The sequence below is a fragment of the Microcaecilia unicolor genome, chromosome 12 (genome assembly GCF_901765095.1).
Source record: "Microcaecilia unicolor chromosome 12, aMicUni1.1, whole genome shotgun sequence".
NCBI lineage: Eukaryota > Metazoa > Chordata > Amphibia > Gymnophiona > Siphonopidae > Microcaecilia > Microcaecilia unicolor.
In genome coordinates this window covers 31,557,788-31,701,966 of record NC_044042.1, presented here as the reverse complement: position 1 = coordinate 31,701,966, position 144,179 = coordinate 31,557,788, and the positions used below count along the sequence as shown (strand labels likewise).

Sequence of the window (144,179 nt, the reverse complement as noted above, 5' to 3'; positions counted from 1 at the left end):
TTATTAACATTTTGCAGAGTGGAGAAGTAGCCTAATGGTTAGTGCAGTGGTATAAGAACCAGGGGTGCCAAGTTCAATTCCTACTGCTACTCTTTGTGACTCTGGGCCAGTGACATAGCCAGAAGACAATTTTTGGGTGGGCCAGCGGGTTGGATGGGTGGGCACTACAACCCCCCCCCCCCCACACACACACACACACATACACGCGCGCGCGTCTGTCCAGCACATTTAAAGTTATCGGCGCTGCCTCCACTCACCTTCTCCCACCGTGGCGCTGCCTCCTCTCCTGCACTTCATGGTCTCCGTCTCCCACCCCCGCAGTAGCACTCTATCGGCGCTGCCTGCCTGACAGCTGACAGATGTGGCACGACGACGTCCTGCTCCGGGACCTTCCCTCTGCCGAATGCAATCCGCCCTTCGTAAACAGGAAGTTGAATCAACGCAGCAGAGGGAAGGCCCCAGAGCAGGAGGACGTCGTGCCGCGTCTGTCAGCTGTCAGGCAGCCAGCGCTGATAGCAAATTGAAAGCGCTGCCGCGAGGGTGGGAGACAGAGACCGTGAAGTGCAGGAGAGGAGGCAGCGCTATGGCGGGGGTGGGAGAAGGTGAGGATGGGCCTGAGACAAAACTGGGTGGGCCTGGGCCCATCCAGGCCCACCCGTAGCTACGCCCCTGCTCTGGGCAAGTCACTTAACCCTCCATTGCCCCAGGCACAAATAAGTACCTGTATATAATATGTAAACTGCGTTGATTGCAGTATATCAAATCCCATCTCCTTTCCCTAAGCAAGTGTCAGACTATTAATCCTTCCTAGTGTCTGTCTGTCTGTCCCACTGATGAACTTCTCCTCTATTTCTTCCTTGGTTTGAAAGAGTCTGATCTCCTTGGAAAGGTATTGAGATGGAAATGTGCAATATGGAAAGGGTTTTGTTGTCACAGTTTGATATACAATTCAATATGGACAAATTATTTCCAGCTGTATGATTAGGCTATGGGGCCCTTTTACCAAACAGCAGTAAAAGGTGGCCCCTGGTGGCATTGACGTGTGGAATTGCTGTGCACCGAGGCCACCTGTTACTGCTGCTGGTAAAAAAGCCTTTTTTCAAAGGGCCAGTAAATGACCGTGGTGTGATTAAAAAATTGCCGCATACACAGCCGTTTACTGCCAGAGCCTTTACCACCTCCTATTTAAGAGTTGGTGAGGGCTTCGGCAGTAACCCGGTAAGCACTGCCTGATTACCACCAGGCAAGCCCCTGGCACTAGAAAATAAAAAGGTATTTTCTGGCACTGGAAATGGGATATAGGAGACCTGGATCTACCAGCGGGCTCCTGGACAAGCCCAACGGTAGGGCCGATTTGCTGCACGCCAGGAAGGGAGTTGCCCTACCACCCTTTAGTAAAAGGGCCCCGGGATACATGACAGACTTGATCGACTTACCAACTAGAAACACATCAGAATCAACACGGTCATATCTAAATCTGCACTACCCAAGCTGCAAAGGACTTAAATACAAATCAACTTACGCATCCAATAAGCACACAACTATGGAACGCATTGCCAAAAGCCTTGAAATCGACGTATGACCACCTAAACTTCCAGAAAGCACTAAAAACTAACCCGTTCAAAAAGGCATACCCCACCGATCCAACTTGAATGCCTGATCCCTGCAACACAACAAAACTAAGGTACGTAATGGACAAAACACAACTCTTCCGAAGTACGTTTCCCTAATGTGGCTATGCCACATAAACTTCATCTTACCACAACATCACTTTGTATTTATTCTCACCAGAGTCTGCAAACACCTCTCCATTACTATGTAAGCCACATTGAGCCTACAAATAGGTGGGAGAATGTAGGATACAAATGTAACAAATAAATAAAATATTCAGACCACAGGAGATAGCACTGACTGCAGCTGTTAGCCGGGCTAAACCTGCATATTCAATGCTGGGCCATTTACGATGACCGGCATTAAATATCCAGTTAATTTCTGGCCCGTTTGCTGGCCAAAGATATCTTATGTATTCACACAGCCAAATGTAGGGATGCTTTTACAAAGATGTGCTGAAAAATGGTTCGTGGTAGTGTAGGCGCTGGTTTGGGGTGTGCACCGATACATTTTTCATCGTGCATGTAAAAAAATTACTTTTTAAAAAGTTTTGCCGAAAATGGACGTGAGGCAAAATGAAAATTACCGCGTGTCCATTTTGGGTCCGAGACCTTACCACCAACCATTGACTTAGTGGTATAGACTCACGTGGTAACAGGGTGGTAATGACCTATGTGTGTCAAATGCCACTTGGTGCCCCCAAAAATAAAAAATATTTTCGGACGCACGTATCGGGAACATGCCTAGAATGAAATTACCGCAAGAGCCACGCAGTAGCCGGGCAGTAAATCCATTTTGGCATGCGTTGGGTGCGCGTAGATGATTACACGGCTTAGTAAAAGGGCCCCACAGCCACCAAAGTGGGGCTGAAAAATCAGTGAATAGCTGGTTATATCGCCCAATATAACCGGCCAGCTGCTATCTGGCAATATTCAACGGGAGATAGCCAGCTATCCCCTGCTTGAATATCACTGGTTAGCCAGTTATGAGGCAGTTAACCGGCCAGGTGCTGATTCTGACCAGTTAAATGCTTTTGAATATCAGGGGGCCTGTGTTTGTTTGGTCAGCATCTGCAGTACTAGCAGTGGCCACAAGGTATAGGTATAATGAACTAATCAGAGGCTACAATACCAATAGTGCCCACAAGATGTCAATATCATGTTTATTGCTTTCTCTCTTCCCTCGCTTTCTGTGGGGTTTTCTACTGGAAAGGCATACGCTAAAGACAAAATATTAATAATATAGGGGTCGACTTACTGAGTTGCATTAAGTGCTAATGCACGCTTAATGCAGCAAAAAAAAAAAAAAGCTTACTGTGGGATGCACTAAAGCATCCCACTTTAGTTTTGACAGGTATGCACGCTAACCACTTGTTAATTATTTGTTTGTATTTTTTATGGGGGGGGGGGGGGCGCATGTCAGGGCCAGAGAATGGACATTCCTGCACTACCAGTTAGTATATGGTAATGTAGATGCACTAACTGATTAGTACATGGTTAACGTGGGAGCACTTACCACCTTCTAAATAGGTAGTGAAAAGTTCACACAGATATTTTTTTAAATGGTCACACACTAATGGTGACATCAGCACATGGCCATAAATGAAATGTACAGGAAATAAGGGTTTATTTATTTATTTTGCTCACACCTTTTTCAGTAGGTAGCTCAAAGTGAGTTGCATTCAGATACATTGGGTATTTTTCTCCGTTGGGTTCATGGAAGGTTAAGTGACTTGCCCAAGATCACAAGGAGCAAAAGTGGGATTTGAACCAGGCACCACTGGATAGCAAGATTGGTGCTCTAATCAGTAGGTCACTCCTCCACTCCCCTTTATTATGGCCATGTTAATAATGGTCTTAGCATGTGGGAAAGACTTGCGTAAGGGTGCAGAAATGCCAGTTCTTAGATCAGCTTTGTAAAAAGACCTCATAATTTGCTAGGCTGATGTGTTCATGATTCTGTCAGTGACACTGCAAGAAAGCATATTTCTGTAGTCTTTAAGTGACTCATTATAACTGACATCTTTTCCATAGGGTGTCCTTTTGGTATCCTGCCAAAAATTGTACCTTAATAACTTTAATGCAAAATGAAATGCAATAAAACTGATTTTCTCAAGGGCCATGATGATGGTAATTTCCTGCTTGTTTCATATGGGTAAAAACATGTTTACATGCATAAAATGGCATTCTTATTGTTGCTTAGCCTTTGTGCCTGTTAAAAGAGCTGCAGTGTGTAACAGTAAGTGTACTTTTACCTACTGGGAGAATTATATATGCTGATTTAACACACTTTGTCTATCCTCTGGGTAAAGCACTTGCACTCTGTTTCAGCTGCTGAATAAAGTATCATTTCTGGGGATAGGTGGAGATCAGAGGAGGGAATGTGTCCATGTGCATATCATCTTTTCCATCATTTTTAATGAGCCCATGGGCTAATTTGAATATAATTGGTGGCACAGCAGCCAACTGTCCTGTACTAGGAAGGATAAGACTTCATTTGAGGAAAATGGTTTTGTTCTGTTGTCTTTTTCAATGCACTTTGGTGGGGGCTCATGACATATGCCACCTCAATGACATAGTATCTTTTTCAGAATGTACCATCATTCTACCATCTGTCCCCCACTCTCCTTTTTTGTCCCCCTCTCTTTCCATATTCCCCTCTCCCTCCTCAACAAGCCTCTCTTTCCCTGTAAGCGCTAGTGAGATATGCCGTGATGCTGCCTGCCACAGTGGGTATGCACACTGCCTAATGCCAGAAATATTCTGAATTATGGATGGCACATCAGCCAGTATAATGCAGGAGCACTCAGAGACTGTCTCCTCTACAGTGTCCCTGACACTTTTCTGCCGAATGAAGACTCAGTCTAATGCAATGCGACGCCTTCCTTCTATACTTTCTTATGAATATCTCGTGTCATTGTAAGTGCCGCTGACAACAGCCCTTCAAGGCATTTACTCATACCTTCTGCAAAGGAGAGAGCAGAACTGGTTCAGTCTCAGAGGGAGGGGGGCAGAAATCCCACCCCCTCCTCAAATATAAAATCACATCAGCTGCAGAGGAGGTGAGATACGGAAGAAAAAAAAACACCAGCATCCTGTTCAAAGTACACTGGTAGCCAAAGCCTTACATTATTCTCCTTCAGTTAGGCAGCAGAAACCTTCTGCCTGATATTTGAGACATTTCGAGGACTTTATTTTTCAACAGGATGGAACTGTGGAGTGGAAGAGTGGCCTAGTGGTTAGAGCACTGATCTTGCAATCCAGAGGTGGCCGGTTCAAATCCCACTGCTGCTCCTTGTGATCTTGGGCAAGTCACTTAACCCTCCATTGCACAGACTTAGATTGTAAGCCCTACTGGGACAGAGAAATATCCAGTGTACCTGAATGTAACTCACCTTGAGCTACTACTGAAAAAAAGGTATGAGCAAAATCTAAATAAAATAAATAAACTCCTAGCCAAGGTCCTCTTCTTCCTCGTTCTGAGTCTGATGTCCTGCACGGTTGTGCATGCAGGACATCAGACTCAGAAACAGAACAAAGGAAGAAGAGGACCTCGGCTGGCGGGGGTTGGGGTCTCCTGCCAACAAAGGTATGTGATGGCGGGAGGGGGATTGAAAGGGTTGTCGGCAGGGGGTCCAGGGCCAAATCTACAGGGGCCCAGGCCCCCATGGCCCCATGCAGCTACACCCCTGGCCCAGAATTCATTGAGCCAACAGCTCAGTGGCACCAAAGACTTTGTGAATGTGTTGAGGTTGAAGGAGGACACTTTGAACACAAACTATGAATTCGGTAAGAAAATCCCCATTATACTAGTATTTTCAGTCATAAGTACATAAGTAGTGCCATACTGGGAAAGACCAAAGGTCCATCTAGCCCAGCATCCTGTCACCGACAGTGGCCAATCCAGGTCAAGGGCACCTGGCACGCCCCCCCAAACGTAAAAACATTCCAGACAAGTTATACCTAAAAATGAGGAATTTTTCCAGTCCATTTAATAGCGGTCTATGGACTTGTCCTTTAGGAATCTATCTAACCCCTTTTTAAACTCCGTCAAGCTAACCGCCCGTACCACGTTCTCCGGCAATGATTCCAGAGTCTAATTACACGTTGGGTGAAGAAAAATTTCTCCGATTCGTTTTAAATTTACCACACTGTAGCTTCAACTCATGCCCTCTAGTCCTAGTATTTTTGGATAGCGTGAACAGTCGCTTCACATCCACCCGATCCATTCCACTCATTATTTTATACACTTCTATCATATCTCCCCTCAGCCGTCTCTTCTCCAAGCTGAAAAGCCCTAGCCTTCTCAGCCTCTCTTCATAGGAAAGTCGTCCCATCCCCACTATCATTTTCGTCGCCCTTCGCTGTACCTTTTCCAATTCTACTATATCTTTTTTGAGATACGGAGACCAGTACTGAACACAATACTCCAGGTGCGGTCGCACCATGGAGCGATACAACGGCATTATAACATCCGCACACCTGGACTCCATACCCTTCCTAATAACACCCAACATTCTATTCGCTTTCCTAGCCGCAGCAGCACACTGAGCAGAAGGTTTCAGCGTATCATCGACGACGACACCCAGATCCCTTTCTTGATCCGTAACTCCTAACGCGGAACCTTGCAAGACGTAGCTATAATTCGGGTTCCTCTTACCCACATGCATCACTTTGCACTTGTCAACATTGAACTTCATCTGCCACTTGCACGCCCATTCTCCCAGTCTCGCAAGGTCCTCCTGTAATCGTTCACATTCCTCCTGCGACTTGACGACCCTGAATAATTTTGTGTCATCGGCGAATTTAATTACCTCACTAGTTATTCCCATCTCTAGGTCATTTATAAATACATTAAAAAGCAACGGACCCAGCACAGACCCCTGCGGGACCCCACTAACTACCCTCCTCCACTGAGAATACTGGCCACGCAATCCTACTCTCTGCTTCCTATCTTTCAACCAGTTCTTAATCCATAATAATACCCTACCTCCGATTCCATGACTCTGCAATTTCTTCAGGAGTCTTTCGTGCGGCACTTTGTCAAACGCCTTCTGAAAATCCAGATATACAATATCAACCGGCTCCCCATTGTCCACATGTTTGCTTACCCCCCCCTTACTAAGCCACGCAGGCACCTATGCACGAATTCGGAACTACTGCCTGGCTACCTCCTGGCCTGGATGGTAATTTCATGTTTTATGCGCATTCAGTACGCATGCCAGAAATGTTCTGGCGTGTGGCGCTAACCGGGTGGTGATTGTCAGTCTACGTGCGCTGATTACCACCCAGTTAATGCATGAGACCTTACTGCTAAGTCAATGGGTGGCAGTCCCAAAATGGATACTGTAAGGTCTCCACCACCGGGAGACTCTTGGAAAAGTCTCCTGCACCGGGAGACTCTTGAGTCCCTCGGCCCTTTAGCTGAGCTGTGTGCTGTAATCCACTGCTAAAGAGCACATGGCAATCCACAAGGTCAGATCATTATACTTTATTGTAATCCCTTTGTGTCAACTGCTCCTCCAAAGGTAGTTCCCACCACAGCATTTCTCAAGAAGCATAGCAGTTCAACAGCATAGCATTCAAAACAACACAAAAAAACCCCAAAAGGTTCCAAAATCTCAGCAGTTCATATAAAGCAGGTATGCAAAGCAATTCTTCGAACAAAGTATCTCAAAAAGGGTTCAAACCCTCCCCGGCAGTTCATGTATAGCAGGTATGCAAAGTAATTCTCCAAACACGGTAGCTCCAGAAAGGGTTCAAACCCTCCCCAGCAGTTCATGTCAGCAGTTAGACAAAACAATTCCCCAAACACAGCAGTTCAGAAAGGGTTCAAACTCCCAGCAGTTCATGTATAGCAGTTATGCCCAAAACCACCACTCATCCTCTCTCCCTTTCAAAAGAAATCAACCTAACGAGAGTGGCAAGGGTCCCTCCCCAACCAGGCCAGCATTATACCCTGACCACCACCCACATGACACTTCCATGGTAAACCTGTTCTCTCAGCTCCCCTCATGGGATAGCCACCTTTTCCCTTCTACCAGGCTCTCCTCCCGAGCAGCCCTCTCCTGTTTCACCTCCTTTCCTTCCAGTTTAGTCAGAGCAACAATCTCCATCAGCTCCTCTTGCTCTAGTTCCTCTCCCTTTTCTTCCTCTTGCCAGTCCATAGGTTCCTCCCCACACCCATTGCTCAGCTGCTCTCCATTTGCTTGATTGGGCAGGTTCAGAACTCCTTCCCTCATCCTGGCTCTCTGGAACAGGTTTTTCCAACTCCCTTCTCTTGCCCTTCTCCTGACCTCCTCTGGGGGGCTGTTGGGGATTGAAGTCCCTGTTTCTACCATGGGACCTACTCAGGGGCTGCTGGGAATTGTAGTCTTTTCCTTTTCTCCAATCTCCCTCTCACCCTCATATTCCTCACAATACGCGCCAATTTTTATTTTGCTACATGTCCATTTTTGGCCAAAAAATGGCCTTTTTTGCAGGTGTGCTGAAAAACGGACCTGAATGCATCCAATACATGCATCTACACCAGCGCAGGCCATTTTTCAGTGCACCTCAGTAAAAAGACCACTAAATGTTTAAACATATTTACAAAGTATTTTGAAACTATGCAAGTGGTCCCATTTTTTCCATACACCATGTAGAATAACAGTGCTTATGTACATTATTGGTGTCAATAAATGGCAGTGAAGTGCATAAGCGCTAGGCGATATTCAGCACAAATTAACCAGCTGGGAACGGCCGCCAACTGGTTATCTCATGTCTCAGTGGATAACTGGTCATAAATTCTAAGTCAGATAGTTGAAAAGGGGCATGGCAATGGGCGTTTCTAAAATCTATGCGCATTGTTATAGAATATACCACTCTGGGCCAGATTCTATATATAGCACCCAGGGGCGTAGCTAGGTGGGGCCACGGGGACATAGGCCCCCGCAGATTTAGCCCTGGCCCCCCTGCTTTCATCCCCCCTGCCACTGACCCTCCCCTGCCACATTTGACCCTCCCCCTCCCGCAACTGCCAACCCTCCCCTGCCGCCGCCATCAGGTACCTTTGCTGGCAGGGGTCCCCAACCCCCGCCAGCCGAAGTCCTCTTCAGCACCGGGGGAGGGGTGGCGGCACCGGGGGTGGTCAAAAGTGGCAGAGGGGTCGGCGGTGCCAGGTGGGCTAAAATGTGCCCCCTCACATCAGGCTCTGGACCCCCCTCCCACCGAAGTCTGGCTACACTCCTGATAGCACCTAAAAAAATCTGCGTGATAAAGATTTCCGCTTAAGTGTATTCTATAAGCAGTGCCTAGTTTTAGGTGCGCTATATAGAATGCGCTTAGGCAGAAATCCTAGCGTCTAAACGAACACACATCCATTTAGGCCAACAAAAACATGGCCTAAATCCCTGCAAGTAGATTTACATGATCTGGGATATATTCTCTAACCGCACACACAAATTTTGGAACACCCATGAAACTCCCATTTCCCTGCCCATAGCCACTCCCCTTTTGGACTGTACTCATTAGAATGCAGGCACAGTTCATTACAGAAGACACGCACGCGAGTTGCATGCGTAAATTCTAATTATTGCCAATTAATGCTCATTATTGCTTGTTACGTGTTGTTATCAATGCCGCAGTGGCGTTCCTGGGGGGGCTGGCACCTGGGGCGGATCGCCGATGCGCCCCGCTCCCCAATGCAGCGCCCCCCCCAATGCAGTGTGAACCCCCCCCAGCGAAAGGACACCCCCGCGAAGGAACCCCCCCCCCCCCCCCCCCCCCCCGCCGGGTGCACACCGCTGGGGGGGTGCCGCGCGTGCCTGTCCTCCGTTGATCCATGCTTCTTCTCTGCCCCGGAACAGGAAGTAACCTGATCCGGGGCAGAGAAGAAGCATGGAACAACGGAGGACAGGCGCGCACGGCACCCCCCCAGCGGCGTGCACCCGGGGCGGACCGCACCCACCGCCCCCCCTAGGAACGCCACTGCAATGCCAATTAGCTTGTTAAACCAATTAAGTTATGCATGTTGTTATTGATTATGCCTGAATGTCAGCGCAGATCTCTAGGCACGCTATATAGAATCTGGGAGTCTGAGCTTAATTTAGGCATCAGGATTTACACCAAGCAAAATGTGGCCTAAATAGCTGTGACTAAATTTGGTCACCTGGAGAGGCGCTCGGCATAATTCTGTATATCGCGTGGCAATTTAAGCCTACTAGGCGCATTATTCCACGCAGAATGTTCAGGCACCATATATAGAAGCTAGCCCATAATGCCTCTTCTTGAAAAGGTGGTTAGTGCACTCATGCTAACTGCACAGGTTACGGATAGCACACAGTAAAGTACTAAACACTAATTCAATCTGAAATCCATGCCCATTCTCTACCCATAACCCATCCAGATTTTACCCTATAATACAGCATACAGTCAACATGCAAATTAGTGCATGCTGTCATGCCAGCACAATAACATTTCTTTATTTAAAACATTTATAAAACCACCCATCCACTACTGTTCTCAGCAATGCACAATATAAGCCATAATCAAACCAGAAACACAGCAGTTAGCAAGCGTTAATTCACACTCTGTTTATCACACTTTAGTAAGCAGGTCCTGTGTTTATTGTGCTGACATTATGAGTATCATATTTGTTTCATATGTATGTTCTTCCATGATGCTTATTATGGCATCATTTGTATTCTGTGAATATGTACCCTATTTCTGTTATATTTATTTATTAGGCTTTCTTTACCGCCTTTTTGAAAGAATTCACTCGGGGGTCCTTTTATTAAGGTGTGCTGAAACATGGGTTGCGCTAGTGTAGGTGCGTGGTTTGAGCACACGCAGATCCATTTTTCAGCGCACCTGTAAAAAAGGGCTTTTTAAATTTTTGCTGAAAAATGAAAGTGCAGCAAAACAAAAATTGGTGCGCCTCCATTTTGGGTCTGAGATCTTACTGCCAGCCATTGACTTAGCGGTAAGGTCTCTCGCATCAAGTCAGTTACCACCCAATTTTCGCCGTGTATACAGTGGGGGAAATAAGTATTTGATCCCTTGCTGATTTTGTAAGTTTGCCCACTGACAAAGACATGAGCAGCCCATAATTGAAGGGTAGGTTATTGGTAACAGTGAGAGATAGCACATCACAAATTAAATCCGGAAAATCACATTGTGGAAAGTATATGAATTTATTTGCATTCTGCAGAGGGAAATAAGTATTTGATCCCCCACCAACCAGTAAGAGATCTGGCCCCTACAGACCAGGTAGATGCTCCAAATCAACTCGTTACCTGCATGACAGACAGCTGTCGGCAATGGTCACCTGTATGAAAGACACCTGTCCACAGACTCAGTGAATCAGTCAGACTCTAACCTCTACAAAATGGCCAAGAGCAAGGAGCTGTCTAAGGATGTCAGGGACAAGATCATACACCTGCACAAGGCTGGAATGGGCTACAAAACCATCAGTAAGACGCTGGGCGAGAAGGAGACAACTGTTGGTGCCATAGTAAGAAAATGGAAGAAGTACAAAATGACTGTCAATCGACAAAGATCTGGGGCTCCACGCAAAATCTCACCTCGTGGGGTATCCTTGATCATGAGGAAGGTTAGAAATCAGCCTACAACTACAAGGGGGGAACTTGTCAATGATCTCAAGGCAGCTGGGACCACTGTCACCACGAAAACCATTGGTAACACATTACGACATAATGGATTGCAATCCTGCAGTGCCCGCAAGGTCCCCCTGCTCCGGAAGGCACATGTGACGGCCCGTCTGAAGTTTGCCAGTGAACACCTGGATGATGCCGAGAGTGATTGGGAGAAGGTGCTGTGGTCAGATGAGACAAAAATTGAGCTCTTTGGCATGAACTCAACTCGCCGTGTTTGGAGGAAGAGAAATGCTGCCTATGACCCAAAGAACACCGTCCCCACTGTCAAGCATGGAGGTGGAAATGTTATGTTTTGGGGGTGTTTCTCTGCTAAGGGCACAGGACTACTTCACCGCATCAATGGGAGAATGGATGGGGCCATGTACCGTACAATTCTGAGTGACAACCTCCTTCCCTCCGCCAGGGCCTTAAAAATGGGTCGTGGCTGGGTCTTCCAGCACGACAATGACCCAAAACATACAGCCAAGGCAACAAAGGAGTGGCTCAGGAAGAAGCACATTAGGGTCATGGAGTGGCCTAGCCAGTCACCAGACCTTAATCCCATTGAAAACTTATGGAGGGAGCTGAAGCTGCGAGTTGCCAAGCGACAGCCCAGAACTCTTAATGATTTAGAGATGATCTGCAAAGAGGAGTGGACCAAAATTCCTCCTGACATGTGTGCAAACCTCATCATCAACTACAGAAGACGTCTGACCGCTGTGCTTGCCAACAAGGGTTTTGCCACCAAGTATTAGGTCTTGTTTGCCAGAGGGATTAAATACTTATTTCCCTCTGCAGAATGCAAATAAATTCATATACTTTCCACAATGTGATTTTCCGGATTTAATTTGTGATGTGCTATCTCTCACTGTTACCAATAACCTACCCTTCAATTATGGGCTGCTCATGTCTTTGTCAGTGGGCAAACTTACAAAATCAGCAAGGGATCAAATACTTATTTCCCCCACTGTATATTTTCTGGCATGCGTAGCAGATGCGCATAAAAAATTAAATTACCACATGGGCCACGTGGTAGCTCCAAATTAACACACGTTGGGTCCCTTTGCGGCTTTGTGAAAGGGCCACTCAAGGCGGTATACAGTAAGAATAATATGATTATTTTATAGTGCTGTTAAATGTTTATATTTCTGATACTGTTTCATGTTAAGCCTATTATTAGGATTCAATTTGCCATTTCCAAGTTTACCTTACTAATTGTACTTATGCTTACATTTGGTCATTGTACTATTACTGCACTGCTAATGTATGTCAGGCTGTACCTGCTGTACATCATCTTGGGTGAAACTCTTCATAAAGGCGGTTAATAAATCCCAATATAAACATATGTATCTAAATGTATCCTACATGTTAAGGATACAATGTAGCCATGTTTACCACACAGTGCTTCTACGTATCCCTAACAAAGATGTCTTTCTCCCTCTCTAGATCTTAGGCATCCCTTCACTTTGGCCTGAATTCCTAAGAATGTGACTTGATGCCTTCTCCACACTAAGGGAAACTTTCCCACAGCAGCAGACATGCAAATGGGAACCCCAGCTCCCTTTTCTCATCCAAAATTTATTTACTGACTTTTATTTTTTAATCCACTAATAAAATAGCCCCGGGTGATATAAATAATACATCACATGTAAACAAGGGATGAGCTGGGGAAAACCACCCAAGATGCAGTGGGTGAAAACCTAATGTTTCCTCGGTACATCCTCAGCATGGAACCAAACATCTCAGGTGAACTAAAGCAACCTCAGAGTTTATGGTCTACCCTGTTCTTATTTTGAGATTTGTATTTGGAATAAGCAAAGGTGACTGTGGAGTTTGGGCTTTCAGACAAGCACCGAAAAGGAGAAAAAGCTTGCCATGATGACAGGGACGGTGGAACAGCACATTGATATGTCATTGCATTCCTGCTGTTCAAGCCTTTAAAGTAACTCCTTACCTCCCTCCCAGAATCTGGCATCTACCGCTTTCATAAGCCCGTGCAGTCAAATGGAGCAGGAAATGGATAACATCTTTGATTTCCACTCTCTTGGGTCTAAAACAGAGGAATCCCATTTCTTTCATTTGAATATTCTACTGGGCTGTTTTCGTGAAATCAGTAATGCCACTGTGTTTATTTTATTTCGCTATAAAAATGTAATTGGCTGCCCTTTGAACTCAGAGAACATCAAGGCGGTTATTGCTATTATAATTAAATCTGGCTTTCCAAGTTATTTCACTGTTCTGTGTGTCACAGTGACATTTTCTCATTTCATTATAGCTATGACATATTACTACAGTGTACGTTACCCATGTCAAGTGACACCTGTTGTCCACTGCCTTGGGTGGATCTCTTATTAAAGGCAAGGGAGGAGGAAAGGGAAGCAGCTACTCTGGGAAGGTGAGGGATAGTTCAGACAGAGTAGAAGGTCATTGATGGCCAGTAGCAAAGCCTGAACATTTACCCCTCTGTTTACTATGCCACACTAGCAATTGGCAGTGCGCTAATGCCGACACAGGCCATTCACTTTGAATGGACTGTGTCGGTATTGCCACGCAGTTTAGTAAACAGGGGGATTAATATGTTATCTTCTCATTCTTATTTGCTGTATTGGGAGTTGAATGTATGGCCTGTTGTATAATATTTCTGACTGTATGTTCAATTTTTCCTCACATTACTCACTCTTATCATCGGAGTTGTTCCTCTATCTTACCTGTCTATCCAGCTTATTTTCGAAGGAGAAGGGCAGCCATCTTCCGACACAAATCGGGAGATGGGCGCCCTTCTTCAAAGAGCGCCCAAATATGCATAATCAAAAGCCGATTTTGGGCGGCTTCAACTGCTTTCCATCGCAGGGATGGCCAAAGTTCAAGGGGGCGTGTCGGCAGTGTACCGAAGGAGGGGCGGGGGTGTGGTTAAGAGATGGCCGTCCTCGGCGATAATGGAAAAAAGAAGGCGTCCCTGACAAGCATTTGGCCGACTTTACTTGGTCCCTTTTTGTTCATGACCATTACCCTTTAAGGGCTATGGTAGTGTTGTACAATTGTGGGGAGTGGGTTTTGGGGGGGTTGGGGGGCTCAGCACACATGGTAAGGGAGCTATGCACCTGGGAGCAATTTGTGAAGTCCACTGCAGTGCCCCCTAGGGTGCCCGGTTGATGTCCTGGCATGTGAGGGGGACTAGTGCACTTCAAATGCTGGTTCCTCCCATGACCAAATGGCTTGGATTTGGCTGGTTTTGAGATGGGCGCCCTTAGTTTCCATCTCTAAGGGCAGCCATCTCTAAGGTCGATCCAAATGTTGACATTTGGCCATCCCCGACTGTATTATCGAAACAAAAGATGGCCGCCCATCTTGTTTCGATAATACGGTCAGGTATGCTTCTTTACAGGGCCATCCTTAGAGATGGGCGTCCTTATAGATGGGTGCCCCCATTCGATTATGCCCCTCTATGTGTTCCACCTCCATTTTTCCCCTATGCTGTCTATTAAGGTGTTTTAATGTGTATTGTGTTGCCTTGTAAGTAGCATACTATGCCATAATGTGTACCGATATTTGAATATTTTGCTGTTGTAATTGTTTATTGCTTATGTTCGGGCTTTACTCATTGTACACTTCCTTGGGTGAGTTACTTCAAAATGGTGGCAAATAAATCCAGATAAATAGATAGATAAATAAATTTGCCCTTGGATTCTATACAGGTCACAGAATTTTGTGTGATCCTGAGATGCACAATGAAAATAACTAATGAGCCAATTAATAGCAATTACTGGTATTAATTGACCTTATTTGGATTTGCATGCACTTTTGCCTACATGCTATTCTATAATGTAGCACACTGAAATTGTCTTGGATATAACCCAAAGGGGGCATGGCCATGGGTGGGTTAGGGACGTTCCCTGAATTTAGACGCGATGTTCTGCACTGGGATTTACACCAGGGCTCACTTGGGGTAAGTCTGCATGCCCAACGTTGGTTGTAGGATTTGGCATTAGGCACTATTCTATAAAGGGTGATTGGCGCAAAGTACCCTCTATAGAATACGATCTTTCCAATGCATAACTTCTCGACACCACTTACTGAATCCAGCTCATAATGTTTTTATTGATATGATGTTATGATATTATGATTTGATGTTTTGTTTTTGATTTGTATTGGTTTTACTAGTTAAAGCAGAATATAAATGCTAAATTAAATTAAATTAATAAATCAAAATAAATAAATAATAAGATTTTGGCAGATCTAAGTAGCATGGAAAAAACTCAGACTCACAATCCCACAGGGCTGAAGCTACTTAACCCAAGCCACTAACAAGTGTTCCAGGTACAGCCACCTCCCAAATAGCTGACTCCCAAAGTATCTAATGTTATCTAACCCCAGTCACCTATCATACCCTCAATATAGCCTCAGCCTACAAGCAAAACACCTCACATGACCTAGAGCAACCTTAAATACATGTCAAGCAATCTGCAACTTAATTACCTTGCTAGACAATAAGACCCTTTTACACAGATTGTAGAGTTCAGCCTTGAAACATCCACATTCCTTATTCTAGCAATACTGTTGATAAGGCCAAGTCTAAGATAGCTGCAAGAGTGCACATGTCCTGCCAGCATGTATAGTGAGAGCAGCCATTTTAGAAACATGCACACCAATAAAATGATTGTGAAACAAATCCAGCTTCTATGTGGAAATGTCAGCACTTTTACCTGCAAGTGGTGATTACACAACTTCCATGCAGAGGCGTAGCCAGACACCCAATTTTGGGTGGGCGTGGGCCCAAGATGGACGGGCAGAAGAACACCATCTTGTCCCACAAGTGATTTGGTCTGTCCCCATCTCGCCTGCATGCCATATGGTCTCTCAAACATCCTCCCTCCTCCACATACCTTTTAAATAGCAGATTTTCACTGGCAGCGAGCAGCAACTAATACACACTGCTTATGTTAGCCTCACAGCCTTCCCTCTGATGCAATTTCCTGTATCTGCATAGGCGGGAATACATCAGAGGGAAGGCTGGGGGCCAGTGTGAAAAGTATGTAACAGTCGCTGCTCACTACAGGCAAAGATATGCTATTTACAAGGTATGCAGGAGCGAGAGTAGTTGGGAGTTTTTGGCTGGTGGGGCTTGGGGATCCCTGCCAGCCACATCATAGGTGTGCTGCTACTGGGTGGGCCTGAGCCCAAAGTGCCCACCCTTGGCTACGCCACTGCTTCCATGTGTAACCAATGGCATTTACATGTGTAACTGTCTGATTTTACAAACTTAGACATGCAAGTACTGCCACTTAAGTAATAAAGCTGGTTCCTTTCATTTTAGAGGTGGAAAAAAACAAAGCGGGATTAGAGAGAATTAGAGAATGGCACGGGGACAAAATTTGTGGGTTCTGTCTCTGTCTCTACCCCATCCCTGCAGGTTCTGTATCTGTCCCCATCCCATCCCCGTGGGCCATGTCTCCATCCTTTCCCCGTCCCTGCAGGTCCTGTCCCCATCCCTGCCCTATCCCTGTGGACTCTGTCCTCATCTACAGAAGCCTCGAACACTTATGATTTTATATTTTAAATCTTTTTATTAAAGTATAAAAAGGAACAATATGCTGTGCAACTATTGTTTATAAATCACAAATATAAAACAATTATAACAACAAGCAACTCTAATAACCCCACCACCACCCTCTACCCTTCCAACCCCAACAACAGCTGACTTCTACCACCCCAAGGAATCCAAAACCACCCTGTTAAAATGCCCAGGGGTACAAAATACAACCTGTTCTGTATACCCTAATGGGGAAGAAATATGCCCTATGGAGCACTGTTATGATTCTTTAATCTGTGGATGAATACGTCATCAATAATCTCAGGATTCAGTCTAGCTCTCCTGCCTTCCACAGTCCTTCCTGCAATAGAAGATGCCTTCTTAGAAGATGTGCTGGTAGCAGGAATGTACAGGATCCCCCATGCAAATTTTGCTAGTTGTAGCACATTCAGGTCCCTGCATGGAATTTCAAAATTCTGCTGAAGTATTTAACACTTCCTGAGGAAGTAAGTAGAAGGGGGAAGATATTATGGGAGTGATTTTTAAACTGCCCACATATCAGCAAACCCAAGGGCAATATATGCTGTGGATTTTACAGCAGTTTTCTAAGTGAAAATATGCGTAGACTTTCAAGTTGAATATTGTTCAAGGAAATAGAGCCTGCTCACACTTCCACCTCCTTTTTTGTGTGGTTGGTTACCCAAGTAAAATAGGAAATGTACTTACGAAAATTAAAAAGTACATATGTATTTTCAACCCCCCACTGCTGGCACATCCACCTCCCTCTACTGTGGGTAAAATAATGTGTGTAGAAGGGCTACATGTATGATTTTACCCACATGTAGGGTGGGTAATTTTCAAAACTCCCATTTCCCTGGGTAAAATATTGTTTTACCTGTAGACATTACTGAAAATTCCCCTCTCTCTCTCTCTCTCTGAGTAATAAAAGTCCTGACTTTGAAATAAATATACCTTGCTACTGAAGAAAGATTAATAATCTGTAAAAGTGTAAAGGACACTTTTTCTATTAATATCCAGAGAAGTATTTATGGTAACTGGTGAGAAAATGATAAATCAGGTTCCTTTGGAAGCGGACAGTCTGCCGGGTAACTGGAGAGCTTTAATTGTTCCTTACAGAGGGAGCTCAATCTCTTTCCTCCTCCCTGGCTGTTGCCAGGAGCTGCTTCCCTTGTTACCAATCACCCATGAAAGAAGAGATCTGTGTGGGCTCCAAAGCATATCACGACATTATCCAAAAAGTACTGTCCCCCATTCTATGCCTATAACAACATATCTTTAATGCCTAAGGGATCCTTTTACAGGGCAGCGGTAAATCCAAAGCGGGCTTACGGTTTGCTCTTCCGGGACTAACGCCGGCCCAGCACAGCCGCCAGCAGTAGTCCCACCACGAGCGCATGCTATTTAACTCCCAGAAATAGCTTGCGCAGCAATAACCTGGCGGTAATCGGGCATTGCCGCGTGCTGCCCTGTTACCCATCAGGTTAGCAGATGAGCCCTTATCGCCACCTCAATGCATAGTGATAAGGGCTCCCTGCCTCTTGGCCATGCGGTATGAGTTCTATTACTGCATGGCATGTGTGCTGGGGGCTTTTTTTACCCACTGTGGTCAAGAGCCCTGGCACATGGGAAAAATGGCCCCTAAAAGAGCAATTCTATAAGGTCACCTAAAGTCAGGCACCAATTAGCACATATTTATGCAATAATACCGTGTTTCCCCGAAAATAGGACATCCTCCGAAAATAAGACCTAGTAGAGGTCTTGCTGCAATTTGAAAATATAAGGCCTCCCCCGAAAATAAGACCTAGCAGGGGAGGCCTTATTTTTCGGGGAAACATCGGGGTCAGCCCCCCCACCCTAGATTGCCGGCTCCCCCCCTCGATCGGCGGCTCCCCCCGCCCTCAGTCGCTCCCGGAACTAACCTCTTAAACACTTCCTTTCACCATTCATCTTCGCACTCACCGCAAGCAGCAGGGCAGGCCACTCCTTCCTTCCGTGTCCCGCCCTCGCCTGACGTAACGTAACGTCAGGCGAGGGCGGGACACGGAAGGAAGGAGTGGCCAGCCCTGCTGCTTGCGGCGAGTGCGAAGGCGAAAGGAAGCATTTAAGAGGTTAGTTCCGGGAGTGACTGAGGGCGGGGGGAGCCGCCGATCGAGGGGGGAGCCGGCAATCTCGGGTGGGGGGGCTGACCCCGATGTTTCCCCAAAAAATAAGGCCTCCCCTGAAAATAAGACCTAGCGGGTCTTGGGGAGCAAAAATTAATATAAGACAGTGTCTTATTTTCGGGGAAACACGGTAGCTCTTATGCAAATGGCTGGTGCCAATAATTGGAAGTTACATGAATTAAGGGGGAGAGTCTATATAAGGCGCCTAAAACCTTGGTACGGAAATCAGTGCCAACAAAGCGTACTCTATAAGTGGCTCCTAGATTTAGGCACGGTATATAGAATATGCTTAGTTATGCACATTGTTATAGAATACGCTTGGATTTTGGCGCTGATCTCTAAGCACGCTATACAGAATCCAGGGAAAAGAGTCTATAAAGTGTGCACTTAAATCCTTTATCCCCTAATTCTATAAAACTTGCCAAAAACTGTGCGCAAAAATGTGGGTGCCTGCCCAATTTGAATGCACAATCTAATTGAATAACGAGCCAATTAGTGCAATAAGTGGCATTTTAACAAGCAATTATTGGCACTAATTAGATTTAGTTGGAGCCAGTGGCGATCCTTGGTCAGCTGCCACCCGGGGCGGATTGCTGCTGTGCACCCCCACACACACCGGGTGCAGTGGCATCCGTACACCCGGCACATCAACCCCCCCTCTAGTGCATCAACACCCCCCAGCGTATCACCCAAGCCCCCCCCCCCCCCCGGTGCATTCTTACCTGCTGGGAGCAACTGCGCAGCTGTCGGTTCCGCTGATTCCATGCTCCCTCTGCCCCGGAACAGAGGGAGCAGGGAACCAGAGGAGCCAACAGCCACGTGGCTGCTCTCTGCACTCCTCCAGCAGCGTGCACCTGGGGCAGACCACCCCCACCGCCCCGCCCTCGGTACGCCACTGGTTGGAGCTTACACGTGTAAATTTTGGCATAAGATCCGCGCCTAAATTTTAATGCAAGTAAAAAAAGGGGCATAAAATGGGAGGGTCATGGGCAGAATGGGGGGTGTTCCTAGCATTTACCTTTGTTATAGAATACAGGGGATTAACACACATAATGTTTCAGTTGATGCAAATGGCCACACCTAAAGTTAGATGTGACTCTCAAATGTAAGCATTATTCTATAAACTGTGCCTAACTTTAAGTGTGGCTTATGGAATAGCACTTTTTCAGTGGCAATTTTTTAGGTGCCATATATAGAATCCAGTCCTTAGAGTCCAAATGCATGGGGCGGTGAATGGGCGTGTCATGATGCTTTACCTAGCAGCCTGCGTAACCTATAGAATAATACCAGTTGTGCATGAGGAATGGTGCATTTAGACATGCTCATTTATGCCTGCCATTGAATTGACACAAGCAGCCACACCCATATTTTGGCACCAATGCCACCTTATGCCTGTATAGTTTAACAGCGTAGGATTCTAATTTATGATTGAAATTGCCACCTAAGGGGACAGAGTCAGCATGGGTTCAGCCAAGGGAAGTCTTGCCTCACCAATTTGCTTCATTTCATTGAAGGGATGAATAAACATGTAGACAAAGGTGAGCCAGTTGATGTAATGTATCTAGATTTTCAGAAAGCTTTTGACGACGTTCCTCATGAGAAACTCCTGAGAAAATGAAAAGGTCATGGAATAGGAGGCAATGTTCTAGTGTGGATTAGGAATTGGTTATTGGGCAGAAAACAACGGGTAGGGTTAAATGGCCATTTCTCTCAATGGAGGTTTGTGAATAGTGCAGTGGGCACAGGGACCTATACTGGGACCGGTGCTATTTAACATATTTATAAATGATCTTGAAATCAGAACGACGAGTGAGGTGACTTAAATTTGCGGATGACACAAAACTATTCAAAGTTTTCAAAACACATGCAGATTGTGAAAAATTGCAGGAAGCCCTTAGGAAACTGGAAGACTGGGCATCCAAATGGTAGATGAAATTTAATGTGGACAAATGTATAGTGATACACATTGGGAAGAATAATCCGAATCATAGTTACCTGATGCTAGGATCCAGCTTAGGAGTCAGCACTCAAGAAAAAGATCTAGGTGTCACTGTAGATAATACGCTGAAATCTTCTGCCCAGTGTGTGGCAGTGGCCAAAAAAGCAAACAGGATGCTAGAAATAATTAGGAAAGGGATGCAACATAAGATGCCTCTGTATCGCTCCATGGTGCAACCTCACTTTGAGTATTGTGCTCAACTCTGGTCACTATATCTCAAAAAAAGATATAGCATAATTGGAAAAGGTTCAAAGAAGAGCAACCAAAATGATAGAAGAGATGGAACTTCTTTTATATGAGGAAAGGCTGAAGAGGTTAGGGCTGTTCAGCTTGAAAAAGAGACTCCTGAGGGGGGATATGATTGAGGTGTATAAAATCCTGAGTGGTGTAGAAGGGGTAGAAGCGAACTGGTTTTTCACTCTTTCAAAAAGTACAAAGACCAGGGGACACTCAATGAAATTACATGGAAATACTTTTAAAACAAATAGGTGGAGCTATTTTGTCACTCAAAGAATAGTTAAGCTCTGGAACTCGCTGCCAGAGGAAGTTGTAACAGTGGTCAGCCTATCTAGGTTTAAAAAAGGTTTGCACAAGTTCCTGGAAGAAAAGTATATATCTGTTATTGATATGGACATGGGGAAGTCACTGCATGTCCTGGGATCGGTAGAATTGAATAATGCTACTGTTTGGGTTTCTGCTCTTTTTGTCATGCTTACCCCTTTCCAACCCTTGTAGAATTTTATTTCTGTAAACTGCATAATTGCCATTGATGGCTCCCTTCACAGTGTATCACGGATTGCAAATAAATAAATAACATGGCAGCAATTAAGGACCATATGGCCTATCCAGTCTGCCCACCCATAGCACTTACCATCCCTTCCTGACCCTTAGAGATCCTACGTGCTTGTCCCAAGCGTTCTTGAATTTAGATATAGTCTTCATCTCCACCACTTCCACCACTATGTTACCATAAGACCCTTTTACCAAAGTGCATGGTAACAGTGCAAAGCCTGTGAGCTAACTATTGAGGCATTCCCAGCATTTTCAAATACAGTTATCACACAGAAAAATACTCTACTGTAGAGTAAATACAATTGCAGATAGCTCAGATGCACTTACTGCCTCCTATTTAGGGAAGAACATCTGCTCCATCTGCATTAGTAGCAATGCACAGTAGGGTACCATGCTTTAACTGCAGTGCCCAGTCCGCACCCATTCCCCACCCATAACCTGGCCAGTACCGGCCCCATAGCAGGCTACGGGGTTACTGTGGCTATATGCTACCGCCCTAATTCTAGAAAGTCGTATGCCCAAATTTGTGATGTGCACAAATTTGCTCACACTAGTTAGAGAATAAGGTCAGTTGCGTGTGTAACTTAATTTAATAATGAGCTAATGATTGGTGTTAATGAGCAATAATAGATTATAATTGGTCTTAAATGTTGCTAACTGGCACTAGTTAGCAGTCACACATGTAACTGCCCTTAGTTGGTATTCTAAAAGTTGCATATTCACATTCCAGAGCATGCAACCTCAAGGGGAATGTGGACCTGGAAGAGGCATGGGCAGGTCAAGGGATGTCAGGCAGTTACGGGGCAGGTTATAGGATACTAGCATCTATGCACCTAACTGCCCACAGTTAGGTGCGTAAATGCAGACTTATACTAGTCCTATGTAATAATTTGCACCTCCAACGTTCCATGTCTGGCTGCCTGGGTTCGTAACATCTCCTAACGTCAGCCAGCCTCCAGCGTTCCATTCCCCCTCACTGTCCTGCCCTCGCATCAAGACGTAATGACATCAGAGGGCGGAACAGTGAGAGGGAAGGGAACGCTGGAGGTGAGCTGACTTCAGGAGGAATGTTACGAACAGAATGGAAGCCAGCGCCAGCCAGCCAGAGAATGCTCAGGTACAAATCGAGGGGAGGAGAGAATCGCAGGACATCGAGGAGAGGGAGGGAGGAAGGGAAGGGAAGGGGGAGGACAGGGCAGAGGAGAATGGATGGGATGGGAGGACAGTTGAGGAGAGAATCGCGGGACACGAATGGGAGGGCAGGGAAGAGGAGAATCGCTGGACATGGAGGGGAGGGCAGGGGAAAGAGATAAAAAAAGCTTACATGACAGCCTTCCTAGGGCCTGTTTCATTGTTGAGGAAACTGACATGGTTCCACTAGTATTCTATAATGCAGATGTACACGCATTTGTCATTATAGAATTCATGCTTAGCACACATCATTCTGGTACCTTTCAGTGATCTTTTGAGAATTTACCCCTAACAATGCACATTCACATACCAACTGCTTAAGAAAGACTAGGGGGACACTTGAGGAAGTTACATGGAAATGCTTTTAAAACAAATAAGAGGAAATACTTTTTCACTCAACGAATAGTTAAGCTTTGAAACTCTTTGCAAGAGGATGTGGTAACAGCGGTTAGTGTATCTGGGTTTAAAAAAGGTTTGGATAAATTCCTGGAGGAAAAGTCCATAGTCTGCTATTGAGACAGACATGGGAAGCAACTTCTTGCCCTGGGATTTGTATTATGGAGTGTTGCCATGATTTGGGTTTCTGCCAGGTACTTGTGACCTGGCTTGACCACTGTTGGAAACAGGATACTGGGCTAGATGAACCATTGGTCTGACCCAGTATGGCTACTCTTATGTTCTTAACATACTTCAGTAAAAGGGTCCATGTGTCTCTGTTTTCCATGGCATCAGGCACCCACTTAGGCTAAGCTCTTTAGAACAGGGGCTTTATTAATAAAATTTTGTACATCAACTCATGGGTCAAAAATATTTCCAAGTATTTAACAGTGAAATGAAAATGCTCACCTACTGTGCCTGAATATTTAATAATACTGTGAGCTGCCTTTGAATGTTATTTAGAAAAGTGATAAAAAATACAAATTCACAGCTACTGTAACTGGGAAAAATCTGATAGGAAAAGCAGTTTAATGGATAGTGAAAGTTCAAAAGTAGATTGAAAAAATATTCAAAGTAGCTCCCTTACTGAAAAGTGTGACGTTTCAGCATACAGATAGGGAGAAATATAATTCCATACATTCAATCCTATATAATAAAACGCACCTCCAACATTCTGAAGCTGACTGCATGGCTGAGGCATTCCTGCTCTCTGTATCCATCTCCTGAATTGACATCATGTACTTCCGGGTTCGTCACAAGCAGAAAAGACCAACCACACGAGGTTTCTCAGCTTCAGAATGTTGGAGGTGCATTCTATTAAATAGGATTGGTCAGTTCCTTGAAGCACAGCCAGAGCTCAGCGTCCTGCACAGTAACGCTCAGACACCAGAGAGAGGGGGGCCTAACACCAGAGAGAGGGGGGGGGGCCTGACACCAGAGAGGGGGAGGTATCTCTGTCACACACACACTCTCTCTCTCTCTCACAGTCAATGTCTTTCTCACTCTCACACACTGTCTCTCACACACTCTGTCTCACACTGTATCACATTCACTCTCTATGTGTCACACAGTCACTCACACACTCTCTTGGTCTCATGCACTCAGTCTCACAGAGAGTCTGTGTCTCACACTCTCTCTCTCTCTCTCTCTCTCTCTCTCTCGCACACACTGTATCTGTGTGAAACACACACACTCTCTCTCTCACACTGTGTCTCACATACACACTTGCACACTCTCATTCTCACACACACACACTCTCTCACAGACACACTCGCACCCAGACTCACTCTCTCTCACACACATACACACACACACACTCAAACATCCACTCTCTCTCTCACACACAGTCACTCTCACATACACTCTCTCAAACATACACACTCCGAGGAAAACCTTGCTAGCGCCCGTTTCATTTGTGTCAGAAACGGGCCTTTTTTACTAGTTTCAAATAAAAAGATATTATACTTTAAAAATGAATCTAAGCAGGTTTAAATCTATTTTCATATGCCAGTGATGGGTGGGGAAGAAAGGGCAGAGCCAGCCCCTGCCCCTCTCTCTCCCACTGTGGTAAAGTTGCTGACTGGCTTCATATTTCCTGACAGGTTAATCCAGTCCAGGGTTTACCCCATTGCATGTAGGGCCTTGTATTTCTAATTTCCCCATCGTATGTCATAAAAAAGCAGAACGATGTTAGCAGCTGCTTCTTCTGAATGGACTAACACCGTCCTAGGCAGCAGTGTGTTTAGTACACTTACCGGAGGGCTCGGGTGCAGCGCACTTCGTAGACACTAGGTGGCGCTATGTAGTTATGTCTTCGTAGTGTGCCAGGGCAGCTCTGTTCTCGCGTTTACTTTGCACATCACCCGCCTACCAGCTCACCAAAAGCTTTTCACACTCACTCAGCCATGCACAAGGCTGCTGCTGCTGGAACACGCTAATTGCATTTGCTGTTGATTCCTAGTCTATTCAGTCCACAATCTGGGTTTATTTACCGGAGACTCGGAGAGACCATGAAGAAAAGGGTGGGAAGGCAGAAATAGAGAGAGAGATGAGAAGAAAAATGTAAAGTGGGCGGATCAGAAAAAAAATGGGAGGAGAGATTTTGGAAAGGAAAGTATTGATATCGAAATGTGAGGCTGTTATGTGCTTTTTCAAAGTAACACGAGCCTTTCTTTTTTTTTTTTTTTTTTTGTTACTAATTTTGAATTTGGATTTCTTTACTGGCCTTCTCCCCATCTGATCTGAAAATAAGTTACTAAACTCTACCGAGACTGACTCCCCCCGGTTGATAGTCTAAATTGCATCTGAGGGAATAAAGGAAAATGTCTTGCCCAAGGTGTATCAGGGCGGGAGAATCAGGGTTCAGACACTGGATTACCCGGGTCTTCTTTTTTCGCCCTAGTAGCGGAGAGAAAATCTTCCCTCATCTCCCACCCCTCGTCACGGGTATCTTTCAGCAAAGCAACAGTTCGATTAAATCCACATGTTCCAGATGTGCTCTCCTCCGCCTTCTTGGAACGACCTTGGTTGTTCATCTGATGACCCGCGTGATTCTAATTATTGCTGTTTATCCTTCTAAGACTGAGCAGTTAGAAATTTGGGGCAGAGCACTCTTGAAAGAAGGGGGGGGGGCGAGCTTTAATTTATCAGTAGGTAGCTATATAACTGCTAGCCCTTTCTAGAATAACAATAGAAATCAAACAAAATAAAACATGGAAAAGAAAATAAGATGATACCTTTTTTATTGGACATAACAATACATTTCTTGATAACAATAAAACGTACAAAAACTGCAGACTGCGTCCTCAGATTCATTTAATTTTCTCAGTGTAGTAAACAGGAAAAAAAAAAAAAGCATTTAAACATGTAAAAAGTGTGATATTCTAGCTTACCTCTGTTCATCCATTTCCCCTATCAAAAGGGGCCACCTACTTGTTCTGACCCCAACCCTAGATCATTCACTTTAAAACGTGTAAAAGTCTGGTGTCTTCCCAAAGACCCAGAAGCTATACAAAGTTCAATACATGGCTAGAGCCATCCGTTTCAAAGACAGAAAAGGAAGGAGTTACTTCCAACTTTGTCCCCGTCTGCATCCTACCCCAATCATTGCTAAAGTGAAAGCCTCCGGGGCCTCCAGTCTCCCACATAGGAGCCAACTTTTCAAAATTATTGGGGGTGCTAAGCCCAATGGAAATAACCCCTCCCTGGACACATACAAGGAATTTTCTCAATATTGGGGGTGCTCAAGCACCCACAGCACCCACAGAGTCGGCTCCAATGGTCTCCCATACAACGTTTGGTGAGCCTAAATGTAGCCATTCCAAAGTGAAAGGCGATGGAGGAGCAAAAGAGATGCTCTACTCATTTCTGACTTTTTCCTCACACAGTGGTTTCCTTCTAGTCATCAGTAGTAAGATTTGAATTTTAGTTCTGATTATCAATCCTTACATAAGTACATAAACACCGCCATACTGGGAAAAAACCAAGGGGTCCATCAAGCCCAGCATCCTGTCTCCGACACCGGCCAATCCAGGCTTCAAGAACCCGGCAACCCCCCCCCCCCCCCCAAAAAAAAAAAAATTAATAATGTTCAATGGACTTTTCCCTCAGGAATCTGTCCAAACCCCCTTTAAATTCCGTAAGGCCAGCTGCTGTCACTACATTCTCTGGCAACGAGTTCCAGAGTCTAACTACACGCTGAGTAAAGAAAAACTTTCTCCTATTTGTTTTAAATCTACCCTATTCTAGCTTCATTTTGTGTCCCCTGGATTTGTTGTTGTTTGAAAGTGTAAACAAACGCTTCACATCTGTCCGCATTATCTTGTAGACTTCTATCATATCACCTCTCAGCCGCCTTTTCTCCAAGCTGAAGAGCCCTAACCTTCTCAGCCTTTTCTCATAGGGAAGTCGTTCCATTCCCTTTATCATTTTCGTCGCTCTTCTCTGCACCTTCTCTAATTCCTTTATATCTTTTTTTGAGATGCGGAATCAAGATGAGACGCATCAAAGTACAGTAGAAATGCCCCTGTCTAAAGAGGCATACAATCGAAGTTCTGTATCTCATATAATAAAGGGTTAAGGGGTCCTTTTACAAAGGCAAGCTGAAAAATGGCTTGCAGTAGTGAAGGCAGGGGTTTTGTGTGCGTGCGCAGAATCATTTTTCTGCACGCCTGTAAAAAGGCCTCTTTTTTCCTCCCTGAAAATGGACAAGCGGCAAAATCAAAATTGCCAAGCATTCATTTTGGGTCTCTGACCTTACCACCAACCATAGACCTAGTGGTAAAGAATTTGAGCGGTAAGGACCTATGCGCGTCTGATGCCACATGGCGCACGTCCGCTACATGCGTCCGAAAATAAAAATGATTTTTAGACGCATGTAGCGGATGCACGCCAAAAATGAAATTACTGCAAGAGCCACGTGGTAGTCGGGTGGTAAGTCCATTTTTGGGCGTGCATTGGGCATGAGTAGGCACATACGTGGCTTAGTTAAAGGGGCCCTTAGTGACTTCCCAAGGTCACAAGGAGGTCAGCGGGACCAGCCGAAATTGAATCCTGGCTTCCAGGTGGCTTGCTGCCCTAACCACTGTGGATTCCATTCCTCCAGACAGGGGTTCTCTATGCCTGTCTGCTATCATCCTGAGTAACAGCCTGGGCTGAGGTTGCTGCTGGTGAAAGGATTATGTTCAGGTTATTAGAGCTTGTAAACCTCTCTGCAATAGAGGCGAGGGCCTACACTGCCGTGTTCTTTCTTTCAGCAATCCAGGAAGTGAGGGAAGAGAGGGGGCACCAACCAGAGCATTAGGCTGGCAGAAACTGGGTTCAACAGGGTGAAGTGCCAACTTTTCTCACAGAGCTCTGGGCTGGCACGAATTGGGTGCAGCAGGGTGAGGCACCAGTTATTCTCACAGGAGATCGAGAAGGATTCAATACTAGCTTAGTCTTTTGTTGTTTGTGCGTTTAGGGCTAGTTATTTTCCAGTAACTGTTCAAGTCACTGCTGACATAGCAGCGAAACCCAAACTCCTATCTTTCCATTCCATAGTTGTTGGGGACCGAATTATAGCTGACTGAAAGAAAGAAAAAACCGAGGAACTTGGGTTTTTCTTTATAAGAATATTGTCCGTGTCGTGTTCCTGTGAAATCATGTGATAAGCGAGGAGTGAGTGAGCTCATGCAACCGCAACTGGAGCCAGGCCAGAGTCAACCTGCCTGTGAGAGCTGCTGGGACGGGGCAAGGAAAGGGTTAAGGCAGAGAGCCCTCCCTCTCTCCCCTCATCCACCTCCCTCTCTCCCCTTCTCCTCCCGCCTCTGACCTCACAGCGCGGCGGCTGAGAGCTCGGCTCCGGTGGACTAGAGAAGGGGCCAAAAAGAGTGCGAGATCCCGTGCAGGAACCCAGCCTCCGGGAGCTGGAAATCCGGATCCCCGCCAGGGCTGCAGAGCACGACTCCGGCGCCTGCAGCTGCAGCACCGGGGCCCCGAGCTGGACTCACCCGGGCTGCAGGGCCGGAGCTAGGGATCCGTGCACATTGCATGGATTGAATTGCCCGAGAAGAGGGACTTGAGATTCCCGGAGGAAAAGGGTCGGCATCTCCGAGAGAGGACCTGCGATCCCTGGGAGAGGATCTGCGATTCCTACTGGGAAGGATCAGGATCTGCCTGAGAGAGGGGAAAGTCCCCGAGATCCCCGGGACAGAGGAGCTGAGGATCGGGATCCCCAGGGACGCTCACTCCCCTCGTGCAGTCTTTATTATCCCTCTGGCTGCTCCTGGCTCTGGATCTCTGGATTTCGCAACCGGAGCTGTGCTTTGGCTTTTGCTGGGTTTGCGCTTCGGGCTTTGGAAGATTTCTGCTAGGAGTCACCCAGGTGGATTTTCTGGTGCCTCCGGGACCGATGGCTTTGGGACGGTGGGCATCCTGTCCGGGACGGACCGGCTGCACATGGTGGACTATTGCCCTCTGCCTACTGGCTGCATCCTTAAGCGGTGAGTACTTTCTGCACCGGTAAGAAAATTGGGTCTAGGGGGTGGTTCCAGTGCGGAAGAGCTGAGCTCAAGGCAGGTGTGAGCTTCACGGCGTTTCTAAGGTCTACATAAGCCTATTTTAACAGGTGTGCGCCTTTCAAAGCCTATGCATCCTTTTCTGCTGTCAGAACAGATCTCTGCATCCTTGAATCACCCTCGTATCTGCTGCGCGCCCTATATATACAGTATGTGAAATGAAAAGAACCTGCAGCAGCCGGGGTTTAGTATGTGTTTGTAGTTCAGCAAGTCCCTGACAGCTTCTGTAGCCGTCTTAACTCCTGCAGAATGTGTGATGAAAGATCTGAAAGCGGAAAGAGACTGATGTGCAAATTACATTTTAGTTCTGTATCTATCACAAACGAGTTTAGCTGAAGGATGTTGCACTGAGTCCGGGTATAAAGCTGTCATGTGACAGGGCTTGAGGTGTTTGGACACCTGGGCACAATGCCTTCATACAAAGAGGGGCTTTAGAATATGTGGGGTATAAAACACAGAAACCTGACATATCTGATAGGACTTCTCTTATTCGAAAGTGCATTTGATCCTAATAAATCGCTATAAGTTCGGTGGCAGGCAATGATCACATATAGGTTATCAAGATACTTGAAGCCGGTTCAGGGAACTGTATCTCTACCGTTTATTTGACAACCCAGAAACAGAGATACCTAGAAGGTAACAGTTACCTTCAGATCGCATCCAAATGTATAAAGTTTCATCGCAGCTTTTTTGTTAATCCATACCCGATCATAACCTCCAAGGAAAACCAAATCGAACTTGTGTTTTTTCTCTTCTGTTTCTCTAGTTGTAGCCTTTTGGGGTTTGATTGCACCTTCTGTGCTGTCCAGCTGTGTAACTTGGGTTAGAAGTTGTTAGCTGCGGTTTCTCTCCAGCACACAGAGGGTTAATACAGTTCCGGGCACTGTCAGTTTAACATTCGAATAAGGGGAGAGAGTGGAGTCATTGTGGTGCTGCTGAATGAAGGGAACAGGGAGGGAAGCCAGAAGACTGCGCTTTTCAGGGATTAACTCTCTGCCACCTGACCTCTTCTCTCCCTTAGCCCCTGTCTAACACCCTGCAGGCCTGTTGGAGGTGGTAGAGAGTCAGGTTACCTGAGGCAGACAGAGAGGGATAGGGAGAGGCAGTGACAGATGAAGGGTATTAGGGGAGAGACAGATACACCCAGTAGGGTTGGAAGAAGAGGGCACAAGTCGAGGTGCAGGATAGAAGTGGGTGGCTTGAAAGAAGTGACCCCGGCTAGATCTCTGGTTTCCAGATATTGGGCTCATTTGCGGCATCCAGGAAACCACTTAAAATTAATTCCCAAGCCCCTAGACCAGCTCGTAGTACTGGACTATGCCAGAAGCATGGAGTGAAAACCTAGTGAGCCAGTCCCAGGAGGAGGCACTAAATCCCTTTTCATTCTCATATTCTGGATGAATTTGCTGGCTGCAGTGCTGAGCCAGAGAACAGCAGGGAGACTGGGCTGCAGAAGCAGGGCAACATGCATGTGAATGGGACACCTACGCTTGGCATCCCTCCAGCACTCTCAGTTACTGAGCTGAAAGCAGAGCTCCCTTGCTTATATTACATTTCACGTTTATGCTGTACCCTGATGTCTCTTCCCAGGATGATTAGAGAAGCCCAGTCTGCTGGGGATTTCCAGTGGAAAAGAGGCTGTTCCTGGGTTCCTTGAAAAGCAAGTTCTCCCTTTCCTTACTTCATCCATCCTGCTACAACAGCTGTCACTTTGTCAACATCTACTAGAGAGGACAAGTGATTCATAAGTCCTTTTCTGCCCTACCTAGGACAACCTGTACTTAACCTGCTGCAACTTTGGTCCAGTGTTTTCCTTTGTATCATAATCAGTCCTATTTTCTGATGCCAGCTGCTGTTCCTGGGCTGCCAGCTGTGTGTGTGAGTGTTTGCAAACAGGCTCTGTTAGACTGGCATTATCCATTCTTCCTTGTGCCCGTTCCTTCTATGTATATGCTTTCATGCCTATATACTCGCACTTCTGTTTAATTCATTAGCATCTGTATTTCTAAACCACCTTTCCAATTTTAGGGGAGGCCATTTTACAATATTTTTTCCAAGAGCTTCCACTCCAAATGAATACCACTGACTGTAAATCATATCTGCATGTTCTCTTTTTCTCAGACACACACTGTTGGTCAAAGCGATTTTGATTTCATTAGGACACTCAGAAAGCAGACAGCATTAGCCCTGTTGTTTTGATAAAAGTTAAGGAAGGGCCTGTGGCTGAACTTTGACAGGGTATTGATCACGTTTTGGGCTCTACATGGCCACAAGACGTTCCTGGGGGAACACGGAGCGTAGAAGAGTTTGTGCTGGCAGTGCTGTGCTATCGATCTCGATTTGAACAGTTCAAACACAAGATTGGCTGCAAGAAGAAGTCCATTTCTCCAAAGGCAGAGTCTGGGACCTTTTGCAGATTAGGGTCTGGTCAGACTAGGGCTTCAATAGCTTACTGTTCATTTTGGTGGCCGGGAGGTCACCAGTTTCTAGACTAGTGGAGGAGCAGCTTAATGGTTAGAGCACAGGTCGAGAGAGCCAGGGAAACCAGGATCAAAACCCACTGCCATTCCTTGTGATCTTGGGCAAATTACTTAAACCTCATTTCCTCAGGTACAGACATGAAGGGCAAGTCTGTAACTGGATGCATGTGGCACACAAGTGGTGCTGTATAATTGGCATTTATTCGTGCAAGGCCACTACAGGCTATTCCAGTGGTTCCCAAAGCTGGTCCTGGAGACACCCAGCCAGGCAGGTTTTCAGGATATCTACAATGAATATTCATGAGAGGGATTTGCATGCAGTGGAGGCAATGCATACAAATCTCTCTCATGAATATTGATTGGGGGTATCCTGAAAACCTGACTGGCTGGAGTGCCTGGTTTGGGGACCACTGTGCTACTCTATAAGGTAACATGTAAGTGCAAGGGAGGGCATGCACGTGAGTACAGCATGGGCGGGGCATGGGTGTATCTCTTACTTACCTTATAGAATACTATAATTTATCCGGATTTAGGCATCCCAACTACGACATCCATAGACCCAGTGTAAGTGAATGCACCTAAATGTAGGCACGTCAAAGCCAACTTACGCTAGTTTTGTATAATAAAATCTTGGCACCAAGATGCAGAATTGGCACTCAGCGCAAAATCAAGGCGCCTCACTTGAAGTGCCAAATTATAGATTGTAAGCCCTCCGGGGGCAGGAACCTACTTACTGTACCTGAATGCAACTCACCTTGTACTTTTGAGAAAGGCATGAGCTAAATCCAATCCAGACCAAAGATACCCTGGCGTTCCAAGATTCATCTACAGCCACTTACCAAAGAGGATCAGCTTTGAAGACAACTCAGAGCTGAATCTTTAAAATGGAACAAGAACTTACTCTGCAGTAAAAGAAAAAAATAAATAAATAAGGCAGCATCTCATTTAACCCAGACAGAGATGGAGATTAGAAGGGTGGCAAGGAGGTCAAAAGAACAAGGAACAGGTGCACACACTGACGGAAATTAAAGGCCTGATTCATGAGTTTTTCTGTAGGTAGAAAATGGAGAAATTAAGCTGGACTCTGGAGTGATTTAAAGAAAAGATTTCTTCACAGAAAAGGATGCTGGTTACATGGAATAGCCTGCCAGGGTAGAAAGTGGAGGTGGAGGATTTCAAAGAAGCCTGTTGCAAGCACAGTAACATCCCTAGAGATGGGGAAATGAGCATAGAGGTACAGGTCTGTTACTGCAACCCAGATTCTACCACAGCTTGGGTTGATCCACAGATACCACCTTCTTTCAATTTCTTGGGCCATGCAAAGGGGGTCAGAATGGACTGCATGCTCTTTTTATTTTTTTTACCAAAGTTGAAATTGCTCATTTATTTGGTAATGCAAATACACCCTGGGAGCTCTAGGAAGAGAGTGCCAGGAAGGGCATAACCTATGGATGCTGTTGACCACCTACCGCTGGGAGCCTCCAGAGCAGCTCCAAACCAAGGGAAGTTTGAATCCCTCATGATGGGCTATATCAGTGGTTCCCAAACCTAGTCCTGGTGGCACCGCAGCCAGTCAGGCTTTCAGGATACCCACAATGAATATTCATGAGAGAGATTTGCATTCACCACCTCCACTGCATGCAAATCTCTCTTGTGAATATTCATTGTGGGTATTCTGAAAACCTGACTGGCTGGGGTGCCTCTAGGACCAGGTTTGGGAACCACTGGGCTATATCATTTCAGACAAGGAGTATACCAAGCATGCCAGGGGCAGTGCCTCTTCTCATGGAAGGTGGGTAGAACAGATGCACTTTGAATAACAACTGTTAAGGGCATTAACATCTAATGCACACAGAGCTTCTCAGAGTGAGAGACCCATCTCATATAAGCTCCAGGTGGAGATTCCTAACACAGTGTTTAAGAAAAGTCTTACAAGGCTTTGGTGGAATAGAATAGTCTTAAGGCTTTTAATTCCGCCTCAGTGTTAGCATAGCCACAGTTGCCACTAAACATCTGTAGAGTAGTTTGCTAAAACTTGCAAGGATTTATTTGTCTTCATTGTAGGCTGTAATACCTTTTATTCAAGCAGCAGAAGAATTAGCTGCAATGGGTGAGTTAAATGAGCCTCCGAGACCACACAGGTCTCTGCTTCAGGTGTCCTACATCACCTGTGAGGAATTTTTATTAGCACACAAAAAGTCCAGCTTGCTCCAATCAATACCAGTCCAGATCCCAGACCTCCGCACTCAGGACTTTTGCAGTGTGGTGTCCAGCAGGATTTCTCTGACATTTGGGTTCAGGTGTAGGCTCAAATGTCAGAGAAATCCTGACATTTGAGCCTACACCTGGGCTGGAGGAGAGGGGGGGATGAGAGAGTTTCAGGGTCCTGCAGCTGGATGCAATGTGAATAATATACCGGGCTTTTTTTGAGGGGGTACTCAGGGGTACTGTGTACCGGCAGCTTTTCCAGTGTCTGCTAAAATTGACCCATGGACCACAAGTTTTAATGAAAGCGCTCAGGCTCAAGACACCAATTCTGCCTTGTCATAGATTCTGTGACTGATTGCAGGGGGCCTGGCTATTGTGGAGTGAGTCCCTCAGTGATCACCCCACCCCTGAAGCACCCTGAAGTGCCTGGCATTTGAGTACTAGCACCTTTTTTGCTAGAAAAATTGCACTGATAATATATAAACACATTCCAGTATAGAGCAAAAAATATTTCAAGGGAAGAAGCTCAAATGCAAAATCAGATGAAAGGGAGAACATTGCAAAGAAGCAAGGGTGTGGAGACTGAAAGGGTTTTATTAATGAATGGGGGAGAAAAACAGGATAGAGATGTGCAGGCTGACTGAGTTTTGTTGGGGGGGGGGGGAGGGAACTGAGGATAAGAGGGGATAGATAGCTAGTCTAGGATAATAGTGCCCAGATTATCGTTGGGAGAACTAGTGGGGGACACTGGCTATGATATTAAGATGAGGGAAAACAGACCACTACTACTACTACTACTACTTAACATTTCTAAAGCGCTACTAGGGTTACGCAGCACTGTACAATTTAACATGGAAGGACAGTCCCTGCTCGAAGAGCTTACAATCTAAAAGACAAATGTACAGATAATCTGAAAGGTCAGACAGATTGGGGCAACCTATATGTTCGAAAGGTTAGGTTCCGAATGCAGCATTGAAGAGGTGAGCTTTAAGCAAGGATTTGAAGATGGGTAGGGAGGGGGCTTGGCGTAGGGATTCAGGAAGATTGTTCCAAGCATAGGGTGAGGCAAGGCAAAATGAGCGGAGCCTGGAGTTGGCAATGGTGGAGAAGGGTACTGAGAGGAGGGATTTGTCGTGTGAGCGGAGGTTACGGGCAGGAACGTAGGGGGAGATGAGGGTAGAGAGGTAGTGAGGAGCAGCAGACCGGGTGCACTTGTAAGTAAGGAGGAGAAGCTTGAATTGGATGCGGTATCTGATCGGAAGCCAGTGAAGTGACTTGAGGAGAGGGGTGATATGAGTACATGAGACCAAGGATAATAAGGGGAGATCAGCTGAAATAAAAAAGGGGGCAGGTCCTGGATCAGTATAATGGTGGGATCCCAATCCAGGACTATAATGGGGGGGGGGGGGGTGGAGATGTTGAGTTTCGTAACCTGGGAAAATAAAGGGAGGGAGAACTCAACCAAGGAAGAGATAATAAAATTAAGTTCACCCAACCCAAGATAATAAGGAGGGGGGGGGGGGGAGAGAAGGACCTGGCTCAGAATAATAAGGGGGCATATTGGGATAATAGAGGTAAAGAATGACTTAACTCAGAATAATGGGGGGGGGGGCACACAACTAAATTGTCTTCCAAAAAGGATTAGGGCCTTAGGCTAATAATGGGGGAGGGGGTGGCTGTCCTGGATGACCTGAGAGAAAAGAAAAGGTGCTAACCCTGTCTCAAGCCGTGATAAATCACTAGCTGCATTACAGGTCCACTGTCCAGGGCCGCACGTTTTACGATCTGGTTGATGTCTGTGCTCACAGATCTGTGGTTCCTGTGACTGGACTCCTGTCTGCACTGTGACAACCGGGACTTCAGGTGCTGAGAGAGGGGCGAGGTCTGTGCTATGGCAAAGCATATGGGGGTTTGTGGTTCCGTGATCAGGGTGAGAATCGGTGTTGTGACAAGTTACGGGGTCTGTGGTTCATCTGTTTGGGGAGTGGCTTTGCTACTCTATTATCAGTTTGATGTCAGTGACAGTTCACCTTGTCAAGGTGAGATTCGTGCTGGGACAAGGAATGGGGGTCTGCGGTTCCTGTGATCAAGGAGTGGGTTTACGATTCTTGTGATCATGTTGGCAGGGGAAGAGTTCACAGTCACCTTGTCACGGTGAGATCGAGATCGGTGCTTTTCCTCTCTGGTGGTGATGCTCTCCACTTTGGCCTGCACCTGTTCCCCGACTTTTCATTTGGGAGAGGCGGTTTCTTTCCCAGACTCATCCCTCATGGTCTTGTTCCTCTTTAAGTGGATTCTAGCTCTGGTTGAGACCATCTGTTTCATTTGTGCTGTTGCCATGGTGAGGAAATGGCTTGAGACCGAGCTGCAGTGGGAAGCGACTCAGGGCTGATGGAGAAAGAAAGGTCCTCACCGGCAAACAAAGCAAGTTCAGCTTCCTGGGGGAGGGAGAAAAGGACTTTCCCCCCTTCCTCCTGTATGTCTCCCTGCCGCCTTGTTCCCCTCCTGTCTTCCTCCACCCCGCAGAGAGCTGCTGTCAGCAACCGAAATCTCAGAGCATCTCCTCTCTCTCCTCCTGTCTCCCTTCCCTTCCCTGCATTGCATCTTTTCTCTGTGCCTCTTGCCCTCTCTCCCTCTTCTTGAATGAGACCATTTAGTATCTTTTTTTCTTAAAAAAAAAAAAAAAAGTCCCTTAGATATTTGCTCTGTCTCTCTGTTTACACATTATCTAATGAACCAGTGGAGCTACAGCAACCGCCTTTCAGACACATCTATCTAAATATGGAGAAATTTTCAAAAGCACCCATATTAGCCCCTCTGCATCTACTTTTTACCTGTTCCAAAGACCCTGTGCAGCACCTATTCCAAAGACCGTCCTTTACCTCTAGTATCCCAATTTGCCCCCCTGTTCAACTATGCTTTTTCTTTTGAAAACTTCACTGGCTTCCACTTAAGGAACGCATTGAGTTCAAGATCTGCACAATTGTATACAAAATCATTCACGCAGACGCCCCAACCTACATGCTAAACCTCGTGGGCCTACCTCCCAGAAACGCCACACGACCATCCCGCAGATTTCTCAACCTGCACTACCCCAGCTGCAAAGGACTTAAATACAAGCTGATGCACGCCACTACCTTCTCTTACAAGAGCACGCAGATATGGAATGCACTACCTACAGACCTGAAAGCAATCAAAGAAACACCTATCTTTCGAAAATCTCTGGAAACATTCTTCTTCAACAAGGCTTACAATGAGAACCTATAACCTCACTAACTCCACTCAATTATGAACGCAAACCTTCTATAACTACCCTAACAACTCTCTTCCTTCTTCCCTCTCCCCTTCCTCAATCGCTACACATTACTAACTGTATCCGATATCCTGTTATGACAATGTTATCAAATCTATGTAAGCCACGTTGAGCCTGCAAATAGGTGGGGGAATGTGGGATACAAATGCAATAAATAAATAAATAAATACAAGCACGTGTAGCTTTGAAAATGCAAGATGTGCCCCTGAACTGCCCATGGGCCTGACTCTTTGTAGCTTCGCACTACAGTATTTAGTAACTGTTCCCCTGATATTCAGCTGGCGGTGCCAAACCTGGGAATTCAATGCCAGGCCATTTCTAGCAACCAGCACTGAATATCTAGTTTCATTTTTGACCACAGCAACTTAACCGGTTAAGCCGATCTTCAGCGTTAACCGGTTAAGTGCTTAGCGGTTAAGATAAGCCTGCTATTTATGAGGCCTATTTTAACTGCTAAACGTAGCCAGTTTGGCTCTAAATATCTGCTCCTACCTGGCTATGTCACGTGATAACTGGGTATCTTCCGCTGAATATCTGCAGTTAGGCGCTAAAATGCTATTTAACCGTCCAGGAGCCATTCTTGGCTGGTTAAATAGCTTTGAATATCGGGCCCTGTGTTTATAGAACAGTGCAGCAGTTCCCAAACTGTGTGCCACAGCGTCCTGGTGCGCCACTGGGGAGCTGTGGCATAAACCCCCTCCAGAATCATGGCTGGCTGATGGGGATGCCTAAGGCTCCACCAGCTGAAGAGGTCTTCTGTCTGCGGCACTCCTGCGCATTCGCAGTTCAACTGAACTGAGCATACGCGGGAGTGCCAGCATCAGTGGCTGAATCATACCACCAAGTTCATTGCTGCTCAAGCAACATGGGGCTTGGGCCTCAGGCTTGGGCTGCAGACCTTTTGGGCTTGGGCGTCTCTGCAAGCAATGATAGGACTCAACACCATCGGGGTGGGGGGGGGGGGGGAACCTGAGAGGAAAAGTATAGTTTAGGGGCACCATGAACCAATAACATTTGAGAACTACTGGAATAGTGCCTAACGGGCTGATGCTCAGAACCAAACGTGGGTGCTTGAGGCGATTAGCACCGGATTAGCACCCGTATTATGAGCACAGAGCGCTCAGAGGCTTATGTGCTCCAAAGATTAGCGCAAATAGCATGCTAATGTAGTCAAACGGATGTTAATGAGGTCATTTCCTGTTCCTGCCAGTGGTCAGAGGACAGCACACAAAACAAAGCCGCCTTACTGCTGAAAAATTAACTCCAGCTTGGAGCAAGTGTTTGGGTGTTTGAAGAGAGGATTTCTCATGATTCTTTCTTTTAAAATCTTCTGGGTTTTATATAATTTGGAAGCAGAAGGAAGACCGTGCAAGCCCCTAAGCACTGGTAGTGAGAGTCGAATGTGTGCGAATCAGAGCAAACCCAAAAATGAGAGTACACATTAGCACCTGTTTCCTGCATTTAAATATAAGCATTCCAAGTAAAAAAAAAATTTTTTGAAACACTTTTTTTTATATTTAAAAGCATTGAAAACAGATGCCAATGTGTGCTTCACTTTCGAATTTGCCAGGAGCATGCGCACAGGAGCTAAACTTACCACAAAACTTTTCTGCGCATGCGCCAAGCACCTTCCCACCCCCACCCCTTTTGCTTTTACAGTGTGCATATAATTTGAGCCTTGGTGAACTAGGTTTCTGTGCTATTCCGGCAATATGGTTTCTGCGCTGTTCCGGCAATATGGTTTCTGCACTGTTCCGGTAGTATAGTTTCTGCAGTGTTCCGGCAGTATGGTTTCTGTGCTTTTCTGGAAGTATGGCTTCTACGCTGTTCCGGCAATATGGTTTCTTCGCTATTCTAGCGATATGGTTTCTGCACTGTTGGATCTACCACAGGAGCTCTGAACATCAGCCCATGAGTGCTGTTCTGTGCAGAACTACAAATTAGAGCCAATGAGCACAAATTAATACCACTTAAGTGCTATTCTTGGTACTTAAGGCCAATTGGGGCCTTATTTAACAATTAAGTTAGGCGCACAACTCGCCTTTGATATAAGTTGCATACCGAAATTTGCATGCTATTCAGAAATGTAGGTGCCTCTTAGGGGTAATTTTATAACAGGATACCTAGTTTAAGAGGCCAAGCAGGTGCCTCTTATAGGCTATTTTCCCAAGACACTGTATCGCTCCATGGTGCAACCTCACCTTGAGTACTGCGTTCAGTTCTGGTCACCATTTCTCAAAAAAATATATATATAGCGGAATTAGAAAAGGTTCAAAGAAGAGCGACCAAAATGATAAAAGGGATGGAACTCCTTTTGAATGAGGAAAGGCTAAAGAGGTTATGGCTCTTCAGCTTGGAAAAGAGATGGATGAGGGGAGATATGATAGAGGTCTACAAAATCCTCAGTGGTGTAGAACAAACAGAAGTAAATTGATTTTTTACTAATTCCAAAAGTACAAAGACTAGGGGACACTCAAGAAAGTTACATGGAAATACTTTTCAAACAAATAGGAGGTTATATTTTTTCACTTAACGAACAGTTAAGCTCTGGAACTCTTGCCAGAAGATGTAGTAACAGCAGTTAGCGTATCTGAGTTTAAAAAAGGTTCGGACAAGTTCCTGGAGGAAAAGTCCATAGTCTGCTACAGAGACAGATGGGGGGGGGGGGGGAGCCATTGCTTATCCTGGGACTGGTAACATGGAATGTTGCCACTATTTGGGTTTCTGCCAGGTACTTGTGACCTGCCTTGACCACTGTTGGAAACAGGATAACGGGCTAGATGGACCATTTGGTCTGACCCAGTATGGCTGTTCTTATGTTCTTATGACATCTTCCGCACCTATGGGTCTTATGTAAGTGGTAGACATTGCAGTTTGAACATAGTTGTAGACATTTTCACCTACTCTCACGCAGGTGTAAATGTTTATACATAAGGTTTGGAAATATGCACGTCGATTAGTGTATTTTGCAATGCCCACTTGCGAATTCCATCCATGCTGTACCCAGACCACCCCTGGCAATGCCCTAGATAGAATATAAGCGTGGGCGTTCATGCCATCGCCTGTACTTTTCACCTGCCAGTTTTTGAAGAGCCACATTGCACACGTGTGATATTGTCATATAGGTGTGAAAATGACTTTTAAAAATTAAACCCCTCCCCCCTGAAAGACCAGCAAATTCATCTTTCCCTCATTAGTGTGTTCTGATGTTTTTTTTAACCAGGAAAAGAGATGTTCACAAGGTTTGTTAACCTTATTGCAAAAGAGCACAGCAAACAACAGGCGGGTTCTGTAGTGTGTCTAAGAATTCACAGCAGGCAGAAATGTTTGATTATCACAGGAGAGCCGACGAGATAGAGAAGAATTTCAGAGCCGTTTGTAGCAGTGCTTTTCTCTCTCTTTTTTTTATTTCCAATTTGAGGTTATTTTCATCATTTTTTAATGGGAAAACACAGGGCCAGCATTAGGAGGTGGCAACCAGGCAATTGCCTAGGGCCCTGATGTCACAAGCCTGCTGCAGTCTGAAGGAAGCACAGCCTGAAGGTGGGCTTTGGGGGGGGGGGGTCTCCTCTTCAGTTTCTGCCCCAAGCCCCTACATCTGTAACACAGGCACCGGTAAAACATTACTAACGTCCATATTCTGAGACCTCAGTAAAGACTCCTTTATGCTGCAACTGTTCCTTTTCTGTTTTAACCATGCAGTGACATTTGTCATTTGGGAGATAATTTTCTAACTTGGTGCCTACCACTTACGCATGTTTGAGACACCAAAATTAGCAATGACGTGTGTGAGTGTATTAGGTGCCATTGTATAAGGTTGCATCTGAGAGGTATAGAAGGCTTGTATGTGAGCAGAACTTGGGGGGGGAGGGGGCCATGGGGATGTCTCCAACTTACACACCTAGGGGTCGATATGCAAAGTGGCTCCTGGCTGTTTAAATCGCCTGTCTGGGGCTAACTGGTCATTTTCAGTGACACGGTCAGGGGCATTTTTGAAAGAGAAGGGCGCCCATCTTCCGACACAAATCTGGAGATGGGCGTCCTTCTCTCAGGGTTACCCAAATTGGCATAATCGAAAGCCGATTTTGGGCACCCTGAACTGCAGTCCGTCGCGGGGACGACCAAAGTTCATGGGAGCGTGTCGGAGGCGTAGCTGTAGCCCCTGGTGGTAAAAAAAAAAATTCTGATTGCGCCAGAGATGGTGCAAGAAGGGGGTAGCATTACTGTTGGCTCCTGCGTTAGGCCAGCAGTAGTGCATAACAAAGCGGCAGTAGCTCTACCGCCGCTTTGTAAAAGGGCCGCTAAGTGCCAATAGTCAGCACTTAACTGGCTAAGGTTATTGCATAAACAGGACCGCACAAAATTCAGTCCTGTCTTTATGCGGTGCCCCATAGCTGGTTAAGTGCTGGATATCATACTTAACCGGCTATGGGGCCCTTTTACTAAGGGATGTAGGCGCCTACTTTTGTCCAACGCACATCAATTTGGAACTACTGCCCAGCTACCACGAGCCCCGGGTGGTAATTCCATTTTTTACGTGCGTCCGTTATGCGTGTCAGAAAATATATTTTTATTTTCAACTGCGTGGCACTAACTAGGCGGTAATCAGCAGTGTATGCACGCTAACGATTACCGCCTGGTTAATTCATGAGACCTTACTGCTAAGTTAATGGATGGTGGGAAGGTCTCAGGCCCAAAATGGATATGCGCCAATTTTTTATTTTGCCACACATCCATTTTCATCCCCCCCAAAAAAGGCCTTTTTTTGTAGACGGGCTGAAAAATTGACCTGCGCGTGTCCAATACACGTGCCTATAACAGCGCAGGCCATTTTCAGCGCACTTTAGTAAAAGAACCCGTTTGTATTCGCTGGCTCCATAAACCTGGAAATTTAGTGCTGGAAACTGGACATGGCCTGGGATTGAATTTCCGGGCAAAATGCTGGCACAGCCAGCAAAACACTGAGTGCTACCTGCTGAATATCGACTCCGTAACTTATAGAATACTATAAGTTACCTAATTTGCATGATGCACTTAGATGTGCCTATTTATGCCTGCTTGCCCTGGGATTGGTAGCATGGAATGTTACTACTAATTTGATTTCTGGCAGGTGCTTGCGACCTGGTCTGGCCAATGTTGGAAGCAGCATACTAGCCTAGATGGACCATTGGTCTGACTCAGTATGGAATGTTGCTACGCATTGAGATTCTGAATGGAATCTTGCTACTCTTCAGGATTCTACATGGAATGTTGCTACTATTTGGGATTCTGCCAGGTGCTTGTGACCTGGACTGGCCAATATTGGAAGCAGGATACTAGCCCAGATGGACCATTGGTCTGACCCAGTATGACTGTTCTTATGTTCGTATGTTCTTATTGACGGGTGCGTGTATTTGGATTTACTCTAGTATTCTATACTGGCAACTTGACACACATAAATGGAGACACTTTGTTTCACAGGATTCTTCTTTTAAATCATTTTATTTATTAAAATATAATAATATTTATTTGTTGCATTTATACCCTGCTCTTTCTCGCTCGGTAGCAGGCTCAGTGCGGCTTACATAGTATGGAATTGCATAGTAATTTACATAGTATGGAACTTACATAGTAAATACACAAGAGGTATGGAAACTCATAAATGAGACCAAAAAAAATAAATGAGACCAAAAAAGAGAGAAATGCATCATAACATCACATGTTTTATACGCTGGCATTAAACACTATCACACATTCAGACTCTTAATCCAGATGTTTCCTCCATTGGCAATAAGAGCCCCGAATACTTGTGTGTCTACCTATGTTGCTATTAAGGATCTGCATAACTTGTTCCATGTCGGCTGCCTTGGGTACATTCTGCTCCCAAAACTCCACTCAAGGACTGAATTCCAGCAAGACTGAACCTTGGAGCACAGATCAGATGGTTTTAATTATCTGCTGCTGCTGGTTCTCTATAATGTCTGCACCAGCAAACATAGCATTGGAGATAAACAGGAGTTTGATTCCAGCGGAGTGGGTTAGTTCTGCCTTTTTTTTTTTTTTTTATGTTAGTGATCAAAACTTGAATGTAACAACACTCTCGCCACGACCCAGAACATCATGTTTGCTGATCTTCGTGTCTTTCTCTTCACGTTGCCTTATGCAGGGGTGGAAATATTTTTTTCAGAACTTAGGTGCCAGGTCAAAATTTTTAGGAGCTGAGGAAATGTTTGTGTTTGCTTTCATCGCTCTTCCCTTTTCGTCTGCTGTTGATTTGTTTTTCTTTCTCTTCTTCTTTACCTTAATTTTTTTTTTGTTTTCTTTTTCTCCTCCCTTTCTTTACTGCTTCTTTGTACTCCTCCTCCACCTCGCCTCCCTCTTTCTTCTTGCCTTTCCTCCAGTATCCAGGTGCTCTCACTCTCCAGGCGCTGCTGGTGGCAGCCAATGTCACTGTCTCTTTCTGGAACAGGCCCCCCCCCTTCTGTCACAAAACTCTCTTCCAGCAGTGGCCATTGCAAGTCCCTTTCACTGTCCTGAGTCCCACCTGTCAGATACCAAACCCAGAAGTTTGTATGTCCAGCAGCATGGCCGGCTCAAGGGAACTTTTGGTTTGGCACCCTCCCATTGACGTGCCACCCCCCTCAGGCCATCCCCCCACCTGGCCTACCTTTAAAGATAGGTTTCCCTTCCTGAATACCAACAGCGTTTCACCTAATGCTACCCACATCAGCCCCTGTGTCTTCCCTCTGCCATGCCCCTGTGGAAACAGGAAGTTATGTGAAAGGAGAGGCTGGGGCGCAGCAGAAGGAAGACACTGGGGCTGATGCGGGTAACGTTAGGTGAAATGCTCTCTATATTTGGGAGTGAAAAACCGCCTTTAAAGGTAGATGGGGGAAGATGGCCTGGGATGAGGGAGGAACGGGGTTGCCAGCTCTTCTCTTTTCCCTGCAAATGCAACGCCGCCAGGTAAGCTCTGGGTCAGCTTAACCTATAAGGCCAGTGACATCACAGGCTCAGGTGTTTCAGAGCCTCACCTGGTCCATAGGTTAAGCCGGACTTGCCCAGCAGGCCTGGTGTCCAGAATGTTTCTAGTCCTGGCCTTAAGAAGTGGGCACTTAATTTAAGGGACACTTTATATAGAAGACCTGGAAGGCCATTTAGAACTTATAGTATAAGCAGGTGATGAACAATAATAATTTCTAAAAATCTACTAGATCTGTGCTTAAGAGCTCAGCATAGGGCTGCAGATATACTGAGAGACTGGGAAACTGCCCACATGTTTAGGCTGATGATCTTCAATATAAAAAGGCTCATTTATTTATTTATTTTATTTGTTGCATTTGTATCTCACATTTTCCCACCTATTTGCAGGCTCAATGTGGCTTACATAGTACCGTAATGGCGTTTGCCAGTTCCGGTATGAACAAATACAAGGCGATATTGTGGTAGAGTAGGTTCATATATTGTAGATTCATTGGGGAACTTAGAGAGAAGAGGAGGGGTTAGGGTATGTCCTTTATGGTCTTTTGGTTTCATTGTGTCGCAGGTACCCAGGTTTTTATGTTGGGTCGGTGGGGTATGCCTTTCTGAACAGGTTTGTTTTTAGTTCTGTTCTGAAATTTAGGTGGTCGAGTGCAGTTTTTATTACATTTGGCAGTGTGTTCCATAGTTGTGCGCTTAAATAGGAAAAGCTGGATGCGTAAGTTGATTTGTATTTGAGTCCTTTGCTGCTTGGGTAATGGAGATTTTGGTATGATCGTGCTGATCTTGTGGTGTTTCTGGTTGGCAGGTCTATGAGATCTATCATGTATCCCGGGACTTTGAGGAAAATAATTTTATGAACTATTGTGCAGCTTTTGAAAGTAATACGTTCTTTGATTGGGAGCCAGTGTAGTTTTTCTCGGAGGGGTTTGGCGCTTTCAAGCCGTGTTTTTCCAAATATAAGCCTGGCTGCTGTATTTTGGGCGGTCTGAAGTTTCTTTATGATTTGTTCTTTGCATCCCGCATAAATTCCATTGCAGTAGTCTGCGTGGCTTAGTACCATTGATTGCATCAGGTTATGAAATATATCCATCGGGAAGAATGGTTTCATGCGTTTGAGTTTCCACATTGAGTAAAGCATTTTCTTTATGGTGGATTTCGCTTGGTTCTCTAGTGTGAGGTACCGGACAATTGTTACTCTAAGGATTTTCAGGCTGTCTGAGATAAGAAGGGTGTAGCCTGGGGTGTTAATGTTTGTGGGTTTGTATGTATTGTATTGGGATGAGATGGTGAGACAATGTGTTTTTTCTGTGTTGAGCTTTAGTTGGAATGCATTTGCCCATGAGTCCATGATGTTTAAACTGAGCTTGATTTCATTGGTGATTTCTGCCAGATCGTGTTTGTAGGGGATGTATATTATAACGTCATCAGCGTAGATAAATGGGTTAAGGCCTTGGACAGATAAGGCCTTGGCTAGTGGGGTCATCATGAGATTGAAAAGGATCGGCAACAGTGGTGATCCCTGCAGTACTCCGCAGTCTGGTTTCCAAGCTGATGATAAGTTAGTACTTGATTTCACTTGGTATGTTCTGGTGGTTAGGAAACCCTTGATCCATTTGAGAGTGTTTCCACCGATTCCGAAGTAATCTAGGAGTATTAGTAGTATGTTATGATTGACCATGTCAAATGCACTGGACATGTCAAATTGGAGGAGAAGAATGCTTTTACCTATTGCTATTTCCTGTTTGAATTTAGTTAGGAGAGTAAGTAGTACTGTTTTGGTACTCTGTAGGGGGTGGAATCCTGATTGTGAATCGTGTAGTATTGTGAATTTGTTTATGTAGTTGTTAAGTTGTTTGGTTACCAAGCCTTCCATTAGTTTGACTGCCAATGGGATAGATGCTACTGGGCGGTAGTTGGTGATGTCATTTGTTTTCTTCTTGGTGTCTTTCGGTATTGGGGTGAGTAGGATGTTGCCTTTTTCTTTAGGGAAGATACCTTGTTGAAGCATGAAGTTTAAATGGGATGTGAGGTCTGTCATGAAGCGGTGGGGGGCGGATTTTATTAGGTAGCTGGGGCAGGTGTCCAATTGACAGTGGCTGTTGGAGTACCTTTTGATTGCCTGGGTAACTGAATTGGTGGTGAGGAGAGCGAAATTTGACCAAATTCGGTACGCTGGGTATTCACCAGGGGTTGGGTCTATACCATTGATGAAGTTTTCGATGTCCTTGTTGTCCTGAGGTATACTTTTACGTAGGTTTGCAATTTTTTTCGTTGAAGTATTTAGCAAGGTTGTCTGCAGATGGGATGTCAGTGTTGGTTGTTGTGACCGGCGTTGTGTTTAGTAGTTTGTTCATGAGATGGTATAATATCTTTGTGTTTTTGTAGTCCGGCCCTATTTTGGTTTTGTAGTATGGCCTTTTGGTCTGTCTTATTGCTTATTTGTATTGATAGCAGAATGCCAATTAATGCCAGGCTTCCAAATTCTGTAAGGCACGACACTGTTGTTTTGTTACTCTGGGGCTGGTTTTATGTTTCCACTGCCTCTGCCTGAAAAGACAGTCAAGTGCACTGCAGTCTGAATACAGCGGTATATGGTGGCTATATCCACCTCTGCAGAGCGCTTCCTGTGCTCAGTAGAGCTCTCTTTTACACTCGCTGCAATCTCTTTCTCTCTTTGCGATCTTGTTGGCCACAGCCTGAGCAGTTCACTTAGAGCAGCAGCTCTGAGCATCTCGCTGCACAATGAGACACTATTTAACTTACCAGGAGTAGCTCCTGGATGGTTAAATAGCCTTAAGCTGGCTAAGCACTAATATTCAGCGCAAGATAGCCGGCTATCTTAGGCTGGTCACTGCTATGTTGCGTGACATAGCCAGTTAGTACCAATGTTCATCAGCTGACCAGTTAAATTTAGCAGCCGGATAGACCCACATAAATAGCAGGTCTATCTTTGGCTACTTTAACTTAGCTACTCAACCGATAAATATTGGCTTAACCAGCAAAAACCTGGAAATTCAATGCTGGTCGGCGGATACGGCCCTCAATTGAAGTTCTGGGTTCGCCGCTGACCACAGGAGTTAGCCGGACTGCCTCCCGTGGTCTCAATATTGGCCCCAAAGAGCCCAGGGCTGAGCTAGAGGCCTGCTGAATTCTAAAGTAACCTTTAATGTTTTTCATCATGTCCAGAGATTATTTTTCTTGTCTGCCCCATGAAATCTCTTCTTCTTGCTTATATTTTCTGCATGTATTCTATATAGAAAGTGCCATCCTGGGACCTATTAATGCTCCATGGAGCTCAACATCATATCTTGGCCTTGGTCAGTCCAGATTGTTTGAAGTTCTGGGCAGATACAAATGGTGAGATCTAGTCCCTGTTGTTTACTTCCAGAAGTAAGAGGAGGTGATCCTAACATCTGTCTGCCCTAATCATTGTTACTCGTGTGCATGAAGAATGAAGGATGGGAACCAAATATGTATTTATTAGGATTTGTTTACCGCCATTTTGAAGGAATTTACTAAAGGTGGTGTACAGCAAGGTTTTGAGTATCTCAGCTCAAAAGAGTAGTGAAAGGCCTTGTGGGGGGGGGGGGGGGGGGGGCAGTAACCTGCATAGAGCAGAAGTTACAAGCCTAACCACTTCATTGGACGGGCCATTTCAGACTTCAGCTGCCATCATCTACTATGTTACTCTGCTAATAACAAACTACCCAGCCTCAAATCTACTATATTTTCCTACAGGCTATTTATAAAAATATACCAGATGAGGAGAGAAAATTTCTGCAGGTTTGTACTGTTCAGTAGCTAGTGCTATTTGGAGCTGTGAGTTAGTTAAAAAAAAAACCTCCTCATTTCCCCAACTATTAGAGTAATAAGAACTGTGCCTTTAACACGATCCTTCCAAGGATTGATTGTATGTGACTGATGGACAGACTGAATGGACTGTGCTGGTCTCTAGTTGCTGTCATCTACTATGTTACTATGGTAGTTGGTTTAGAAGCCCTATTCCTGTTTTGTTTATTTATTTATTTTATTTTTATTTATTTAAAACATTTATATTATGCCTATCACTAGGCAGTTTACATTTAAAAAAAACATACATAAAATAATACCAAATAACAACTTATAGTTATCCATATTGAATGGACATCCAAACCATGATTTTTTTTACAGCCAGCATATAGATGTCTAAAACTGCAGTACGTCCCTATGGCAAGGGGGTGTGATCAGTGTATTTTTTGGATTGGGACTAGGGAGGGGTCAAAAGATGGACATCCAATTCAAAGATGGACATCTGTACTTAGACCTGATACTCGGCATGTCCAGGTTATTGAAAGGTTCTCCAATTGAGCAGTTCACCCTTGGAGGGAGTAAGGAAAGTTACTGTAGGTATATTTCTGTCCCTGGAGGGTTCACAATTTAAAAAATTCAAAAGAAAAATAAAATAAAATTACAGCCATCTACAATGGGATTTGAACCAGCAACCTCTGACTTATAACTAGCTACTCTAACCATTAGGCTACTCCTCCCCATGGCCATTTTATAATAGGGATGCAGATGTCGATGTTCCTTTTTTGCCCCATTTATAGTTTGAACATTTCACTTTGTAAAATGGATGGTCAAGCTGGACGCAGCCAGAACTTGGATGTCCATTTCTCATGTACGTCAGCAGATCCTGTTCAAAAATACATGAGAAATGTACGGCCATATCTGATGTACCGACGTGGACATCCATATTCTGAGTTGGAAGTCCTTTCCAAAATTCCTCTTCACCTTAACATAGGCAGCCGAGACCCCTCGGGCCTACGGGTATTCATGATATTGAAATAATAACAAGACACATGATATTTTCTTAACTTGGCAGAACTTGGCCGCAGCTTTATTTTAAACACAAACGTCATAACCCTGGGTATACCCAAGCCAATCAAACTTCCGGCTTAGCAGACTACCCAGTCCGCCGTCACAGCAAGACTGACCAATCGTATTCAGAGCTCCCCGCCGTACAGCAAGGGCGCTGAACCGTAAGCGCAGCTATCCCAGCTGCCTAGCTTACACCATTAGGCTTGGGTACCCCGCCACCAGCCCGGGGTAGCAAAGCTTGCCCAAGTGTGTTGCATGCAGATGCCCGGACGCCAGAAGAGGATGTCCGGGCTCCGCCCAGGGGGTTTTAAACCCCTTTTCTCTCCACCCTCCCCAGCGGGGTGCCTCCGAGCGGCGGGAACGTGCCCATCGCGCTCCGCTCCACCCCGCTGGCCTTAGAGCGCATGCCCGTCGGGGCACAGCGTCATGTTAATGGAGGCTCCATGCACCCGAGGGGCACTGCGCCTTGCTTAACTCTTAAAACACAAATGAAGGCCCTGTTTCACCCAGGCTGCTCCATGAGGTCTTTGTTGAAGCTTTTAGAATTCATGCAGTTCTGAGATCTTTTCTCCTCATTTAGCATAGTTTTATAAATAGCCTCTAGTCTAGGCAAATACAGTAGGTTTAGGTCTGGGTAGTTTGTTAATAATATTTGCCTTCCCTTTTCAGTCTTAATCTTAGGTCTGTGATGGACCCCTATAAAGATACAGACATATGAATGGGCTTGTTTTGCCCATCGCTGCAGACTTTGAATGCAGGAGGCCTAGGACCCTGTCCCTTGTGTGAATCCCATCCCAGTCTTAGTAGCATGGAAAAAGGAAGGTGTGAGGGGCACTGAGCCCTGATGGATGTGAACAGCTGGTTCCTAGGTTTAACCCTCATAGCTGTTGCTTGAAGAAAGATCCATTCACCAGGCTCTTAAGAATTTCCAGGCTAACCATGAAAAGTAAAACAAGACAAAAGCCTTGCCCATATAAATGTTTTTCAGGGAAAGAGGTTGGTGCTGCCTTTTTAAGAGAATGTTTTACACATTGCTTTTCATATTAGAGTGTAGAACTAAGGTTCAAGAAACAAGCTGATACTTTGTTACTGGACTCAATCAATGCCTCCTTGATTAACATTTGAGAGGTCTGCTTCCTTTTTCAGGTCAGTGAAGAAACATCACAGTTCCACAGGCTTTAAAAAGAGTTAGATCTGTACCATTTATGTTGGGGCAAAAAGGCTGAATGATGCTTGTATTCCTTGCCATGAGGTGAAGTCTCTCTTTTCAGGATATCATTTGCCTTTTGGGTACTAGAAAGTGCATGTGAGTGGGTTTGTTTATCACTCTGTCTGTCTCATTCTGTGTGTGTTGTTGAATGTCTGTGTACGTCTGTTTTTGGGAATGTGTTGGAACGTGTGTGTTTTGGTGTGTCTGTATCTGCACCTATATATCAAGATTGGAGTGTTCTGGTGTCTATATGGGGCTCATTTTCAAAACAGAAAAACATCCAAAAAAGTGTCATAAAGCAACATTTGGAAAAATTTCTTCTCAAAACTCCAAATCTGTACTTTTGAAACCCTATTTTGCAGACGTTTATCTGTGCAATTTGTCTACAGTGCAATCCAAATCACAAGGGGGCATGTCAGGGTCATTTTGGGGGCAGGCTTAGGATGTTCCTAACACTTGGACATTTTACAGCCATAATGGAACAAAACAAAAACATCTAGGGCTGAAACTTCAACTTTTTGGTCTAGACCAGTGTTGCCAGGTGGGCGGTTTTACCGCCCAATTGGGCGGTTTTCCGCGACCCGCCGCTGGAAATTTTTGCCCGCGGCGGGTTGCGGTTTTTTGGGCTGCTTTTTGGGCTTCAGGGCGGTTTTTTGGGCGGCTTTTTCGGCCGCGGGGGGCGGGGTTAGTGACGTTTTTGGGCGGGGTTAGTGACGTTTTGGGCGGGGTTAGTGACGTTTTGGGTGGGGGCCGATGACGTGGGAGGCGGGGCCGATGATGGGGGAGGCGGGGGTGATGACGCGGGGGTGGGGGTGTCAGGGGCGGGGTTTGAGTTTGGGTGGGTTTTGGGCGGTTTTTGTGCTGGATTGGGTGGGAAAAAATTTTTCCACCTGGCAACACTGGTCTAGACCTGTTTTTAGAACACATAAGGCACACAAAAAAATGCCCTAATGACCAGATGACCACTAGAAGGAATCAGGGATGACCCCCCCCCCCCTTATTCCCCCATTGGTCACTGATCCCCTCCCTCCACCCAAAGATCTGATTAAAAATATTACTTACCAGCCTCTATGGCAGCTTCAGATGTTATAGTCAGGTCTATTAAAGCAGCAAGCTGGTCCGTGGAGTGGTCAGTGAAGTGCACTATAGAGAGGAGAACCCAGCCCATATCCCAATCTAACTGTTACACTTGTGGTGGAAAGTGTGAGCCCTTCCACACGCCCCCAAAACCCACTGTACCCACATATAAGAGCGTATCGAATTCAAAACATGTGCTCTAACCCACAAGATCATTTACGGGGAAGCTCCAGCTTATATGTTCAGCCTGATTGACCTCCCTTCCAGGAATTCCGTAAAGCCTTCTCGTACCTACCTCACTCTCCACTATCCTAGCTGCAGGACTCTAAGATACAAATTGCTCTTCTCCTCCTCCTTTTGCTTTGTGAGTCCTCGTTACTGGAATGCTGTACCATCTACATTAAAGGAGACTACCAACCACAATCTGTTCAAGAAGTCCCTTAAGACTTATCTATGTGAAAAATCCTACTCTTCTGCTATTTAATTTCCTACCGGCCCTTGTTTGTACCTCCTGCTGTTTGCTCCCCTCCGAAGATGTTCCTTATTCTCTGTTCCGACCTTGAATTTGTTTGATGTTCTTTTCATGAATGTTGTTAGCCACATAGAGCCCGCCATGGTGGGAATCTGTGGGATATATTATTTATTTATTGCATTTGTATCCCACATTATCCCACCTCTTTGCAGGCTCAATGTGGCTTACAATTCATTATGGATATTGGAAGTAGAAGAGAATATACATTTGGTTACAGAGGATTAGGTGTTACATGGTGATTAAATATATAATAGTATTAAGCAGCAGACATTATAAGACAATACTGGAAGTTTTAGAGGTTATGAAGTTACTCATGTTGATCTTTGTGATATATAAATGTTCTAAATAAATAAATCAATAAATATAGGTGACCCCTTCACCATAAGGGCTATTGTAATGGTGTACGGTTGGGTACGGTCGGTTTTTGGTAGATTTGGAGGGCTCAGCATACAGTATAAGGGGGTAATGGTGAGATGTGTACCTGGGAGGTTTTACAAGAAGTCCACTGCTCCCTAGGGTGCCCCCATTGCTCTCCCGGGATGTCTGTGTGGCCAGTCTACTAAGAATGCTGGCTCCTCCTACATCCCAATGGCTTGATTTCCTACATTTTTCATTTAGACTTTTTTTTTTTTTTTTTCAAAAATGGCCCCAAAAACTAAACGCACAGAGCATGAAAACCTCTTGCATGTGGCCATAAGACAGACATTTAGCTGTTTTTTCTGTTTCGAAAATGGTCATATTTCCTATTTGAATTTGGGACATTTAGCACAAAACGTCCTCCACGTCTTTTATATTGTCACAGTTGGATAACTGCAGCTGTGTCTGTATTGGTCTTCCTAAGAAACAACTAGATTTATTTATTTAGTTATTTATTGCATTTGTATCCCACATTTTCCCACCTCTTTGCAGGCTCAATGTGGCTTACAATACGTCATAGTAACATAGTAGATGACGGCAGAAAAAGACCTGCACGGTCCATCCAGTCTGCCCAACAAGATAACTCATATTTTCTGCTTTTTGTGTATACCCTGCTTTGATTTGTACCTGTGCTCTTCAGGGCACAGACCGTATAAGTCTGCCCAGCACTATCCTCACCTCCCCACCACCAGCCCTGCCTCCCAACCACCAGCTCTGGCACAGACCGTACAAGTCTGTCCAGCACTATCCCCGCCTCCCAACCACCAGCCCCGCCTCCCGATCTTGACTAAGCTCCTGAGGATCCATTCCTTCGGCACAGGATTCCTTTATGCTTATCCCATGCATGTTTGAATTCCGTTACCGTTTTCATTTCCACCACCTCCCGCGGGAGGGCATTCCAAGCATCCACTACTCTCTCCGTGAAAAAATACTTCCTGACATTTTTCTTTAGTCTGCCCCCCTTCAATCTCATTTCATGTCCTCTCGTTCTACCACCTTCCCATCTCCGGAAAAGGTTCGTTTGCGGATTAATACCTTTCAAATATTTGAACGTCTGTATCATATCACCCCTGTTTCTCCTTTCCTCCAGAGTATACATGTTTAGTTCAGCAAGTCTCTCCTCATACGTCTTGTAACGCAAATCCCATACCATTCTTGTAGCTTTTCTTTGCACTGCTTCAATTCTTTTTACATCCTTAACAAGATACGGCCTCCAAAACTGAACACAATACTCTAGGTGGGGCCTCACCAACGACTTATGAGTAGTGGAAATATATGAGAAAGTCAACGTTTAGTATTACAGAAGAATTTTGGGTAACATGATAATGATAAGCATGATAGTAGAGTAACAGCAAATATTATAAGACAGCTCTGGATATGTGTGGAGGAGTTCACATTTGTTGATCTTTGTGGTATGCCGTGTTAAAGAGATGGGTCTTCAATAGTTTGCGGAAGTCAGTTAGTTCATATATTGTTTTTAAGTTGCGCGGCAGCACGTTCCAGAATTGTGTGCTCAAGTAGGAAAAGGTAGATAGATTAGAATTATTGCAGATCACTGCTGCTAAGATGGTTTTTGGGCACAATAGAGATGATAGAGTTATGCCTTTGCTGGTTGAGTTACACTGGCTCCCAGTTAAAGCTAGGATTCTTTATAAGATTGCCTGCTTAGGGGCCCTTTTTACAAAGGTATAGGCTCTATGTGTGTGCCGCGCATATGAAAACGAGACTACCGCCAGGCTAGCATGGCCCCCCCCCCCCCCCCGGCAGTAATTTTGGATTTGGTGCACGCCCATAATGCCGAGACAAATTATTTTTTTATTTCCTACTGCGTGTGGTGTTTCTGGTGTTAATCAGCAGTTGGCATGTGCCAACCAGTCACTGCATGTGTAGCACGTGAGCCCTTACCTCTAGGTCAACGGGTGGCGGTAAGGTCTCATGCCAAAAACGGACGCACGCTGGTTTCAATTTTAGCACATGTCCATTTTCCAGCCTCTTAAAAAAAGGCCCTTTTTCCTAGATCTGGTTAAAAATGGCCCCGCATGTACCCAAAAGATGCACTTGCGCTATCGCAGGTCACCTTTTACTGCAGCTTAGTAAAAGTCCCTTAGTATTTAAATCTTTTCATGGCCAAAGTTCTTTTCACATGTACGATTTGTTATATCCTTCTTCTTCTAGGCTAACGTTTAAGTTTAAGATTAATAATTACCTTTTGTATCTGCCCATTCAAGGCGTTACATCTAAGAGAAATCAGGAATGATCCTATTCCTATCAGCCTGCTTGTTTTTGGAATTCTTTGCCACTAACTTTAAGATCTCAGAATTCTTATGATTTATTTCATAAACAGTTAAAGACTGTTTTATTTAATGAATATCTGGTTTCAACTTGAACTAAGAGATATTATGCATTGGAGTATTTTGTAAGATTCTTATCTGTGTATTTCAACCAGTGGCGTAGCTACGTGGGGCCACGGGGGCCTGGGCCCCTTCAAATTTCCTCTGGGCCCCTGGTTTTGCTGGCAGGGGTCCCCAACCCCTGCCAGCTGAAGTCTTGTCCAGCACCGGTCTCCGGCGCCGCCACGTTGCCTGCCCTGCTCTTTCTTTCCTTTCATGTCCTGCATGCTCCTTTTAGTGAAATTGAGCAGTTTCACTAAAAAGAGTGTACAGGATGTGAGGGGAAAGAGAGAGCAGGGCATGCAATGCGGCGGCGCCGGAGACCAGCGCTAGAGAAGGCTTCCGCTAGTGGGGGTTAGGGACCCCCACCAGCCAATGTATTTGCTACAGCAGTGGGTGGGGAGTGGCAGGGCGGCAAGGCAGCGGGGAGGCAGACCAAAATTGCCCCCCATCTTGGGCTCTGGCCCCCTCACACTTCGAGGTCTGGCTATGCCCCTGATTTCAACTACATGTAATATAATGCATAATTGTATTTTGTGATATAGATAGATAGATATTTGTACACTGCTTTGGAGCCACAGAGGAATTAGCAGTTAGCAAATGCTGGATTAGATTAGATTATGTGTATATGAATGTGTGCTGATGTGTCTGGACCTCTGTGTGTGTGTGACTGTTAGGGAGGACAGTCATTTCCTAAAGCCCGTTGCGATGCCTCTTCTCCTAACTTTGGCAAAGAGTACGATGCCACTCTGACCTTATGAAATGACCATTGTTTCTGCTCTGTTCTGTAAACAATTCATCTAGTTCAAAGTACTTCTTCAGAGTTTAATGATGGGTCCCTCACACCACACATAACATGGTAAAATGACCTCATATCTTTTGAGGGTCGGCCATTCTAGCCTTGCATTTTACTTGGACTTTCTGCCAAGAAATCAGCCCTAAGAATTGTTGCAGGTACTTCCAACTTTCCTTACAGAACTGCAATCAGTTCCAAGCGCTGGGCAACCAACATGTCCGTGTGTGCAGGATTGTAACGAGACGTGGGCAAGGGGGGCAGCTGCACAAGCTGCAAAGCTGTTTGGAGCAGAAAAATGCCTAAAATGCAAGAATGTGCCAGTAGTGGGTGGAAAGCAGAAAGAGTGCAGCTCTCCTGCCCGCTTTAAGGTTGAAGAGGAAAAAGGAATGGGGAACAATGTGGACATTGATGAAGGGAGATTGGAATGGGGTTCAGTGCTTGACTGCCGAAACTACTAAAAAACATAAGAATTCCATACTGTGTCAGAGCAGGGGCATAGCTAGGTGGGGCCATGGGAGCGTGGGCCCCCACAGATTTAGCCCTGGCCCCCTCTACGTCTGACCTCCCCCTGCCACCGACCCTCCCCTGCCACTTTCTACCCCCCCCCCCTCCCACCACCGCCGCCAGGTACCTTTGCTGGCGGGGGTCCCCAACCCCAGCCAGTCAAAGTCTTCTTCTGCGCCAGTCTCCAGTGCTGAAGAAGACTTCAGCTGGCAGGGGTTGGGGACCCCCGCCAGCAAAGGTACCTGGCGGCGGGGGAGGGTTGCCGGCGGGCGGGGGGGGGGGCCAAAAGTGGCGGGGGAAGGTCAACGGCTAAGGGAGGCTGGCTAAAATGTCCCCCCCCCCACCTTGGGCTCTGGACCCCCCTCCTGCCGAGGTCTGGCTATACCCCTGGGCCAGAGCAAAGGTCCTTGAAGCCCAGTATCTTGTTTACAGCAGTGGCCAAGCCATATCACTGATACCTGGTAGGATCCCAGCAAAGAGGACAGGTGCCATGCTGCCTCCCCCTCTCTGAGATAATCAGTGATTTCCCCAGGTCTACATTAATAACAGCTCGGGGACTTTAACTCCAAGAACTTGTCCAAAACATTTTTAAGCCTAGCTGTGTCACTGTTTATTCCACATTCTCTGGCAACAAATTCTACAGTTTAACAAAGCTTTGAGTGAGAAAATACTTTCTCCTATTTGTTTACAATATATATAATTTAGTAACTATATAGAGTCCCCTGGGCTTTGTATTTTCTGAAGAATAAACAATCGATTTGCATTTACCTGTTCTACTCCTCTCAGGATTTTATAGTACTTTGCCATATCTCTTTTCAGCTTTTTCTTCTCTAAGCTGAAGAGCCCTAACCTTATTAGCTTTCCCTCATAGGGTGTTACTCCATCCCATTTATCATTTTGGTTACCTTTCTCTGTACCATGGTATAGTCAAACTTTCAGTTGGGGGACTGAGGTCAAAGGGGGGGGGGGCAAAAAGTTTGCCCCATTCTGCCCCTAACTCCATCCTGCTTTCTATGCACCCCCCCCCCCATGACTTTCAAACTCAACCATTAAATATCTAAGTTGGTGGGGATCCTCAAGCTCTGCCAGCTGGAGACCCTCCTTTTTGTGCCAGAAGCTCCCTAATGCTAGAAGTTGGTGGCATTTTCACTGGGCCACTGCGCCACCCCCAAACATGCAAAAAATGAGCTCACTCTGGGGGAGCCATCGTGGTAGCAGCCCATGGAAAGTGTTGACAACCGCGAGCGTTGGGGAGTTTCTGGCTACCAGAGAACCTCTCGCTGTTGGGGCTTGGGGATCTCTGCCAGCCATAGCAGTGGTGGTGCAATCAGAGGGGGCTAAGCCCAAAGTGGGGAGGGGGGCCCAATGGCTACACCACTGCTCTGTACCTTTTCTAATTCTGCTCCAGTTACAGCTAGGTGCTTGTGTCGGTGAGGACTGAGCATCTTTACAGGCAGCATCTGTGAAAGGAAGGAGGAAGTGATGGACAATTGTGATTGTGAGTGTGAAAAAAATAATAATTCCAAACCAAAAAATAATTTCCAAAAACATATGAGTTCAAGAATAGTTTAAAAAAAACAAACCTAAAACTAGCTGTTTCACACTCACAATTTTATTGGGATCTTTATTTATGCTGTGTGAATAATTAGACACTGCTTAACTGGACCTATGATTATATCTCCTTGTTTTCCTTGTATTGGTAAGGATAAGTATGTCGTATGATGGTCCTAAAAATCTTTTAGAAGTGTAGGTACAAACTCTGGGCTCTTTGATTGCCTTTGTAAAATAGCCATAATATATGTACCTATTAATTGTTACTCCAATGCATCAACAGCATAAAATTACCCTCTGTCCCCCTCGTTCTCTGACAGGGTGCCAAAATTTAAGCACCTTTTGCACACTTATGGAATACTAGCACTTACGCGGGTGAATGTCAGTGGTGTAGCCACGCGGGGCCTGGGCCTCCCCACTTTGGGTTCAGGCCCCCTTCAAAATTGTGGCACCGAATGCATGACTGGCAGGGATGCTCAAGCCTTGCCAGTGGTAAAGATTCTCTGCCAGAGCTGTGCCTCCATCTGCTGAAGCAGCGAAGAAGCCAGCAGGGTGCTCCAACTGCCAGTACTGGCACTTCCGTACATGCTCAGTTCAATGCATAAACCGAGCATGAATGGAAGTGCCGGCGTCAGAAGCTGGAGCTCCCTGTCGGCTTCCTTGCTGCTTCATCATTTATGGGTACAGCACAACTCTGGCAGAGAATCTCTTCCGCTGGCTTGAGCATCCCCGTCAGCAGAGCAGGGGCGTAGCTACAGGTGGGCCTGGGTGGGCCCAGGCCCATCCAATTTTGGCTCAGGCCTGCCCACCCAAGCGCACACACTGCAGCAGCCTAGCGTACCACAGCAGAGATGGCACCCGCTCAGCTGATCTCCAGGCTCCAGCCCGCCTACCTTTCAGGCTTGCAGACTGAGGCACAGTGGCAGACTCGGCAGTCGGCTCAGCGGCACTGAAATGCACTTGCAGGTCGCATCGCGGCCGCACAGCTCTTCGTTGTAGTTGTTCCATCCTACGCGGTAATATGACGTGGCTGTGCATGGCGGCGTGCTCAGCCTCGCTCTCGCTCCGCTCGGCTCCGTCCGCTCGCTCGTGGCATCAAGTGTCACTGAACCGCTGCTGCCCTACCCCTTGCGTACGGTGTGTTCTTTCAGCTGGGAGGAGGTCTTCGGCTAGCGGGGCTTGTGGATCCCCATCAGCTCAGGTATTTCTTTTTGTGTGATTGTGGGGGGGGGGGGGGGGGGGCAGCACTGGAGGAGGCCGGGGAGAGCGGGGCGAGCACTGGAAGGGGGCGGTGAAGGGATGAGTTTTCAGGCCCACCTTCTTAGGGCTCAGGCCCATCCTAAACTTGCCGTCTGGCTACGCTCCTGCAGCAGAGGTATGTTTGGGTGGGGGCAGAGAAGAACTGACAGGAAATACTCCCCCCCCCAGTCCACCCATGGCCCCCCCCCCAAAAAAAATTGAGTTCTGGCTATGCCTCTGGTGAATGTACACTAAACACATAAGTGCTAGTAGGGTGCTCAGCGTGTTCAACCCAAGTCCAGTCCTGGAGTACCCCTTGCCAGTCAGGTTTTCAGAATATCCACAAGGAATATGCATAAAATTGATCTGCATACACTGCCTTCATTATATGCAAATCTCTTTCATGCATATTCATTGAGGATATCCTGAAAACATGAGTGGCAAGGGGTACTCCAGGACTGGACTTGGGAAACACTTCTCTAAGGTACGCACCTGCACATACCTTATAAGGGGGGACATTCAATGGGGAGGAGCATAGGCGGGGCTTCAGTTTATCTGCATAATTTACAGAATACAAACCTGCCACATTTAGTCACACTTATTTGCACCTGTCATAGACCTGATGTAAGTGCATGCACCTAAATTTAGGCTCACTGATGCGGGTTTTTTCTAGTATTCTATAAGGGCACCTAGTTATAGAATGGTCCCCTATATGAGGATGAATGAGTCAGAGCAGAACGCTTGTTTTGAGTTTTGAATACATTTGCTAGTACCAGTGAGATAGTTTGAGTTACTGTATTGTTCTCCCAAAGGTGATGGTCCTCACAAGCAGTTCCAAATCTGAGGACTTTCCACTGGAGAAGGGCACGTGCTGGGGATGATGCCTTTCCCCTGGTGATTGGACCACAGGCCTTACCTCCATTTCAGGGTATGCTGGCAGGAGCTCAGCACCGTGTTTACATAGAAACAGAGAAAAGTGTAGGCCGATAAAGCCCATATGGCTTATCCCGTTTGCCCATCCATGTTGCAGATGATATCCTGCTGTTTGTAATCCCCAGGAAGACTGTTGAGCACATAGTTAAATATTCAGGGTTGAAATCAATTTGGAAGGATGTGAAACATGACTTGTTTGCTGAAACCTTTGGACAGGTTGGGTTGGACCTTTTCCATTGAAGTGGGTCACAGACAGTTCATGTCAAATATGTGCTGTTATTCTAGAAGATCTGGTGAGTTTATGTGGCATTAATATAACAAGAGTTATATCAGCAGCTGCCTAACAGATACTTCCCTGGTTACTGTATGGTGAGTGCTTGCTGTTCAAAATGGCCGCTTTAGTTAATTTTGCTGTAACCTTTGGTAGTAGTTCCCTGATTATGTAAACTGCTTTAATTTGCATGCAAAGAAAGCGGTATAAACATTTTTAATAAACGATTGACTATAAAGAAAATTTTCTTCTTTCTTAAGTATTTCTCTACAAGATTTATATGGAAGAGGCTAAACAGGTTGTTTATAATCATTTTGTAGGTTTCACCTGGTATGGCTGTGGGTGACTCGTACAAAGCAGAGATGCCACAATAACTTAGCCCTCCATTGCCCCATGTAAGCCGCATTGAGCCTGCCATGAGTGGGAAAGCGCGGGGTACAAATATAACTAAAATAAATAAATAAAATAAAATAACTAGTTCCAGGAAAGAGACTTTTGGCCAATCCTGGTTTTGAACTTACATCCCAAAGCATTGTGGGATTTATAGTCCCTGATTCTACCCATTGAAATGCATGCTGCAGGTTCCATAATGCATCAGAATAGGATTGTCAGAGAGAAACCTTCCCTTTTAGAACCAAATAACTGAGAAAGTGGATGTTAGGGTTTGTTCATGCTATGAGATGTTAGTTTTCACAGTTTTTGTAGGATTATTTTTATTTATTTATTTTTGAAATCACAAACAAATCTAGAAACAAAAAAAAAAGTTGATAGGAAAGGACAAGCCAGCAGCCAGCGTGCTTGGAAGTGGGCATATGCCAGGGAATGTTCTGTTTCATTTATGTTTTTCTTTGCCAATAACAGAGACATTAAAAAATTGATATGTTTTGGATCACAGATAGCATTAGAAATGGACTATGCCTATAATAAAGAATAACACAGTACAAGGATCAGTTAGTACAGCCAGTCTGCCCAGATGCAGAGATGCCAAGTTACCCAGTTCCAGGCTGGAGATTTTATTCCTCCAGTGGTTCTCTGGTCATTTAGGGCAATTTTTTTGTGGCGTAGTTGTGATTAAAACAGGTCTAGCTCAAAACATATTGGTTTTAGTCCTGGCCATTATCATTTTATTCCATTATGGCTGAAAAACGTCCAGGTCTTAGGAACTCCCAAATCCCACCCTTAACATGCCCCCCCTTGATATTTGCATGCACTGCAGACAAACTGCATAGAAAAACGTCTGGAAAATAGGTTTCCAAAACACCGATTTGGATGTTTTGGTGAGAAAAACGTCCAAATGCTGCTTCATGCCACTTTTTAGCATTTTTTCTCTTTCGAAAATGAGCCCCCATAGTAACATAGTAGATGACGGCAGATAACGACCTGTACGGTCCATCCAGTAAGGAGGAATTTTATCAGTGCCCTGATCTTAACAAGCAGAAGATGTTCAGAGCCTTAGGGGCAGGAACTTTGTTATCGCACTGGAGTCAGTGTGCAGAAAATGCCCTGATTTGGGGATCCTTTAGAAGGGGGAACTTAAATCAGTGACTGGTGTTGGGCAGGGAATGCCCTGACTCCAGGCTGCTGTTGAACGAAGTTCAATTTCTTTCATGAGCATTTTGTTGGTGTGAATTTGTTGTTCTCATGCTTGAATCATCCAACATGATTAATGTAGCGCATTCAAGTTTATTTTTCCATAAACAGCTTCCTGGGAAGGGTGTTTAAACTGACAGCACAAAATGGCAGAGAGTTTTGCCAACACAGTTGCTACCTTAATCTACAGTCAGGGAACACTATAATTGAGACGTCTCCTGACAGCATCGTGTCTGAATCTTGCCTCGTAAAGTGATGGCCCGAATTGGGGGAAGGCATATTGTCTGCTACCCCCAGCAGCGACATCAGTCAGATCTGTAGAGTGTAGGAGGGATGTGGTCTTCATTAATTTGTCTTGATTAATGTCTTGTAGCAACCTTTCACAGTGATCCTCATACAGAGAGATTGATGTCAGCCTCAGATGAGAAGAGAGGCAGCACTGCAGTTCTAAGCATCTGTCTTGTGGCCCATAATAAGTGAGCTGGTGTTTTGGTCTTGTTCCTGAGGGCAGGAGAACACATCATGGTTATTATTAGTTGGAGCAAATTCAATAGAGACGCCAGAGCTTGACAGGCTGCAGAAACAGAAGGGCCTTTTCGCTGTAGAGCTTGTCCCTCCAGAGGAGGGTTGAAGAACCTGGGAAGGGTGTGTGTGGGAAACTTGCGCTACCGCTGCTAAGTGTGTGTGTGTGTGTGTGTGTGTGAAGGGGGAGGGACAGGGCAGGGACAGCTTGCTCTAGTCATGCTGTACCTGTTCAATGGTGAAGCAATGTGTGTGTATACATATATTTGGTGGGGGAGCGGGAGTAGATATACGTATTGCTGCCTGCCAACTAGCAGTGGTATATTAAATGATAAACGATGACCTGTTCTGGGCTGTATATGAGAGAGAAGTTTTGCACTGATGCTGCCTGTGCTGCCCCCTGCTCTGTGGTTGTGTGTAGGAAGCCTGGGCTGCCACTGCCTGTTATTCTCCAACACTTCCCCTCTCCCTCATTTCCCTACCCTGTCTCTTTTCTTACTCAGTCTCCACCTTCTGTGTCTCTCCCTCTGTCCCCCCCTTTCCTTTGCTGTCTCAGTGTTGTCTCCCTATCCCACCTCACTGCAGCAATGACAACAGCAGTAGGCACAATATGTGAGAGAGCTAAGTACATGCAACCTGTCTCCTCTCTCTCCCTCACTGCAATGTTAGGTACTTGTGGTACAGAGCTCAGTGCATGCATTCACTGCCCCTCCTCTCCTTCACTGCTGGGACAGTGCTGAGTGTTTGCCTTCTCTGTCCCTCCTTTCCCTCAGTGCAGCAGTAGCACACTGTGCAACTGTGTGGAGAGTATGCATTCTCTGTCCCTCCTTTCCTTCCGGCAGCAGTATGCCAAAGCCTGGGAAGATTAGTAGAACAGAAATAAAAAAAGGTATAAAGGTTAACAAATAAAAGTTAAAAACTAAAAACTAATAGATGACACCTTTTGAACGGACTAATGTAGTCCATTTTTTAACTAGCGTTCAGAAGCTAAACCCTCCTTCCTCAGGTCAGGTCACAACAGAATTCTACCTTCCGTCCCCTGACCCTTCTGTCACTCCATCTCTCCTTTCCCCTCATTTTTTCCCTGTCCTCCTTTTCCATCTCTCCTCCCCATCCCTGCCCCTCAACGTTTGCCATACTCCGTCCTAAGCCTCGATCTGTTCTGACCTGAGGAAGGCAGTTTAGGTTCCTGAAAGCTGGTTGAGAAAGCTTGGGCCAAGTATGTTGGATTTCTAAGGGGGATGAAGGGATAGTAGATGGTATGGACGGAAAGACTGGATAGGCCATATGGTCTTTATCTGCCTTTATTTTCTTTGTTTCTATATGTATTTAGTTTGGTGATTGTATTTGCTACCTTTTATTTCTGTATGTTCATGTGAACTAATAGGGGGAAACACACTGCTTTATTGATTGGCGCAGAGGAGGCTGGTTACAGCTACGTGATTGTCACAGCCATGGCAGAAGGCTAAACTAGAGCAGCAGCAGGAGTCTTTATGCTGTTTTGCATCTACTTCCTCTCCCCGAGACATGGGAACACAGAGCACAGGTTAGGTACCTACTGTTCCAGAATGTAGCCAGTAGCGTTCCTAGGGGCGCTGACACCCGGGGCAGATCGGCTATCCGCCCTGCCCCCCCTGGGTGCAGCGCCCCCCCTGGAACAGCGCGACCCCCACGGCGAAAGAACCCCCCCGGGTGCACGCCGCTGGGGGGGGGGGGGGAGTGCCGCGCGCCTGTCGGCTCTTCGTTTCCATGCTCCCTCTGCCCCGGAACAGGAAGTAACCTGTTCCGGGGCAGAGGGAGTATGAAAACGAAGAGCCGACAGGCACGCGGCACCCCCCCCCCCCCCAGCGGCGTGCACCCGGGGCGGACTGCCCCCCCTTGGTACGCCACTGAATGTAGCTCATCGTGAACTACCACTGGAGAGGAATGAGCTACAACAATCCCAGATTATTCGTTATACAATTTCAGCTTCTGCTCCTGTACTATGCCCAGTAGACCTGAGAAGCAGAAGTGAGGGACAGTCAACATGGAAGTGTCTCTAAATGTCCTGGTTCTGGAAGAAAGAGAGGCTACCATGTTAAAAACACATGTACAAACTATCATGCTAAAAAAGTCTAAGAACATAAGAATAGCAGTACTGGGTCAGACCAAGGGTCTAAACAGCCCAGTATCCTGCTTCCAACATTGGCCAATCCAGGTCACGAGTAACTGGCAGAAACCCAGTTAGTAGCAACATTCCATGCTACTAATCCCAGGTCAACCAGTGGCTTCCTCCATGTCCGTCTCAAAAACAGACTATGGACTTTTCCTCCAGGAACTAGTCCAAACCTTTTTTTAAACCCAGATATGCTAACTGCTGTTACCACATCCTCTGGCAACGAGTTCCAGAGTTTAACTATTCTTTGAGTGAAAAAATGTTTCTTCTGTAAATCTGAGAGAGATCTCCCCTTACAGAAAACAAGGGAGATCCATGATCCATGTATTTAGAGAAGCAGAGACAGGACTGGTCTACAGAGGTGGAGAAACTAAGTGCATTTTCCTGCTCACTTTCTATCAGTCAAGCAACTCTTCTGCAATTTCCATGAGAACAGCCATGGAGTGGGATCTGATTGGCCTGTCCAGTATTGTGGTATCACAGCCAATAAGGACCAATCAGATCCAGTAAGTGCTGGGTATCTTGTAAGTTTTGCTTGTGAGGATGCTTAAAAATGTCAAGAATAATAACAAAATGTTTAATTACAGCAGACTGTATATTACTGCCTGTTTTGTACTAATATAATGCTGCATGACACACCCCAGGGCTTAACTCTGAGATAAAGGAAATGATAAATTAGAACAGAAGCTTGTTCTAGGGCTGTCACTTTGACATTCCTTAATATCTGAGGGGCTGTGGCAGTCTGTGGTAGGGTTCTGAGTAGAGAATGACACGGAGACAAAATTTGTCCCTGTCCCCCTTCTGTCCCCGCAGGTTTTGTCCCCATCCCCGCCCCGTCCCCGCAGATTCTGTCCCTGTCCCCGCGGGCTCTGTCCTCATCTGAAGAAGCCTCAAACACGATTTTATATTTAAATCTTTTTATTAAAGTATAAAAAGGAACAATGTGCTGTGCAACTGTTGTTTATAAACCACAAACAGAAAACAATAACAACAATAAGCAACTATAATAACCCCCCCACCACCACCACCCTCTACCCTTCCAATCCCAACAATAGCAGACTTCTACTACCCCTAATCCACCCCGTTAAAATGTCCAGGGGTACAAAATACAAGCCATTCTGTATGCCTTATTGGGGGAGAAATATGCCCAATAGAGCACTGTTATGAATTTTTATTCTGTGGATAAATAAGACATCAACAATCTCAAGATTCAGTCTAGCTCTCATATCTTCCACAGTCCTTCTCAGAAGATGTGCTGGTAGCAGGAATGTACAGGATCCCTCATGCAAATTTTGCCAGTTGTGGCCAGAACTTTTGCTTGTTTTTCCAAAAATTGAAAACATCATCGCCTGCGTTACTCAAACATAAATAACTGTCCAATTCATTAACAAGGATCTGTCCCCGTCTCCATTTCATTCTCTAGTTCTGAGCCTTTGGAAGACTATAATAGGGTTGTGATTCTGTGGTAGGGTTGGGGGGGGGGGTTCTGTGGTATTTTTGGTAGTCTGTGGAACTTGTGAGAGTCTACAGTAATGTAGCATTGTCTTTCTGTGGAAGGGCTGGGGGTCTTGGTATGCTTGGAAGTCTGTGCTTTTATCAAAGATGTGTGGTACTCTTGAGAGCCTGTGGTATGGTTGAAGGTTTGTGGTTCTCATGAGAGCCTGTGTTAGAGGAACTTCTGTGGTAGTACTGGAGGTCTGTGGTACTCTTGGGAATCTGTGATAGGATTGAAGGTCTGTGGTTCTTGTGTTAGAGGAACTTCTGTGGTAGGACTGGAGGTCTGTGGTACTCTTGGAAGTCCATGATAGGGTTGAAGGACTGTGGTAATTCTGGAGGGTCCGTGGTATGCTAGAGAAATTCCAGCATTATGCTTTCTAAGTATTATTAGAGCTGATGTACAATGAGCAGCTGCTACAGACTGAGGGAACTGAAGCCCTTTGCTATGCTTTGTAAACGTGTAATTTTTTCCAGCTTGTGCAGGAATTGGAAAGCGGGAAGGAGCTGTTCTGTCCTAGCTAGAAGCAATTCTTGAACCCTCTAGTCTTGCTGCTGTGGGTGAGACTACATTCCTTAACAAGCTAGGGCAGGGTCAGTCATTGCCTCAGCCAGTCTATCATCCTCTGTATTTCCTTTGTAACCTTACCCATCCCCCCCCCCCCCCCCCCCCACAGTCACACACTCCACCACCACACGTACACATATACACAGTCAAAACAGTACACATGCAGTGAACGGAACACACTGTTATACAGGCACTAGCATGTACATAGGGGCACAAGTGCAAATACCCACACACCACATCCATGTATATATACATGCATACCCAGAAGCACACATGCACCCACAGACCGGTTCATACACACACAGAAGCACACATATGCATGCATACATATTCATGGGCTCAATAGCTTGGATGTGGACACTCCTGTGCTCTTTCCAGCATAGCTGACTACAGGCAAGTTTGCAAAAGGCAAGTTGAAACAGGAAGAGGCTCTTACTGGTTGGGCAACTGGTGGTTGTGCTGTATAGAGAAGAAAAGGAGGCTGGGCCAGGGGGGAGGCTGCCCCTCCCTCAATGGGACCAGGAAGGAGAGAAGGAGGCGATCACAGGTCTAAACCTGTCTGTGAGACTGAGATATGTACAATGGGAGAGAGAGAGACTGGGAAGAAAGGAAGGAGAGCTTATGAACTGTGTTCTGCCTCTGGCCACATTCAATCCCTCCTATAAAAAACCACCTTATTGAGGCTGCTTTTAAGTCTTAAACCCTGCCTTCTTCAGATCAGAGCTCTGTTGCTTTTCACCAGGTTTTGTGCAATACATAAATTCCCTTCAGTCTTATTTGCCTTGTTGTGCATCTTGACAGTAAGCTCTACAGAGAAGGGACTCTCTCTCTCTCTCATGTGTGTCTGAGCAGTGTGTAGTAACCTGCTAGAAGAATGATTGATAGGGAGATGCAAACACGAGTAGGGAAAGTGAGAGGACAGAGATGGGAAGTAAGAGAGAGGGAGAAATGGGGGTACTGACATGAGACAGTGCCAGTGACCCCTTATCGGTGGGTTTGAGGAAGGGAGTATTGGTTCTTTGTTCAGTCTCCTTCTGCAGCCCTGACATTCTCCCTTTCCGCTCACAGCCACCCCTCCCTTTCTCCTTTTTCAGTGTTCCAGACATTCTGTCCTCTGGCAATAGAAAGCTTCTGAAACATCTCAAATTTTAATATGTTGCCATTAATTGCCTTAGTAATTATGCATATGAGGAGAAAGCTATGTTCCTAGCCTTGCTGAGGGTGACTGGCTGTGTTTCTAAGTGGTAAGGTCCCAGTGTGGACTCTTCTTTTAGAAAGCTCAAGACAGGACTGGGAGTGCCAAGGACAAGGTTGAAATGCACACCGCAGCGTGGCCCCTTCACTCCATCTGATGTACAATACAATTCTCTTCCTTGAATTCTGTCCTTAGCATAGGCCCTTAAATGTTCTGTGTTGTAATCCATCAGGTCAATATTCAGTGGGTTGACCACTGTTGGAAAGAGGATGCTGGGCTTGATGGACCTTCGGTCTGTCCCAGTATGGCAATACTTATGTAGGAGTTATGCATGAATCTGCCCTATGTCCTATTCTATAACATGCATGACTACATTTCAAACGTGCAACGCCAAAGGGAGCCATAGAAGGGGCATGGGTGGGTCAGCGGGTGTCCACAATTTAGGCGTGGTGTTACAGAATACCTGTATTTGCACACCGAACTACCGTCAGTTGGGTGCGAGCATTTGCAACAGCCTTTGGCAGGCATAAATGCTCACGCCCAAAGTTAAGCATGATAGGCCAGATTCTATATATCACGCCAAGAGCCCATCCGCGCAACTAAATTTAGTCGTGGGCAGTTACGCCAAGTAAAACTTGGTAAATGCCAACACCTAAATTAGGCACAGACCGGGTGTATTCTATAACAATGTGCGTAGATTTTAGACAACCCCCTCATTCCATGCCCATGGCCACGCCCCCTTTTCAACTATGCAACTTAGAATTTATGCTCATCACGTTACACAATACATTTAGGCAATTGCGCATGTTCATTCCTACCCTTCTGTTTGATCCTAATTTCCTATTATTTTAGATTTTGTTTTATCATTTGTACTGCTTTTAGGTCTGGTTTGTTGTGCTTATCATACACTGGATTTTGTACACCGCCATGATATGACTGGTGAATGAAGATATAACAAATGTTCAATAAATTAAATCCATTTTCAACATTTCAAGCCTTTCTGCAAAAGCAGAAGAACAACGTAGAACTCTCTAGAGCTATCTCATGATGATAATTATGATTTCTTTTCGTACACCACATCTTCTAGTACATCCACCTCTGGGTAACTCTGGGCAAGCCACTTAACCCTTCATTTCATTTCATTAATTAAAATTTATATTCACCCTTATCCAGGGCGGATTACAAACAAACATTCAACCTCATTACATAAAAAATATAATACTACAATATTATCAATCATAGTTGCCGAACAGGTTATCAATGAACTACGTCTTGCCCCATCCTTGGCCACCTTTAAATCTAGACTGAAAGCCCACCTCTTTAACATTGCTTTTGACTCGTAACCTACCCTCCTCTCCTCCTTCCTGTACACATTAATTGATTTGATTTGCTTACTTTATTTTTTGTCTATTAGATTGTAAGCTCTTTGAGCAGGGACTGTCTTTCTTCTATGTTTGTGCAGCGCTGCGTACGCCTTGTAGCGCTATAGAAATGCTAAATAGTAGTAGTAGTAGAACACATTCAATTCAATCAACATCCATTCAGTTCCAACAGACAGCGGTCAGTCACTGCTACAGAAGCACTAGGTTGCATGCTTTAACAAATGCTATTTCAAGAGCTTTTTAAACACCAGAATGTTTATTTCCTAAGAAGAAATGGAAGTTGCTCAAATTATTTCCTAGGCCATCCACCCTGGAGGTGGCTGCATACCTCCCTATAGTGCTGTAATTTTAGTTGTAGTGTGAACATAAGGTGTTATATCACATTGCGGATTTTGTGCATTAGGCAGAGAAGCAGATGGACAGCAGGTCGGGGGGGGGGGGGGAGGTACCGAGTGTCTGCCTTAGCTGAGACTACGCTGTCTTTGCCGAATCAATTAATTAGGAACAAATCAGAGGGTTTAATTAAAAATGCTCCTGAAATTGAAAGTGGGGGGAAGGAGGGGCACATACTTATCTGGGAGCCTGTCGTAAGGCCCTAGAAATAAAACACTGTTATCTAATTTACATATGTAAATGAGTACTGATTGGAGTGCAGGATTCAAGAAACCCTGAAGCCTTGCTGGAGCACCTCATATTTTCCTATTCTACAGCACTGAGCAGATGCACAAGCTACAATCCATAGACTGAGCAAAGGGCAGATGTGGTCATGTGTTGTGTTTGAGGGTGACAGGACAGATGTGATTGTATTTGAGAAGACAGGGCAGTGCTGTTTGGAGGGGCTGGACCGACACAGTGTCGTGTTATGTTTAGGGGATCAAGACAGTTGTGTTTGGCAGAACAGTTCAGATGGGGTGTTGTGTTTGGGATAATGGAACAGATTTGGTCCAGTGTTGTATCTATGGACAGGTGTTACATTTGTGTTTGAGGGACATGATAGTCATCGTCCTGTGCTGTGTCTGCAGCCATAGGGGCTGACTTTGTGGCTGTAGCAGGTGCGTGAACACTCCTAACATTGAGAAACATATTTTACTTTGTTCAGGGAGGCGTAACTTGTGTTGAGTTTTGCATTGCACTCAAGCCTCAGTCATTTTGGAAAACTGTGCTCCCGTGTGATCCTGTATTGTGCTGGGGGAGATGACAGAGTTGGCTCTGAGGTGTATTTGCTGGGTAGAGGACAGCTGTGATTCTAGAAACTAGGGAGACGATATTCAGATGTGGAAGGCAACCTGGCTAACTCCCGCGGTTGGCGGTAGGACCGGATAATCAGTGTCGGGCTGTTTCCGGTGTCCAGTATTGAATATCTGGTTTATTTTTGGCCGGTTTAAACGTAAACAGCCAAGCCAATGTTCAGCACTGGCCGGGTAAGTTTAAACTGGCCAAAGATAAGCCTGCCATTTCGGTGGCCTAATTTGGCCACCAAACATAGCCGCCATTGTGCTGAATATTAGCAGATAGCCCAGCGGTTCCCAAACTGTGTACCGTGACACCCTGGTGCGCCACAGCAAACTCTCAGGGGTGCCGCGGTGCATCGTTCCCTACAATCTCCTCCCGCAGGTCCGGCATCTGCCGCTTCCAGCTTCTTTCCCCTCCGCCACTGCAATGTTTGCAGCTTACATTTTCGGGCATCGGCGATTCACACAGGCACTGTGGGGACTTCCCTCTGTCGCTTCCAGCCCTCGCAACAGGAAGTTGCATCAGAGAGGGCTGGACATGGCAGACTTGGAAGGACCCGGAGTGCCTGTGTGAATCGTGGACGGCCCGAAAATGTAAGCTGCTAGCATTGCAGTGGCAGCGGGGGAAGGAGAAGGAAGCAGGAAGGTAGTTGTGTGGTGGTGTGAGAGGAGGGGGCTGCAGGGAGGCAGAGGTGTGCTGGTGTGAGACGAGGGGGCTGCAGGGAAAGGGAGACCCATGTGTGGAGGGGGGTGGACACCCATGTGACTGGGGGGGGGGTGCCGTGGAGACCCATGTGGCTGGGGGGGTGCCATGGAGACCCTAGTGGCCGGGGGAGGGCCGCAAACTGGAAAAGTTTGGGAACCCCTGAGATAGCCGGTTATATCACACGATATAACCAGTTAACTGCTAAGTGCTGACCAGGAAAATTCAAGGGGAGATAACTGGCGATCTCCCTCTGAATATTCACGGATAGCCGGTTAAGCGCTATTTAACCTACCAGGAGCCGTTCCTGGCTGGTTAAATAGTGCTGAATATCAGAGGGTAGGTACTTACATTTATGCACTCATTGTACACTTATATGCCTCCATGCCACCTATGTGCTATTCTGCAAATGCCCACTTAAGTTACACTGCACATATTTGCCGTGTACACATGGGCAAGGCATGGGCGGAGCTTCCACTTAAGCGTGTAACTTATAGGATACTGTAACCTACACACATCCCTGCTGCATTTAGGCTCTGTGGCTGGTGTAAGAGCAAGTGCCCATATTTTTGGTACACCAATACCGGATTACATTGGTATTCTATAACGGATCCTGGGCACCCAGGCTCCTTTATAGGAAAACTTACCTCTTCAAACAAGCCTACCCAAACGACCCGACCTAATTTACGAACTAATCCACACCACTAATATTACCTATACCTCAATCCTCCCCCCACATCTCTTCCTCTTGCCCTACTCTATACATCCACACCATAATTCTACTATCCTACAACTGTGTTATCTCTACGATACTCTGTAACCCATACTATGTAAGCCGCACTGAACCTGCTATCGAGCGGGAAAGAGCGGGGTATAAATGAAACAAATAAATAAATTAGGCTCCTACCATGCACGCAGTTATAGAATTTCCCCGTTGTAATATCTGGAGCCCTTCTTTTGATTGGGGCCTGGGACAGATGTGTCCCATATTGTGTTTGTGGGTCACACAGAGAAAGTTCTACGTTGCAGCTGTGGGGCAGGAGAGTTGTGGTTCTCTGCTGTGTCTGGGTATGCAGAAATCAAATTTATTGACATATTAGAGGATTGTGCAGTGTTGAATAGCACAGGAGGAAAGAAGGCAGGCTAGAACCTGTGAAGCCAATTGCCTTGTCCTGCCTGAAATCGTGCAGGTCTGGACCAGACAGAGCAGGGTGTGGCACTGCTAAGCGCTGAACAGCTGTAGGGTGAAGCAGCAGTGGTCACCTCTCAGGGAAACTATGAATAATAGTCAAGACAAAGAAGTGGGGAAAGAGAACAAGGAAGGGGAGAGGGCGAGGAAGTGGCAAGAAATGTGAAGATGTGTGTGAGCGAGAAAAGGGTAAACAAGACAGACATGAAAAATCAGAGCGAGCAATGGAGCTATCGCTCAGGGTCTGATTCATCAGGGTCTTTTTCCCACAGACAGCAAATAGGAGAAAAGTGTTTGCAAATCAGGTCCTTAATGTATTACTTTGGCAACATATGTAACAGGCACAAATTGTCATGCCAAGAAAAATTCTTGAGTTATGAGAACGAGAGAACAGATGAGACAGAGAAAGAGAGAGCAGAAAATACAGAAAGACACAGATTACAAAGAACAAAGAAGGCAGAGAGGAAAGAAACAGATGACAAATTAATGTGACTGAGATAGCGGGGAAATCTGGGGCCCTCTGCACTGGTGCTCTTCACACATAGGCCAATGTTATCAGAGGCGTTTTCCTCTGCTATTTGGGGCCAGGGTGTCTTTTACCCTCTTGCTGAGGAAGGGGCATGTTATGACTGTCATTGCCCCTGTTGTCAAGAATGAACTGGGGCTGCTAATGATCTGCCTTCCTTTCATTCTTCTTCTATCCCCATCCTCCCCTCCCCGGCATAGCTGGCTCCATGGGTTCCATTGCTAGGACCAGGGCTGCACTAAGGTATCATGGAGCTTTCTCATCTACAGCGCCAGCCCTGAGGGATGCAGGGCTTTGGGTGAATTGCACAGAGCCGACCTCACATATGAGCGACATTAGCCAGTGCGTGGAGCGAAAATTATAGCACCAGGAGTGGTGCTATGTGGCAGCATAAGGGGCCTCCCAAAAAAGCAGCCTGATTTTTCCCTTATCCCCCTCCCCCTGCACAGGAATGGTTCTAGTCATTTATCTTCCCACTGATAGCCCTGGGGCTCCCTCCCACATTTCCAAGGGCAGTGCTGACTTCAAATCCCTGCTAAAAGCCCATCTCTTCAATGTCGCCTTTGGCACCTAACCACTACTCAAGAAATCTAGACTACCCCAACTTGTCATTTCGTCCTTTAGATTGTAAGCTCTCTTGAGCAGGGACTGCCCCTTTTTTGTTAAATTGTACAGCGCTGCGTAACCCTAGTAGCGCTATAGAAATGTCAAGTAGTAGTAGTAGTAGTAGTGCTGGGCTCACTGTGTCTTCTCCCTTCCTGTGGCTCAGCACCCAGGCACCAGGATAACCATCTCTGCCTGGCTGCCACTGTGAACTGTGGCAGTTTTCACAAGTGGGTGCAAATTAATCACAATTTTGTGGCCATTAAATTTTATTACTGTTGTGCAGTAACTAATTAGAAGGAAGTCACATTGAGGCTAGAGGGGGGAGGGGGCTAAAAAAGGGAGGAATGGCCTATTGGCTAGTGCAGTGGCCTAAGAATCCCACTACAGTCCCTTAACCCTCCGTTGCCCCAGGTACAAAACTTTAGATTGTGACCACTAGGGATAGAGAAAGTACCTGCATATAATAAATGTAAACCACTATGGTTGTAACACAGAAAGGTGGTATGGTGGCGTTCTCGCTATTCACTGGGGTTAGGTTCCTAGAAAACCCTATGAATACTGAAAACGCAAATACAGAAGCATTGATCCTATAGGAAAAAGGAAGTTAGGTTCCTGTGCGACACAATTGAGAACCATTGATCCTATGGGGAAAAGGTGGAACTTGATATAGAGGAGAAGATACTGGATCACATGCATGGGGTAGAGGAGTGAAGGGAGAGATACCAGTCTACAAGAAAAAGTTGGCTCAGGGCACCACAGCAGCCATAGAGCTGATGTAAATACCCACACCCAGATTGCTAAAGAATGTGAACAAATATACGCAGACGATGTCATAATATACATCCCTTACAAAACCAAACTGACCAAAATCACTAACGAGATCAATCTCAGCTTGAACATCATGGACTCATGGGCAAATGCATTTCAACTAAAACTCAATAAAGAAAAAACACATTGTCTCATCCCAACACAGCGTGGACAACCCCACAAGAATTGACACATCAGACTACACCCTTCCTATCTCAGATAGTCTAAAACTCCTCGGCGTAACAATGGACCGTAACCTTTGTTGTGGCATCCACAACAAAGAAAATGTTTCACTCAATGTGGAAACTCAAACGCTTAAAACATTTCTTCCCGAGGGAAACATTTCGCACCCTGATACAATCAATAGTACTAAGCCACGCAGACTACTGCAATGGAATCTATGCAGGATGCAAAGAACAAACTTCAGACCGCACAAAACACGGCAGCTAGGCTTATATTTGGAAAAATGCGATTTGAAAGCGCAAAACCCCTCCATGAAAAGCTACACTGGCTCCCAATCAAAGAATGCATTGCTTTCAAAATCTGCACCCTGGTTCACAAAATCATCTACGGTGAAGCTCCAGGATACATGACAGACCTGATCGACTTACCAACCAGAACAAATCCGAATCAACACGAACATTTCTAAATCTTCACTACCCAAGCTGCAAAGGTCTTAAATACAAATCAACCTACACATCCAGTTTCTCCTACATAAGCACGCAATTGTGGAATGCATAACCAAAAGCCTTGAAAACGACGTACAGCTACCTAAACGTACGGAAATCACTAAAGACTAACCTGTTCCAAAAGGCATACCCTTGCGACCCAACTTAAATGCCTGAACTCTGCTACACAACAAAACTCAAGTACGTAATGGACATTACTCAACTCTTCCGTTGTACGATTCCCTAATGTGACAGTGCTACATGAACTCTATCCTATCACAACATTACCTTGTATTTGTTCACCGGAGACTTCAAAGCCTCTCCAGTACTATGTAAGCCACATTGAGCCTGCAAATAGGTGGGAAAATGTGGAATACAAATCTAACAAATAAATAAATATTATTATTTTTGCATAGAAATGTGCCCTCAACCATTCTCTACCCAGACTCTGCCCAAGTGTACACTATCACATTTAGTGCCATTTTATAGAATAGTGTGTAGCTGGAGTGTTCACGTTTACATGCGTAAATGTACACATGCCAGCTTATATACTGGTCTTCTGGTCATTTATGTGCATTCAAGGTGCCTAAGTGTTGGCATTCCCTTATAGAATTAGCCCCATAGAGGGCAATTCTATAACTGGGTGCCGGGAGGGCATATGGTAGGAGCCTATTCCTTTACAGAATACTGGTGTAAATACACGCTTAAAAATGGGTTGCCAACATGTGCCTTGTCCTCCTGGGCTGTCTGAATGTTTATAAGTTTATACGAATTCTACTTTGTTATTTGGTCACCAGGGCCGCTGTGTGGGTTGGGGATTGTATCAATATAGAGTTTGAATAGGTTATCATACAACCCTTTGTACAATTGGTTATACTTGGCCTGCTAGATGGGCAGAGTTTTCGTTAATTGCCTGGCCTTTATTGTATTGGATTGGATTGTATAACTTTTATGTTATAATTGAGGATGCTTTAAGAGCGCTAGGTAACCTACATTGTACTTGTCCATGGCAGATGATCTGAATGTTTGCAGGGAGCTATAAGAAACAAAACTCCCAGCAGCATACTTGGAAGACTTTGACGGTTATTACTGCATTTAATGGCCCTAGGGATGTTCATTGTTAAATATTTTGAAAAACTTCAATAAACAGATTTAAACATAAAAAATTAGAAGCCGGAATTTACACTAGCCAAAGAGCTGGTGTAAGTGTTAGTGTTTAAAAGCTGAAGATAAGCACATAGAACAACGTTTAAGAAAGGAAGTTCAAATTGGAATTGAGATGTCCAGGTTGGGACGTCTCAAGTTCCACTAGTATTTTAGAACACTTTCTGTCGATGTGGAGTCTGTTTTAAAATATATGATGACACAAACAGCGGGTCGAAGAATGGTCTCGGTTATAGTGTCTTTAATTAATAAAATAACCCTATGTGGACCACGTTTCGCCCTCACATGGGCTGCTTCAGGGGTAAAAAAAACAATCCTAGAAGAGCCAGAGCTGTGAGAGTCCCCAACACAATTAAGCAGAAATGCTCGCTGCTATCCGAGGCAAACAGACAGGCTCCTCTTGCTGCAGTCTCGCTAAAACTAGGAATGTTTTTTAACCCTGAAGCAGCCTATGTGAGGGCGAAACATGGTCCGCGTTAGGTTATTTTATTAATAAAGACACTATAACCAAAACCATTCTTCGACCTGCTCTGGTACAGATCCAGAAAGCCTCTCTGTTTTGCGCTGTTTCAAAATACATGCAGAAATAGACGGTTACATGAGGCAGGAGCAGCCATTGTAGAAACATAAATATCTAAAATATCAACAGGTCAAAATGGGCACAAAAACATGTATGGTATGAAAGAGCTACATAAATGTTTATGGGCCGGAACATAAATGTTTACGTCAACCATTGTAGAAACATAAATGCTTATTTTATTCAAAGCTATCATAGAGTTCAGTATCCTTTGCAAGTTTTACTTTTTTTTGGCGGGGGGGGGGGGGGGTGGGGGGAGGACATCAACCACTGGAGGATTAAGGGGGTGACCTCCCATAGTCCCTCCAGTGGAGCACTGCTCAATACAAGCACTTTTCTAAAACTTAGTCGTCCTACGAAGCAAGTCTAAATCCCGGCATCTTTATAGACATAAAGGTGCATTCCTATTCTGAAATATGGAATGCACGTTCATTTTTTATACCTGTCCAGAAAACGCCCCCTTGTCCGATGCAACGTATTTCAATTTTAGACAGGTATATCCCAACTTTATAAAATTGGGATTTAGATGTTTCAGCAATAGAAACATCTAAATGTCAGTTTATACACATCTAAAATCCAAATAGCGCGTCTACAATAAGCAATATTATTTATTTATTTATTACATTTCTACCCCGCGCTTTCCCACATATTGCAGGCTCAATGCGGCGTACATAGTAAATACAATTATAGAGCCCGGAGAATAATTACAATTGTAGTAAATGAGTTGTTGTATGGTTTGATATAAGTGCAAGCAAAGATGGGTAACAAACGGAAGAGAGAGATGGGGAAGGTTAAGGAGTAGGAAGGATGGTAAGGAAAGATAGGGAGGAGCATAAGGCGATTGGGAGATGTGGTCTAAATGGGTAACAGTCATCAGGTTCAGGATCAAATAGCTGGTTTGAAAATTTAATTACAATCATTTGGGTAAGCGTTTTTGAAGAGGTGGGTCTTCAACATTTTCCTGAAGGATAGATGGTCGTTGATTTTCCGAATGGGTCTTGGCAGAGCAATATTATAAGTTACATGCACAGGCTGATCCCTGCCCATACTCCACCAACACTTTGCCCATGTGTCCCCCTGCGCGGGTGTAGGCATGTGTTTTGGACGCGCACAGGTCCCATTTCTTCAGCACGCCTGGAAAAAAGGCCTTTTTTTGTGACCGAAAATGGACATGTGGCAAAATCAAAACCATTGCGCGTCCATTTTTGGCCTGAGACCTTACCAGCACCCACTGACTTAGCGGTAAGGCCTTACACGCTAACCGGGCGGTAAGCGTCATTACACGTAAACTGCCGACTACCGCCAGGTAAGCACCACTTGGTAGAAAATAGAAAATATTTTCTACCGTGTGTTTTGGATGCACATCAAAAATGGAATTACCATCCGGGGCACTCGGTAGCCAGGCAGTAGTTCCAATTTGACGCACATGGGCGCCTACGCGTCCTAGTAAAAGGACCCCTATGTAATTTAAGCATATATATCCAAATAGCACTTAGGCGGAATTTTGGCAGTTACACATACCCCCAGATTCTGTTTAGACCACCCAGATTTCATTGCCACAGACGTTATACCCAGTAATTCAATAGTACACAGGAGCTGGTTAAGTACGATATTCATAGAGTTACCATAGGTCCGGATTTACCCGGACATGTCCTCTTTTTGAGGACATGTCCGGGCAACCGGGCGGGTTTTGCCAATCTGCCCGTTTGTCTGGATTTCTGGACAAACGGGCAGATTGCTAGCCTCCCCTCCCCTTACTTACTACTGCCCTGGTAGTCTAGTGACCTCTTCCGCCTTCGGGGCAGGAAAGAGCCCCCTCTTTCCTGCCCGGAGCTCTACCCTGCATGCTTCCTTCCTGTTGCTGATCTCGGCGCCGATTCAAAATGGCTGCCGAGAGTTGAAGTGACCTCGCGAGACTTCAACTCTCGGTGGCCATTTTGAATCGGCGCCAAGATCAGTAACAGGAAGGAAGCATGCAGGGCAGCGCTCCGGGCAGGAAAGAGGGGGCTCTTTCCTGCCCCGAAGAGGTCACTAGACCACCAGGGCAGTAGTAAAGTAAGGGGAGGGGTGGTGGCAGGGTGTGTGACAGGGGGGAGATGAAAATGTGACAGGGGGCGGAGCGAGGACGTGAAAGGGGTGGGGTGTGAAAGGGGGTGGGGCGGGTGTGGTTGGGGCGGGGCATGTGTCCTCCTTTTTGGGGGACAAAATATGGTAACCCTAGATATTCAGCACTTAAGCACTGCATAAAGATAGGACTGACTTTTATGCAGTGACTTTAGCCAGTTAAGTGTTGAATATCGGCACATAACTGGCCCTGCAAAGACCCCAAAATATCCAGTTTTGCTTTAAGTGCTAACTCGTCATTTTCAGTAGCACTAACAGATTAAGTTGCCACTGAAAATGACCAGGTAGCCCTGAACAGGCCATTTAGCCAGCTTTGAATATCGACCCCTTAGGCGCTAACAATCAATTATTGGAGTTAAGCACGTAACTGTCAGTAATTAGGAGTTGCGCATGGATCTGCCCTACACCCTATTCTTGTAACACCTGCACCTAAATTCATAGTATGCAACTCAAAAAACTAGCATGGCCACGGGAGGGGCATGAGCAGGTCAGGGTGTTCCTTGAATTTAGGTGCGATGGTTTAGAATACCGACATTTGCAGGCTGCCTTCAGATGAGCACCTTAAGCCTGCCTAGATTAGCACAGTTGTATGAAGTTGATATATAGTGCGTGCGAGAGCGTTTTAATAATAAACACGGAGAACAATAGCATTAAAAAAGTCAAAAACACAAAAAATTAAATTTCAGCATGAGTTTATAGCACACAGAGGAAGAAAGGGGGTTTTGTCTATGATTAAAATTGTCACACATTATCACACAAGGGGTCTCACCTTTTAGGTGAGTGAAATAACATTAGAAAACCCGGTGACTATATGAGACTTTCCCCTTAAAAAAATATATTAGTTGTTTACTCCAGAAATAACTATCTACTACCTAGTGTTGAGTAGATTCAGTTTGCAGTAGAGTAGTGTCGCCTTAGTTTGACAGTTTCAGATGGGCACCAGCATTTGCACCAATATTTGGCAAATATAAGTGATCATGCCCAAAGTTAGGCGCAAAAAATACGCCAAGCAAGTCATCTGTAAAGGGCGCTCTGCATGGAGCATGCTTTAGTCAATTCTTTCTTAGCGCGGGTCATAATGGCGCCTAATTTGGGCATCATTTAGAGCTCCTTTTACTAAGTGGTGGGAAGCCCAACACGGGCTTACCGCTCACTATACAGGAAGTACCTCCGGGCTACCGCAGCAGCCCGGCAGTACGTCCCACCCCTAGCAAACCGTCATTTTTAGTGCTACAAAAATGTATTTATTTTTGTAGCGCCAGAATGTACTCAGTGCTAATGCAGGAGCCCTTACCACCACCTCAATGGGTGGTGATAAGGGCTTCCCCCTGAAATGACCACGTTTCAAGTGCTTTACTTGCCTCACGGCCATTTCCTGCAGGAAGGCAAGGCTTCCCTTTTACTAGCTGCGGTAAAAGGGGCCTCTGTGTGAGTGTAAAATATGCACCAACGCCAGTGCCAGCCCCCCTTTGGCCACAGCTTGGTAAAAGGGGCCCTTACTAAATCTGGCCCATACTGCACACTCATTACTGTGGTTCTTCTGAACTTGTATTTGTGTAAGTAATGCATAAGTGTTAGTGCCTGTGTTAGAGAATTTCCCCCATTGGGCCAGATTCAGTAATGGCGCCTAAAGTTAGGTGCTGTTAAAATCCGTGCTAAGCACCAATTCTATAAAGGTCACTTAGCCCCTAATTCTGTAAAAGTCAGCAAAAATTGCACAATTTTTGCACATAATTTAATTAAATAATGAGCTAATTGGCACTCATTAGATTTGATTGAACTTTACATGCGTAAATTTAGACGCAGAATCTGCGCCCTAAATTTACACGTGATTTGAAAAGGGGGCATGGAAAAGAGAGGTTCATGGGCGTAGCAGGGTGTTCCTAAAGTTAACGCACATCGTTAAAGACTAATGGGAATACGTGTCTTACATTTGCACCACGTTTCGGTTGGTGCAAATGGCTGCACCTAAAGATAGGCGTGATTCCCAGGCGTAAGTGCTAAGCTATAAACCGCACCTAACTTTAAGCGTAGCATATAGAACAGCGCTTTTTTCGGTGCCAATTTTTTCAACAGCAAATATATAGTTGCCCGTGGAAATCCAAGTATTCTATAACATCGCACCTAATTTCTGGGAACACCTCTGTCCCGCCCTTGCCCCTCCTATGGCCAAACCCCCTTTTGAGTTGCATGCATGGTACAGAATAACACATAGCCAGATCCGCACGTAAGTCCTAAGTAGAGTCAATTGCCAATTAACTCCAATAATTGATTGCTAGCACCTAATTGACTAATTAGTTTCCGCATGCATCTGGGATCCATGCCCAAATTTTGGCGACCTATATAGAATCTGAGAGATATTGTCTACTCTGGCAAAAACCAAGTCAGTTACCTTTAGATCAGGCTTTTTCAACCCAGTCCCAGGGCACACCAAGTCCCATTGGGTGTACTGGATATCCACAATGAATATGCATGAGATAGATTTGCATACCAAGGAGGAAGTGAGTGCCAATCTATCTCATGCATATTCATTGTGGATATCCTGAAAACTTGATTGGATTTGGTGTGCTCCAAGGACTGGGTAGAGAATCCCTGGTCTATAGAAAGGTGGAAATCATGGCACGTCTCTAGCCAATTTTGCATCACTCCCATGACAGATATGGTTATGCACTCAAGCCTCTACTTCAGCAATTAGGTCCTGGTTCCCACAGACACAGAATGAGAGATGAGTCTTCGTGAAGCAGGCCTTAGTCATAGATACTTCTGATCGCCCAAACTGTGGCTAGTTTTGTTTCTCGGGGAGGATTTTCAATAGCTGGGGTTGTGTGCAAAGTGTGCTAACTGTTTTAGTCTGCATGCTTTACAGCAGTCCTTAAAGGGAAACAGCTGGCCTGTTAAAAGTGTTTGTGTGCTTTGCACATGCTACTGATACAGGCAGACAAGAGGAAACAAAATACGAGACAAGACTTTTGGAAAAACCATATACACATGTAACATTACACAGCCACAGGAATGCTTCCATTTAACGTCACTGTAAGCACATTCACTATGGAATTGGCACCTACGGAGCAAGGCAATTTTCAGTCAAGCCATTTTAGCTGGGTAAATGCCTTTGAAAATCTTCTTCCCTGTAACCATTTCCACTGACAAACTGTTCCAGAATTTCACCATGGGTTGGGGCAGTGGGCACTGTGGGATAATGAAAGCCTGCAAGCAGATTTTCAAACGGAACCTACCTTTAAAATTTTGGACATCATGCACGCTACAAGTACTTTGGCACACTCATAATTTGTACTGGCATAGCATCAGGTGTAAAGTTAGTGCTTGAAAGTAAGGATGTACACAGGCAAAACAATTTCATTTCATTTCTGTAAGTAGAGGAGTGTGGTAGCCGTGTTAGTCCACTCTTAAGGTTATCAATAGAAATCAAACAAAATAAAACATGGAAAAGAAAATAAGATGATACCTTTTTTATTGGACATAACTTAATACATTTCTTGATTAGCTTTCGAAGGTTGCCCTTCTTCGTCAGATCGGAACCTTCTTCGTCAGGGCAACCTTCAAAAGCTAATCAAGAAATGTTTAAGTTATGTCCAATAAAAAAGGTATCATCTTATTTTCTTTTCCATGTTTTATTTTGTTTGATTTCATTTCTGGAATTCCTGGACATTTTTCTGATTTTCAGGTAGATTTTGTAGTTTGTTTCAGACGTTTGTTTTCATTTAAAAATGTTAACACACATTAATCAACTTTACACTTGTTATAAAGCGATATAGCATGCGCTAAAATGTATTTAAGGCGCAGTAATGAGCCAGATGTGCTTATGAATGCGTATTTGTACTGGACAGTAGATGCAGCGAGTTGAACATGATATTACTGTTCACATTTTCACTTCCCAGATCCCATTTCCCCTGTGGATAAAAAGCATACATGCTGCCAAGCAGCATTCATAGTTTATTTCCTTCCTTCATTCATTTATTTAAGATTTATCTACCACATTTGGGGTTCTTTAACTAAGCTGACACTAAAAAGTGGCTTGTGGTTACCTGTAACATGGGGCTTTTTTTTTTGTTACATTTGTACCCTGTGCTTTCCCACTCATGGCAGGTTCAATGCGGCAGGCAATGGAGGGTTAAGTGACTTGCCCAGAGTCACAAGGAGCTGGCTGTGTGGGGAATTGAACTCAGTTCCTCAGGATCAAAGTCCACCACCCGAACCACTAGGCCACTCCTCCACTGTTGCTACTATTTGAGATTCTACATGGAATGTTGCTATTCCACTAGCAACATTCCATGTAGAAGTCAGCCCTTGCAGATCACTAATGTGGCCGCGCAGGCTTCTGCTTCTGTGAGTCTGACGTCTTGCACGTATGTGCAGGACGTCAGACTCACAGAAACAGAAGCCTGCGCAGCCTTCTACATGGAATGTTGCTAGTGGAATAGCAACATTCCATGTAGAATCTCCAATAGTATCTATTTTATTTTTGTTACATTTGTACCCTGTGCTTTCCCACTCATGGCAGGCAATGGAGGGTTAAGTGACTTGCCCAGAGTCACAAGGAGCTGCCTGTGCGGGGGAATCGAACTCAGTTCCTCAGGATCAAAGTCCACCACCCTAACCACTAGGCCACTCCTCCACTCCACATGCTGAGGCCACTTTTTGCACAGCTGAAAAATGGCCACAATTTTTTATTTCCCCATTGATGGCCAAGCGCTAACTTCCCAATTAGCACATGGCCATTAATGTGTGACCCCTTACCACCTCCTATTTACTAGGTGGTACGGACTCACATGTTTACCCCGCGCGAATCAGGCACTGTGCAACAGTTTACCTGCACTACCTGATTAGCTCAGGGTTTGCCTACTCTCCGCCTCCAAACACACCCCCATACTAAAAAATAAAACCTATGTTTTAGCATGTGAGTAGCGTGCGCCGATCCCAGAACTACCACAGGATACCTGAGCGCGTCCTGCAGTAGTGCTTTGTAGCGCGTGGTAAACATGCATGAGAGCTTACCGCTGCTTAGTAATACAGCCCCTTAGGTAGTATAGAGCTGAACATGGCCAATTTACAATTATAGGACCCTTTTTACCAAGCTGCGGCAAAAGGAGGCCTGCGCCGGCATCGGTGCGTGTTTTACACTTGTGCCGAGACTCCCTTTTACCGCAGCGGGTAAAAAGGAAGTCTTGCTTTCCTGCAGGAAATGGCCATTTGGGCCATGTGGCCATTTCAGGGGGGGGGGGGGCCTTACCGCCACCTCAATAGGTGGCGGTAAGGGCTCCTACGCTAAGCCGGCAGTAAACAGGCAGCACATGACACTGCCTGATTACCGCTGGGAACACTCCAGCACTACAAAAATAAATGCATTTTTGTAGCGCCGGAAATGACGCCGCAGAAGGGGTGGGAAGTACAGTCAGAGCTTAGTAAACAGGGGGGTAAGTTAGGCTCCTAATTTGTGCTCTGTTTTCAGCCAAACAGCAGCTGTCGGTGCAATAATTCACTTTGAATGGGTCACGTCGGCAGTGCCACATAGCAGTCGCTAGCACGGCTTTGTAAAAGGGGGCCAAGTTTTCTGCTGAATATTCAGCTTATTTGGGGGGCTTAAAAGTTATGCTTATAAATTTAGGCCTTTTATTTATGTGCTTACATTTATGAGCCTAGTGCTAACAGCCCTTCATATGTGGCACAGTGTCAGCTCAGTAAAACATTCATATAATAGAGGCCTGACACAACGCCAACACAATACATGTGAAAAGATCTTAATAGATAGAAAAGGGACATGGGGAGGTGGAGCAAGTTATGGTATAACAAAGGAGTCGAGACAGATCACCACCTTGGGTGAATTTCTTCTAAAAGGCAGTAAATAAATCTAAATAAATAAATTACTGTAAGCGACTAGCTCGAAGGAACAAATTGCACATGCATTTGGAGAGGATGCATGCAACTATCTCAGCATGCATGAGAAAAACTAGTCCTGCTGCGATATTTATTTATTATTTACTTCCCAAACTTGATCTACTGCCATTGACACTGGAAGGGTGGTGCATAGCAGTTTACAAATGCAAATAAAATAGTAAGCACAAAGACATAGGAGAGACAAGAAAGTGGGAACAGAACAAAACCAGAAGAGAACAGAGAGAAGAAATACAGAGGGAGAGATCAGCCAAAAGCCAAGCTAAAGAACCAGGTGTTAACTATTTTTTATCATTTAGGCATATGGTCTGTGCCCTGATCGTGGCTGAATAGCTTTGAATGAGCTGGACTGGAGCTTTTCAGGGGCTTCAACGTTAACTTCAGAAATTTTAGAATAAGGACAGTGCCAGGCAGACTTCTATGGTCTGTGCCCTGAAAATGACAAGGAAAAATCAAGACCAGGTACACATATGAAGTATCACATACCATTTGTAATGAGTTTATCTTGTTGGGCAGACTGGATGGACCACACAGGTCTTTATCTGCCATTGTCTACTCTGTTATGTTACTGTGGTTCATTTTGGATGTGAAGGGGAAGTGGATTCCAGAACTGAGGTCCCAAAGATGATAAGCTTTTGCTACAAGAGATCTCAAAACTGGCCGTGAAAGGAGAGACAAGAGCGAGTAAACAACTGGGAAAAGCAGAGGACACAGGAGGGTACATAAGGAGAGATAAGAGATGCTAGGTAAGGGGAAATACCAGAAAATGGTTCATGATGCACAGTAGGATCTCGAACTGCAGGTGGGGCAGAAACAGTGAGCCAGTGCTCTCTAATCAAAAATAGAAAGACATGATCGTACCGCCAAGCATTGTAGATAAGTTTGACGGCAGTAGATTGGATAAGCTGTAGACACTGTAAAGTGCATTACACTACACACAACACCAGCGGAGGTAGTCAGAGAAAGAAGAAGCCAAAGTAAGCACACACCAAAGTAAGCACACACCCAATTTGTACAATTTGGGGGACAATGTATAAAGGTACGTAGGAGGGAAGCTGTAATTAATAAGAAAGAAGGTAAGCAGGTGCCTACTTTCCTTTATAGAATGGGCACCTTACCTTGTTTCTTATTAATTACAGCTTCCCCTTTGGAGTTCAGTGCAATATATACCTATTAAAAAACTGGGCATACCCTGGACTAAACAGACCGTTAACTAACTCCTATGGGCCCTGCTGCAGATAACTCGAGCTAAGCTTTAGTAAAAGACCCCCATAATGTAGAATACTCACAAACTGAAGAGGCAATGAATTCCACCAAGAATGAACAGATTTGTACCTAATATTTTTAAGACTGGGAAATGTAGTTTGCAGATAGCCAACACACAGATGCTCAAATAGAGGCCCCACTGTTGTAGAATAACCCCCCCCCCCCCCATGGGTGCAGTGGAGGAGTGGCCTAGTGGTTAGAGCACCGGTCTTGCAATCCAGAGGTGACCTCTTCAAATCCCACTGCTGCTCCTTGTGATCTTGGGCAAGTCACTTAACCCTCCACTTCCTCAGGTACAAACTTAGATTGTGAGCCCTCCTGGGACAGAGAAATATCCACCGTACCTGAATGTAACTCACCTTGTGCTACTACTGAAAAAGGTGTGAGCAAAATCTAAATAAATAAATTAAAAGTGCCTCTTGGGGTTAGCTAAGAGTTACATAGTAACATAGTCCATGATGGCAGATAAAGACCTGTGTGATGCATTCAGTCTGCCCAACATGATAAACTCACTACACATGTGATACTTTATATATATATATCTGTCTTGATCTGTCCTTGCCATTTTCAGACATTAGAAGTCTGCCCCAGCACTGTTCTTGTACTAAAATTTCTGATGTTAACGTCGAAGCCCCTTAACAGTTACACTCCAGCCCATCCATATCTATTGAGTCACGATCAGGGCACAGGCCCTAGAAGTCGTCTGCTCAGCACTGGCTTTGCTTCCCAGTTACCGGTGTTGCCACCCGATCTCCCTTAAGATTCCGTGGATCCATTCCTTCTGAACAGGATTCCTTTGTGCTTATCCCACTCATTTTTTGAATTCTGTTACTGTTTTCATCTCCGCCACCTCCCACGGGAGGTCATTCCAAGCACCTACCACCCTCTCCGTGAAAAGAATACTTCCTGACATTATTCCTGAGTCTACCTCCTAAACAGTGATATGCACAGGCCAATCTTCTTCAGCTCATTTTTTTATTCTTTTGGTTCTTTCCTCTTATTTTCAGGCATTGCTGGCCTGTTTCACACATTCATTTTAATCACATTTTTAATGTGCATTAGACCTTTCTAATGTGCACAAATGAATTGTTTGTACGTTAATGCCTAGGTTATCGAAAACTTTTAAAAGGCGCATTAACAAATCAAATGCATGCTAATGAATGCACTTCCCTACCCCTGGAATAATTTGCTGGTTGGTCACTGAAGATGAAGGTTGGTTACTGGCCATTAAGTAACGCATGTTAAAACTTTTGTCCTCTCAGTTTGTTAATGACGTGTTTCTATTATTACAACAGTAGCAGCGTGTGAACTCCAAAAGTATTTGATCAGCATTCCTAATGATTTCTGTATTACTGATGAAGAAGAAACATTTTCCAAATACAAGGAACACATCCCATGGAACTCATTTCATTTAGAAGGAACTAAACGAGGTGAAGCCCCTGGGCAGGTTTCAGATCTGGTAAGGAAGGAGCTACATGAGCCTTTCTCAGTGTGTCTCACCTCTGAGTAGTTTTTCACGTTAGGCTTGGCTGAGGAAGCATTTCATGCCAGAGGAAAGAGAAGAGAGGGCAAAAGACAGAATGAGAGAAGAAAATATATGGAAGAGAATGAAAAAGAGGAGGGAGAGAGAAAGAGCAGAGCCTTACTCCGGGGGAAGCCTTGACGTCTGTTACTGGATTTTCATGGCTTCTTTCTCGCTCCTGATTTTATACAAACAAAATATAAAGATATAAGAAATGCACATGCCCCAAAGCTGACAGGGAAAAGAAAGACTGCACTAAAGAATAAGTAAGAAAAACTCCTTATAATCTTTGGGGAAACAGAAGAAAGAGCACCTAAAGCAGAATATAGTGTCCTGCCAACAGGCCAGAGATGTGGAGACAATCCTGAACATGGTCAGAACCCAAGAATCTCTCTTCAGGATTATTTCACAGAATTAAGCATAGAATCTGTTGCCAAAGCATATGTTCAAGGCAGCTAACATAGGGAGGTTCAAAAGAGGTTTTGGACAGATTTCTGGAGGGAAAAGTCCATAAAATATTACCAAGTAGACTTGGGAAAGCCTTTGCTCATCCCTGGAAATGAGTTATCAGAAATGGGATCAACCTTTTGGAATCTGTTGGGTACTTATGACCCAGACTGGCCACTATCAGAGACAGGATACTTAGCTCCACGGACTCTGGTCGAGTCCGGTATATAATTTTCTCATCTTTTATTCCTCAGCCACTTTGAGGACAATATTCACATGGCTTTATCTGGGTTAGATAGCCCTGACTGAAAATTGTCCCTTCCCATCAGAGCTAAAGGTGCACACAGACTTTCACAACTCACATACTTATAGCCAGGAGTTCTCAAACCAGTCCTCCAGAGACATCCAGTCAGTCTGGTTTTCAGGATATCCCAAATGAATATGCATGAGGTAGATAGGCAAATAATGGAGGCAGGGCATTCAAATCTATTTCATGCATATTCATTTGGGATATCCTGAAAATCAAACTGACTGTATATCCAGAGGTCTGAATTGAAAACTTCTGTGTTTGCCAGATTTAAAAAAAAAAGACATTTCAAGGAGCATGTTTAGGGCAGGGGTGTAAACATAGCGCTAGTTAACCAGATCCCGAGGTTCCTACCTAGTTAACTAATACTGGCTGGGTCCCAACAGGATATTCATTGGTGCATGACTGGATAATACCACTCAATATCCTGTCTCACTGCTGCAAGAAAGACTATCAGATTACAGATTACAATTCATTCAATTTGCTATACAACCTTTGCTAACTGATAGTTCAAAGCAGTTTACAAGAAAAATTTTAAAATAGGAGGAAAGGAGCTACAAATCATGATAGGAATGCAAAGAGAAATCTCGGTCATATACACAGATTAAAGATGCAGTTTGTTGACCATAGAAAGAGAAGAGGGGGAGAAATCAGGAAGGAAGGCAAGGTAAAAAAAAAACAGAAAGGCAACATTCCCGAGGCAGGATCACGATTGACCTACGAGCAGTGGCGTAGCCAAGGGTGGGCTTGGTTGGGCCCATGCCCACCCACTTTGGGTTCAGGCCCACCCAGTAGCAGCATACCTATGATGTGGCTGGCAGGGATCCCCAAGCCCCACCAGCCGAAAACTCCCAACAAGTGTCCCTCCTGTATACCTTGTAAGTAGCAGATCTTCGCCTGCAGTGAGCAGTGACATACTGTACATACTTCTTGCACCGGCCCCACAGCCTTCCCTCTGATGTATTTCTGCCTAGGCGGAAACAGGACGTTGCATCAGAGGGAAGGGTGTGGGGCCAACATGAGCAGTGTGTATTAGTTGCTGCTCATGGTTGGTGAAAATCTGCTATTTAAAAGGTATACAGGAGAGGAGGGATGTTTGAGAGACCATATGGCATTGCAGGTGAGAGAAGGAGAGACCACATCACCTGTGGGACGGGGCGAGGTTCTTCTGCCCACCCATCTTGGGCCCAGGCCCACCCAAAATTGGGTGTCTGGCTACGCCCCTGCCTACGAGAAGGTAAATGCAGCATGAAATAGCCAGGTTTTTAGAGCAATTTTGAATTTTTTGAAGGGTAATTCAGCTCTGATAGGAAAGGGTAGTGAATTCCAAAGAAAAGGAGCTGCAGGTGCCTGGTAGATTCTAATTGAGCCTGATTAGGGCTAGGAAGGACAAGGTGATGGTCATTTAGGAATTGTAACAAATGAGCAGGGGTGTATGGAATCATGAATGAAAATAAGTAGACAGGGAGGCCTATCCTGAGTGATTTGAAAGCAAGATTGAGAGTTTTGAAAATGACGTGTTGTTCAACTGGAAGCCAATGATGATCCTGAGACAAAGGGGAGACATGGTCAGAATGACGGGCATGACAAAGAAGTCTAATGGCTGTGTTTTGTAGTTTTTTCAACAAAAAAACGGAGGCAGCCTAAGTAAATGTTATTATAATAGTCTAATCTAGTGATCAGTAAGGAGAGGATGAGAGAGTGGAAAGTCTAACGGATCGTAGTTGTCAAAGAATGAAAAAAGCTAGCTTTACACACTTTAGAAATTTGGGTTGTGGGATAGGAACCAAGATGACGTTGGAGGCAGACATTTGTATTTGAGCTACTCTTACCTCTGAGATTGTCCTGCAGTTTGGGAAACTCCCCCCTTGTTTTGTTCATGGAGAAGAGGAAAATGAAAACTAGGGGAGTCCCTCCAAGCCCCAGTGGAGGCCTTACCCAGAAGCAAGCCGCCTTGGAGAAATTTGGAATTCAGCCACAGGAGGTATTAACACCCACTTCAAATAGGGTCTTTGGGAACAACTTTAGACCACAATATGGAGGGAGCGTCTCTGAGCCCTCCCCCAAACACTGCACCTCCTAGACCGAGAAGTGTTTTGGCAATGTTAAGGAGAGGAATATTCAGGCTCAGAAGCTTGAATATCTGCATAATCGCCTCGGGAGGAATAACCTGAGGTTTCTGAATTTTTCTAAATCTCCTCTAATTCCTTCAGTGGATATGCTGAAGAAATATTTTCAGCAGATATTAGGGCTTCTGGCTGAAGACTTTCCACCTATAGCTAGAGCCAAATATTTGTCAGGAACCTCAAGGGTTTCCACTGATGGACCTCAATCTGAATTAAATCTTACTGAGTTTCTGGAAAGCTCTTTGGAAGTAATAACAGAGACTTTGCTGGTGACATTTGCTCTAGAACCTGATAGGAACAATATTTTTTGTCTTTATTTTTGTCATATGAAAGCAAACTTCTTGGGCTCATTAATACAAGTGTTTCCTGACCACTAGAGATACCCAGGAAAGGAGACGGGAATTCCTGGTTGTTAAGCCAAGAGTTCTAGCTTTGAGTGGAACTTTTGATCTAAAATTTCCTTGTAGATGTACGGTATCTCTAAATCTTGTTAGTATGTTTTCTTTGATCCCAAGAAATTGGTAGAATTTGTTGTTTATAAAGAAGGAGTTGGGTGTACACCGGTTGGGGGTCCTGCTTGATGTAACATGCTGTAAGATTGGCTTTGGGTGATAATTTCTCCATTTGTCTTATAATATAATTGTTATTTTGTTTTTTCTTAATATCATGGTTCCCAGGTGTTGTGGTCTAAATTGAAATTATTTCTTTTTTCCTTTGAATATTGTAGAAATCTTTTTATTTTCCCTTTTTTTCTGTATTATTTATTCTGTGGATGTAAAGTTTAAATGCATACAGTATAAATAAAAAATGAAGAAAAAAAACATTGGGGTTGTGAAAGAAAGGTTAACACTGGATGGTCCAGGAGTGGAGTCAGAGTGGGACTCTGGGTACCGCCCATAACCTAGGACAGAAAGAAAGCTGAATATCAGTGACACCCAAGTAGCTTCCGGTGGCCACCTCAGACCTGGATATTCAGTGCCAGGGGCCAGGTAGGAGCCAACACTGAATATTCAGATCTGATTCAGCCATTGGCAGCCAGCATTTAAAGAAAGGTTGACTACTACTGGCTACCTATTGCCCCCATACTGTTTGCTCCCATTCCTCTGCCTGCAGAAATTACAGGAGCAAAGTACTCGGCACTCTATATATATGTTTTCAAAGAGAAACCTCAAGTACTCGTCACTGTGAAATGCATTAGCTCTTAAAATCTGCCCTGTCTAAGGACAATGTTGAAATGTTCTAGCTAGGCAACTAGATTCAATAGGTGGAAAGTTCTCCCCCCCCCCCCCCCCCCCCCCCCCATCTAGTGGCGATAGTCGCTGTAAAAATGGATGTGCTATAGAGAAAGAAATGCACGCAAATGTTACATTATCATATGTATTTATTTATTTGTTGCATTTGTATCCCACATTTTCCCACCTATTTGCAGGCTCAATGTGGCTTACAATATGTACATTCACAGGGCTGGAAAACTCCTGGGAACCAGGTCACTTGGGTACCTAAAATTTGGCATCTGGAGCCAAAAATCCAGAAAAGGAAATGCTGAATTCATGTATGTTTTTCAATATTGACTCGGATATCTTTCAGTAATTTTTAATGTATAATTACTATTTATTACAACTTTTGCAGATTCAAAATAAGAAGACTGTTAATATGGAAGGTGCAAAAACTGTGAACACCCTTCAGTCGGTGCTTAATTGTAACACTTCCTTTGGCAGAAATAACAGCTTGCAAATGTTTCCTGTAGCCAGCTAAGAGGTTTTTTTGTTTTCACTTTTGGAATTTTTCCCCACTGTCCCTGGCAGAGCTCGTGTAGAGCAAAAATATTGCTAGGTCTCCTCACAGGTGTTCAGTAATATTCAACTCTGGGGATACTGGAAGACATTCCAAAACCTCGTTTTCTTTCCTGAAAGTACTTTGTGGTTGATTTTTGAGGTATGTTTTGGATTGCTTGTTTTGGAAATACCACCCTGTTTTCAGCTTTAAATTCTTCACGGGCTGTGGGACCTCAGCCTCTAGGATATGTTGATATTCATTCTTCCTTCTGCTTATACAATATTTCCTGTGTCACTGGCTACCGGAGAACCCCAAAACATAATACATCCATTCCCATGTTTAATGGTTGGCAAAGGATTCTTTTGTTCAGATGCTTTCACTCTTTTTTTCTCCAAATGTATCTTGCATGGTTGTGGTCAAACAGCCCAATATTCATCAGTCCAAAGCACTTTGTCCCGAAAAATTTCAGACTTACCGAGGCTTTCTTTTGCATACCTTTCCTTCTGACAACTCTCCCATGGAGATTGTTGCGTAATCAACGTCGACAGCTACTCTGACGTTAGCTAAACTTTTCAGTAGGTCATTCGCAGTGATATGTGGGTTCTGTCGTGCAAATCTGGCCAAATTATGGGGCAGTTCTATCAGGGATTATTTTTGTTCTTCCAGATCTTGCATTGACATAACAATTCCATATAACTTCCAGTTCTTAATAACATTTCTAATGGTCAAAATTGCTAGCTGTAAGCATTTAGAGATATTTTTATAGTCTTCCCTGCTTTGACAGGAAGAATTATCTTCATTTTCAAATGCTCAAACAGCTGCTTAGAAGATTTCATGGTTGTTGAAGGTATATAGGACAACAATCACAATCTGAGATGTTAGAAAGATTGTTCTACCATGGAATACTCTTCACCTGACTAATTGAACACCTAAGAAGTCAATCAACTTTATAAGTCTTACTGACAATTAAAAAAAAAGAATTAATGAATCAACTGGAGGGATATTCAAACCCTTGCACAGTTTTAAATTATTTTCAAACTCTTAAAATACGCAAATAAATAGTAATTTGCATTAAACATTGTCGAATATTGTCAGACCCAATGTTTAAAAGGACTTAAATCATTTTGAATATGAACACCTAAATGTATAAATGGCTAGGAGAGGATCCTGGCCATTTAACTCGCCTGTCCGGGGCTAACCGAGAATTGTGTTGCTGGAAATGCCCAGTTAGTGCCCAAACTGAAACTAGCTATTTTGGGGGCATTCCAGGGGTGGAGGCTGCATCTAGCTGGAGTAGCCTAATGGTTAGTGCAGTAGGCCTTGAGACTGATAACCTGGGTTTGTTTCCCACTGCAACTCCTCGTGACCTTGGGCAAGTCACTTAAATCTCCATTGCCCCAGAAACAAAAACGTAAATTGTGAGCCCCTCTAGGGACAGAGAAAGTACCTGTATATAATGTGTACAGCGTTGCATACATCTAGTAGCACTATAGAAATGATTAGGGGCCCTTTTACAAAGCGGCAGTAAGTCCAACTTGGGCTTACCTCACGCTATCCCAGAACTGCCACCAGCGGTAGTTCTGGCTTGAGTATGTGCCATTTCCGGCACGCCGTGAAAAAATTTTTTTTGGTAGCGTGGCGCTAACCCAGCAGTAATCGGGCATTGGCACGCGCTGCTCAGTTACCACAGGAGCCCTTACCACCATTTCAGTGGGAGGAGGTAAGTGCTCCCCGCCGCATTGCCACGTGGTAATTAGTTATCTTACTGTATGGCCATTTTGGGGGGGGGACATTTTGCCCACTGCAGTAAAAATGGCCCTGGCATGTAGGAAAACCAGCCCCCACTGCTACTGCAGGGTCCTTTTTCCTGCAGCTTAGTAAAAGGACCCCTTAACTAGCTAAGATAACCACATAAATAACAGCCTTATCTCTATGCTGTTCTTCTTAGCCGGTTAAGTCCTGAATTTCACACTTAATGCTGAATTTCACACTTAACTGGCTAAGTTTTGTCTGGTTGTGAACACCCAGATATTCAATTCTGGAACCCAGACATGACCTGGCATTGAATATTCAGAGATAAAGCCTCTGGTTGTCAGCAAAATGCTGACCACTGCCGGCTGAATAATGGTCCCTTAGTGGCCACCGCTAAACATATAAGCCTATTATCTGTGGATTTTCAGTGGCACTATCCAAATAGCACCACTGCATATTTCTCTAACTGCCTGGAGAGTGTTAGGGCAGAGCGAGGGTGGAATGAATAGCTACATGGATAGTGGCAATATGACATAGGAAGCAACTTCAATATGCAAGCTCAATACATCTAGCTCAGGGGCCTCAACCTTTTTTCCATTGGGACAAACCTGACAGACGATATTCACATATGGGACATACAACAAGATGATGAATATGTCCCAACACTAAAGAGGAAAAACAACCAGATACTTCTGTGAGGAGCAAAAAAATTGTTTTCTATACTTTTTCAAATCTTTTTTCCAAAATGCTGCAAAACCTGACACATATACACCCATACTATTTATATTGTGTTATGATAGAGGAAAAGGACCTCAGAAGCAGTATAAGCCATAAAAATCAATGGCTTAACACACCTTATGCAGGAGCATAAGCTTTGCTCCTGAGGAAGCTTTAAGCGAAACAGTGGTGCTCTGTTGAGTGAACCAATGATAATCCTCACTTTTCAGACGTGTCCCAACTTTGTTGTTTCATCTTTGGGAGTATTGACACAATTAATGTCACAAATACACTTAAATAAAGTATGAATATAAATAATTACAAGGAGTTCTTTTTAAGACTAACGAGGAAGCCTGCTCAGCTGAAAGTTTGTCTTTGTAATAAGGCAGCCTGCTGAGCTTCTAAAGTCTTTTTTCTCCTTTTTTTTAATAAGTGTTTTGATAAATAATTTTGGACTTTGTGATATATAGAGAAACTTGCATTGGTTGAATATTGGAATATTCCTGAAAGCAAGTTTATTGTCAGTACACACTGTTAACACACTGTTAACACACCCACTGCTAACTCCCGGTTCCGTTCCTTCTATCTCGCTGCTCCCTATGCCTGGAATAGACTCCCTGAGCCATTACGTCAGGCTCAGTCTTTGGCTGTCTTCAAGTTCTAGGCTTAAAGCCCACCTCTTTGCTACTGCTTTCGACTCCTAACCATGACTCTCTTACTCAACACCCTCACTTATCACCCCTACCACTGCAATTTCCCCACCCCTAGCTGTCTGTTCGTCTGTCCAGTTTAGATTGTAAGCTCTGTTGAGCAGGGACTGTCTTTTCATGTTAATTTGTACAGCGCTGCGTAAGTCTAGTAGCGCTATAGAAATGTTTAATAGTAGTAGTAGTACTTACAACATTTTCAAACATTGGTTCAAAAACCTCCCTCCATCTATTTATTTCAAACATTTTTTTAATGTATTTTTACAACATGCCAACAAATAAATGCCATACTTAGGGACAAAATAAGACCGGGAGCTTATCTTTCATTATACAGGCTCAACAGAGCCACCCATTTCGCTCTGTCAGAGCTTCCTCAGGAGCAAATTCCTGGACCCAGTCAGACACCAGCTGTGCATGATACGTTTCTGTAGGCTACAGTACCTTCTGGCACCACATCATATACATGGCTCTCATGGACAATTGGTCGGACACAGTACAGCTGGGTTTTTTTTTAGTTAAGCGTAAACATGCTCTTCATCCACAAAACCCATATCACCCCTACCTCATGTCATCAGATTATAGCAACATAAACCTCTCCACATTGTTAAATACAAAATCTGAGGAAAAAATCCTAACTCAACATATAGGTAGCAAACCTACCATAAAAAGTAGCACTAATTCCTATCATTCAAACAACTTGAACCCTACCTTTGAATAAGCAGCACTACAAATATTACATGGGCCCTAGAACACCCATACACTTACTACTGGTAAAACAGAACATGCAAACAGAATACCACACCTCGTTCACAGGCAAAACAGACAGAACCTCACCAAATACAGAACAAGGAATCACAAATTAGAAATAGAAAAATGAAGTCAAAAACTGAACTGGGAACCCCAGTAAGTCAGACTAGACCAGGGATGAAAAACTAGGAGGGGCCAGAACCTGAGGCCAGGGAGGAAAACTGGGAGGGGAAACTAGCCTGGAGGAGTGGATAGAGGATGGAGAAGAGAAAATGGACTGACTATGGGGATAGGGAGAAAGGGTAGGAGGCTGATTGGCAGAGATTAGTGGGGACCAGATACAGGGTTGAGAGACATCATGAGAGACTGGTGTGTACAAGGTAGGAGGCTGAGAGAAAAAGAGGCAGACTGGTAGGGACAGGGTAGGAAGTTGAGAGAGAGACTGGAAGGGAGAAGGTGCAAGGTTTATAGAAAGAGTGTGTGTAATAAGAGAGAAAGAGAGGCTGGGGTGGATGCAGGGTAGGGAGTTGAGAAAGAGAGACAGATTGGTGGAAATAGACTACGAGACTGAGAAAGAGAGAAGGGGGAAGACAGGGAGGGGGATTGAGAGCTGAGGGTAAGAAGTCAAATATTCAGACAGAGGTGATGGGATCAATTGAGTGGCCTAGTGGTTAGGGTGGTGGACTTTGGCCCTGGGGAACTGAGGAACTGAGTTCGATTCCCACTTCAGGCACAGGCAGCTCCTTGTGACTCTGGGCAAGTCACTTAACCCTCCATTGCCCCATGTAAGCCACATTGAGCCTGCCATGAGTGGGAAAACGCGGGGTACAATTGTAACTAAAAAAAAATCTGGGGAGAGGTGACTTAGAAGGTGCGTGGGGAGCAGAGAGGTTCTTTCAGTAAATCTCACCAGGTGTTAGCTAGTTTTTTATGCGCATTCCTTGTGGATATCCTGTAAACCTGATTGTCTGGGTGTGTCTTGAGGCCAGGGCTGCCAACCATTTGTTTAGAAATCTGTCATCTGAAGGAAAGACACCTTACCTCAGTGTAAATATCTCCAGGGCAGAAACAGGGAAAGGTGGGGGAGGGTTACAGGAGCAGGTGAGTCAGTTTTGGTTTTACAGTGCTTGTCAGGGAATTTCTCAATATAAAAAAACATGAACTGGATTCCCTTTTTTCTCCTCGCCTAGAATATGGTGGTCCTGTGGCGAAGGGGGAGGAGGGAGGGAGAGAAGGAAAGGAATGACACACTGTATGTATAAATGATTCCTGCCCAGTGACAAACATCAAGAAACGTGCTATAAAGCTACCAAGTAACCCCCTCACAAAAGGAGATTTGCGGCCAGGTGTGAATTTCTGACAAAATCCCATAATGGTGCTGATTCTAACATTTTCAGAGCAAATTTCAGTGGTAGACGCAGGGACTACTTATACCACAATACATTGGGATAGGAGGTTAAAACCCAGGACTGGACAAAAGTCTTTCTCTTCAACATGGGTTAGGCAGCACTGCTTTCAAAGACTAGATAGTTATAATTTTGGGTGTGTGTAGATGTGTGTATTCATGTTTTTGCTTACTGTCTCTTGTTTTACCTGTGTGTCTGTATCCATATATTTGAGTACAGGCTGTTTTTCTTTGTGTGTATGTGGGTATTAATGAAGGTCTCAGACCATTTTTATTTTTCTTACATTTGTACCCCGCGCTTTCCCACTCATAGCAGGTTCAATGCGGCTTACATATTATATACAGGTACTTATTTGTAACTGGGGCAATGGAGGGTTAAGTGACTTGCCCAGAGTCACAAGGAGCTGCCTGTGCCTACAGTGGGAATTAAACCCAGTTCCCCAGGGACAAAGTCCACCACTCTAACCACTAGGCCACTCCTCCACTCCATATCAACAGAGGCATAGCTGGGGGGGGGGGGGTGCAAGGGGAGTAACCGCTCCCCTCAAATGAACTTTGGATGAAATGGTGCCTATGCAGATCGGCCCTTCAGCCGTGCATCGGTGCCTATTTTACAGAAAGTCTGTTCCTCCGACATCAAAACATGGCTACGCTTCTGATAGCAACGCCCGTTCCCAGATCAGCAAATGCTCCTATTTCAATGATGGATCCCAAAGAAAGAAAGCCTGACAAACCGCCAGTACACCTGGTACTGCGGTGGGCCGGGGAAGGTGTCTGCCTGCTCGGGACCTGGAATTAAATGCAGGTCACTGAGCTGGTAACATTTGCTTTGTTTGCTTTATGGGTGACTCATTTCCACGTTGCTGCTTGCTGCGGTTCATTTCTGCAAACTCAGGAGATGAGTCTCAGGTGTTTTCTCAATGAAGCCATCGTGCCTTTGTCTGCTTTGTCTCCCAGAGGAAGCAGAAAAGAGCTGCTGCCTGTCTGAAGCTTTACAGGATCCTGCCTCTCTCTCTCTCTCTTGCCTTCAGGAGCCCAGGGATAAATGAGACGTGCAGGAGGAGGGGGGTTGGTTTCAATACTTTTAGCAAGGACAAGGGATAGGTAAAGTGAGGTTACTTACCCCTAACAGGGGTTCTGCGTGGACAGCAGGATACGTCAGCCATACAAAGGCCTTGAAGTACAAGCACTTGGTCATTTGCCAAAAGGCCTTGTGGTATAATCAGTAGGTCTCTTGCCTCCTGTGCCCTTGACCTGAGTACAGTTCTTGCCCTGGGACTTCAGTCACATACCCAGCCTCTGGCCAACTCAGCCACTCATCCTCTTTTGGTTGGTAAACAGAACACCCAACCTTAACTGGAGAATGGGGTAAAGATAACTATGGCAGTGGCAAAGCACCTATTGGTCTGTCAATAAACCATCACAAAAGTGGAAACCCCATAAGTCTCCCTCAGTTTGGTAGATGCCTACTGTGGACCTTTCTGTCATTGGCTTTCCAGGACCCTGACAATTTGTCTGACCAAATTATTCTTCCAACTGGTCCCACCCACTTGATTCCCCTTGTAGTGATGTTAGCTTCAAATTCTTAAATACACCGGCCTCATGGTGTTCACAGTGACTCCACCTGACTCTGACTAGTCCCTCACCTCCTTTAGTCACTCCACATCCTCAGAGTCAGACATTTCCCATTGCAGCTGCATGAAGATACCCCAATGCCAGCTTCCTTTTTGACCATGAACCTTGAAATTCTGACACAGCTTTCTATGATCTCGGGTGCATTTGCATGCATGCCTGCCACCTTTTCCTGTCCCTGTTGGACCTTGACCTTCTCCATGGGTTGTCCCTCTGATGGGACCTTGAGGTCTATTTTTCCCCAGACTTTGATCTCCTTCAGGCACCCTTATCCTACCACAGCTCACTACACGGATTATGAAGGGGCATTCTGTTGAGGAGTGAGACTTTCAACCCTTCACAGCCCTCAGCTGGGGAGTCGAGTCACCCATGTGTGGCTGACTCATCCTGCTTGTCCACGGAGAAAGTGAGGTTACTTACTTGTAACAGAGGTTCTCTGTGGACAGCAGGATAAATCAGCCACACAAACCCACCCACCTCCCCTCTGGGATGAATCTGCCAACAAATATAGAATAAACTGGCGAGGAAATGGCTGGGGATAGCCTCCACATGCTCAGAAGAGCCTGAAAAAGGCTCTTCTGAGCTACAGGAGAGCTAATCCATTCATGAAGTTGTCGACATCACCCATGTGTGGCTGACTCATCCTGCTTGTCTATGGAGAAACAGTGTGACTTCCTTAAGTGCCAAGGTGGTGGGGGAGATGCATGCTTCTCTCTTCAGTCAATCTGTAAGCTGAGCACAGGCCTGAAAAGGAAAGGGCCTGCCAGAAACAACACTTGCCTAGAGCACTGTTTGTCCAACAGCTTCCCTGCTTGTCCCTCCCTGTCTGGGTAACAGATAACATGAGGGGTACATATAAAACCAGCAACAGTTGGTGGTTTTCTCCAGACACTGGCATTGAATATCTGATTTACGTGGCCGGCTATCCCTTATGCAATCAAGCGACACCATGTAAAGATAGGACTGACTTTTATGCAGTCTGATATGGGTGCTTAACTTAAGCAGTTAAGTGCTGATTATTGGCAACTGCATAAGTGCTGACCCCTTGGGCCTAATATTCTGCCAGCAGTGATCAGCATTTTGCTTACTTCCACTGGCATTTATTTAGATTTTGCTCACACCTTTTTCAGTAATAGCTCAAGGTGAGTTACATTCAGGTACTCTGGATATTTCTCTGTCCCAGGAGGGCTCACAATCTAAGTTTGTACCTGAGGCAATGGAGGGTTGAGTGACTTGCCCAAGATCACAAGGAGCAGCAGTGGGATTTGAACTGGCCACCTCTGGATTGCAAGACCGGTGCTCTAACCACTAGGCCACTAGGCCACTCCTCCACTCCTCCACTCAAACCTGAAAATTCAATGTTGGACCCTTTCCGGACTCCAGAACTGAATTTCCGGGTATAAGGAACCAGCTAAAACATAGCTGGTTAAGTGCGATATTAAGCACCTAACTGGCAATGAAGATAGAACTGCATTTTATACAGTCCCATTTATGTGGTTATGTTAACTGGTTAAGTTCTGAGTATTGGCACTTAACCGGCTAAGTGCTGACTCTGTCCTCAAAACACCCACAAAATAGCTGGTTTCGGCTTGAGCGCTACCTGGGCTTTTTCAGCTGCACTATCCAGTTAGCCCAGGACAAGTGATTTAAAGGGCAACGAGCTGTTTCTGCCTGGTTAAATTGCTTTGAATGTCAACTCCTTAATTTCCACCTGTGAATGACCAGTCAATGAATCTTCCTTTCTTCCCTGAATCCTTTGGGACATCACCTCATCTGCTTTGGAGCTTCAGCATGTGTGTCAGTGAGTGCGTGAAGCATAGGAGTTGACTCTGTGGGTGCTTGAGCACCCCCAGTATTGAGAAAATTCCATATATATGTCCAGGGAGGGATTATTTCCATTGGGATTAGCACCCCCGATAATTTTGAAAAGTTGGCTACTATGGCGTGAAGGGCTATCATTTGGAAATTGCCCTGTAACTGTGTGGAATACTCCTGCACCTCACACCCCTTTCCCCATCCACATCCTGTCCTTAATAAGAAACCCCACAAGAAACTGGAGACTACAGCTGTGGAGACTGATTTTAGTGGGGGAAGCTTTGTCAGGATTGTCAGGTTAATCACATCCCTAGTGCAGGGATGAAGAAAGAGAGATTTGATTAACACTGGTAAATACAAGTGATGCTCTATGCTCAGCTCAGCTTGCAGGAGGAACTTCCATGGCCACCGCCCCACTGCTTTCTCAGGAAGGGTGGGGGTGACAGCTGCACTGTGCTCTGTTGTGCAGGTGCTGCTCTTACTTGGCCGGTTTGGTGGGAACCTGTCGTGTTTGCAGAAGGATTTGCTGTTGGGTGGAAGCTGCCTGGGGAGCTGGATTGTAAAGGCTTTGTGCTTTCTGGCTGAGGTTTGGCTTCTGTGGTTTCTGGTGAATGTTATTTGGAACTGATGGGAGTGAAAGGGTAAATCAGGAGTCAACGTAGTGCCTGCAGCCAGGTGAGGATTTTCTGTCCCAGGATGTCACCTATACCATGAGATAGCCTAGTCTGGTCCTGATGTTGCAACAAACCATGCATTGTTCTGGTGACTGCAATTATTATGGCATTGGTCTATTGTTGGCTTGGGGTCTCCTGGCATTGCTTTGGTGCATGTACTCTCCTGTCAGTCTCCCTATGAGCTTTCTGCTGGCACTTCTGTCTGTCTCCAGTCTGATATAGTCACTTTTAGCTACATTACTCTGAGATTTTCCAGCCCTAACCTATTGGTGGTGTAGAGTAGCCATTCTGGTGGTTTGTACTTCCTGCATCTTTGAACAATGCACTGTGGCTGATGCCACCCACTCCCCCCTTAATTCTCTGGTCACTCAGGGACTGATAAAGAAAGGCTCGCGGATATCTGAGCACCTGGCTCCTACTGCAAGTGCAATACCGTACCATGCAAAAAGTTATTTTTATGTGGGAAAGCTTGCGACTAATGGGGGAGGGGGAGTGTGCCAGATGCAAGTGCAGAAAGGTTTCGTGGTAAGTGCAGGTTCTTGTGCGCACGTCCAAAAGAAAACGCCAGCACACATCAGCGCCCGTTCTTCCGCCCCTAAATCTGAGCCTCACAAAAATGTAGGTGTAAGCAATTTTTGCACGGCTCATATTTAGGTGCACAGGAACGGGTGTCGAGGTGCACTTTCACTTTCAGTATTGTTCAGACTCGCGCGCATATCTGTAACCTTCTGTCTAACTTTGACCCTTGCAGGAGCTTCCTTCAGGTTGCAAAAAGAGACAAAACCAGTAGTTAAATCCGAAAAACCGGCATGAAATCCTCTCCATGAACTCCACATCCCTGGACCAAGCGAGAAAATTCTCACGGTAACCGCGCATCAAAAGCCCCTGGCTACCTCTCTGCATTGCTGCAGTGGCCTCATTAACATTCATGTATTCCATGCGCGTTAACACCCATAGTCTAATCCCTCTCTGCATTGCCCAGCACATACAACCCTCATTCAGCCCTCAGTAACTGCAGAGTTAAGTTTGCGGTAGCTATCTGCATCGGCCCCTCACTGTTTCCCAGCGCCGAAACACACCCAGCAGTAACAGAAATATGGCAGATAGTAGTATATTTATTTATTTATTTTTATTTTTATGCACGTTTGATATTTCTGTGTTGGATCTTTCAGGAAATCTGATGGGGGCGTTTTCGAGTGCCACATATGCTTACAAAGTGTGCAGGTATTTTTGCCATGTGCACTTTCCTGCTTATAATCGAACGAGAAAAACGCCCAAGTTCCGACCTAAATCGGGAGATGGACGTTTATCTCACAAAAACGAATAACGCGGTATAATCGAAAGCTGAACTTGGACGTTTTCAACTGCACTCCATCGCGGAAGCGTACAAAGTTCACGGGGGTGTGTCGGAGGTGTGGTGAAGGCGGGACTGGGGCGTGGTTATCACCCGAACAGAGATGGGCGCCTTTCGCCGATAATGGAAAAAAGTATGCGTTTGTAGCTAGAATTTAGGGCACTTTTCCTGGACCCTGTTTTTTCACGAATAAGGCCCCAAAAAGTGCCCTAAATGACCAGATTACCACCAGAGGGAATCGGGGATGACCCTCCCCTGACTGCCCCAGTGGTCACTAACCCCCTCCCACCACAAAAAAATGATGTTTCAGAACTTTTTATTTTGACCCTCAAATGTCATACCCACCTCCCTGGCAGCAGTATGCAGGTCCCTGGAGCAGTTGTTAGGGGGTGCAGTGGACTTCAGGCAGGTGGACCCAGGCCCATTCCCCCCCCCTACCTGTTACAATTGTGCTGCTTAATGCTTAGTCGTCCAACCCCCCCAAACCCACTGTACCCACATGTAGGTGCCCCCCTTCACCCCTTAGGGCTATAGTAATGGTGTAGACTTGTGGGCAGTGGGTTTTGAGGGGGATTTGGGGGGCTCAACACACAAGGGAAGGGTGCTATGCACCTGGGAGCTCTTTTACCTTTTTTTTTTGTTTTTGTAAAAGTGCCCCCTAGGGTGCCCGGTTGGTGTCCTGGCATGTGAGGGGGACCAGTGCACTACGAATCCTGGCCCCTCCCACGAACAAATGCCTTGGATTTATTCGTTTTTGAGCTGGGCGCTTTCATTTTCCATTATCGCTGAAAAACAAAAACACCCAGCTCACAAATTGTCGAATAAAACATGGACGTCTATTTTTTTGGAAAATACGGTTTGGTCCGCCCCTTCACGGACCCGTTCTCGGAGATAAACGCCCATGGAGATAGACGTTTTCGTTCGATTATGCCCCTCTTTGTATCTCATTTTTAAACACAATTAACTAGTATAAAGTAAGGGTATGTTAAAATCATTCACGCACTGTTGTTTGTACAGGCAGCAGGGAGGGGGGAGATAGTGTGCATATATTTGAAAATATCAAATGCACATGCCAGTTTTCTCCCCTGCCCTAAACATGCCCTGAGAGTGCCTGTTTTAACCTGGCTAAAAATGTGCACTTTGGAAACCTGTGTATACTTTTCTTCTGGACCTTTCAGTTTCATGCTGCACAGTTGGTGTTTTTTGGTGCTGTGAGACTTTCTTAAATCTAACGAGGGCTTTTATCCTCTATTTTATGCCCCTTGTAACTTATTTAGCTTGGTCATTGCAGCGACAGTCCTCAAGTGGGGAGTGGGGAACTTGCATCAAGATTCGTTCCAGAACCCTGCAGTCATAGGCCTTAAATCCAGCCACAATGACAATGATTCACCCATCAGTCTCCCCTCCTCTCCCCCAAGGGACTAGGAATGCTGCTTTCTGGACACCAGCCAGCCTCAGGGAAATAGAAGACCTAAGCCAGAAATCAATCCTTCATAGGCATCACACCACAGTTCAGTTGTATTCCTGGATTAACAGCAGAGAATCAAATGTACCCTGAGAATGGTGGCGGACTCACCGACTGAAATGGGAAAACTAACATTTGATAATCGCTTTTCAGCTGTGGTTCACACATGTCAAATCTGCTCTCTTTCTGGACTTGAATGATCTGTAATGCATGCTTTTGTTTTGAGGCACCTCAGTTTTTGTAAGTTTCTTTCTTCACGGTGTTAAGCTGACATCCCTTCAGCGTTTACAATAGAGACCTGCACATGAACGGAGTTCGGGGGAATCCTACAGGAATCCCCTCCGGAGCTGTGGGACTACTGTGGGGACGGAAGCAGTTCCTGCGGGGTTCCCATGGAAGCGTAAGCTGCTCCTGCGCCAGCTTCTCACCTACCATGTACCAAGTTCTTTGAGTGTCGCCTCCTGCTCCTCCTTGCTTTAACAGCACAACCGGGCTGATGCACAATGCCAGTGAATCAGAGACAAGTCTTCTATGTACGTGCCAGAGTGTTCCAAGTTCCAGCTTCCATTTCTTCCTTGCCTGCAGTGTTGCGGCTCGAACCCAGAGAGAGACTGGAGAGCCGACTGGAATTTTTTAAGGTACTGTTAATTTCTGACAGGGACAGGTGGGGATGGGTTAAATTCTTTCGGGGATGGGTTAAATACAGGTGATTTCTGTCCCCATGCAACTCTCTAGTTTACAATTTGTACAGAACACTGCCATTCGGATTATCCACAGTGCTTATAGGTTAGAACACGTCTCTCCACTTATGATATCCCAGTATCGTTTATTGGGTTTGCTATACCGTCTCTATTTGCAAGGCAAATCAAAACAGTTTACAATGCAATATATACAAAAAAACAGTACAATGGAAAAGAAACTCCATAAAAATTAAAGGACAGATACCATACACTCCAGTTGTACAAAGAAACAGCCATACATTCTAAATAAAAACTAGAACTAAAATTAAATACAATATAAGAAAACATCACCATAAATACCAAACAAATATCATACACTCCATCCATGCAAGAGATGTCCATACAATCAGAAACAGGTAATCACTCACAATACACTTAAAACCATTTGGGATATTACACCCCCCCCCCCCCCACCCACCCCGCTGTAGAACCCCACCCGAAAGGTGGTATAATAGAAATCAAGAAATGCTAAATGCTATTTGAAAGAAATAGGTTTTTAGAGCTGTTCGAAAAACAGGATAGGATTTCTTTAGCTGTTGGGGGAGCAAATTCCACAAAGCTGGAGACAGAAAATAGAAAACAGAAGTGCGTGTGGATTCCCATCTATCCTTTTATGGAGCTGGTATAACCAATCTGTTATCGGTTGGCAAATAGAAAATACGGGACTTTGTGTAGGGAAGTGTTAGAGCAGCTAAGTATGAGGGCTTGGCAGTGTACAAGGCTTTATGTGTTAATGTGAGAACTTTAAACTTGATCCTGTATTCTATTGGGAGCCAATGAAGACGCTGAAGGAGAGGAGTGGCCCTATCATACTTGGAAGCCCGACAGATAATATGGGCCACAGTATTCTGGAGAGTTTGAAGGCATTTCAAATTAGCCTTTGTAATGCCAGCATAAGCGATGTTACCATAGTCATATCGGGCATTTATATAAGAAAAGAACAGAGAACAAAGATAGTCCATCTTAACCATGTTCCCTAACAGATCTAAGCCGACAAAGAAAAAACCCGTCTTGAGAACCTGAGACACCTGTGGATCAAAAGAAAGAGCAGAATCGATGATAATCCCTAAATATATGAAACAGGATACAGTTGTGATTTGTCTATCAAAGAGTGCAGGGCTCATGGAAGGTGGTGAAAGGGAGCCTGTAATCCAGGTAACTATTGTTTTATCCAGGTTTAGAACAAGGCTGTGTTCTTCAAGCCAAGAAGCAACCTTCCACAGGCACTCTTGAATCGGTTTAAGATTGATGGAAAAAGGATCAGTATAGTCAGGGCTTTTTTTGAGGGGGTACTTGGGGGTACTGAGTACCGGCACCTTTTCCACTGTCTGCTAAAATTGACCCATGGAACCCAAGTTTTAATGATAGAGCTCAGGTTCTACACACCAATTCTGTCTTGTCATAGATTCTGTGACTGGTTGCAGGGGGTCTGGCTATGATAGGGTGCGTCTCTCAGTGATCACCCCACTCCTGAAGGGTGGCCTAGTGTTTGAGTACCGGCACCTTTTTTGCTAGAAAAAACACACTGAGTATAGTGTACCAGGAGAAAATCATCCGCTTAGGAATATCAGCTGATACCAAATGTCTGAACAACAACTTCCAAGACCTTGGAAAGAAAAGGAAGATTAGAGACAGGACGGTAATTGCTTGGAGAAAGGGGACCAAAGTTAGGTTTCTTTAAGATAGGCCTGACCAATGCTTCTTTCAAAGGCATAGGAACAGCACCCTCAGTCAACCTATTAATTACTATAAAGAAAAGAAATGGCAACAGTCCCAAAGGTGGCATTTTCACCCATCTAGAGGGAAAAGGATCCAATGGGCAGTATGTGGCATGCAGCTGTGATAGCAATTTGGGGAATGATTGAAAAGAAGGAAGGTTAAAAGAATTCCAACATGCTGCTTGCATTAGTGAAAGAGGAGGGGGATTTGTAATCATGGTATCATGAAGAGGGGGGAATGAAGCTTGCAGTTTCTCAGTCTTGGAGACAAAATAGATAGCCAGAGCATCAGAGGTAAGATGTTCCGATGGAGGGCACAGTAGTTAACTTGTTAAAGATAGAAAAAAATCTGTTTTGAGGAGTTGGAGGCTTGAATTATTTGGTTTGAGAAATATGTCTTCTTGGCTATTCTAAGTTGAGTTGAATAGTAGTGTTGAACTTGTCTACAGTTTTGAAGTGACATATGAATTTTTTGCTTATGCCATTGGTGCTCTGCTTTGCTGGCCTGCCGCCGGCATAAATATAGACCAGAATGAAGCCAAAGCTGATGTTTCATGGATTGCACCTGGATAGGTTTAAGGGGAAGCAATAGAGTCCGACACAATCTGAAGCGAAGAATTCCAGGCAGAAACCTTTTCTTCCAGGGGTCGCTCTGAGAAATCAGAAGGAAAGTAATTTGAAAATGAGGGGAGAGAAAGAGGATCAATGCATTGAAGAGAACAAGGCCATTGAGATGTTAAAACTGAATTCTGCTTAGGTCAAATCATTGAGATTTGAAAACGTAAAAAATAATGATGCGACCAGGAAACTGGGATGGTTTTGAGAGCAAAAAAGTGAAACGGAGAATATAAATTGGTCATAACCAGATCAAGAGATTCCCCTTTATCTGCCAAAACTTCTTGTCCATATTGTCCACGATCGCTTTTCTGCTGGTCTGATAAACCTTTTCTGGTTATTACTCAGTTTGACATTACCCGCTATACTGCTTTTCCTTACCTGGCCCCGTCACTGTGGAATTCACTACTACATTATCTCCAGATTGAGCCCTTTCTGATTTGAAGACATTGTTTTGTGCAGGCCCTCCTCTCACACTGAGTCTTGGCAAGTGATGATACTAGTCTGGCGTGGGCTGTACTTTTCTGTTTCCCCTATTTATAGATTTCCACCTTTTCTCCTATTTTGTTCTGTTTGATGCTCTTGGCCTATGCTGTTTTATTGTATATTGTCTTGCTGTTTCACATCAAAAGGTGGTATAGAAAGTTCTGCAATAAACTAAACTTAACTCAATATGGAGCTGCCCCTGCATAGGCTTTTAGCCAGGCAGCGGGAGGCTTTTTTTTACTTAGTCCAGTTCATTATATGTACAGTCTGGGGTTAATTTTCAAAGTGGCTAACCCTCTATATATATGGGGGCTAAGACGTTATATTTAGCTGCTCTTAATGTGAGCACCTTCAAGGGTGGGATTTTGTTGAGAGTAGGAAGTTAGCTGGCTAGCACTGATTTTCAGCACTGGGACCTAAGTATGGTACCCACATTTAGGCGCTACAATTGGGAAGCTAGATTTTCCATATTTCGGTGTCTAAATGTAAGCTGTTGTTAATGGTAATTTGTTCATTAGGAATATAGATAGATCGGAGTCTGGTGGCCAAGAAGATTGCTTGGTGATTTCCTTGCCTGGTGTGAAGGTAATGGATCTCACAGACTGCCCAGATAAAATTTTGGAAAGTGCCGAGGAGTTGGGTATTGTGCAGGAGAGATTCTGAAGACTATATTTAGGCTTCTAAACTCCAGAACCTTCAGAGTAGCTGCAGCATCCTCAGAAATGTTTCCAATTCAAATACCCCTAAGGAATATGTGGCTATAAAGGTCTAGAACCAAAATTTATGGGATAAGGATGAAAGGGGGAAGACTTAGTAGTAGTCTAAGGAAATAATGTCTTCACAGAAAGGGTACTAGATGCATGGAATGGCCTCCCAATGGAAGTGGTGAAGATGAGAATGGTGTCAGGGTTCAAGAAGGCACGGGACAAGCAAAGGGGATCTCTACAGGAGAGAAAGGGGTAGTAATGCTAAATGAGAAGTGAGGATGGGTAGACTCAATGGGCTTCATGGTCTTTTTCTGCTGACTCATTCAGTATTTCTGTGGTTCCACCTGCAGAATTCCTGAGGCAGGCTAAGCTCCAGAGTCTAGATGAATGCATGAAATGATGGTGCTGAGAGGAGGGCTTCAATTTATTAGAAACTGGGAAGCTGTTTAGGAAGGTAGAAGCTCATTCTGATTTGATGGGCTCTATCTTAACCAGAATGGAACCTGCTAAAATAAAGGGGAGAGAGCAACTTTTAGAACAGATCATAGGGGAAGCCCACAGTCGCTCAAGAGCATCTGGTGTCAGCGCCCTTATTTTCTAAGCATTTTCCCACAGACACAAAATGGGAGAAAATCTTTGGTAAATAGGCCCCTGAGTGAGGTGTCTTCAAACGATGCAGTTAAAACTGGGAAAAGTAGATTATCCAGATAGTGAAGATTAGGTACTGTCTGAGCTAGCGTATGTGGATTCAAACAGAGTAGGCAAATATGAACAATTCCCAATTACCCAAGTCAACTGCTAATAGGCAGGTTGTGAAAATAAAGACACTTAGGTGTCTGTATGCACATGCCAGAAATCTGAAAATATCAAAGAATTAGAGTATATGACTCTATATGAAGCTGTAGATATAATGGACCAGATACGGTACTTTCTACCTGCACTTTTGCAAGCCCATTTTCAAGGGGAAATTCTCAGCTGGCAGAGTTTGTGGTTGCAAACTCCCCATCAGGAAGTATTTGTGAGGAGTTAAAAATAAACTCCCCATGGCTAATTTGCCAGGATGCTTTTGATGCTGCCCTAGCTTCACCCCCAGCACTATCCTTTTCCTCTCTAGTCCATGCCTCTCTTTCCTCTCCCCCCTCCCCTATGGAAAACCAAGTGTGCTGTGACCAGTATTCATAGGTAAACACATGTTACTCAATGAAGAATTTCTTTGAACATTGTGAAAAAAAGGACAATCAATGGGACATGGTGACACAATGGCTCAAAAAGAGTCATGGTGGTGACCAAGGGGAGGGATGATAGACAACTCAGGAGTCCACCAGGATTCAAAAGGTTTTACTGTGTGTCCCAAATATAACAACAAATTGACTCAAGGTGCTCATGGTGACTCAACAGGGCTGTGTTTCGGCATAGTATACCTGCATTAGGAGTCTACAACTGTGATATGCCAAATTCTCTACACTGACTAGTTGAAATTCTTGATTGCCCTTAGGCTTCACTTTTATTGGAACTCATACTGCAAATGCGGCAGCTTGTGAAAAACCCTTCTAAATCTGCTGTCCTAACTTATCCAAATAGTTGTCCGGATACCAGTGCTGAATATAGCTGGTATCCGGATATCTTCCAGCTTTGTCCCTGGACTACCCTGCTTTCTGGATCGTGCCAAGATGGTCTGCAATGACGTCCAGCGACATTATCTGGATAATTCCACAGGAAATTATGTCTGACTCTAGTCAGGGTCATTTATCTAGGTACCAGGGGTTTCTACTCTGATAAATGCTTTTAAATATAGCGCTGTATGTTATCTGGGATAATTTCATAAGCATCTATTTGAAGACATGGAGGGCACGTCTATCAAGGGGCACCTATATTTTAGGCACCTAGAGTGGTCTTTTGGGAGCCTCTTCTATAAAGGAAAGTAGGCACCGGCTTTCCTAGAATACTTGTATAACTGGGTAGATATGAGCGTATGTGTTTGGGCATGAGCACTTTTGTCAACCATAAAGCTGATGTAAATTTTCATGCCCTAGATTCAGGAGATACGCTTGTATTCTATGCAAATAACTATCCAGCTTATTTTCGAAAGAGAAGGGCGCCCATCTTCCGACACAAATCAGGAGATGGGCGCCCTTCTCTCAGGTGCGGCCAAATCGGCATAATCGAAAGCCGATTTTGGCCGCCTTCAATTGCAGTCTGTCGCAGGAGCAGCCAAAGTTTAAGGGGGCGTGTCAGGAGCATAGCGAAGGAAGGACTGGGGCGTGGTTAACACATGAGCGCCCTCGGCCGATAATGGAAAAAAGAAGGGCAGCCCTGACGAGCATTTGGCCGACTTTACTTGGTCCATTTATTTTCAGGACCAAGCCTCAAAAATGTGCCCTAAATGACCAGATGACCACCGGAGGGAATCGGGGATGACCTCCCCATACTCCCCCAATGGTCACCAACCCCTTACCACCCTAAAAAAAAAATTAAAAACATTTTTTCCAGCCTCTATGCCAGCCTGAAATGTCATACCCAGCTCCATGACAGCAGTATGCAGGTCCCTGGAGCAGTTTTAGTGGATGCAGTGCACTTCAGGTAGGCAGACCCAGGCCCATCCCCCCCCCCCCCACCTGTTACACTTGTGGTGGTAAATGTGAGCCCTCCAAAACCCACCCGAAACCCACTGTACCCACATCTAGGTGCCCCCCTTCACCGGTAAGGGCTATGGTAGTGGTATACAGTTGTGGGGAGTGGGTTTTGGGGGGCTCAGCACCCAAGGGAAGGGAGCTATGTACCTGGAAGCAATTAATGAAGTCCACTGCAGTGCCCCCTAGGGTGCCTGGTTGGTGTCCTGGCATGTGAGGGGGACCAGTGCACTACAAATGCTGGCTCCTCCCACGACCAAATGGCTTGGATTTGGCCGGTTTTGAGATGGCCGGCCTCGGTTTCCATTATCGGCGAAAATCAAGGCCGGCCATCTCTAAGTCCGGCGATCTCAACATTTAGGTCGACCATCTCTAAGGTTGACCTAAATGTTGAGATTTGGCCGGCCCCGACCATATTATCAAAACGAAAGATGGCCGCCCTTAGAGATGGGCGCCCCCATTCGATTATGCCCCTCCACGTGCCCCGCGCACTCCACCCACCTGCAAAATATGCGCTATCAAAAATACAGTATGCATGTGTTTATAGAATAGCAGAAATAGAAAAGGTTCAAAGAAGGGCGACCAAAATGATTAAAGACATAGAAGTCCTCTCATACGAGGAAAGGTTTAAGAGGTTAGGGCTCTTCAGCTTAGAGAATAGACAGCTGAGGGAGGATATGATAAAGGTCTACAAAATCCTGGGTGGAGTACAGGGTGAGGCAAAAAAAAGTAACCCCCTATAATTTTTTTGACATTTTCTCAGCAACTGCTTTAAATTTCAATGAGTGTACAGCGGGGAGAGTCAAAGTACAAAGTACAAAACAGCACAAAGAGCTTCCATGACCAGACCAAACAAATGTGTTTTATTCAAGAACCCAGCACGGGCCGTGTTTTGGCGGCACTGCGCCTGCATCAGGGGTCAGTCTAAAAGTAGCACATAAAAAATGTATGAAAGCAGCAAAACAACAACAAGCCTTGTATCCGCTCGAACAAGTCTTCCCATCAGGTTTTTGAGCGGAAAAGTATGCAGCACTGTGACATCATTAACACTAAGCTGGTACCCTGTTTTTGTGGGGTTTTTTTTAATCAAATAATGGTAGTTTTACAGTGCAAACATTTTTGAATGCGCAAAAAAATCGCTGGGTGGTTGTCGTAAAAAGTCTGTAACTTTGCTGTGGTTAAAGATAATCTCATTCTACTCAGCACATAATCATAGATAGTAACAACAAATAAAGCTGTAAAATTTCACTTTGAAATTTCAAGCGGCTGCTGAGAAAACAGCAAAAACTCCAGGAGGTTACCTTTTTTTGCCTCACCCTGTAGAATGGGTAAATGTAAATCAATAGTCTATTCTTTCAAAGAGTAGAAAGACTAGGGGACACTCAGTGACGTTACATGGTAATACTTTTAAAACAAATAAACAAAAATATTTTTTCACTCAATTATTATTATTATTATTATTTTATTATTATTATTGTTATTATTTGTTACATTTGTATCCCACATTTTCCCACCTTTTGCAGGCTCAATGTGGCTTACATATAACCGTTAACGGTGTTAGCCGATTACGGTTTGAACAAATACATAGTATGAATGGATACAAAGTGATATTGTGGTATAATGAGGTATATGTATGGTAGGAAACAGTTGGGGGGAACTTAGAGAGGGAAAGGGGGAAGAAGAGTCAGGTAATGTCCGTTGCAGTCTTTGGTTGTGTTGTGTCACAAGTGACCAGTATTTTTATGTTGAGTCAGTGGGGTATTCTCTTCTGAACAGGTCTGTCTTTAGTGCTTTCCGAAAATTTAGGTGGTCGAGCATAGTTTTTACTGCTTTTGGCAATGCGTTCCATAGTTGTGCGCTTAGGTAGGAAAAGCTGGTTGCATAGGTGGCTTTGTATTTGAGTCCTTTGCTGCTTGGGTAGTGGAGGTTTAGATATGATCGTGCAGATTTTGTGGTGTTTCTGGTTGGCAGGTCGATGAGGTCTGTCATGTATCCCGGTGCCTCACCGTAAATAATTTTGTGAACAGTCGTGCAGATGTTCAAAGTGATGCGTTCTTTGATTAGTAGCCAGTGCAATTTTTCTCTGAGTGGTTTGGCGCTGTCAAAACGTGTTTTTACAAATATAAGCCTGGCTGCTGTATTTTGGGCGGTCTGAAGTTTCTTTATGATTTGATACTTGCATCCCGCATAGATTCCATTACAGTAATCTGCGTGGCTTAATACAATGGAATGTACCAGGTTACGAAATATTTCCCTCGGGAAGAATGGTTTTACGCGTTTGAGTTTCCACATTGGTAAGCAACAGTTAGTTTATCTGGGTTTAAGAAAGGTTTGGACAAGTTCCTGGAGGAAAAGTTCATAGTCTACTATTGAGATAGACATGGGAAAAGCCACTGTTTATCTCTGGGGTCATTAGCATGGAACCTTGCTACTCTTTGGGATTCTGCCAGATCCTTGTGACTTGGATTGGCCCCTGTTGGAAGCAGGATACTGGGCTAGGTGGACCATTGGTCTGACCCATTATGGCTGTTCTTATGTTCGTATTGTTATTTATACATGCATGCGTTCATGTAATGCATGTAAGTGACTCAAGTACTGGCATTTGCTGGCATACTTGCTGCCTAACTTTAGATGGCTCCTTACAGAATTATCCCCATAAAGCACTACTCTATATGCTTGTTTCTAAAATTATCCGCTATGATTAACAATCGACCCTTTGAAATATCCCCCCAGCCTGAGTGCAGATAAATCTACCTCAGCAGGAATCAAAAAAGCAAATAGAAGGTTAGCTTAGGCATTGAGGCTGGCCCTGTGACTCAGATACCAAGTGCAGTGTATTTTCATGCAGACAGTTTCTGGTTCAGCTCCTGGTGTGGTTTGGAAGTTCTACATAATGTGTGCCAGGGCTAGGAATGCTGCACAGACACCATTCAGAGCCCTAGGACAAGGGAAGCGCTGTGGCCAATGTGCGAGGTGATACCTCTGGACATTAGAGGCTGAGGGTTGTCAGGTTCCAAAGGGAGCCAGGTTACATCTGACCCAGGACTGTTGCCACAGTGGTCCAGGTAGAGTGTGGAAGATGGGATGTAAAAGAGGAGAACATTCCCTGGATGGTGTGAATGAAGGCCCAGTGTCAGATCTCAGCCTGGTTCTGAGTCAGCTGGAAGAACAAGGAGCAGCAGAGAACAGCTGGATTTAAAAAAAAGAATATGAGGAATTTATTAAGAGAGGATTAGAGAATAAGGGGTCCTTTTACTGAGGCGCGCTGAAAAATGGATTGCGATAGTGTAGGCGTTGGTTTTAGGCACACGCCGATCCATTTTTTAGTGTGCCTGTAAAAAAGGGCCTTTTATTTTTGCCAAAAATGGACTTGCGGCAAAATCAAAATTGCTGCTCGTCCATTTTGGGTCTTTGACCTTACCGCCAGCTATCACAGCTGTGTCTGAAAATCAGCTCCTACGTGCATGTGAATCATTTCTCCACTTCACAGAACCAGGACTGAGTTGTAATTACTCACACATATATTTCTTTTGCTTCAGATAACTGATGAAAGTACAGAGGATTTGATCCTTCTATGTACTGATTTTTTTTCTTGCTGTGTAGGATTCTCTGACCCCATTTTTCCAGGCATCAATCTATTTTACACAGGGGCCTCTGGGATGTGAATGAGGCTGGATCTCTCTCTCGCGCGCGCATGTGCTCAGTTCAGCGACTGAACTGAGCATGCTCAGGAGTTGCTGGTGTCAGTGGCTGAATCACAAGACATCACTGACCTCTGTGCTGCTAAGAGGCAGCTGAAGAGAGGACTCAGGCAGCAGACCTCTTCGGTTGACGGGGCTTGGGCATCCCCACCAGCAAAGGTACTTTGTAAATGCGGTGGGGGGGGGGGGGTACAGATTAGAGGAAATTAGTGGCCCTCCTAGTCCACCCCTGCCTCCCCCCCCCCCCCCCCAAATAAATGAATGCGCCCCTGGTTTTAAATATAGTGGGATACTAGATACACATGCAGTGTTCCAACGTACTCCTAGGGTATCTGTGCAGCTTTTTGTCTAATGGTTAAGGCAGTGGGTTGAGAACCTAAGGAATTGGGTTCATTTCCCACAGTGAGTCCTTATGACCCTGGGCAAGTCACTTAACCCTCCACTGGCCCAGGTACAAAAGATTATGAGCCTATTAGGGACAGAGAAAATACCTGAATGTACTGATTGTTCCACAGAATGTGGTATATCAAATCTGTGACCCTTTTTACTTATGATCTGGATTGGCCACCGTTAGAAACAGGATACTGGGTTAGATGGACCTTTGGTCTTTTCCCGTACAGCAATTCTTATGTTCGTATTCTCTTTATAATGAGGACATGTTCTGAGTCTTAACACTCCAGCATAGCCTCTGTGCTACTGCCCTTTATAATGAGAATGGGGAGGCAGAGGGCCTTGGTGCACATGCCACCTTGCTCTGCACTAGGGTTACCATATGGCTCCAGAAAAAGGAGTTAACCAAGCCAGTCCACAATGTGTATATTATATTTCTTCGCTTCCATTGCTCCTTTACAGATTGAGCCAGTCTGGGTTTTACTTCCATTGCTTTCAATGGAAGCAAAACCTGGACTGGATCAATGTGTCCTCCTTTTTCTGGATCCATATGGTAACCCTACCCTGCACCCACCCATGTGCATGTGTGTCTCCCAGCTATCACGGGAGCTTCAAGGAGTCTAGTGACGTCATCACAGCATGCCAGGACCCAGGAGTCTGACGGGAGTGGACTGCAGCAGTCATAAGTAGCCCCCACGGGACATGAACCCCCTTTGTGAGAGCATTTCAGCATCCCAGCCTACCCACCCCAGAACAGCGGCAGGGATAACCAAGCCAGAAAGGAACAGGATGGACTAGAGACTGAGATTGACTGAGAGAGGGGTGCCCTGCTTTCTCAAGCATCCGTAGCACCCACAGAGTCGGCTCCTACCCCACAATGATGACGACCTTGCTGTATCGCATGGTGGGCCTACATGATGGTTGATAAAAGTACCAGATGGCTCGGGTACTAAGTTGTTAATAAATGTTGATGCATCAGTAAAGCTGCGGCCTAATGTGAAACCGAGAAACTGTGTGGCTAGTTAATCCTCATTTGGTGGAGATATCCGTCCCCCTGTTGAGGCAGACAAGAAAGGCAGGAGACAGGAATGGCAGGGCAAGGGGAATGGTCATGGCTGCCTATATTATAGAGTATCAACCCAGCACATCAGTTATCTCTTGCGTCTCTGTATTGCTGCCTTTTAAAAGGAGAATATGCTGTATCTCTAAGCACCTCTCCCTTCATAATGAGAACACATTCTGTCTCCCAACACCCCAGCTCTTGTCTGTGTTGTTTTTTTTTAGTCTTCCTTTGCATTGTACATTGAAGGTGTGGCACAGGGTAGAGAGACAGTGGTTACAACTGCCTGTTACTGAAAGCATTAAGAGCCTATAGGACTATAATTGGACTCCGTGGTAATGATTAACATGGTCTTTCCTTGGATATAGACGGTGACTGCGGTTGGATAGTTAAGAGATTCTCCAGCATTGAGAAAGAAGTGGCACCAGAGAGATTGGCAGGTCTGTCTCCTGTGTGCAAAAGATGGCAGATAATTTCTGTCCTGGCTTCATCCTCTTTTTCCATCACTCTTTTTTTTTTTCCCCACCTCTCCTTTCCTTCCCCCATGTTTCTTGCAGTGCCCTCCCATCTTCAAATCCCTTCACATCCCTCTCCTACCTCCTGCTTCGCAGTTGTTGCCCGCCCCCTCTCTACGGAATTTTATACTCCCTGACTTGCTCTTAGAACGTTCTTTTCTAAAATTCAAGGCTACATTCAAGACTTTATCTCTTTCCCAAGGCTTTCCCTTCCCAAACCCGATTCTTTACTTCAACATTCTTTTCCCATTCTCTGTTCTACAACTCCTGATAACAGAGCTTCACTCCTTTTCACTTCCTCCCTCCCCTCCAAATGTGTTTTAGAGTAATTTTATTTATGTTTAGTTTCTAATATCTTGAATAATTTCTTTGTATAAAATATTACTGATAATTTTAGGGCCCCTTTTGTTTCTTTACTCTCTTTTCATTCCCCAAATATTTTGCAATGTAAACCACTCAGCTAATTCTTTTTTTTTTTTGTATATTAAATGTGAAATGTTTCTTCCCTTCTTGATTTTCTCACTCTTTCACTCTCCCCCTCCCAGTTTCTGTCACCACAGTTCGTCCTGAGGAGTGGAGCCATACGGAACTGGATTTTCCAGTCCTCTGTTTTTATTATATTTTAAATACAAAAAACTCTATAATTATAAATGTAGTATCTACAAACACACTTGTGACACAGAGACAGTAGCAAGCAGAGAGAAACTGAGGACAGAGCGCTGGGTATGTTTTCTCCCAGGACCTGGAAGAGACTCACCTACAAGGGCACGACACCTCTCTTTGGTTCTCACTGCTAAAAATTACTACTTTAATACTAGAGATTCCGACCGAGGATAAAAGTTCAACCTTACACAAAGCAAGACCAAAACATAGGTACAGAGTATAATTTCTCTGTTTCCCTAATATCATCTCAGTGAATAACTCTGCTGGGCATTTTATAGTGGGTGAAAGAGATTTATGCAAGGGCCTATAGAAACTTGGGTGTATAGCTGAAAGTGCATCTATTAAGAACATAAGAATAAAGTCTGGTATTTGTGTGCATTGAGGTACTCAAGTTTCTATGCATTGGATCCTATACTGTCTTGTGTGTTTATTAAAGGTGTATAACAATGTGTATATTAATCAAAGTATATTGCATTATCTGCCTAGGAGATTATGAATATGTTGAAGTTTATGAGGGCAGATGAGGGTGTGTGTATTTGGCTGTAGGAAGGTAGGCGAAGGAGGGTGTGTTTCAGTATGAGGGTAGATGAAGAAAAGGGTAGCAGAGTGTAGCAGTGGGAGGGTGTATTTGGGAGTTTGGAGGTAGTTGAAAAAATGTTATTTGGATGTAGGAAAATAGGTAAAGGAAAGTATATGAGGGTACTCAACATGTAATTAAACTCTGGAATTCTTTGCCAGAGAATGTAGTAAAAGCGGTTAGCTTAGTGGGGTTTAAAAAAAGGATTGGATGGCTTCCTAAAGGAAAAGTCCATAGACCATTATTAAAATGGACTTAGGGAAAATCCACTGCTTATTTCTAGAATAAGCAGCATAAAATGTATTGTACTGTTTTGGGATCTTGCCAGGTATTTGTGACCTGGATTGGCCACTGTTGGAAACAGGATGCTGGGCTTGATGGACCTTTGGTCTGTCCCAGTATGGCAATATTTATGTACTTATGTTGATAAATGAGTGTATAAATGAAGATAAGTGTGTTGTGCGGGGGGGGGGGGGGGGGGGGGAGGGGAGGTGTATTTACATGTATGATGGTAGGGGACAGAGCATGTATTTGGATTTGTAAGGGTAGGTGAGAGTAGGTTAGGATGTGTGAGTATGTGTTTGGAGGAAGTTTCTAATGATTATGTGAAGGTATTTAAATATCTAAGGGAGTATGGGGTAATGAGTTTTGAATTAGAAACAATGGACTCCCTTTTTCAACTCTTAGTCTTTTCTCATCCTCTCTTCCTGGATTAACCTATTATTTCTCTGTTTCCTAGGTCTGCAGGCTCAGCTGGTCCAGGTGAATGACACAGTTTCGGGTTTTGTTGGTTCAGATGTGCTTCTACACTGTAGCTTTACAAATCCCCACCCCAATGTCCAAATCACACAGGTCACATGGCAGAAAGTCACAAATGGCTCCAAGCAAAATGTGGCCATCTTTAATCCTACCATGGGTTTCTCCATCCTGCCTCCCTATAAGGATCGTGTGGGGTTCCAAAACCCATCCTTCAGTGATGGCACCATTCAGCTGTCACAGATCCAGCTCCAGGATGAGGGTGTATACATATGTGAATTTGCAACATTTCCCCAGGGTAACCGGGAAAGTCAACTGAATCTGACTGTGCTAGGTGAGTATAATGTCCATTAATCTGACTGTGCTAGGTGGGTGTAATATCCATTAATATGACTGTGCCAGGTAGATGTAATATCCAGTAATCTGACCATGGTGGATGGGTGTAGTATCCATTAACCTGACTGTAGTGGGTGGGTATAATATCCATTAATCTGACCGTGCTAGGTGGGTGTAATATCCATTAATATAACTGTGCCAGGTAGATGTAATATCCAGTAATCTGACCATGGTGGATGGGTGTAGTATCCATTAACCCGACTGTAGTGGGTGGGTATAATATCCATTAATCTGACTATGGTGGATGGGTGTAATATTTGATGACTGTGGTGGGTGGGTGCAATATCCATTATTCTGACTGTGCCTTGTAAGTGTACTATCCAGTAATATGACCATGGTAGGTAGGTGTAGTATCCATTAATCTTTCTGTGCTTAGTGGGTGTGTTATCTGGTACTCTTCCTGTGGTGAGTGGGTGTAATATCCAGTAATCTGACCATGGTAGGTAGGTGTAGTATCCATTAATTTTACTGTGGTGGGTGAATGTAATATCCTGTAATCTGACTTGCCAGGTGGGTGTAATATCATTTAATCTGACTGTGCCGGGTGGGTGTAATATCCAGTAATCTGACTGCGCACTGTGGGTATAATAGCCATTAATCTGACTGTGGTGAGTGGGTGTAATATCCAGTAATCTGACCGTGGTGCGTGGGTGTAGTATCCATTACTCTTTCTGTGCTTAGTGGGTGTGTTATCTGGTATTCTTCCTGTGGTGGGTGGGTGTGCCTCTTATCCTAATCATGCTTTCTGAAAGTACCATTTATCCTGATCGTGCTGATTGATATGCCCCCATATCAGGTGGGTATATAACCTTGTGGGGCAATGCAATCACTGCAGGGTGAGTGTATTCCCTTACCAAGTCTCATACCCCTTTGCTGGTCATAGTCAGCGTAACCCGCTTAGGCTTTTAGATAATATAGGATATAGATCTGTAACTAAATACCCGTGCCCTCTCTCTGTTTTAGGGTTCAAGGTTGCTGATGCAGGGCTTAGAGAGCACTTAGATATGAACTCAGTTGCTTCCTCTAATTGCTTTCTTGCAATATTCATCACTCTCTTGTCTTTGTCTTTTTCTTACAGCAAAGCCCACCAATAAAATGGAAGGGCCATCGAGTCCCCTCATAGTTACTCCTGGAAAAACAAAGAAAGTAAATGTGGCAACTTGCATCTCAGCCAGTGGAAAACCCCCAAGTACTATTACGTGGGATACCAAGCTGAAAGGGGAAACAGAGTTTGAAGAGAATAAGAACAGCAATGGAACAGTGACAGTAATTAGCCGGTATTTCCTGAACCCAAACCGAGAGGCCCATGGCCAGGAGCTCACCTGTGTAGTCAACTATCAGCTTGATCGCTTCACAAACACCACCGTCCTGGATGTGCAATGTAAGGGAACTGGGAAAGAGATGTGTTTCTACTCTGAATATGTGAGGCAGAAGGGGAATAATCCTCTCCCCCACCCCCCCAGAGCATCAGAAAGAGGAAGCAGGGCTAGCCCAGTGCTGCCAATTCTATGTGGTCAAACCTGAGTTCAGTTTCCGGCTCATAATTTCTGCTCTCTGGGTTGGCAGGCGCTGCACAAGCCACCCATGGGGGCGAGGGAGACACAATCACTGTGGAATGTGAACAGATTTAGGGTGAAGACTGTCACCGGAATATAAAACGGGCAGGGGAGGGGCCTGATGCCAGATCCCGGACCTGGTTCTGAGTGAACTGGAAGGGCAAAGAAACCGAAAGAAAGTGTCGGAAACCGAAAGAAAGTGTCGGGTCAAAAAAAAAAAAAAAAAAGGAGGGAGCCAAACAGGGAGATTGAGAAAAGCAAAGGCAGGTTAAAAACCAAAGGATGGTTTTAAGGTATAACTCTCTCCCCCCACCCCCGCCCCACTCAATATTATGCTTCTTTTAAACCTTGGATATGTCACACCAGTTTTTTTCCTTGTCCTTTATGTAATTCTATCTTTACTGGAAATAGAAGAGAGGAAGGTTGATAAAGAGAAGTCAGAGGGAGAGTGAGGGGAAGAGGCATATACAGAGAGAAAAAAGACTGGGGTAAGAGAGAGAGAGGAGAAGAGATTGAAGGAGAGAGATAAATAAACTGGTGAGAGGGAGGAAGATGTGCAGTGAGAGGGATGTGGTTATATTGTACAAATAATCCCTGTTGCTGTGGGTCCTTTAATACTGTCTGTAAACACTTGGGAGGCAGAACATGAGTAAATATTTTTCCCAGGTTCTCTCATCAGATCATTCCTCACACCTTACTCCGACTGCTCTGACACACCAGAACACTCCTCAGTTACTGCAACATGTCATAAGCCCAGATGATATGGAGGGATCTGGGGAAGGAACTAAGGACTTAACCCAGCTAACTCTGAGGGGCTCAGTTGGGGTGAATATACGTCCCTGGGTGTACAGATGAAAGGGATAGGTCACCCTGGCCATGCCCCCTTTTGGGTTGTGGTCTCTCCTGGCCATTTAAATTTTATTTATTTATTTCAGGCTTTTCATATACTGTAAATTAAGCCTAGACAGAGTGGTTTTACAACACAAATCAAAAATAGCTGATGTCGGTGGGGGGGGAGGGGGGAAGGAAAATCAAGACAGAGGGAGAGTGGGGAGAGGCAAGGAGATAGGGGAGAAAGGAGAGAGAAGGAATCAAAGGCTGAGGTGAAAAGGAAGGTCTTAAGCAGGACTTTGAAAGCGTGCAGGGCAGGGGCCTAGCCAGACACCCAATTTTGAGTGGGCCTGGGCCCAAGATGGGTGGGCAGAAGAACTCCACCCTGTCCCACAAGTGATTTGGTTTCTCCGTCTCTCGTCTGCATGTCATTTGGTCTCTCAAACATTCCCCCCTCCCCCGCATACGTTTAAATAGCAGATTTTCACCAGTAGTGAGACGCAACTAATACACACTGCTCATGTTAGCCCCACAGCCTTCCCTCTGATGCAACTTCCTGTTTCCACATAGGTGGGAACATAGGAGCCGACTCTGTGGCTGCTGTGGGTGCTTGAGCACCCCCAATATTGAGCAAATTCCTTGCATGTGTCCAGGGAGGGATTATTTCCATTAGGCTTAGCACCCCCAATAATTTAAAAAAGTTGGCTCCTATGGGTGGGAATACATCAGAGGGAAGGCTGTGGGGCTTGTGTGAGCAGTATGTATCAGTCGCTGCTCACTGCAGGTGAAGATCTGCTATTTACAAGGTATGCAGGAGGGTCAGTTGTTGGCAGTTTTTCAGCTGGTGGGGCTTGGGGATCCCTGCTAGCCACATCATACATGTGCTGCTACTGGGCTGGTTACGCCACTGGTGCAGGGTCATAGGTGTTCTGAGAGAGGAAGGGAGATGCAGAACCAAGGGAGTGGAAGCACAGAGCAAGTGATCAGAAGCAGAACAGAGGGAAAGGGACTTGATATGCCACCTTTCTGTGTTTTTTGCAACTACATAATTTTTACCTGGGGCAATGGAGAGTTAAGTGACTTCCCAGAGTCACAAGGAGCTGCAGCAGGAATTGAACCCAGTTCCCCAGAATCAAAGTCCGTTGCACTAACCACTAGGCTACTCCTCCACTAGCAACATTCTGTATAGAATCTCAAATAGTAGCAACATTCCATATAGAATCTCTTTGAGATTCTGGAATCTTGCTGTTCTTTGGGGTTCTACATGGAATGTTGCTACTCTTTGAGATTGTGCATGGAATCTTGTTAATGGGACTTGATATACTGCCTTTCTGTGGTTTTTGCAACTACATTCAGAGCGGTTTACATAGTATATACAGGTGCTTATTTGTACCTGGGGCAATGGAGAGTTAAGTGACTTTCCCAGAGTCACAAGGAGCTGCAGTGGGATTTGAAGCCAGATCCCCAGGATCAAAGTTTGCTGTACTAACCACTAGGCTACTCTTCCACTCAAGGATGTGTGCAGGGGAGTAAGGGATCAAGAGCCTATTTAGGTACGCAAGAGAGGTAGGAGACCAATATTTGAAGACTATTAGAAGCAGTGGCGTAGCTATGTGGGGCCTGAGGGGGCCGGGGCCCCCGCAGATTCACCCCCGGACCCCCCTCCCGGCGAACCCGCCCCCGCCGCCGCCTACCTTTACTTTTGCTGGCAGGGGATCCCACTCCCCGCCAGCCGACGTCTTCTCAGTCCTTCCTGCTCTTCAATTTGTTTGCTGATGTCCTGAACGTGCAGGACGTCAGACTCAGAGTACAGTTCTGTTCTCTGAGTCTGACGTCCTGCACGTACAACGTGCAGGACGTCAGCAAACAAATTGAAGAGCAGGAAGCGACTGAGAAGAAGACGTCGGCTGGCGGGGAGTGGGATCCCCCGCCAGCAAAAGTAAAGGTAGGCTGCAGCGGCGGCGGGTTCGCGGCGGGAGGGGGGGGCGGCAATGTCGGCGGGGGGGGGGGGCGCCGGGGGAGGGCTAAAATGTGCCCCCTCCCCCGGGCTCTGGACCCCTCCCCCACGGAAGGCTGGCTATGCCCCTGATTAGAAGTAATTTGTATTGGATATGAGAGAAGACTGGGAGGCAGTGTTCAAGACTGAGAAGGGGTGTGATGTGATCGAAGCAGTAAGCCCGATGTAGTAATTTAACAGCTGTGGACTGAATGAGTTGCAAGCATTTAATGGCTTTTAATATCTATGCCTGGGTGCCCAGATGCCATTACAGAATAGGCTGTCAGTCTGTGACATTGGGACACCTGAAGATTTATTGAATTGCCAGCCTTGTGCTGAAAATCAGTGCTGAGCTCTTAACTTTTTTCCTCACTCTAAATCAGCCCCTTTTGCCGTCCGCTTTTTAGGCTCTGAAATTAAGAAGCCAGGTGGCGGGGCAGGTGGTTGGGAGGTGGGGCTAGTGCAGGGCAGACTTATACGGTCTGTGCCCTGGAAAAGACAGGTACAAATCAAGGTAAGGTATACACAAAAAATGACACGTGAGTTTATCTTGTTGGGCAGACTGGGTGGACCGTGCAGGTCTTTTTCTGCCATCATCTACTATGTTACTATGTTTTTTTTAGAAGCATAAATTTAGGAATGCAGCACTAGGGAATTTTCCAAAGAGGCCAATTTAGGAGCCTAAAGATTTCACTTTTAAGTGTCATTTACACATCTCAGCTGGCTGCTTGTGTAAATAACGTGGAACTAGTTGGGGCACAGAAAAATTGAGGGCCATGTTCTGGGCATGGTTTGGGTAGGCCAAAAATGTATACATGTATTTCCCTTTTTACAATGTGAATACATTTTCCTGTCCCAGTTTTGCACCAGCTCAAAGGTATACATAGAATTTTTAAAAATTCTTCTTTCAGCCACGGAGATCAAATGTCCTTAACCGTAGGGTTTTTATTTAGGCCTCAATTCTTGTATAAAAGACCTTTGGTGGCTTCCAATGTTAATTGCCACCACTTAATAAGCAGCTTTCTGAGATCAAGTGACTGAGCGTGTAAGTGCCAGTACCTGTATGTGAAGGTTGCAAAACAGTCACTTCCACCTATAAAAGCCAAAACGTATACACAGAAACTGCTGCCTGATGTCACTTCCTGTTTCATAAAAATTGTTGTTTCCCCTGTACATGTATTTACCAGCATCCTTCTGCGTATTTTACAAAAGGCTCTACGTTTGGCAGAATCTTTTGTAAAATACTGATGGAATTTTGAATGTCCCAACGAGCTTGACATCCCAATTCCTACTTCAGTGTCTTATTCAAAATGCACCTCAGAGTTAGGAGCCTACTCACGCCGAGTATCGGCCTCCTTGTAACTAATTAGTATTGAAGACTACGGGCAAATGAAAAGCGTCCCCAAATTATTTATAGTTATCTAGGATACATCAATCACTGCCAATGATACTAGAGGCAGTTTTCAATGGGCTGTGTAGGTGCAAAACCTCTGTACGCTTTACACTTTCTAGCTACTTTTTGAGGGGGTGGCTGGGCTGTTTCATTTTGAAAATTAACTAGAATAAAGTATATGTGTGCATAGGGGGGCTAGGGCCTGTCTATCTTGCACTGACTTCCATAGAACATGTACGTGTATGTTCACTGTTCTCCATTATCCAAAACAGTACACACCCTCAGGAATGGTTCCTTTCAACCCCATTAAAAGTACCAGTGAGTACTGTTAGCCAGGCAGATGAGAGTGATTTTCAGACAGGCAAATTTCGCCTGGCAAATGGCTTTGAAAACAATCCTGGAATTTGGTGCCTGCAGAGACCTCACAAACTGGAGATTGAAAGGATGATATTAAAAGGCATGTGCCTGGATAAAATGGTCTGACTGACTATTACCCTCCTGAAAAAGAAGAGTTCTACAGTGTGTGCACATTTTTAGTGACACTTTTAAAAAGCTGTCATCCCGTGAGCTTGTATAAGTTAGAACAGCAAGCCATGAACCAGAGAGAGAAGGCTTCAAATTCCACTGCTGCTCCTTGGGATCTTGGGCAAGTCACTTAACCCTCAATTTCCTCAGATACAAACTCAGACTATAAGACCTATGGGAACAGGGAATACCTGAAGGGGCATAATCGAATACAAACGCCCATCTCCATGGGCGTCTATGTCCGAGAACGGGTACGTGAAGGGGCGGGACAGACCGTATTTTCGAAAAAAAATTGGCCACCCATCTTTTTTTTCGATAATACGGTTTGTGCCGGGCAAATGCATCGGATGTGTGCAGATTTGAGCTGGGCGGTTTCATTTTTCAGCGATAATGGAAACCGAAGGCGCCCAGCTCAAAAACGAACAAATCCAAGGCATTGGGTCATGGGAAGGGCCAGGATTCGTAGTGCAGTGGTCCCCCTCACATGCCAGGACACCAACCGGGCACCCTAGGGGGCACTTGTAACAATATAAAATAAAAAGTAAAATACCTCCCAAGTCCATAGCTCCCTTCCTTTGGGTGCTGAGCCCCTCAAATCCCCCCCCCCAAAACCCACTCCCCACAACTCTACACCATTACCATAGCCCTTATGGCTGAAGGGGGCACCTAGATGTGGGTATAGTGGGTTTTGGGGGCAGTTTGGAGGGCTCCCATTTACCACCACGTGTAACAGGTAGGGGGGGATGGGCCTGGGTCCACCTGGCTGAAGTCCACTGCACCCACTAACAACTGCTCCAGGGACCTGCATACTGCTGTGATGGAGCTGGGTATATGACATTTGAGGCTGGCATACAGGCTGGCAAAAAAAGTTTTTAAAGTTCTTTTTTTTTTGGTGGGAGGGGGTTAGTGACCATTGGGGGAGTCAGGGGAGGTCATCCCCGATTCCCTCCGGTGATCATCTGGGCAGTTGGGACACTTTTGGGGGGCTTGTTCGTGAGAAAAAAAGGTCCAGAAAAAGTGACCCAACTTCTCGCTAAAAACGCTTTTCTTTTTTCCATTATCGGCCGAGGGCGCCCATCTCTGCTTGGCCTATAAACACGCCCCAGTCCTGCCTTCACCACGCCTCCAAGACACCCCCATCAACTTTGTTCGTTCCCGCAACAGATTGCAGTTGAAGGCGCCCAAAATCAGCTTTCGATTATACCGATTTGGGCGCCCACCGGAGAAAGGCGCCCATCTCCCGATTTGGGTCGAAATATGGGCGCCCATCACATTCGAAAATAAGGCTGCTAGTGTACCTGAACATAACTCACCTTGAACTGCCATTGGAAAGCTGTGAAACAATACTAAAATACATTTTTAAAAAACAGTGAGCACACATCTGATTTTCAGATGTGCACATGTAATTTGGACTGTTCCATTTTCCTCTCCCCCCACACAATTAGCAGGAGCAAAGAACATGGACACAAGTAGAGGGTAATCTCATAATAGGACGCCTATGGTAAGAAGGTACTATTTTATGAAGAAAAGTAGAGGCCTACATAGGCATCCACCTTCTTTTATGGGATAGACTCCTAGCAGGCCCCTGTTCTGCCCTATTTTTAGGTACCGATTCTATAAAGAAAATTAGGTGCCTGCTTTCCTCTATAAAATATTAGTGTAACACGTGGTCCCCATGCTCCGCTGGTACCTTAAAATCACTTCCGCTCCAGTCTTCACCCGGGTAGCAGCACTCATAGGCAGTCTGCGGCCTGCACCAGGACTTTCTCTCTGAACCATCCCGCTCTTTACAAAACAGGAAGTTGCATCAGAAGGGGCAGGAAAGTTCAAAGAGAAAGTCCAGATGCAGGCCTCAGGTGGCCTATGAGTGCCACTGCCCTGTTGAAGAAAGAAGCAGAGATGATTTTAAGGCATGGGTAGGGGGAGAGGCGGGAGGATCTGACAGGAGTTGTGCATGCAACACATGCACCTTGAATAAATATGCCACTGGTGTAACAGCGTGTATAAATTAGAGACAAGCACTTATGTCAGCCATGGAGCTCGCCCCTAAATACCAGAGATACATATGTAACATATAGTATTCTATAGGTTGTGCATGTTAAGTGTGAATCCCACCCACGTTCTGCTCAAACTCTGCTAGTGTGTACACCTACCTGTCAAATATGCGCTATATAAGATATGTGTATGTTTATAGAATATCACTTAGGCGGATTTATGGGATGTACACATGGGACTAGATTCCGTAAATGGCACCCAATTAGAGTGCCGGGAAAAAAAATGAGAACAGAGCGCTATTCTACAAATGGTGCTTTGAGCTGGGTGGCGTTTATAGAATAGCGCTGGGATCCATGCGCAACTTTTGGAACAAGAATTTACACCACCTGAAACCTTGTGTAAATCCTTGCACATAAATTAAGCGCAGATCCCCCAAATTCTATAATACTGCACGCATCTTTAGTGAGCGCTATGACCCTCCCATGCTCCTCCCATAGCCACGCCCCCTTTTCATTTGCATGCTAAAAGATTTACATGTGCATCTTTATAGAATAGTGCTGAGCAAGATGTGCATGCAAATGCAAATTGTTCACAATTAACTGAAATAATTGTTAGAATGCAATTATAGGCACTAATTGGCTCATTATGCAAATTGCACATGCAAATTGTGCGCATACCTAAATGGGCATGCACAATTTTGAGCAGCATTTATAGAATCCGGGGGAGAGTGCCTATATGCCAGTATTCTAATCATTTATGTGCATAACTGCTGCCTAATTTATTCACTTACAGGGTACCTTCAGTTAGCTGCCCCAATAGTGCACAAGATGCCCATTTCTTAGCATATCCTTTTTAAAATTAGTACCATTGCCTATCAAGTATTCTACTCTGGCCATCCCCCATTCTTTTTCAGCCATCTAATCCCTTGTCTTTCCTCCAGGGCTCTATGCTCCTCCAGTCAGAATTTTTATTTGTACCCCACATTTTTATCCCACATTTTCCCACCTATTTGCAGGCTCAATGTGGCTTACATAGTACCGGAGAGGCCCTTGCAGGCTCCGGTGTCAACAAATACAAGGTGATGTCGTGGTAAGATAAAGTACATGTGGCACAACCACAATAGGGAATCGTAGAACGGAAGAGTTGTGTATGATCATTACGTGCTTAGTTTGGTCATGTTGCTGAGGCTAGGCATTTAGGTTGGATCGGTAGGGTATGCCTTCTTAAATTGTTCTTAAATTTAATGCTAGTCCCTTCATATCACCCATCTGTTTAGATGTTACTAGGAATTCCTGCTCTGAAACAACCTACCCTTGGATATCCTCCTTAAGTTGTCGTTCCAGAAATTCAAAACCTCATTCAAAACATAATACTTTAATTTAACGTTCTAACGGATGTAAAATGTTTCTTTTATTCTATGAGTGGAATGTCTATCGCTGCTGAATGTGTCTTAGTTATTATTTGTAGTTGTCCTGACCTTACAGGCTTAGATAAATTTTGAATTTGTTTTTGCAACCTAGGCTTCCTATCATGGCTGTCTTGCCTGGTGTTTATTTTCTCTTCTTAGAATTTAGTTTTACAGTGGATGCCACTTAGATATTATTTCATTAGCAGTATATCAAATAAAGATGATATTAATACTTGGCACCTGAGCACCCAGAATACTAAAATAAGCTGGTATTGGTCTGCCTAACATTTGCACACTCGCAGTTACAGCAGCCATAGATTTGACGTAACGGCAGCCACTTACATGCAGCAAAAGCACGTGAAGTTACACGTCCGATATTCTGCTGATGGCGCACCAGCGTTAAACCCAGAAATTCAATGCCATGCCATGTCCTGGGACCAGCATTGAATTTCCAGAGGCAGCTAACACATAACTGATTAAGTGCGGTATTCAGCACTTAACCCGGTTATAGGTTACAGCAAAGAGGGCCTTTTTCCGCGCAGCCAATGCCAACGGAGTTTTTTTCCTAGACAAAGAGTCAATCCTATACAGAAATTAACCAAACAAGGGGGATCTAGGGGCACGTGCCAAAAACGGGAAACCGCTCAATAAATAAGCAATGTGAAATTATAATGTTATACAAAATACATCAACTCCCACCACTTTATGTAAAAAGGGGAGTTTTCAAAAGGGCCACTAGATGTGGCTAACATATAACATTGAAATTTAAGGGGGTAAAAAAAGCCTCAAAGTGTTTAGGATCATGACGACTTAACAAAGCATCCGTCGATCCTGTTGACTGATCACTCGATCGACGGCAAGGTTGCCAGGTGGAAAATTTTTTTCCACCCCAAACCAGCCTAAATCCAGCCCAAAACCCGCCCAAAATCAACCCCCCCTGACACCCCCACCCCCGCGTCATCCTCACCCCGCCCCCCTGCCGTCATCAACCCCGCCCCCGCCGTCATCGGCCCCCGCCTCCCCCGTCACCGGCCCCGCCCCCGCCGGCCCCGCCTCCCTCATCATCGTGCCCCGCCCCCCCGTCATCGGCCCCGCCCAGAACATAACTAACCCCGCCCAAAACGTCACTAACCCCGCCCCCGCGGCTGAAAAAATCCGCCCTGAAAACTGCCCAAAAGAAAAAAGAAGCCCAAAAACCGCAACCCGCCGCGGGCAAAAATTTCCCGTGGCGGGTCGCGGAAAACCGCCCACCTGGCAGCACTGATCGGCGGATGCTTGTAAGATCGTAATGATCCTAAGCACCTTGAGGCTTTTTTAGCCCCTTAAATTTTCAACGTTATATGTTTAGCCACATCTAGTGGCCTTTTGAAAACTTCCCCTTTTACATAAAGCGGTGGGAGTTGATGTATTTTGCATATGGCATTATTGGCTACTCCCACCAACACTAGTTATTGTGTTTAGAGAAATTTATAATTTATAAAGGGGTACACAGAGTGTTCAGTGTAGGCTGTATTGAACAACCAAGCCGATTTTCAGTGAGGCTAGCCACAGATTCTTGGCCACCTTTAAATCTAGACTGAAAGCCCACCTCTTTAACATTGCTTTTGACTCGTAACCACTTGTAACCACTCGCCTCCACCTACCCTCCTCTCCTCCTTCCTATACACATTAATTGATTTGATTTGCTTACTTTATTTTTTGTCTATTAGATTGTAAGCTCTTTGAGCAGGGACTGTCTTTCTTCTATGTTTGTGCAGCGCTGCGTACGCCTTGTAGCGCTATAGAAATGCTAAATAGTAGTAGTAGATGCGGCTCACTACCAGGCTCTATACATCATTTTATACTCTCTTCCGTGTGTTTCCCCAATTTTCTCTGTGAATGCACCACTACAAACTTAAGTGTGAAAAATAATAATGATCAAAAAGGTTTTTTTTACAATACCCACTTTGGCAAAAGTCCTAAAAGGAGTAAACTCCTCTGAACACAAAAAAAAAACAACCCAAATGGCTCACTATTGAACCTAAATAGGTCACAAGTACATAATCTTGCAAGTGCCCTGGAAAAATAAAAGGTCAGGAACCAACTTATCTGAGTGTAAAGTTCTTTCAGAATTCTCCGATGAGATGTCCTGAGATTAGTCACGTCCTACAGAAATTTCCGTTTCAACGATGTCTTCGTCACGGAGTTTTTTTCGGCATTACCACACCGGGATTGATAAAAGAGGCCCAAACATAGGACTTTTATGTGGCCTATTTATGCAGTTTACCTGACCAATTTATTGCTAAATATCAGCCCTTAATCAGCCAAGTAACGGCTCCACCCCTGGAATGCCCCCTTCCCCCCCCCCCCCCCCCCCCCCCCAAATAGCCGGTTTTCAGTTTGGCACTAACCGATTATTTTCAGCAGCAATAACTGGTTAAGTGATGCTGAAAATTAGTAGCTAGCCCAGAACAGGTGATTTTAATCAGCCAGGAGCTGTTTTTGACCAGTTAAATCACTTCGAATATTGACGTGTATTCGTGGGAGCACTGCCCATATCCTGCCCATGCTTTTCACCTGTGGCCTGCCTATGTCTGCCATGCACACCCCTCACTGATATGCACTGTATAGCACTTAGTGCATTTACGTGTGTAAATGCTCATTTTCTCCACATTTACGCATAGCAGGGGGACACCGCATTAATAGAATTGCACTTTTACTGTGTGTACTTTGTGCTAGTGAATTGCAAGAGGGAAGCAACATGGTTAGGTGTCTGAAAATTTGTGTAAAGTGCAGCCTTTAAACCAGCTGTGTCCTATGGGTGTTTGAAAATTTCCCCTCCTAAAAGATTTGAACTAAGTGAAATGACTTGCTGAAGATCTCACACTGTGCACAGAGGGACTAGCCTGAAACATTTGCTTGCCTTCACTTATATCTTATGCTTGAAGGCTGTACAAGGAAGGGATTGTCTGAGGAGTAGCCTACGTGGTTAGTGCAGTGGACTGAGTTCAGTTCCCACTGCAGCTCCTTGTGACTCTGGGCAGTCACTTAACCCTCCATTGCCCCTGGTACAAAATAAGTACCTGAATATATGTAAACCACTTTGAACTGTAGTTGCAAAAACCTCAGAAAGGCGGTATATCAAGTCCATTTCCCTTCCCTTTCATTACCAGACATTGAGAGGACAGAGATGTGAGTTCTGGGATGCTTTTAGCAGAGGTGACAATGAGAACAGCGTGACCCTTCACGGGCCTTCAAGGAAAATCACTCTCCTTAACAATATTATTTCCCTAGATTTCAGCCTCAGTATTCCTTTTTTTCTCATTCCTGCTTCACTCTTTTGACCCAACCCCTTTTCCTCCGTTCTCCACAGATCAGCCTGAAGTTACAATTGAAGGTTTTGATGGCAACTGGTATTTGAACGAGTGGATGTGAAACTGGTGTGCATCTCTGATGCCAACCCTCCTGCTACCAAGTATTCCTGCAGAGGTAATTATTCTCACACCCTCTGGCCCCTCTCTTGGACAAAGCAAATACTGTCCTCCTGGTGAGCGCAGGACATGTCACTAATCTTCCTGAAATATGAATGCGTACAGCCCGTCTGTTGATTACACTCTAGGGGCCCGATATTCAAAGGATTTGTACTCCTAACAGTGAGAGATATTGGCCTCTTTGAAATGTATTAGGGGTGAGTGCATAATACTCAAAATTTCACCAAACTTTTACATTTAGGAGCATTAAAAAGGGGGGTTGTACTATCTGGTTTGTGCCAAGTGGTTCAGGAGCGGAGTCAAGAATTATATCAGCCATACCACACCCTGTTCTGGTGCATCTTGAATCTTCCTATATTGTATGTAGGAGAAAATTGAAAACTCGTATTTGATGATTGAGATTTTTTTGTTGTAATTGTTGTTCTTGTACATTTTATGCTGCATTCAGTTGATTTGTTGTAAATCGTAGTGAACGCTTTTTTACGGGATACAGCAGTATATAAACAATGAATTGATATTGATACCTGGAGAGTTTCCAGGCGTTGCCAAAGACCTGGTTATTCAGGACCAGTAAAATGGAAGATGAAGAATCGGATACAATGGAAGATTTATTTATGTATTTATTTTATTTATTTGTTGCATTTGTATCCCACCTTAACCCACCTCTTTGCAGGCTCAAAGTGGCTTACAATACATCATGAGTAGTAGAAGAAGAACTTACAAGTCTGTATTGTAGAGAGCAGGTAAAGGATGCCTGACACGCCATGTTTTCGCCCAGCAGGGCTGCTTCAGGAGCAATATAATACCTCAAGGATGTATACAGAGCATCAGACAAACTGAAAGCTCTCTGCTCATTCACAAGCATATGCACCCTAGTTCTCCTACCTTGGGGAAAGTGAGAGGATAACTCCTTGAGGTATTACCGGCTCTGAAGCAGCCCTGCTAGGCGAAACACGCCGTGTCGGCATCCTTTTACCTACTCTCTACAATACAGACTTGTAAGTTCATCTTCCACCATGTCTGATTCTTCATCTTCCATTTTACTGGGACTAGCGGACCGCTTGCCCAACTGTCTTTTAGGACTATTCATTACCAGTGCCTGGATAGGGCCCAGCACTCGGTATCTAATTTAAGCAGCAGCATGCTGACCGCCGGCTGCTGAATATTGACCCCTTATATGTTTCCCTTCTTGGTCTTTAATTTGTGACCCAGGATGTCCTGCTTTTTCTTCAGGCTGAATGGGTCATTGCCTGAGAACGTGGAGATACAGAACAGCACCCTTTTCTTCAGAGGACCCGTGACTTACAGCCTGGCTGGAACCTACATCTGTGATGCTACGAATGCTATTGGCACCAGATCTGCCTGGTGGAAGTGAACGTCACAGGTAAGACGGGCTCAGGTGCTATGTGTTCTGCTTGGGTCCACTTTGTGCTCCTTCGCTCTGAGTGTGGGGATGATAGGCAAGAAATTTCCTGGACACCCATACAGTGAATTCTGTGCTTTGCTCCGGGGGTGGACCGACAGGAATCTGGGTCCCCGAGCAATGAGAGTCCTGGCCCCTCCCCCTGCCTCTGGGTCCCATATCCCTCCTCCTCTGCCCCAGGTCCCAAATCTCTCCCCCCCCCCAGATCCAACATCTTTCCCCCCATCCCCTACAGATGCAAAATCTCTCCCTCTCATTCTTTCTCCCCCCCCCCCCTCGATGCACCAACTCTGCCCCCCTCTGTAGCTCCACCATCTCTGCCCCCTCCCTCCCTTCCCCTCGTCCAACATTTCTCCCCCTTTCTGAGGCCAACATCTCCCCCTCTTCTCCTCTCTGTTCCTGGATCTGGCTCTCCTCCTTTCACGTTACCTCAAAAGTCCCTTTCCTTGCTCCGTACAGGGCCCAGGCTATCTGTCACTGACTGGAATCTCTCTGCTGCAGGCCACCGTTGCAGAAGCAGAAAGTTAGGTCAGAAAGAGGTGGTCCACCACAAAGAGAAGGTTCCGGTCAGTGGCAAACAGCCAGGGCCCTGTAGGAGAAAGGGACTTTTGAGGTAAATTAGGAGGGGGGGGGGATGAGAGAAGGGGAGTGCATAGACCCAGGACAGAGGAGAGAGAGATATCGGACAATGTGGAGAGGAGGTACTGGGTCCCCCAACTGCACTGGGCCCTCAGGCACTGCCCAGTTGCCCGATTGATCAGTCTGCCCCTGCTTTGCTCTCTTGGGACCGCCAGCTCCTCCTCCTCATTCTCAGAAGAAAAGCAAAAGCAATAAATGTGTGAACACATGGCCCTTTTCTGGAAGGAGGAGTGTATGTTATTTCTGAAACCGGGCATTACTTCTGGCACCATGGTCATTGCTAAGATACCTGTCCTTTCCTGTCTAAATCTTCCAGCGTTTGAAGGTTTATTTCCAGTGTTGCTATTTTTCTTTTTCCTTTAAGCATTGTTTAAACACACAGTTCTAGCTTCCTCTCTATCTTTTCTCATTTGACTTTTCATCTTCCTGCTCAGTTTTACCCTGCCATTTCTCTCATTCTGTCGCTATTTTCCTTCATTGATTTGACCAGGACTGTGTATTCCCTGTCCGATGTGCTGAATGTTTCTTGCACACCTGCAGACTTTATTGATGCTGCACAGTTTACTCAGGCCCACTCAAATAGATCTAATTGAAATCCGTCTTAGAAGTGTGAGCTGCTGGTGCCCTCTTGTGTTGTGGTAGTGCGGGCATCCCAGGATAGGACTGGTACAAATTAGATGCAGAGAATTGAAAACATGCCACTTCTAACCATAGAGAGAGGTCTGTGCAACAGTGTCTGCGCAGGGGCGGCCTGAGAGGGATGCAGGACCCTGCGTAGAGAATGATCGCAGGGGGTCTCATTTGCATAAGGTCAGTAGAAGTTGAAAACACAGTTACTCAATGATAGGGTCAGCCCTGTGTCTACAAACTCTGCCCCCCCCCCCCCCCCCCCCCCCCGATGTTCAGTGCTATTTAACCAGCCAGGAATGGCTCCTGGACGGTTAAATAGCCTTAAGCCGGTTAAGCACTAATATTCAGCACGAGATAGCCAGCTATCGGCTATTAACACTTAGCGGTTAGTCTGGTCACCGGCTATGTTGTGTGATAGGGAGGCATATTTTCAAAGCTCTTAGACTTACAAAGTTGCATAGTAACCCATGGAACTTTATACGTCTAAGTGCTTTGAAAATGAGTCCCATAGCCGGTTAGCGCCAATATTCATTGGCTGACTGGCTAAGTTTAGCGACCAGATAGACCTGCATAAATAGCAGGTCTATCTTTGGCCGCTATAACTTAGCCAGTCAGCCAATGAATATTGGCTTAACCAGCTGTGTTCATAGCGGCCAAAAATAACCCGGGAATTCGATGCCGGTCGCCGAATATGGCCCGGCATTCAATTTCTGGGTTCGCCACCGGCCACGGGAGTTAGCCAGGCTGCCTCTCATGGTCTGAATATCGGCCCCTGTATCTACAACCCAAGGTGTAGGTACATTGTGCTATAAGTGTTCCCTAGGCTGATCCCTTCCTCCCTGTTCTCAGTCCTCTGAGCCAGCCCCTCTGAAGGGAGCATGCTGGTCCCCATCGTTGTTCCCCAGGGCTGGTCTCTCCAGGGGGCTCAATCCTATAGTTCATTTAGCATAGTCTCTCAGCCCCATGTATCTTTGTTCTGCTGTGTGACTGTTCTGCATCTCTGCTTCTGGACTTCTGTGACAGGTGAAGACTTGGCGGTGGGGAGGGCAGGTTCTCATTAACAGATAAAAATGATTAGTTACAGGTACAGGCACACTGAGCTTATGTCATGCTTCAAAGACACCAAAAGGACTTTGGTTGGAGTAGCTGAAGTTGCTAAGAAATGGATCAGTTGCAGCCAGGAGCCCAGATGAGAGGGGGAGGGGTTGGGGAATGGATCTACCTCCAGGCCTATTTCAATCAAGTTACATGGGCTTCTGGGTTTGGTGTCTGCTTGCTAGTTGGTTGGGTCTGGGGTCAGCCTGCTGAGTGGTTGAGTTCTACAGTCTTCACGCTTTCTGACTGGCTGGCTTCCAGTGTCTGCTTGCTGATTGGTTAATACTTTGGTGTGATGTCTAGTGTGTTTATGTTGTTGGGTTTATGTTGACATTAGAGATTCCTGCTGCTCCCTATCCCGTCCCTGCTTTCCTGCTTTATCCCTTCCTTCAGAGATATGCTATGTGCTAAAATTCTCCCCTCCATCTGTCTTTTCTAACCCAGAGTTCCCCTTCATTCCGACTCCTCCGGAGCAGCAAGAGTCCAGTATACAGATGTCCTCCACAATCATGTGGGTTCTAATCTGCCTGGGCCTGGTGCTGGTGCTGGGGGCCATCGTGCTGATCATCGTGCTCAAGCGGCGGCATCACACCTTCAAGGGCGATTACAGCACCAAAAAAACATGTCTACGGCAATGGGTACAGCAAGGCGGGTGTACCACAGCCCCCACTGCCCACACACAGCCTGCACTATCCCGATGATTCGGATGATGAGAAGAAGCCAGGCCCACTAGGTGGCAGCAGCTATGAGAGGATGAGGACGCGCAAGCCAGGGCCTCGATATGAAGAGGAGTCCAAAGGCCTACTTCACTGTGTAGACGAAGACACTCAGGAGTATGGCGAGGATGGGACCCTGGGCTTTCAGTATGAACCTGAACCTGTGGACATAGCTGAAAATATGGTGTCTCAGAATGATGGCTCCTTCATCTCCAAAAAGGAGTGGTACGTGTAGAGTAGGTAAAGGCCTGTATGCAGGGGTAAAACGTGTGCACACACATGCTACACATACACACACACGCCCCCCCCCCCCCCCCCATTTACGCATACACAACATCCATCCATAACACCCATATATACTTTCACATATGCTCTCGCAATGATTTTCCCTGCATATACATAAACAGAGACACTTTTCCATATACACATACGTACAATTCCCGTAGATTGTGTATGCACACAGCCGCCTGGCCAGGAAAGAGACTCTTGTGGTACAAGTGCAGGAAGCTCAGTTGTTATATTGAACTTTTGAAACACCTTTGCATTGCTTTGTGACGTTCCATGGACCACAAACCGTCACCTCTGAGCATTCATCCCTGTGACACTGCTGCCATACATGCAGCCCCCCCCCCCCCCCCCCAGACAATGGAATTTGGTGGTTTACTTGTATATTTTGTGTTTTTTTTTGGAGGGGGGGTTGTGGGCGGAGAGGCTAAGGCACAACATGCTTTTGTGTAATTCAGGCACCGTGTGGCTTTCTAACCCACAGTGCACCTGCCAAAAATTGTCACAACCTTAAAACATGTGAAAGGGGAGAGAGAGATGTAGGATTTGTCCAGAGACAGGTCCTCCATGGTGTTTATATTTTTTAATGACTTGGAATGTTATTTATCATTTTTACTTCTTTCAAAGGTTCGGTTGTTTTGTTTACTTTTGATGTGTGTGTGTGTTTTTTTTTTTAATTGAGTAACAAAGGGTTAACCTAGCTCTGCTTTTTTCATCTAGGGTTTGGCTTTGCATAGACAGTTTTGTGCCATGGCATGCACCAGAAAAGCAATCACTATTACGCGATTTTTGTTCCTAACCCTGGAATGTACACAGACACATGTCTTGATGTTTATCCTTTGACAAGCTATTTGTAGGAATCAGGCAAACTGAGGCCCAGTATCTATCCTTGAGACACATCAAGCCAGTCAGGTTTTCAGGATACCCACAATGAATATGCATGAGCTAGATTTGCATGCAGTCCCTCCAGTCTATGCAAATCTATCTCATGCATATTCGTTGTGGGTATCCTGAAAACCTGACTGGCTTGGTGTGTTCAGAGGACTGAGTCGAGAACCCTTGCTTTTACACGTGTGCATCACATCCCCAGTTCATGATCTGTCTGAAGCGGGGTCTGAGATAGATGTACGTACTTCAGCGTACGGTATGTTCTGCCATGCTTTTACTTGCTCATTGCCCCAGGGTATGGTGTCTTGCCCAGTCCCTTAGCCGGGGAAGGTTTATCACAAACTAATGAGGTTTCCAGACTAACATTCTAAGATAGTTGATGCCTTGAATGGCCAGTGGAGACGAAGATTGTTATCTGAATTCAAGAAAGCTTGGGACAAACACAGAGCATCTCTAAGGGAAAGTAGAGATTTGTAGATGGTATGGATGGGCAGACTGGATAGTCCATATGATCTTTATCTGCTGTTGTCATTTTCTCCGTTTCTATGCGACTTTGCTGGAAGCTGCATCTGAATGAATCTCTACAGCTCATTATAATATTTACTTAGCATCACATTATAAAATGATTACTACACGCACAGCCTTTTAGATTATTATAATTGACACACCTGTATGGCTAATGATAAGATTGCAATTAATGCATCCGTATAGCTCATTGTAATTAACCGTGCCAGTCTCATAATATAATTAGTGCCTGTGCAGTTACCGTCAGAATCATATAGGCCTGTGCATCTCTTCAGAATCCAAATGGGAGAAGATTGAGCGTCCAGACTGTGACCTGAAAAAGAACCTACTGGGTGTGTTGTTCAGCACGGTTCTCATTACCTGTGATGTGACTGGCAGGTACTGCTTTGCTCAGCTTGTTTTTCACATGCAGGGCAATTCTTATTTGGCAGCATTTTTTTCGAAATCTCTATTCAGAACTCAGGAACAAAATGTAATACATTCAGATTCTACGTACTGACGTACGCTTGGGATGTTACTAAAACAAACACTTGATTGTATTTTATGGTGTCTGTATATAGGAGCACTGGAGAGGCAACAAGGGGCTGTCAGGGAGTGGAAAAGAGCTGTTGGGAATAGTGAGGGAGTGCAGGTTAAGGGGGGGGCGGGTTACTGTGGTAATAGTAAAGGACTGCTTGCTATGGAGAGAGCTATAAGAATTGTTGGAGGAGCACTGGTTTGCAAGGAACTTCAGGCAATACTAGAGAACAACTATCTCCATAGGCTAAAGGGGGCAGGGTTAGGGGTGGGGCCAGGGGTGGAGCTTAAATCCATAATTGTCTGATAACACACAGAAAAAATAAATAAATAAAAATAAAAGTCACAATTAATACCTTTTATTAAATTTAGATATTAGATATGTATCATATGTCAAAGAATAAAGTGGTTGCTCAAAGCATATTCTAACCACAGTCGCTCAACTGCAATACACTATGCACAACTTTGTGCAAAAACACACTCAGAACCTTACTGTACCATAAATATTACACGGGGCAGAACCTAATACACCAACATACAATGACCCATATGGAAAATGCAGACCGTCAACAATATGAAACAAGGGATCATAATATCACAATTCTCATGTAGAGCCACAAAACATCCTAATTCATGTTTAATGTGGGATAAAATGCCATACATAAGTAAATAAATATAAACTTTTAATGTTGAGCACCTGATTCTCAAAGTGGACATATTCCAAACACTATAATGAAAATAAAATGATCTTTCAAATACTTTTAAAACTTATTTTTTAGCACTTTTAAAATTTCAGGGGTCAGTGCAACTCTCTTTGGTATGAAGTGCTCATGTGCAGGAATTCAGCCTAGTTAAATATCTCCATGGCAACCCAGGACAAGTCCAGCCAACCCCCCCTGCTCTGCTCTCTCAGCAGGTAATCAAATTGCAACTGGTTACAAAAGCTGCTATTTAAGATTGGACTCACAGGAGAACTACTACTACTATTATTTAGCATACGCCTCCCCAAGCCTCTTATACCGGGCGCCTATGACTATCTTTATGGGGGGGGGGGGATGTAGGGAATGCTGGAAGAGTACTGGCTATGGAGGATGCTGTAGGCAATGGTGGAGGAGTGCTGGCTGTATGGGGGGCACTGTAGGGAATGGTGGAGTGCTGGCCATTGGGGGGGGGGGGGGCGTTGTAGGGAGTAGTGCAGAAATGCTGGCTGTGGGGTGAGCTGTAAGGAATAGTATTGGGTAAGTGCTCAGATGGAGTAGAAAAATGCCAGATTTGAATCAGAGCCTGGTCTTGCTCTGTATCTAACTGGTTATCACATTTTTCTTCAAGTCTGGTTCAGGACTTTTACTTTCACAAGCACTGAATCATTTTGGATCATGCTAATTTGTGTATTAACAAGTCAGAGCAGGTTTCTTCACAACAACATCCAAAACTAAAGTCCTGCTCGTGATCTCTGTCCTTCGTATGCACACACCAATCTGCCCCACGCAGCTGAGCAAGTCAGTATCCTGGATATTATTAAAACTGTAGTGCAAAATACTCCATTTCGCTGTAATTTGCATGAAATATACAGAGCCTTTCTACCCCTCTGTCTCAGTAATCCAGACAGCGCTCTCACGCCCACGCTGCTCATCCGAAGACCGAGGAAATGCTTTGCAGAGCTTACTGGAGTATTTTTCCCTACTAGTGCTCTGCTCAGATTCCTTCCACTTTGCAAGCGAGACTCCTTTGCTTTGCTGTGGAAAATGAGACCGTAGCAGGATGCCAGAAGAAGAAAATCCCTCTCAAATTAAGAATGGAAAATATTGAAGAAAGAAATCCAGATAACTTCTTCTGAGGGTGAGGAAAGTCATTTAAGCAAGTTTCATGTATATGTATGTTATTCTCAAGCTTCAAGAATATGCCCCATTCCCAGGGAAAGATAAGAGGTCTGCTTTGGAAGGGGCGGTATCATATTTTGGTTTCAAAATTCTAGTTTTCCTGCAGCATATTCACCCAGTCGGTGCACAGAAGTTAAGGGCAAGCCAGAGACAAATTGAAGTCTCAGGCACTGCCCCTGGAGCAGACTAGATGACACTTATCTGTTGTTTTCTTGTATGTTTTCATTTTACTGGGGTGTTAAAATGTGCCTCTGAGTCCCGTCATCTGTTCTTCCTCACTGCTTGGTTTCCTGTCCTGCCTCTTCATTCTCTTTGGTTTGCTCAGTGTCACTATTGGACCTCTTCTCTATAATGTGACCCACTCTAGTACACACTGAGGATCTGTAGTTTTGTTCGGAGAGGGGAGGGTGTAATTCTTGATTATATTTTTGGGCTGTTGACCCACCTGTGTTAGACTTGTATAAAGATTGTGGCCCAAACTGTGCAAAGAAATTGTACTTTTTTTTTTTATAAATAAATACATTACCAAAAAATCATATTCTGTGCTTCCGATTGCTCATGTCCTGGTTAGGAATCACATGTAAGCTGAATAAACAGTCTTCTTTTCTATGCCTTCCTTCCACACACATCTCCTTTCTATCCTTCCTTTTCACTCTATTCTCTTTAACCTTCTCTTCTCTGCTACTTCCTCTTTCCATGGATTTGCCCTGCTGGAATCCTTCCTCCATAATCTCTTTCTAAGGTTCCCAGCTCTATCTGAGTCTTTGCTCCAGAGCAGGGGTTCTCAACCCAGTCCTGGAGGCCCACCAAGCCAGTCAGGGTTTTTAGGATACCCACAATGAATATGCACCAGATAGATTGCAAACAACAGAGGTAGTGCATGCAAATTTATGTCACGCATATTCATTATGCATATCCTGAAAACCTGAATGGCTGGGCGTGTCCCAAAGACCGGATTCAGTAATAATTCTGCAGCCCTAGCCTTTTTTTTTTTCTGAAGGTCCTCCTGTCCTTAGTGTCTATTGATCAGACTGTAAGCTCCACTCAGCAGGGACTGTCTCTTCTATGCTGTCTGTAAAGTGCTGTGTTTACACCTTGTGCCGTTATATAAATATTTCATAGTAGTAGTAGGGTGACATCTGCCTTCTGATTATAAAGACAGAAGAACAAAACTTTGCAAAGTAGGCAAGGAAACAAAGAAACACAGCGAAGGGGACGAAAACGCAAACAGCAGTGTAATAGGATGCGGATAAAAGCCTTGACGAGCCGTGCCTGCATCCATAGTCTAAAACAAACATACGTATAAACAAATGTATAAATATAAAAACATATACAACCAGTATAGTTATAAAAGTATATACAAACATATGTATAATTGTGAAAACATTGGGGGTCTTTTACTAGGGCGTTTATGTTTTTGGCGCGCGCTAAAATTGTAGGCGTGCTACACGTTAGAGACACCTATGCATTCCTATGGGCATCTCTAATGTTTAGCGTGCCCACAATTTTAGCGCATGCTAAAAACGTGAGTGCGCCTTAGTATTAAATGTATTAAAACAAATAAATTATTAAAACAACTAAGAAGGGTAGGTGAGCGCTTTGGTGCACCAGAACCTAAGTCCTAAGTTGTTTGACAAAGGCGTTTGACAAAGTGCCGCACGAAAGACTCCTGAAGAAATTGCAGAGTCATGGAATCGGAGGTAGGGTATTATTATGGATTAAGAACTGGTTGAAAGATAGGAAGCAGAGAGTAGGATTGCGTGGCCAGTATTCTCAGTGGAGGAGGGTAGTTAGTGGGGTCCCGCAGGGGTCTGTGCTGGGTCCGTTGCTTTTTAATGTATGTATAAATGACCTAGAGATGGGAATAACTAGTGAGGTAATTAAATTCGCCGATGACACAAAATTATTCAGGGTCGTCAAGTCGCAGGAGGAATGTGAACGATTACAGGAGGACCTTGCGAGACTGGGAGAATGGGCGTGCAAGTGGCAGATGAAGTTCAATGTTGACAAGTGCAAAGTGATGCATGTGGGTAAGAGGAACCCGAATTATAGCTACGTCTTGCAAGGTTCCGCGTTAGGAGTTACGGATCAAGAAAGGGATCTGGGTGTCGTCGTCGATGATACGCTGAAACCTTCTGCTCAGTGTGCTGCTGCGGCTAGGAAAGCGAATAGAATGTTGGGTGTTATTAGGAAGGGTATGGAGTCCAGGTGTGCGGATGTTATAATGCCGGTTGTATCGCTCCATGGTGCGACCGCACCTGGAGTATTGTTGTTCAGTACTGGTCTCCGTATCTCAAAAAAGATATAGTAGAATTGGAAAAGGTACAGCGAAGGGCGACGAAAATGATAGTGGGGATGGGACGACTTTCCTATGAAGAGAGGCTGAGAAGGCTAGGGCTTTTCAGCTTGGAGAAGAGACGGCTGAGGGGAGATATGATAGAAAGTGTATAAAATAATGAGTGGAATGGATCGGGTGGATGTGAAGCGACTGTTCACGCTATCCAAAAATACTAGGACTAGAGGGCATGAGTTGAAGCTACAGTGTGGTAAATTTAAAACGAATCGGAGAAAATTTTTCTTCACCCAACGTGTAATTAGACTCTGGAATTCGTTGCCGGAGAACGTGGTACGGGCGGTTAGCTTGACGGAGTTTAAAAAGGGGTTAGATAGATTCCTAAAGGACAAGTCCATAGACCGCTATTAAATGGACTTGGAAAAATTCCGCATTTTTAGGTATAACTTGTCTGGAATGTTTTTACGTTTGGGGAGCGTGCCAGGTGCCCTTGACCTGGATTGGCCACTGTCGGTGACAGGATGCTGGGCTAGATGGACCTTTGGTCTTTCCCAGTATGGCACTACTTATGTACTTATGTACTTATCAGCATCCTACTACACTGCTGTATGCGTTTTTGTCCCTTTATTTCTGATTATAAAGACCTGGGTCAGTTAATTCTGGTTTTTCAACTTCTACGTTAAGTTGATTTGAGGACTTTCTGGTATGAAATTTCCATAACAGTCCTTTGATGCTTTTTGCTATTCTCCTAGGACAAGCAGGATGTGACAGCCACATATAGGTGACATCATCCGATGGCTCCCATTGGACGGAAATAGCTCTCCAAATAGTTCAGAGGGTTGTTTTAAAACCTCTGAGC

General features: G+C 45.0%; 1 protein-coding gene across 1 annotated transcript; it reads left to right on the top strand.

Moving 5' to 3' along the window:
* Positions 1 to 28,404: 28,404 nt before the first annotated feature.
* NECTIN1 (nectin cell adhesion molecule 1) lies at positions 28,405 to 139,386 on the top strand. Its single transcript, XM_030221688.1, is given in 9 exon segments — positions 28,405 to 29,359; positions 118,844 to 119,194; positions 120,335 to 120,637; positions 132,313 to 132,357; positions 132,360 to 132,414; positions 133,664 to 133,791; positions 133,794 to 133,814; positions 136,662 to 136,831; positions 136,833 to 139,386. Coding segments are annotated over 9 exon segments (1,500 nt in total). The 5' UTR covers positions 28,405 to 29,268; the 3' UTR covers positions 137,169 to 139,386.
* Positions 139,387 to 144,179: the final 4,793 nt, after the last annotated feature.